The 139,804-nt window shown below is 36.8% G+C and overlaps 6 protein-coding genes across 13 annotated transcripts in view; 3 read left to right on the top strand and 3 right to left on the bottom strand.

Moving 5' to 3' along the window:
• Positions 1 to 47,134: 47,134 nt before the first annotated feature.
• Positions 47,135 to 48,808, bottom strand: ascl1b (achaete-scute family bHLH transcription factor 1b). Its single transcript, XM_073837589.1, has 2 exons — positions 47,908 to 48,808; positions 47,135 to 47,708 (listed from the first exon to the last, which is right to left on the bottom strand). The coding sequence occupies exons 1-2, from the start codon at positions 48,470 to 48,472 to the stop codon at positions 47,677 to 47,679; spliced, it is 597 nt and encodes a 198-aa protein (XP_073693690.1). The 5' UTR covers positions 48,473 to 48,808; the 3' UTR covers positions 47,135 to 47,676.
• Positions 48,809 to 50,416: 1,608 nt separating this feature from the next.
• Positions 50,417 to 57,390, bottom strand: LOC141331917 (malignant fibrous histiocytoma-amplified sequence 1 homolog). Its single transcript, XM_073836962.1, has 10 exons — positions 57,270 to 57,390; positions 56,043 to 56,910; positions 55,663 to 55,957; positions 55,388 to 55,574; positions 55,122 to 55,306; positions 54,520 to 55,013; positions 54,203 to 54,348; positions 51,228 to 51,426; positions 51,002 to 51,069; positions 50,417 to 50,920 (listed from the first exon to the last, which is right to left on the bottom strand). The coding sequence occupies exons 1-10, from the start codon at positions 57,283 to 57,285 to the stop codon at positions 50,901 to 50,903; spliced, it is 2,478 nt and encodes an 825-aa protein (XP_073693063.1). The 5' UTR covers positions 57,286 to 57,390; the 3' UTR covers positions 50,417 to 50,900.
• An 8,966-nt stretch (positions 57,391 to 66,356) lies between these two features.
• Positions 66,357 to 82,657, bottom strand: rassf7b (Ras association domain family member 7b). Of its 2 annotated transcripts, none has more exons than XM_073837186.1 (6): positions 82,468 to 82,657; positions 74,436 to 74,585; positions 73,461 to 74,344; positions 71,086 to 71,242; positions 67,453 to 67,560; positions 66,357 to 66,645 (listed from the first exon to the last, which is right to left on the bottom strand). In XM_073837186.1, exons 2-6 carry the CDS (start codon positions 74,536 to 74,538, stop codon positions 66,614 to 66,616), a joined length of 1,284 nt encoding a protein of 427 aa, XP_073693287.1. In that variant the 5' UTR covers positions 74,539 to 74,585; positions 82,468 to 82,657; the 3' UTR covers positions 66,357 to 66,613. The 2 variants fall into 2 exon arrangements, with proteins under 2 accessions (XP_073693287.1, XP_073693288.1); XM_073837187.1 differs by having other exon boundaries at positions 74,436 to 74,582.
• Positions 82,658 to 91,379: 8,722 nt separating this feature from the next.
• Positions 91,380 to 100,370, top strand: hrasb (HRas proto-oncogene, GTPase b). Its single transcript, XM_073835929.1, has 6 exons — positions 91,380 to 91,667; positions 94,002 to 94,135; positions 94,785 to 94,963; positions 95,064 to 95,223; positions 97,586 to 97,709; positions 98,436 to 100,370. The coding sequence occupies exons 2-5, from the start codon at positions 94,025 to 94,027 to the stop codon at positions 97,703 to 97,705; spliced, it is 570 nt and encodes a 189-aa protein (XP_073692030.1). The 5' UTR covers positions 91,380 to 91,667; positions 94,002 to 94,024; the 3' UTR covers positions 97,706 to 97,709; positions 98,436 to 100,370.
• Positions 100,371 to 100,544: 174 nt separating this feature from the next.
• tsg101b (tumor susceptibility 101b) lies at positions 100,545 to 113,923 on the top strand. Its single transcript, XM_073836961.1, has 10 exons — positions 100,545 to 100,744; positions 100,834 to 100,921; positions 105,792 to 105,857; positions 105,974 to 106,137; positions 106,222 to 106,348; positions 106,495 to 106,555; positions 108,658 to 108,755; positions 109,406 to 109,608; positions 111,878 to 112,117; positions 112,868 to 113,923. The coding sequence occupies exons 1-10, from the start codon at positions 100,703 to 100,705 to the stop codon at positions 112,955 to 112,957; spliced, it is 1,179 nt and encodes a 392-aa protein (XP_073693062.1). The 5' UTR covers positions 100,545 to 100,702; the 3' UTR covers positions 112,958 to 113,923.
• Positions 113,924 to 130,865: 16,942 nt separating this feature from the next.
• Positions 130,866 to 139,804, top strand: part of brsk2b (BR serine/threonine kinase 2b) — a 174,069-nt gene continuing 165,130 nt past the window's right edge. For all 7 annotated transcript variants that reach the window (XM_073835925.1, XM_073835928.1, XM_073835924.1 and 4 more), the window contains exon 1: positions 130,866 to 131,144. In XM_073835925.1, the coding sequence (XP_073692026.1) occupies positions 131,054 to 131,144 (91 nt within the window). In that variant the 5' untranslated portion in view covers positions 130,866 to 131,053. The remainder of the gene's footprint in view (positions 131,145 to 139,804) is intronic.

Genomic DNA, 139,804 nt, shown 5'->3' with positions numbered 1-139,804 from the left:
TTAACCTCAAATGCTCGTCTTGTCTAGCTCTGTGTGTACTCTGTGTAGAGATTAAAAAGTATATAAATTGTCAATGTTTTTAGAAAAAAAAACTGATAATTTCACTAGATAAGACCCTTCTTCCTCGGCTGGGATCATTTAGAGCCATTAGAAACTGCATTTAAACTACATTTTGGAAGTTCAAACTCGGGGGCACCATAGAAGTCCATTATATGGAGAGAAATCCTGAAATGTTTTCCTCAAAAAATGTAATTTCTTTACGATTGAAGAAAAAAAGACATGAACATCTTGGATGACAAGGGGGCAAGTACATTATCTGTAAATTTTTGTTCTGAAAGTGAACTACTCCTTTAAGTTGAAATGAAGGTTTCTGAGGAAAACATTCCAGGATTTTTCTCCATATAATGGACTTTAATGGGGATCAACAAATTAAAGTTTCAATGCAGCTTCAAAGGGCTTTACACGATACCAGCTGAGAAATGAGGGTCTTGTCTAATGAAATGATCAGTCATTAAAAAAAAATGAACAACAAAAAAAATTACACAAGTGAACTTGTCTAAAGTTTCAAGATGTTGTGTTAGCACCATTGTTATCTGGCACTGCCTTAATCATTCTGGGCAAGGAATTGACCAGAACTGCACAGGTTGTTGCTGGGATCCTCTTCTACTCCTCACAGAGCTGCTGGATGTTAGACACATGGTGCTTCTCCACTTTATGCTTGAGGATGCCCCACTGGTGCTTAATAGGGTTCAGGTCTGGAGACATACTTGGCCACCCCATCACCTTCACCTTCAGCTACTTCAGAAAGGCAGTTGTTATCTTGGTGGTGTGTTTGGGATCGTTATCATGTTGGAAAACTGGCGTTCGGCCAGTTTCTGAAGGGGAGGCATCATGTTCTGCTTCAGAATGTACAGTACATAATGGAATCCATGTTCCTTCATGTTTACCAGTAGCACTCATGCAGCACCAGACCATGATGCTACCACCACCATACTTGACTGTAGGCAAAACACAATCTGAGCCAAACAAGTTTATCTTATAGTCTCATCAGACCACAGGACATAGTTCCAGTAATTCATGCTTTTGGACAGGTTGTCTTCAGCAAACTGTGTGCCAGCTTCAAATGAGATGTCCTTATGGGACGATGCCTATGCAAACCGACTTGTTGCAGTGTGTGGCCGCATATGGTGTGAGCACTGACAAGCTGACCTTCTACTTCTGCAACATTTAAAGCAATGCTGGCAGCACTCATGCATCTGGTTTTTGAAGCCAGATTCTGCACCTGACGCACAGAACGAATGCTCAACTTCGTTGATCGACCCTTGCGAGGTCTGTTCCGAATGGAACCCATCTTGGAAAAGCTCTGTATGACCCTGACCACTTTAGTGTAACTCGGATTTAGGGTGTTACTGAACCTCTAATAGCCTTGGCCATCTTTGTGGAGAGCAACAATTCTAATTCTCAAATCCACAGAGAGTTCTTTGCCATGAGATGCCATGTTAAACAACCAGTGGTCAGTATGATATAATTGTACTTAAAGCACCTAATTTTAACTGCTCTAATATAAGATACACAACTTTGTATGGTCCTGTTAAGCAGACAAAAACATAAACATGATGAATAGGACATGTGGCTTTGCATGGTTAAACAACATACTGCTGTTATCACTTAGGGGGTACTCACATTTGTTGTCAGCTATTTAGACAATAATGGCTGTATGTTGAGTTATTTTCAGAGGACAGTAAATCAGTACTGCTATACAAGCTTCACATTAACTACTTTAAAATATATCCAAGTTTCATTTCTATAGTATTGTCCCTTGAGAAGATATACTAAAATGGTTGCTGAAATGTAGGGCGTGTACTCACTTTTGTGATACTGTATGTTAATTTACATATTTATGAGCACGTAACCCAACCCCTGCCACTAAACCTACCATTTGTCAATATAAAAAACAGCATATACCAAGCAGATACAATCACAGTCACAATTTATTTCAAGTATTAATATTCCAAGTCTTCCGATGCAAAACGATTGATTTCTGAGATGAATAGATGCGATTGCCGTCTCTATCTGCCATACAGCTCAGATCCTTTGCGCAAATTAAAAAATTGCCACCAGATGAAGCGTTACATCAGCTTTGGTTGTGAAATGCCATTGGCTCTTGTGTGTCTCGTGATCGATTGCATCATGCTAAACAAGTTCTGGAGTATCTTTTTGAATGTGATATGTGCAGGAACATGAACCTTTTCACTTCAGCGATTAAAACCTAATGATTTTACTCTGTTCTTCGCATTAAGATATCGGTGGACTTGGAATGCAATGCGACTTGTTTGTAATACTTTTATACTGCTTTTTATGGTCAGTTTTTGCAAGAAATACCTATCAATGTACTTTTATTTGCCTGTTTTGCATTTTATATTGTTCAGAAGTGGGTAGGTTTAGGTTGGGGTGGGGTTAGGTGCTCTAAAATATCTGTGAAAGTATACATTTATATAAAATAATTTCTGTTTTTGCAAACGCATGCAAACCATTAAATGCATTCATAATGGAAACAACTAAAAGCAATGGAGCACACTGCATGCCCAAAAGGGGTACCCTGAGCATCAAAAAGTGACGCCAGGGGGTCCTGACCAAGACCTGATATTCACAGCATTAAACTACTTGGCACAAGCTGATTTGTTCATGTTGCAAACGCAGCCAATCAGCTTGCTGCTTTACATTTAAATGACTGGATAGCATGCGCTAGAGCAGTTTGCAGCACGCTTTTAAAGTTCTTTTGAAACCCTCCACCTCCCCAGCTCCACCTGTATAGATCTGCTATGGGTTATTATATATGCTATTTGTGCAGCAGCAAATGTCTTAAATACAGCGCAGTATCGGCGTATGTATTGGCAGCAGCAGCAATTTAGCAGCAGCAGCAGCGTAGCTTATCTATTTGGCCAAGACCAAATACCCTAACATTGTCATTGTTACGGAAGCAGACCAGACGAGATAGGTAAGTGCAAATGTCAACAGGTTTATTTACAGCAGAGCAAGATAATGATGATAGCGTGCAGAACCGGGTAAATGGAACAGTCCAAGATGTAATTCTTGATATGTAGACAGATCGGATATTAATGGATGCTTTTCCTTTCCAGGAACGACGGGAGGAGAACTTCAGAAGACTCACACATACACATACACCGCTGGAGTTCGGTAGACAGACTTATGGCTGACACACCGCTGGCTGGAGACAGAGACTTGACTTTAAACCGGAACAGAACGAGAATACAGGTAAGTATCAGAAGGTAAGTATCAAGGTAGATTTGGTTAGAGGATTGTGACCACAATAGTGAAGCACAATGAGTCCGCTTCATGCAAACGAGCCCGGACCAAGAGTGGTGTGTGGTGAGGGCTCTTGTAGTGCTTCGGTGATTGCGTGCAGGTGCGTGGCTGATAGGATGCAGGTGACGGTGATCGCTGTGTGATTGCTGGCTGAACTTGGCTAATCCGTGACAGTCATATTCATTACTATGCTAAAATCTTCGAAAGCTGTCATGATAAGAATACTTTTATTCAACAAGGGTGCATTAAACTGATCAAAAGTGACAGTAAAGATATACTACAAATGATTACAAATGATTTTTATTTCAAATAAATGAAAAGTCCAGAAAAACCATAAACTAATCCCATGGTTTCCACAAAATTTTAAGCAGCACAACTGTTTTCAACTAAAAAGATAATAAACTTTTGTATTCCCCACTTTAAACTTGAAGCTCAAAAAGTAAAAAAAAAAAAAAAAAGTTCTTTTGTATTTCAAGCAAAGCTATAGGCATTATGTAATGGCCTCAGAGACCAGGCCTTATTCTATTTTTCAAAGGTCGGTGGTTTTGTGTGCTGCTGTAGCTTTTTATTTTACAGTGATATATGGAGCAGCTTGTAGACTATATGGGATTTTTTAACGTTTTCCAAACTTCAACAAAAATGAGATCAATTCCCTGTTGTGAGGGTGTCAAGTATGGTTAAAATATTAACCCATTTTCCCTCCCTCTATGGATCACAAATAATTTACTCAGCCTCCACACGAAAAGCTTACCCCTCTCTGAGCGCCACTAGCACTGATGGAACCAAATAGAATCCATCTATAATAATGACAAATACATGGAGTCGGGTGCAAGTGTGAGAAGTTTGAGTTGGATCACCATCCATCAGAACAGACGTGGGAGTTGCAGAATGGCAAAGAGGGCGTAAGCGTGAACCTACAGAGAGTTTAATGACTCAGTTTTTCAACCTTGGCACATTAATGTATTGTGCAGTAGTGGAAAGCTGTACATAAAATTATTTTTCTTCATTATTTTGCCAGTAAGAAAGTCACTTGCCCTGGTATGGTAAGGATTCAGAGAGAAATATTTGCTCATGAATGCACTGTTTGTTGTAGTAAATCTCCTACTCATGCCCACAAACACATGTACACACATGCAATTCATGAGTTGCTATGGAAGAACAGAAGCAAGGCCAAAGCACTCCGTAGCAGACTGGCAGTAATTGGCATTTCTCCCTCTCTCTCCCCAGGCCCTATTTTGCTACCGCACTGAGGAAAACGGAAGAGCCATAAAAATAAATAGGAGAATGGCACACAGCGCTTTCCCTCCCCTGTGTTTCCCTCCACTGATCTCAAAGCACATTGAGCACAGAGGAAAAAAGGCTCTTTCACGAGCCTCTGCCAGCCCCAAGACACTACTTCCTACTACATCCTAATGGTTCAGAAAAGATGAAGTCATCCCTTTTGTCAAAAGTAAAGTAATGGCCTCATCCTCATAGTCTCACTCACAAAGCTCTACACATAAGCCCTGGTACTCTTTCATAATACGTCTCCTTACTACAAAGAGAGATTTCATTTGAATATGGAAATATGGAGATTTTTTTAAACACTCACCAAGGCTTTTAATTAATTAATTTAATGTGTAAAATAGTAAAGAAAATAAAAACGGTTTTCTATTTTAATATTTATTTGAAAAAGTAATTTATTTCTATGATGGAAAAGCTGAATTTTTAGCAGAAATTACTCCAGTTTTCAGTGTAACATGATCCTTCAGAAATCTTTGTAATTGATTTGGTGCTGAAGAAACATTTTGTATTATTGTATTTTGGATTTTTTGATGATCAGGAAGTTCAAAAGAACAACGTGTCCTTGCACGTATTCATATAAATAAACAAACAAATAGAAATAGAATAGAATAGAATATACACTACCAGTCAAAAGATTTTTAACGTTTTTAAAGACGTCTCTTCTGCTCACCAAGCCTGCATTTATTTGATCCAAAGTGCAGCAAAAGCAGTAAAACTTTGAAATATTTTTACTATTTAAAATAACAGTTTTCTATTTGAATATATTTTAAAATGTAATTTATTCCTGTGATTTTAAATCTGAATTTTTAGCATCATTACTCCAGTCACATGCTCAAAAGCACTTATTATTATTATTATTATTATTATTATTATTATTATTATTATTATTATTATTATGTTGAAAACAGCTGAGTACAATTTCTTTTTGAATATATTTTATTTCTGTGATATAAAAGCTATGTTTAGTGTCACATGATCCTTCAGAAATCAATCAATATGCTGATTTGCTGTTCAAGAAACATTTTTTATTTCTATAATTTCTTCTCTTTCTCTCTGACTCCAAGCTTTTGAATGGAATAGTGTATAATGTTACAAAAGCTTTTTATTTCAGAAAAATGCAGATCTTTGGATCTTTCTATCTATTCAAAGAAGCCTGGAAAAAAAAAAACTAAAATATTGATAATAATATTAATAATAATAAAATGTTTCTTGAACAGCAAATCAGCATATTAGAATGATTTCTGATGGATCATGTGACACTGAAGTCTGAAAATGTGGCTTTTATCACAGGAATAAAATGTATTCATAAAGAAGGCTGTTATTTTAAATAGTAAAAAAAAAAATCAATTTGCTGTATTTTGGACCCAATAAAAGCAGGCTTGGTAAGCAGAAGAAAATTCTTTAAAAAAATTACTGTTCAAAAACTTTTGACTGTTAGTAGTTATATAATGAAATAAAATAATAAAATAAAAAATCTGACTGACTCCAAACTTTGAATGGTAGTTTATATCTGGTATTTAAACACTATTAAATAATACACATAAAGAAGTTAACACATATTTAAGTTTTACACATATAAATAAATGCATATTTATTTAATTTCAGCCTCGTAAAAATCAGTTGTGTGATTTCTATTTATGTTTGCTAAAAACAATGCCTGCCGTATTTGTCAGATTATTTTTTACACAACATCCTGCATGATAAAAATATTGATAATAATGATTATATAGGTTAAGTCGGTCAAATTAAGTTTAACCCACTCTAAGTGGTCAATTTTTTTCTTCTTTATTTAGGTATTTAAAAAAGGACAGTGATCAGAAAAATCAAAGCTGTGCATATTCAGCCACCAGGTGGCAGTCTGTTATAACAAAATGGATTCCTGCAGCCCACTAGTGTACCTCTCTGCCAAAAAGTACACAAATACAAAAAGAGGATTTTTAATTTAGATTTTTGCAGTTAAAATCTTGCATTGTGCTGAATACAGTGTTATCACACTTTAGCCATTAATATGTTTTTAAGATACTGAAAAAAACACAAATGTCAGGGCATGTCAAAAGTTCTGAAGGGCCACAAAACACCCTCAGACCCCAGAGGATTAATGATGAAACGTAAAAACAGATAATATATATTTTTCAGTCACATAGTGGACATTATGTGAGAATGTTAATCCCATAATATCATGTCTGATTTGTGTCTTCCTCATCCCCCTCCTCTCCCAGTGCCCACTTGCACCTTGCTCTCAGGAATCTCCAGACAAGGGAATGCCTCAGTAATTCCCTCAGGAGTGCTGATACTTCCTCCCGCATTAAATGCCTTAGAGCACCAGGTGATGCAAATATTTTGTTTTCCCTGCGCCAAGAGTGGTCAGTGCAGTCTATATACTCAGTCAGGGCGTATTGTAATGGTTAAGACCCCCCATGAGGGACAGTCAGTATGGACCACATTTTCACTCTCCCAAACAGCAAACATACTTTCCCTTTACACAAAAGAGAACAAGGAAGAAATGCTAATCACCTGCCCATCAAACTACCATGTTCAGGCTGTCAAGGCTTAAAACAGGAACACACTTTAAACACATTTTTGGCCATGTTTACAATGACAGATGAGCAGGGTTTAATATTTTTTTTAGGATTACAGTCATTTTACTGTAAAATGTCATCAATTGTATGCTTTTTGGAAGTAAAAACTACAATTTACAATGAAACGTACAATGTAAAAACATGTACAGTTTAAGTCAAAAGTTTACACCCCCTTTTCAGAAGCTGCAAAATGTTTTTTTTTTATTTAGTACTGACCTGAATAAGATATTTCACATAAGATATTTGCATATAATCTACAAGAGACAATAACATTTAAATTTATAAAAATGACCCCGTTCAAAAGTTTACATACACTTGATTCTTTTGTTGTTGTTGTTGTTGTTGTTTATTGATAATTGTTCATAAGTCCAGTGTTTGTCCTGAACAGTTAAACTGCCCACTGGTCTTCAGAAAAATCTTTCAGGTCCCACAAATTTGTCGTTTTTTTTCCTAGCATTTTTGTGTATTTGAACCTTTTCCAACAATAACTATGATTTTGAAATCCATCTTTTCACACTGAGGGACAACTGAGAGACTATTACAGGGACTATCTGCAAATACTACAGAAGGTTCAAATGCTCACTGATGATCCAGAAGGAAAAAGCATGCATTAAAAGCCAGGTAAATCATGTAAATTTAACTTATTTTTTAATCTAGGAAACATGTAACTATCTTCTGTAGCTTCTGAAGGGCAGTACTAAATGAAAAAAAAAAAATTGTTATTAGGCAAAATAAGAAAAATGTAAACATCTCTATTCGTTTCAAAAGTTTTCACCCCCCGGCTCTAATGCATCGTTTTTCTTCTGGAGCATCAGTGAGCGTTTGAACCTTCTGTAATAGTTGCATCAGTTGTCCTCAATGTGAAAAGATGGATCTCAAAATCATACAGTCATTGTTGGAAAGGGTTCAAATACACAAAAATGCTAGAAAACCAAAGAATTTGTGGGACCTGAAGGCTTTTTCTGAAGAACAGCGGGCAGTTTAACTGTTCAGGACAAACAAGGGACTCATGAACAACTATAACTAAACCAAAAAATACAGCTGTGGATCATTTAGGTAAGAAAACAGTATTAAAAATGTTTAAAAGTGAACTTTTGAATGGGGTCATTTTTATAAATTCAACTATTATTTTTTCTTGTGGACTACATGTAAACATATTTTATGTGAAATACCTTATTCAGGTCAGTACTAAATAAACTCTCTTATTTTGGTAAAATAATTAACATTTTGCAGATTCTGAAAAGGGGGGTGTAAACTTTTGACCTCAACTGTATGTACACAGTAAGTACATAGTAGTTAAGACCACCTAAGATTAAGTGGGACCTCTTGTATACCCGAAACACTGTCACCACATTTTTACAGTTTTTTCATCATACCGTAATAAACCAGGATGCTTTTTTCATTGAATATAGTGTATTCAAAAGCTTCATTCTGCTCTGTTGGGAGTTTGTAGGCCTGGAGTTTCTCGAATACACCCTTGACTCCGTCAGTAAGCTGTGCACTTTACTCAGTGAAATCTTCTGAGGGCCACTTATTCTGTTTATTCAGTTCGCTGCTAGTTTAAAACCAGACTTGACTTCCTCTCATCAAACATGTAGCTCCATTCCAAGCTCAGCGCAGTCTGCGAGCTCATGCAGGACTTTTAAAGATCCCCCGCAGGGGAACAGTGAGTGAGTGCCACACTTTCACTTGGCAAAACAGCAAACATACCTTCCCTTCATTGCCACACAAAAGATTACAAGCAGGAAATGCTAATCGTCCGCCCATCAAACTATCACAAGTCTGAGGTGAGCTTCTCTGTTAACTGTCATCCCTGCAGAGCCGCTGGGCTTCTGATGGTTTCATCTGCCCTCAGAAAGAGACATCCACGGAGGCTCAAACAGTGGCTCAGGCTCCCAGAACAAAAACAGTCCCAGGCTCCAGGGATGCGGGCTCATTATTAGTATGCATGCCGTTGTGTTCTCCCATTGACTTTTGCACTAAGGACAAGGCCAGAGAAGCACTCTTTTATTAAGCAATGGGGAGCTTATCTTATTCATCTGCGAGCCGCTCCATTACGTATGCAGGCAGACGAATGTTATCTCATTACTGCTGGCTGTCCGTGCATCAAACGTGTAGAATGTGATACGGTCCGTGTTGAGATGTAAATTTAGATTATGGCATTGTGTATATTCAAAATATCAAATAAAGGTGGGTCTTAAAGTACAGTTCACCCCAGAATGAAAATTCTGGCATCATTTACTCATCTTCATGTTGTATGCATGAGCTTTTTTCTTCTGGTGAACCCATAAAAGAAGACATTTTGAAGGATGTTTCAACTGTTTTTGTCTGTACAATGAAAGTCAGTGGGGTTCAAAACAACACTGGACCCCACTGACTTTCACTGATTGGAAATAACTTCTTTTATGTTCTAAAGAAAAAAAAGTCATGCATGTAGTGTAGAGTTTTGTAGTCATTTTAGAACTTACTTCAGTGGCAACCTTTCTAATTTTCTCTAATTCTAATTCTCGGCTATATCATGTTGTTTTCTTGTTTTACATTGTTTGAAACATTAGTGAATACTTCAGTTTTAGTGTGAAACCAGTGTCTTTATATTCCCATCACAGCAGGCTGTTAATGCGGTGCCTCACGCTAATATTAGACAGGCATGCTCACTCAGTCTCACTCATTGTGTTCTCGCCTCCATCCAAAAGCTTGAAAGTTTTTTTTTTTTGCTCCTCTATTCCTTAATCAAATCCCCCGTTACACCCGCCACACACCCAGCCTCGGGCTCTAGAAGCGCACAGAGCGGGAGGCAGCACGTCCCTATTCAGACACACACCGCCATCCACAAAAGCGCCAACAACCCGCAACCCATCCGTCATACTGACACCCACACCCCCTCCGCAACTCCCCAGTCCGCGGCCACCCTCTCCCCAAAACAAGAGAGGGTTTTGGGGTAGCGCACACTCCAAACACCTTCACATGGAACCCGAACCGCCCGGCCCGCGGCTCTCTTTTGTCCTGTCCCGGCCGGGCCCCCTGCACAATGTAACCGGGCAGGAACAGAGAAAAAAGGGAGTGTCTGGGCTGAGGCACGGGACCCGCCCTCACCAGCCCTCTTCTCTCCGGTCACCAGCAGCATCTCTTGTGTGAGGCTCTCAGAGGGGTTGGTAAGGCCTGCCCCCCATTGCGCTGATACCACAACAATAAACTGGTGTCCATTCACAGTCAGAGTGGCTGTCCTTTGCTGCATCCAAAATGTCCACAAAAGTGATGCATTGATGTTGAAGAGTCTTAGTTCGGGCTTCTTTTGACACTGTCTTAGACTTAGATGAAAAGTACTTTTCTTACCACGGTGTGAAAGTTATTGTGCTGCTGTCCCACTTGAGTCAGTGCTTTTTTGGCACTCTATCAAATTCATGATTACTATTGAAATTTTGAGACACAGACAAGGTAAGACGGCTATTCAACAGGTTACATTCTTTATTATTCCTTTTTGGGCTGGTTTAAGCACACAATAACTGAAATCCTGCTAGCATTACCTAGGACTACACTTAAAATGGCTTTTTAATGCAACATAGTGAAGCCAGGCTGATTAAGTCATATTAAAAACATAATATTTAAAAATTGGTGATTTTTTTATTTATTTATTATTCTTTTTTTTAAAGAATTCTCATATGCTCACCAAGGCTGCATTTTTTATCCAAAGTACAAAAAAAAACAGTCCAATTTTGAAATATTTTAATTTTAAAATAACTCTTTTCTATGGAAGCCTGTTTCTGCCACTGAATAAAATATGAAAAAAGGTTATTGCGACTTTTTATCTCACAATTCTGACTTTTTTCCTCAGAATTGTGAAATATAATATTGCAATTCTGTGAACATATCAGTCTTTTTTTTCTCCCCAGAACTGGACTTTATAACTCGCAATCCAAGTTTATATCTCACACGTTTTGGAGTTTATATATCACAATTCTGAGAAGTCAGAATTGCAAGTTTATATGATGCCATTCTGAGAAAAAAAGTCAGAATTGTGATATAAAAAGTCGCAATTACCTTTTTTATTTTTTTATTCAGTGGCAGAAATGGGCTTCCATAGTTTTCTATTTGAATATATCTTAAAATGTAATTGATTCCTGTGATTTCAAAGCTGAATTTTTAGGATCACATGAGCCTTCAAAAATCCTTCAAATATTCTACTTTGCTGCTCAAAAAAACATTTATTATTATTATGTTGTTGAAAACAGTAGAATTTTTTAGATTTCCTTGATGAATACAAAGTTCAGAAGAACAGCATTTATCTGAAATAGAAATCTTTTGTAACATAATATATGTCTTTATTATCACTTTAAAACTATTTAAAGCATCCTTGCTAAATAAAAGTAACAATTTCTATAATTTCCCACCAAACATATTATACTGACTCCAAGCTTTTGAATGGTAAAGTGTATAATGTTAGAAAAGTTTTTTTTATTTCAGATAAATGCTGATCTTTGGATATTTATATTCACCAAAGAATAACTGTTTTAAATATTTCCTAAAAAAATTTTTACTAAACTGATTTAAATATTGATAATAATAATAATAACAACAACGTTAAAAATCTTACTGTTTAAAAACTTTTGACTGGTAGTGTATGTTGGCCTCACTGACATGCGCACAATTATTTTATCACTGCACCCTCTGGAACCTCTGCTGTAGTTGTGGATTTTTTAGTCCCTCCTTATTTCGTAACACAGAGCTCCCTGTTGCTAAAGTGCCATTGAAAGGCAGCAGTGTGGAATGCAGGGATTCCGCCAGCCTCATGCCCTTTCCTGAGCGGGCATGTGCCACTCAGACAGCAGGGGCCACAACCTCAAATTACGCTGCATCCCAATACAAGAACCCTGCTGTGCAGGGAGGAGTGCAGATAGAATAGTGGCACACACTCGCATTAGCGGGACTGTTTGTAATTCAGTGTTTGTGTGAGGGTAAAAACTGAGAGGCCGTATGATTGGCTGGTAGGGAAATCTAGCTTGGCCTCTTTCATGACCACTCTGATAAAGCTTTCTTCAGGATTTGCTATGGTTGTCTTGTCCTGCTGCAGCTGTCCTTTAGGAGACAGCCAGCGCAGTGAAAAGAACTGGCCTTGAGGGAGCAGAGGTAAAACAGGGTTGATGGGCTTATATTATTCAGTATTGTAGAGCATGACGCCTCTCATTAACTAATATTATTTAGTGGAGCAAGCGCAAAAGATAAAGTGATTTCAGTTGTGATGAATGCATAAAGAAGAAAAGAGGGAGTGAAAGGGGGAGAGGGAGTAATAATTTCCCCTTTTCTCTCTTTCTTGCTTTTTGTTGTCAACTTTTTTATGAGTAAAAATGATTGAGTGAGAAAGTGTGGACAGAGTCATTTAACTTAAGTACATATCAGGAATGATTTCTACCTCTGCTCAGAAAAGAGACATAAACTCAGAATTGCAAGATGCAAACTTAGAATTGTGCGATATAAATTTGCAATTGCAAGAAAAAAGTTAGAACTGTGACACTATTTATTTAATTTATTTATTTTTATTCCATGGCAAAAAAATAAAATAAATAAATATCAGAATTCTGAGAAAAATATTGAGAATTGTGAAATATAAACTTAGAATTGTGAGATATAAATTTGCAATTGCAAGAAAGAAGTCAAAATTGTGAAATAAAATGTCACATTTATTCATTTATTTATTTTTTCCATGGCAAAAAATTTCAGAATTCTGAGGAAAAATGAGAATTGTAAGATATAAACTCAGAATTGTGAGATATAAATTTGCAGTTGCAAGAAGAAAGTCAGAATTGTGAGATAAAATGTCACATTATTTATTTATTTATTTATTTTTTATTCCATAGGAAAAAGCTAAAAATATCAGAATTCAGAGAAAAAAGTTGTGAGATGTAAACTCAAAATTATTTTATTGAACTTATGCTCTTCCCATATGTTCCCGATTAATAATATTATGGTGTTTATAAACAAAATTTATTTTAAAATTTTTTCCCATGGCAAAAATCTGGGAATACATTACATTTTTAATTGCAAGAAAAAAGTCAAAATTATGAGATAAAATGTCACACTTTTAATTTTTATTTATTTATTTATTTTTATTCCATGGCCAAAAAGCAAAAAATCTCAGAATTCAGAGAAAAGAAGTCAAATTTGTGAGATAAAGTGTCACTATTTATTTATTTATTTATTTTTATTATATTGCAAAAAGCACAAAAATCTCAGAATTCTGAGGAAAAATAGTGAGAATTGCAAGTTATAAATTTTGATTTGGAAGAAAAAAAAAATTGAACTGTGAGATAAAATGTCACAATTTATTTATTTATTTATTTATTTATTTATTTTTTCATGGCATAAAGAAAAAATATCTCAGAATTCAGAGAAAAAAAGTCAGAATTGCAAGATTGTGAGATTTAAATTTGCAATTGCAAGAAAAAAGTCAGAATTGTAAGATAAAATATCACACTTTTTCTTTTTTATTAATTTATTTTATTCCATTAATTTTATTCAGAATTCAGAGAATAAAGTAAAAATTGTGAGAAATAATTTTATAATAGTGTTCATTAATATGTTGAACTTATGCTTTGCCATTATGTTCACGATTAATAATAATATGGGTATTTATTCAACAAAAAATTTTCATTAAGCAAATTCCAAGTCCCTGATATGTAAACAACAAACATACCATCAAAATAAGTTCATCAGTGCTCAAATTCACAGTTAACTGAACCATTGTGTTGCATGATTGCCATTACTATTTTGCTATATGTTATTGCGTCTTGAATATCGTATTGACAAATCAGCATCCAAGACCGGAACTATCTGTTTTATAATAAATGATTGAATGGTTCAATCTTTTAGTGGTATTGTTCAGACCGCTTGTGTGCGTTTTGTGGCTAAAACGAATAACATTTGTAGAGCGTGTTGAGAAACGACATTTGTATGCGGTGTCCCTGTGCATGTGTGTGTGTGTGTGATGGAGGTCATAGTCCAGGGCAGGCATTGAACTGGAATGGCCCACAGGGATACATGTTGCTAGGCAAAGTGCACCGGCTCAGTTGGAGTTGAACGCACAATGCAGCAAGGCCCATTGGTCCTGATGATAATAAATGAGGTGCCAGTGCATCTGTGGTGTTCCAGAGCACAGAAAGCTTAACGCCGTCCACGCCGTCTGCCATTTATGAATTTTATTCATTAGAAGTCAGGCTTTTATTACTTGAGGGAGTTACAAACAATGGAATGACATTTGAAATGGACAGATATTTCTTCATTTAGTGAAGATCATTGTGAATGCTCTTTATTAAATTTAAGGAAGCTTTTTTGTCATGCTATATTTGGCTAGTCCAAAGTAACAAGTGTGACAGGTTTGTGGTGTCTCTGAGAGAGTATAGCTATGCAACTAAGACTCAGAACACCTCAAGTAAGCATGGATTTGTCTATAAAGAGTTTCATCATTGGTTTGAAGTAGGAAAGGCCTTGATTTCAAAAGTGCGAACTGACTCTGGAACAGTCGACATGGCTGGATTTCTCAGGGCAGTCTTGTAGCCCCTGGCATGGTTGCTTTTAATGGTATCTGCGGCATGTCGTCCTCAGGGGAAAAAGTCAGCCCTCCTGAGTGCTGTAAACCATAGACTAATCTCTGCGGCCTACTGTCAGGGGTCACACTGGCCGCACGCTAGGGTCAGCTCGTGACCTCCTTCCCTTCGGCCGAGCCTAAGGTGCCTTTCACTCCAAACAGCGGTGTAATTATCTCCTTATTGCAGGAGCGCTGAGGCCTGATGAGAGAGAGTTTCAAGAGGGCTTGTCAAAGATGAGAGGCTTTAGACGCGTAATTCTCATCTCTCATTAGTTGTGGCCCCTCTCTCTCCAGCCCATGGGCACACAAAGAGCCTCCGCTCCCCCAGCTGAGAAGGGCTTCATCAGGGACAAAAGGGAGTCCCTTAGTCCCTGACTGGAGGACAGGCCAGGCCAGGAGGTGGAACAGCAGGGCCTATTCCAGCTTAATCCCAGGACTACGGTATAGGGACATGACTTGTGGACTGAAATCCTCCTCTCAGGGACTTAGAGCAGTGGCTACTCTCAGCGGTGTTTGGAATCCTCTTATTGGAGTCACAGTGGACTTTAGGGATAATGTACTCCCCAATAGCCACTACTGACTGAGCACTTGCTGGGCGACTGCATCAAGACCGCAGGATGCATTGAGTACGGGATGAAAAACGTGTTAGGCCTCGCTGGGACACTTCCTTTCAACCTCTGGGACACAAAATAACGACCTGAGTTTTTGCCTGGCAGGTCAAGAGGCTAAACCTTGAAATGGCTGAGGGAAAAAGTAAAGTTTGATGTGTTATCAACACTTTCAGAAAAATGAAAGATCTATTGCTTGTCATTCAGCACACTGTGGTTATATTTATATTAACAGGCCTAACTAGTCTGTGTTCTTCATCATGAGCGGGAGTTCTGTTGTAAACCAAAACAATGGCAATCAACATCCTGTTCAGGAATTTTATTTGAAGTAGATGAGAGATTCTAAGGAAAGTAAAATGGGTTTGTTTACAATCTAGATAAAATCCCTGATAGATTCTGTACAGCTATGTGTATAGTCAAAATAGACACTTGTTCTGTCATGTTCTGTCACTGTACTACACATACAGTATACACTGTTCATAATGTGCTTTTGTTCTCAGTGAAGGCATATCATTTTGCTAACATTTCAAGAACATTTGTATAACCCAGAAAAACTTCCTTGAACTTTTTAAAGAGGCTCACAGAACTTTCTGAAGTAGCATTTTTGTGAGGATTAGTTGACTTCCAGTACAAAAATTACAGATAATTTACTCAACCCCTTTTCATCCAAGATGTTTATGTCTTTCTTTCTTCAGTCTTAAAGAAATTGTTTTTTGAAGAAATCCTTTTAGGAATTTTCTCAAAAAGTGGACTTCTGTGGTGCCTCTGAGTTTGAACTTCCAAAATGCAGTTTAAATGCAGTTTCAAAGGGCTCTAGCTGAGAAAGAAGAGTCTTATCTAGTTAAATGATCGGTTATTTAAAAAAAAAATTATATCTTTTTCTTTTAAACACAAATGCTTGTCTTGTCTAGCTCTGTGATGCACATGCATACTCTGTGCACTCCCGTTCAAGACAGGTAGGGTAGGCTGAAAAACTCCCATCTTCTCTAACTTCAAAATCGTCCTACATCACTGTTTTACCTTCTTTTGTAAAATGCGTTTAACTTCTGCAACGATGTAGGATGATTTTGAAGTTGGAAGAAAAAAATGAGATGGGAGTTTTTCGACATACTCTAACTGTGTTGAACTGGAGTGCGTAGAGTACACATGCGGTTAAAAAGTATATAAATTGAAAAAAAAAAAGAGAAAATAACCAATTATTTCGCTAGATAAGATCCTTCTTCCTCAGCTGGAATCATTTAGAGCCCCTTGAAGCTGCATTTAAACTGCATTCCACTATATGGAGAAAATTCCTAAAATGTTTTCCTCAAAAAACATAATTTCCTTATGACTGAAGAAAGAAAAACATGAATGTCTTGAATGACAAGGTGGTGAGTAAATTATCTGTAATTTTTTGTTCTGGAAGTGAACTAATCCTTTAATTACTCACTCTCATGTTATTCCAAACTGCATAGATAGCAGTTGCCCAGAAAGGTAGTAAGGACATCATTAAAATAGTCCATGTGACATTAGTGCTTCAACCGCAAGCTTTGAGAATAATTTTTCTGTGCAAGAAAACAAAAAACTGGCATTCTAACATAGAACCTGGATGTCCTGTGCCTTGTTTACAACCAAAAGAAGACGTAAGTAATTATTGACAGAATTTTTATTTTTTGGGTGAAATATCCCTTTAAATAAAGTGTTAGAAAAACATTCTGGAACTTTGAAGTTCCAATGCATGATGCCATCCCGCAAGAACTGCTAAAAAACCACAGTCCTTCATCATCCTGTGCCTGGCTATGGTTCCCCAACTGAACGTTTTCTCATGCTAATCAGGGTCTTTGTAGTTGAAGGGATTTGCTCTGTGGAAGCTTTGTCCCCAGTCCAACAAAGAGCCCCCCCAAAGTCAAGCCCACTGCCATGCTGACACAAAGATTCGTGGTTTTGGGGAGCACGTCCCCAGCTCTATTCATACTGAGCGCACCCCTCAAAATCACTAATGAACTTTCACAAACTTTATCAAATGCTGAATTTCGTACACCATTCCTCAAAGCCTAATTGCATCCTCCCAAAATTTAAAAACGAGAGAGATTTGCAGGAAGGAAATACATATAACAAACTATATAACACAAAGTTTTTTCTTCCCACACAGGCAGTGAAAAGAAACTACTAAAAGACAATAACAGGTGCATTAACTGGATTTTTGAGGCCTTGCGGTGTCAAAGACGATATTACTTTTCTAAACAGAGCACATTCAGTAGGCTTTTTGCCTGCTTCTCTCTTTGTGTAGTAATTGGGTTATTGGTATATGAGCATTATAAAGATGCATAGACAAAGTGCGAAGGAGGAGTTAGGTAGGGGGACAACTACACAAAGAGACCTTTCCCTTTACCGTTTCTAATTGGCCACCCATGGCCTTTTGCTATTCACCTTTCACATTTTCATCCAAAAGCCAGAAAGAAAAAGAAGGTATTTATATGCTGAGGACTCAGGCTACTAACTATTTACAAATAGTCTGACTTTCTTAATACATTATATATAAAGCTCATACATTTAGAACCTGATACAGAAGTTACAGCATTATTTTAGTGTTTCAAAGAGATCAAACACTATTCAAAGTTTCTGAATAATGCAGAGAAATGATTGGATTATTCTTTTCTCTTGAAAATGCCCCTGTAACCCTTATACATACCATCACTCTTTGCTTTCAAGCTTTCTCTGAGCAGCTTGTGAAGGATGTGAGAAAGATGATCTAATTATTTCATTTACTAATTAGCACCCATGGAATCTCACCCCAGCGTTGGCCTGCCCTGGCCGACCCCTTGAAAGTCAGTCTGTGTTAAAGGCCATTTTTATTTCTTTACCCAAAAGAAGACAAAGGTAATTTGATTGCCAGACCCTTTCCATATGCTTGCAGACCTGTGCGGTCAACCAAAGCCCCCAGAGACCCAGTCGGGTTGTTTCACTCAACCCCTTTGCAAAGTGTCAGCCCCCCAGTCCCAAACAAAAAAAGTAAAAGCAAACACATTGAATCTAGTTAAAGAGAGAATGAGGCAAACAAACACAAAGAGGGGAATCAACTGACCCGCAAAAAATGCTCTCAAACACAACCGGTCTTCAAACGGTCAGGGAAAAGCTATATCTCTTCTGCACTGGAGGGCTGGTGAAGGGAGATAAGAAATTGAATTGATAAAAGAAACAGCAAAGATTTTGGACTAAAGCTTGACTTTTGTCTTATCACCTCAATAATAGCCTGCCATTGAATTAACACGGGCAGATGGCGAGGAGATTACAGCTATTTGAATTCATAAAGAACTGCTTCTTAAAGACGATAATGAATTAGAAATGTGATTCACACTGAAGACAGATACAGACCAAGCCCTGTTTCTACCAGGGCAAGATTTGGGTGTTTCAAACTGGAATGCTGCCTGGTCCAGCTCAGTCAGAGTGCAGTTTTAAATGAACCTCTAGAAGGAGCGCACGTGTGGTTATGTGACACCAGCGCATAAATGAACCTGTATTGTCCTGGCAGATCATTGCCTCGTAGACTCATTAAACCTCCCCACCACCTCTGACTACAAGGAAGCACAGCATCCTCTTTACCAAAGAGCCACAGGGCCTGGGGTACCGGTTTAAACCAAACAAGGACGCCATTACTCTTCACAATACTCTGAATGGGCCAGCGGGGAGAAGGGCAGTCTGGCTGAAACTGGGGAATGTTTAATTAAACTTTGGAAAGGCTTGGAAGTGCATCTGCACCAAATGACCCTCCAGCTGAAAAGAGGGATTAAGCCGGTGGAGAGAGAGCAAGTTCATTAGAGGAGCACAGGCGAATAGCACTTAGAAGAGAAGGCCGCTGGTGTAATTGTGTTTCACAACTATAGGCATTCGTTTACACACGCTAATTATGACCGGAGAGAAAAATATTTATTTTTGGTGCAAATTCTTAATACTTTTAGGAGGAGACAGACTTAACAAACATTGAGAAAGCCCTAAGAAATGTAATAAACTATGTACAATTATTAATTTGGTATATACTGCCATTCAAAAGTTTGGGATCAGTATATTTTTTATTAAAGAAGTCTCTTATACTCATCAAAGTTTATATACTTTACAATATAATTTATTTCCATGAGGCAAAGCTGAATTCTCATCGCTATTACTCCAGGCTTTAGTGTCAAATGATCCTTTGGAAATCATTCTAATATGCTGATTTATTATCAATGTTGAAAACACTTGTGCTGTTTGATATTTTATTGGAACCTGTGATACTTTTTCAGGATTCTCTGATGAACAAAAGGTCAAAAGAACAGCATTTGTCTTAAAATATAAGGCTGTACTATCATGTTTTAACACATCCTTGCTGAATAATTGTTTCAAAGAAAGAAAGAAAAAAAAATTACTCAACGCAAACTTTGAACAGTACTGTAGATTTCTATTTTAAATAAATGCTATTCTTTTAACATTGTATATATTAAAGAATCCTGAAAAAAGTATCACAGGTTCCAAAAAGTATTAGTATCCAACATTGATAACATATCAGCATATTGGAATGATTTCTGAAGGATTGTGTGCCTGAAGACTGGAGTAATGATGCTGAAAATTCAGCTTTGCATCAAAGGAACAAATTACAATTTAAAGTATATTAAAACAGAAGTCAACTATTTTAAATTGCAATAATAATTCACAATATTACAGTTTATTTTGCATTTTTAATCAAATAAACACAGCTATGATGAAAAAAAAAAACATTAAAAATCTTTAATGATCCCAAACTTGCGAACGGGAGTGTAAATTCTCGGCAAAATTTGATATATACACTACCAAATTTTAACAACCAAGTTTTGGATCGTCAAGATGCTTTATAATAGTACTACTACTACTACTAATAATAATAAATATAGCGATTAATATAGCATGGATCAATTGCTTTAAGGCATTTAAAACATGAAAAAAGACATTACATTATTTAGCAAGCCTGTGACCACCTAAATCAATGAAGCATTTTCCCCTTAAAAAATGCGATATTGCCCCTCTTGGCCGTTTCCTTTTAAATTTCCAAAATTTCCATATGCATTTTTTTATTCTTCTCACATTCGTCATCCTTTCCTATCAAAATGCTTGTTACAAATGGGAAAACAGAGTAAAATCAAACCTGATCCATTTTTTTTTTTTTTTTTTTGATGACGGACAAAAGTTTCGGAGGCAGTGCGTAAACTCGATTGACATAACGTGAGGTCGTATTTATTTATGCTAAGTTTTTTTCCGATCCGTTATGACTGTTTTTATGTGTTTTTCCCTCTTATAGTGCAACCAAATGGCTAACCTCTGCGACTTTTTTCATATGACCTCAGATTCAGCTCTTACATACGCGTTGTGATTTTGGTGAAGATACCTCTTTCAGTTTAAAAGTTATCGCCATTTTAGTAAAGGCAGCCCTGCCCCTGTTGAATGTTTTGTTGTTCCTTTGCGAATTATTAATATTCACTCTCCAGAGAATCTTTCTGCACTGGTTTGGTTCCGATCGGGCGAAAACCTAGGACTAATTTGCAAAAGCAGGTTGTTCAAAAAATGCAAAATGCCCGAAAATTTGAATTCATCCAAGATGACGGACGAATTCAATGTATGCGTTTTGTCTGACATGAGCCTATGATTCCAACGACATAATACACTTGAGTCTGTGACGAATGATTAAGGAGTTACGAGCGATTTTATACTTTTGATCGCTGTAGCGCCCCCATTAGGCCAATTGGGGTGAGCCTTGGTGACAATGAAGATGGTGGGAGTACTACCATTTTTCCAAGTTTCAAGTCTCTAAGACTTGAGATTGCTGATCCTAGGCTACTCGTTTGAACCACTAATAATGAAACAATTTTAATACAATTTAAAATGTGTTTCGGTGTTGGCAAAGATGATTTTTTTAAGCAACCAGTCTTTAGTGTCATATGATCCTTCAGAAATTAGTGTAATATGAAGAAACATTAATATTTTTAACATTATTAACGACATTATTCACTTTTTACTTCAGAAAACGTACGACCTAAAACTTCTGTAGTGTTGAAACTAGAAATAGGCCAGAGTTGCAAACAGCTTAACACCTGAAAAGTGTTGAAAGGCAAAAACACACTGTTACTGTCATGCTCAGAGGACATTTTGCTCAGCATATGTTGTAATACTCGATACAGAAGGAGGACAAACATCTGTGCACATCTATAGGGATTCTATCGTCATTGTAGAAATTAGCAGGGAGTAAAGCAATTGTTGAAGTGCTGTATTGGTCTATTAATAATTAACCATTTCCCCCTTTGCTTCCTCCCCCATAGACCCTCTCTCTGCTGACATTACCAGGGACTGTTCTCCGTAGGAGGACGGACTTCTTCATTTAGAAGACAGGACAATGCAGTACACTGCTTTTGTCCCTTTGAAATCCTGCTGGGCCTCAATATGGCCGGTCAGGGATCAATAGGGAAGCACAATAGCCGTTACTCCACAGATTCACTGGGCCTTTAAAGAAGGCGCAAAGCAGACAGCATCCAGACCGCATGGTGTCTGGCCACACTAGGCAAAAATGGAGTGATGTAAAGAGAAAAGGAAGAGAAAACATGTCATTGGAAGAGGAAGAGGGCTTGTGGCACGTGAGATTGTTTTGAACTGAACTTGGGCAGAAGATCAAAGTCATACCTGTACTTTATTCTAGTCAGGTTTATAAGGTTAAGCTGCATTTTACTTGAATGTAGCAGAAAAATCATGACATGCGATACCAACTTATCTACTCTGCGATCTCTACTCTTTCGATGCAGGTTTTTACCTCTCTGTGTGGGACAGATGGTCCTCCATTCCCCACATACTATCACAGATTGAGCCGGTCTTTGGTTTACATTTGACAGGATGTGATTTCTTAGCTCAATCAAAGACGGCAAGAGGCCTAGCCCAAGTCCATTGTCCGAGCGATTAGAGCATGAATGGAGTCTCAAAATGGAGAACCAGTGCAGGGAGACAGCATGAAGAAGGAGGAGGAGGTGAAGGAATGCTTTTTACGGTGAACGAGAATAACTGGCCCCTGGTCAGCAGTCCCCTGCAAGGATCTGGACTTTGTACGCTTAGTCCTCCGCCCTGTGCTGCGACATGGGGCTTTTTAGGCAACATGCTTTCTGCCACCCCACAACTCAACTATGAGAATGGATACGCAGCGGGAAGCCCTTTTCCTCGCAGTCCAACCCCATCTGCCACTGCTGAGTGTGAAGGGGCCCGGCAATATAAGTGCAATGGACAGATGTGATAAATGATGCACAGAAATTGCACGGTCACATGCAAGACTATGAGTGAAAGCGTATTTTGCTTACGTTGTGAATGTGAGTTTGCATTCTATATTGAATGTGATGTATTAAAAAGGCTGTCTTGCAGAATAATGGCACAAAACATCTTACTATTAAGCTGCCTCCACAGACTGCTTGCAAAAACAACATAGGCCTATAGTGTGAAAAATGTAGTCCAATTTACAAACACGTGACTCATTTCTTTTTTAGTAAAACAAAGACATACAGTGGAACCAGCATAGTCTGATTTCCAAATGTCTTTTATGAGAAGGCACTTCATAGTGAATCAAAAACATACAGCAGAACCAATGTAGATTGATTCATGAACAAATGACTCGTATGAGTGTTTTTTTAAGTGAATCAAAAACCTACAGGGGGAGTAACATAGTCTTTTTTATTAATGCTGAATCAAAAACATACAGCTAGATCAATGTAGTCAGATTCATGAACAAATGAGTTTATATGATTCACTATAAATATATAGTGAATCAAAAACCAACAGCAATGTATTTTCCAACTTTCCAACTGTTTTGATTAATTTTTTGTAATAGTGAATAACTGAACGGAATGACTATGAATTGGTTCTTTTTATTGAATCAATAACCTGAGCCTTTGAGTCTGTTCTTCATAGTAAATCAAAGACATACAGTGGGACCAGCATAGTCTGATTCACAAACAAATGACTCCTGTGATTGGTTCTTTTTACTGAATCAAAAACCATTGGACCAGTGTGGTCCAATTCACAAACAAATGAACATACAGCAGAACCAATGTAGATTGATTCATGAACAAATGACTCTTATAAGTCGTGTTTTTTTTTATAGTGAATCAAAAACCTACAGAGGGAGTAACATCCCTGGTGAAAAAAACAGCTAAAACCAGCCTAGGCTGGTTGGCTGGTTTTAGCTGGTCAACCAGCCTTGTTTTAGCTGGTCATAGGTCAAGGCAGGCTGGTTTTAGAGGGGTTTTGGCCACTTTTCCAGCCTGGCCAGGCTGGTCAGGCTGGTCTTAGCTGGTCAGGCTGGGAAACCACCAGCTAAAACCAGCCTGACCAGCTTGGTCAGGCTGGGAGACCAGCTAAAACCAGCTACTTCCAGCTTAAACCAGCTAAGACCAGCCAACCAGCCTAGGCTGGTATTAGCTGTTTTTTTCAGCAGGTATAGTCTCTTTTTTTATGCTGAATCAAAAATATACAGCTGGACCAATGTAGTCAGTCACAAACAAATGAGTTTATATGATTCACTATAAATATGTAGTGAATCAAAAACGTACAGTGGGAGCAATGTATTCTCCAACCAATGACCTTTATGATTAATATTTTTTAAATAGTGAATAATAAACCTACAGCAGAATGACCGTTATGAATTGGTTATTTTTACTAAATCAAAAAGCTGCAGTGGGACCAATGTGGCCCAATTCACAAACTCTTATGAGTAGGTTTTTTTATAGTAAAAAAATAAAACACAACGGGAACAGCGTAGTCTGATACATTAATGACTCTTATAAGTCATTTTTCTATAGTGAATCAAAAACATACAGGGGGTGTAACACAGTCTTTTTTAAAATGCTGAATCAAAAACATACAGCTGGACCAATGTAGTCCAATTCATGAACAAATTAGTTTATATGATTCATTATAAATATATAGTGATTCAAAAAGCAACCAACCAATGACCTTTATGATAATGAGTTTATATGATTTATTATAAATTTTGTCTAGTGAATCAAAAACCTACATTGGGAGCAGTGCATTCTCCAACCAATCACCTTTATGATTCATTTTTTAGTGAATAATAAACCTACAACGGAATTGTTACGGAAGCAGACCAGACGAGAGAGGTAAGTGATAATGAAAATAAGGTTTATTTCAGCAGAGCAGATATGAAGATGATAGTGTGCAGAACCGGGTTAGTATAACAGTTCAGAGGTAGATAATGTAGAGTGCAGATCCACTTGATGATTTCTTATGATTTCCTTCTAGGAACGACGGGAGGCGAACTTCAGACAGGACACACTCACAGTACTAGATGACGTCCAGCAGACAGACTTACGGCGCACACACCACTGACTGGAAACAGAGGACAGGATTCAGACCGGAACAGATGAGAGTACAGGTAAGTATCAATAGGTAAGTAGCAAGGTAGGTTTTTGGTTTGTGAACTCCAGAGAGTGACACAATGAGTCCGCTTCGTGCAAACGAGCCCGGACAGAGTGGTGTATGATGTGTGCTTATATGTGCTGCTGGTGATTAGTTGCAGGTGCGGCTGATTAGTACTCTGGTGAGTGTGACGGCTGTGAGTGTGAGGTGACAGAACCTGGCCAATCCGTGACATTACCCCCCTCCCCAGGGCCCGCTCCTGAGGGCCGGATTCTCCGACGTCGTGGTGGTCTCCCTCGTCCTCGAGGTGCCGGACATTCAGGATGGTTAGTGTGAAATTCTTCCATGAGAGCTGGGTCAAGGATGTCGACTCTGGGAACCCACGATCTCTCTTCTGGTCCATATCCTTCCCAGTCGACAAGGTACTCCAGATTACCACCACGATGTCGGGCCTGAAGAATTTCTCAGACCGAGTAGATGGATCCCTCTTCCAGAACCAAAGGGGGAGGGGTTCTTCTTCGTGGCCAGGTTCTGTGGAGGGAATAACAGGTGGGTGAAAGGGTTTGAGCAGTGACAAATGAAAAGTGGGATGAATTCTATATTGAGGTGGCAGTTGAAGTCTGTAGGTGACGGGGTTGACCTGTTCCACGATGGTAAAGGGGCCAACAAATCTGGGACTTAACTTCTTCGAGGGCAGGCGCAGACGGATGTCACGTGTGGAAAGCCAAACCTTCTGTCCAGGGGTATATGAGGGACCAGGAATTCTTCTCTGGTCGGCAACGGTCTTAGTTCTGCGCACTGCCCTTTGCAGATGATGATGAGCTTCGTCCCAGACTCTCTCGCTCTCCCGGAACCAGTAATCCACTGCGGGGACATCCGATGGTTCACCATTCCAGGGGAAGAGAGGAGGTTGGAATCCGAGTACACACTGGAATGGTGTGAGTCCTGTAGTTGGTTGCCGCAGTGAATTCCGCCCAGCCCAGGAACTGGTTCCAGGAGTCCTGGTGACCATGACAAAAGGTCCTGAGGAACCGCCCCACCTCCTGGATCTTCCTCTCCGTCTGCCCGTTGGTCTGTGGGTGATATCCAGAGGAGAGGCTTACGGTCACACCTAGGAGTTTGAAAAAGGATTTCCATACCCTTGAAATGAATTGTGGTCCTCTGTCCGAGACGATATCTTCGGGAATGCCATAGTACCGGAAGACATTACTGAAGAGTGTTTTGGCTGTCTCCAGAGCTGTTGGGAGTCCTTTCAAGGGTATCAGTCGACAGAATTTTGAGAATCGATCAACAATGACGAGTATGCAGGTATTTCCATCCGACGAAGGGAGATCGATCATGAAGTCTACTCCTAGGTGTGACCAGGGGCGGTTCGGGATGGGCAAGGGATGGAGCTTTCCTGCAGGCAAATGACGAGGACTTTTGGACATTGCACATTATTTACACCCTTGCACGTACCTCCTCACATCCCTTGCCATGTCCGGCCACCAGAAGCGTTCGGCTAGCAGCGAGAGGGTGTTGTTGGCCCCTGGATGTCCAGTGCCCAGGGAGGTATGTGTTGAGTGGATAAGATCTACCCGTTGGGTCCTAGGGATGAACTGACGACCTGGTGGGCAGCCCGGCGGAGATCTGGATTCAGGAGTGGCGACGGCTGGAGGGTTAGTCCATTCTATAGGCTGTACGATGATTTGTTCTGAAATGATATTCGTGGTTACCTCCGGGGAGTCTTTGAGATCGTGGATCCTGGACAGAGCATCTGCTCTAACATTCTTGGAAGCTGGCCGATAGGTTATGGTGAAATTGAAGTGAGAGAAGAAAAGTGACCAACGTGCCTGTCGGGGGCAGAGTCTCTTGGCATCTCGGAGGTATTGTAAATTCTTATGGTCGGTGATTACTTGAAAAGCATGTTTGGCACCCTCCAACCAATGTCGCCACTCTTCCAGAGCGAGTTTGATGGCAAATCCCAGGAATCGTTGGAGTTCTTTAATGGTAGTGGGTTCTGGCCAGGAAACTACAGCTGATACCTTCCCCTCGTCCATGCGAACCCCCTGTTGGTCTATGACATAGCCCAGGAAGTGTACGGGTGTAAGGTGAAATGAACATTTCTCTGCCTTGAGATACAGGTGATGTTCCCGTAGTTTCTGGAGGACCTCCGCAACGTGATGGCGATGTTCGGCCTCACTCCGGGAGTAGATTAAGATGTCATCTATATAGACTATGACGAATTGGTGAAGGAACTCCCGGAGTACCTCGTGGATGAAGTTTTGGAATACGGAGGGGGCGTTGACCAGACCATAGGGCATGACTAAGTATTCATAGTGGCCAGTAGGTGTCACGAAGGCAGTCTTCCACTCGTCCCCCTCACGTATTCTCACGAGGTTGTACGCGCTGCGGAGGTCCAACTTCGTGAAAATCTTGGCTGTGCGGAGTTGTTCGAGGGCCGCAGGAACGAGAGGAAGTGGGTAACGGAACTTGATGGTACCTTGATTGAGGATCCGGTAATCAATACATGGCCACAGCCCTCCATCCTTCTTGGCGACAAAGAAGAAACTAGATGCTGCAGGTGAAGTGGACGGTCTGATGTATCCCTGATTAAGAGCCTCCTGTATGTACTCCTCCATTGCCTTGGTCTCCGGAAGCGACAACAGGTAGATCTTACCTCTGGGCAAAGGAGAATCCGGAACAAGGTCAATAGCGCAGTCCCATGGCCGATGTGGAGGTAGCTGGGAGGCTCTCTTGGGGCAAAAGACATCCTGGAAGGAGGAATAGAGATCGGGAATCTTGACTGATTGCTTCTCAATAGGACTTTCCACAGATGTGACGTTGACTGGTAGGGGTTTATGGATCGGACGTGGGAGATCTGGAAAGCAGTTGTCGGCACATCCCTTTCCCCACTTCATCACTTCTCCAGTGCCCCAAGAGAGGATGGGATCATGCCTCACCAGCCACGGTCGACCCAGGATGATGTCCGTAGTGGCGCCCTCCAGAACCAGAAACTGAATCTCTTCACGGTGCAGGATTCCTATTTGAAGAGTGATGGGTTCACATTTGCGATGAATTCGAGTCCTTGTATTAATTCTGTTGGTTATGGGCTGAATCTGGTAGATGGTGGTTGAGGCTTCCGTGCGAAGTTGGAGCTGGCGACAGAGGGTGTCCGAGATGAAATTTCCCGCTGACCCGGAGTCGATGAGGGCAGAGACTGTAACAGAGGAATACAGGGTGGTTAACTGAACATTGGTAGTCAGTGGATGCATGTTTTCTATTTCTGAACGCATACCACTCACCAAAGAGCGCACTGGACGAAGAGGACAGTTGAGACGGACATGTCCAGCCGCTCCACAATACATGCAAAGACCCCGGGTCAGCCTCCTCTGTCGCTCAGCTTGAGAGATCTTTCCAGACTCGAGGATCATAGGTTCTGGTTCTAGAGGGTTGGCGGTTGTAGATGGACGGAGGAGTGCAGAAGCTGTGGAATCCGCTTGGGTTTGGTATGATGCTATACGATCTGAGCAGCGAAGAGATTGCTGGATAAATTTCTCCAATCCCATTGAATCATCCAACGCTGCCAGCTGTAACCTGAGGGTTGGTTCTAGACCGAGCCGGTAAGTCGTCAGCAATGATCGCTCATTTCATCCGCTGGCAGCAGCTAGAGTACGAAAACGTAGAGAATAGTCTTGAGTAGTCATATTACCCTGTTTCAGATGATACAGTTGTTCTCCAGCAGAGACTTCCGCATCAGAGCGTCCAAAAACTTCCTTAAAATGAGCGATGAAGGATTGTATGGAACTGGTAGCCGGCCCGGCCTGGTGCCAGATGGTATCTGCCCATTTAAGAGCGGGTCCGGTGAGTAGAGAGGTGATAAAAGCGATTTTTGACTGATCTGGGATAGAGAGCAGGCTGCATAGTAAATATCAATGAACATTGTAACAGAAATCCGCTGCACTCATCCGCCCCGCCAGAGTAGGAGCGAGTCCACCAGCTCTTGAAAGGGATCTGGATTGCTCATGCTGATTACTGTCTTGGTCCAGGCTAACTGTTACGGAAGCAGACCAGATGAGAGAGGTAAGTGATAATGAAAATAAAGTTTATTTCAGCACAGCAGATATGAAGATGATAGCGTGCAGAACCGGGTAAGTATAACAGTTCGGAGGTAGATAATGTAGAGTGCAGATCCACTTGATGATTTCTTATGATTTCCTTGCAGGAACGACGGGAGGCGAACTTCAGACAGGACACACTCACAGTACTAGATGAGGTCCAGCAGACAGACTTACGGCGCACACACCACTGACTAAAAACAGAGGACAGGATTCAGACTGGAACAGATGAGAGTACAGGTAAGTATCAATAGGTAAGCAGCAAGGTAGGTTTTTGGTTTGTGAACTCCAGAGAGTGACACAATGAGTCCTCTTCGTGCAAACGAGCCCGGACACTGAGTGGTGTGTGATGTGTGCTTATATGTGCTGCTGGTGATTAGTTGCAGGTGCGGCTGATTAGTACTCTGGTGAGTGTGACGGCTGTGAGTGTGAGGTGACAGAACCTGGCCAATCCGTGACAGGAATGACCCTTAGGAATTGGTTCTTTTTACTAAATTAAAAACCTGCAGTGGGACCAGTGTGGTCTGATTCACAAACACATTATTCCCATGAGTCGGTTCTTTATAATAAATCGAAGACATACAGCAGGACCAGCATAGTCTGATTCACAATCAAATGTCTTTTATGAAACTGTACTTTATAGTGAAATAAAAACATACAGCAGAACCAATGTAGATTGATTCATGAACAAATTACTCTTATGAGTCATTTTTTTAAAGTGAATCAAAAACCTACAGGAGGAGTAACATAGTCTTTTTTCAAAAACATACAGCTGGACCGATGTATTCAAATTCATGAACAAATGAGTTTATATGATCCACTATGAATATAGAGTGAATCAAAAACCAACAGTGGGAGCAATGTGGTCCGATTCACAAACAAATGAATTTTTAAGTGAATAATAAACTTACAGCGGAATGAATGTTGTGAAAAAAATCAGTTTTTTAAACTCTTTTTATTAAATGAAACACAAATAGTGCATATATAGCAGTCTGATTCCCAAAATAATGACTACTTTTATCTTAATGAAAAGTAAAAAAAAAAAAAAGAAGTTCCTAGTTTAAATCAATTTGACAATTCAAGTTTTGTGTTAGTATCATGATTGTCCATTACATATATAAAATATTATTAAAATATGAATGTCCCATATCTCATTAATTGTGGTTGTGGTTGAGAAAAGAGCCAAAGACCATTCGACACAGTGAACAAGTGCAGACATCTACCTCAACTGTGCTGCTATGTTTGTTTGAGATCAATATCTGTATAAACAGTGAAAAAAATGTTGCTGGGTAAATGAAGCTTTAAATTTGTGTTCTGAGGTGAAATACAGTTGTATGTCAGTTAGTGAACTGCCGCCACTGCAGAGCGGTTGCATAGGGGGTTTTCACGCAGACAGTGTGACTCAAAGTGATCTTGACCTCGGTAAAATGAACAAGGAACTCCAATGCCATAGTCTAACCTACACACAGTAATGTCATTCTACTGACAGGACATCATTCAGGACAAACGCAAAACATGTTAGTTAAAAAGTTGTTCAGGACAAGTTGGGTCATGTTTAGGTGACTTTTTCAGTCATGTAATTTTGTCAAAAGAGACAAAAATGAATATTATGGATGCTGATGATTTCACAACATTCGTTTGCCAACATTTGATGATTTGTTTGTCTTTTTTTATTTTTAGATTATTAATAATTATTTCAAAATGAAATGACAAAAGTAAAACATCACAAATGCTCTCACAGGACATGATTTCATCATGCCAGTCGTTTCGCTTCATGTTTTCTTTCTTTAGTGAGTGTGAGATGAGGTTGGTACAGCTGTGCCTGGCAGGCTCAGAATTCGTCTTGAATCAAGCGCGCTTTCAAGACACACACAGAAGACTGCCTCGGGATCTGTCACTCTGCATTTCAGTCTCACCAGAGGAATGATGGTATGCTGAACGGCACACACTCTTTGACAATTCACACTCAACCTGATTCTGAGGGAGTTTGGAGAAGAGAGTCCGAAACTCTTCCCTTGATCTATGAACAGCACAATTGTTTTCAAGACTGATAATAATAAGAAACGTTTCTTGAGCAGCAAATCAGCATTTTAGAATGATTTCTGAATGATCTTGGTCACTCAAAGACTGAAATAATTATGCTGGAAATACAGCTTTATCACAGGAATAAATGACATTTTAAAACTTGAAAATACTTTTAGATTGTAATAGAAACAGAATAATGCAACTTGTGCTATTTATGAGCATAAGAGACTTCTTTCAAAAAAACTTACCGACACCAATTCTTTGAACTGCTGTGCATTATACAACAAATATAGGGAAAAAAATCCTTAATTTGACCTTCATTTCTAGGCTGAGGGATCCATCACAACATATATTTTTCACCCAAGGCATAGTTAGTCATTAAAGTTGGGTCTGCGCCATTATCAGCCCTCATGTGAATGTGACTGACAACATGTTAAGGAGCAGTTACTCGACGGTTTACTTTTTGTCTTGAGTATCAACAGAGCCAGGGGCAAATGTCTCAACATGCATTCCATAGAATCACCGTTGCTTGTCATATTTGTGGTGTTTGCATGTAAAGCTTTTGCAGTGTGCTGGCATGATATAAGACCTAGTCATTGAAATAATTATAAATGAAGGTGTATCTGACTAACACTGAACTATCATTTTTTAATCTCCATTTTATTGTTCTGTATGTTCACAGTAACAGTTTAACCAACTTTATCATGAGACTGAGACCTGGAGTAATGACTGCTGGAAGTTCAGTCTTGTCATGCAGCACAGGACTAAATTACAATGTAAAAAACTGTTGAAGTCAAAAGTTTACATACATCTTCCGGAATCTGCAAAATGTTAATTATTTGACCAAAATAAGAGGCATCATACAAAATGTATGATATTTTTTGTTAAGTACTGACCTGAATAAGATATTTCACATAAAAGATGTTTACATATAGTCCAGAGAAAATAATAGTTGAATTTATAAAAATGACCTTGTTCAAAAGTTTACATACACTGAATGATCCACAGATGTGTTTTTTGTTTGTTTGTTTGTTTGTTTGTTTGTTTGTTTGTTTGTTTGTTTGTTTGTTTGTTTAGTGATAGTTGTTTATGAGTCTCTTGTTTGTCCTGAAAAGTTAAACTACCTGCTGTTCTTCAGAAAAATCAGGTACCACAAATTCTTTGGTTTTTCAGCATTTTTGTGTATTTGAACCCTTTGCAACAATGACTATATGATTCTATATATTGAGATCCATGTTTTCACACTGGGGACAACTGAGGGACTCATATGCAACTATTACAGAAGGTTCAAACACTTACTGATGCTACAGATGGAAACAATGTATTAAGAGCCAGGGGTGTAAACTTTTGAAAAGAATGAAAATGTGTAAAATTGTCTTGTTTTGGACTATATGTAAACAAAAGTACTAAATAAAAAAAATAGCATGCATTTTGTATGATCACTCTTTCTATTTTTCTTTTTCCATTTTGCAGATTCTGCAAGGTGTATGTAAACTTTTGAACTGTATATTCAAACAGTTATTCTAATAACATTTCACAATATTACTGATTTTACTGTATTTTTGATCAAATACAGCCTGGGTGAGCATAAGATATTTCTTTCAAAAACATTTAAATATCTTTGTAACTCCAAACTTTTGAACAGCAGTGTGACTTGAATACACTTCTTCTATTATGATCTTGTTTTATAAAGTAATAAGTGAGTATTTTTAAGGCAAAAAGTAAAAGAAAAAAAAATCAGGGTTATGGCTATCCTGATATCAGGATCAAGATCATTCATATTTATCGGTAAAAGCATTGTGTAGCACAGAGGCAGAGGTAGTGACAAGGAAGTGAGGCTTCAGAGAAACACAGTGATAATTTAGCCTGTGAGAACAGTCAATGGAATATGGAATGGACAAGACAGTCATGACAGCTCAGTCACCTGTTTTGTCTTTCACAGCATGCTACCATCCTGACCTGCAGCGTGGCTCCTCTTGGTCACTCTTCGGCTAACAGCAGTTTTCTTACAACTGAACTCAACTTTGTCAACCATGCATGTAGGAAAACACAAATATAGTGTGCAAATATGACATGATGGAAATTTCTATTCATTTAGAGCACTGACATATTCTGTTAAAGGAATAGGTTACCTTAAAGGGGTCATCAGATGCAAAACTCACTTTTACATGTTGTTTGAACAATAATGTGTGTTGGCAATTTGTGTACACAACCACCCTACAATGATAAAAAAAAACACCCAGTGGTATTTTTTTAATCTTTAGAAGTTATATCCCCTTTTTAAATTCAGGTCATTCTCAGCGTCTTCAGAGGCCGCTTCCACGTTAGTTGATTGACATGAGCATCTTACCTTAGACCCACCGTCATCGAGCTGAAACAGTCCGACTCCTATCACCATTGTGTCGAATCAGGTGCAGGTGAAGACAAGAATGTCTCTGATTGAGCGATTGAGGTGTTTCTGTTGTTGGATGTAATTATGAACTTAGCAGTCGTTATTTACTCCCGACATCTGAGCTGCTGAAGATGCAGAGGATTAACTTTCTCTTTACTCTCATTTTTGAAAGGAAAACGCCGATCCCGATCTACATATGCGTCTATGTTCGTGCGAATCATTCGTGATGCAGCTTCACCCACAGCAGAAGTGAGTATAAGTTTTTTTTTGCATCTTTGCAAATGGCCTTTCTCAATAATGTGTTGGTTAGCAAGTTTCGCAGCTAAACACGGCTAAAGTAACCATTACGGCTCGTCATCCCATGGCAGAGAGGGGCAGGGTGAGCAGAGCTCATTAGCATTTAAAGGAACATGCAACAGAATAGCTGATTTTGACATAGTAAGAAGAGTGTTTTTTACAATACCATTGAGAAATTTTAACCAAAGCATGTTATAGACTTCTTATTAAGACCCGAAAATGGGCATCCGATGACCCCTTTAAAAAAGAAAATTTGGTAAAATTTACAGGCCGTCCAAGAAATACTGTAGATGCATTTGTTTCTTCAACAGAACAGATCTGGCATTACATCATGCTCTTTAATTCTCTGCAGCGAATGGGTGCTGTCAGAATGAGGGTCCAAACAGCTGATAAAAATATCACAATAATCCAGTAGTAATACACATGACTCCAGTCCATCAATTAACTTATTGTAAATAAGCCATCAAGGCGTTTTAACTTCATACACTTACGGATTATAGACTGGCCAAAAAGTAAAAAATATAGTCCATAATAACACGTTCTCCAGTGAAAATGTCCATCCCCTGTTGTCCTTTCACATCAGTTTTGAATTGTTTAGAACTGGTTTTCATTTGTAAACAGTGCTTGATCTATGAATAGTTATCTTCTGCTTTTTTTTTTTTTTTTTTACCAAAGAAAGCAATATTATGGATAAAACTTTGAAGATTTTAGAGTTAAAATGTGTATTTCTTTGTTTATTACAAACATGTAAAATTCACTCCATAAGACATTAATTGATGCACTGGAGTCATGTGGTTTACTTGGATTATTGTGATGTTTTATCAGCTGTTTGCATTCTCATTCTGACGGCACCCAACCACTACAGAGGATCCATTGGTGAGCAAATGATGCAATGAAAAATTTTTCCAAATCTGCTCCAGTGAAGAAACAAATTCATCTACATGTTGGATGGCCCAAGGCTGAGAACTATTCCGTCAAGACAGCCTCAACCAAAAAAACATTCAGCTCATGTAAAAGGGCATTCGATGTCAGCAACAAACAAACTAATCGTTTAAATGCAAGTATTTGCATAACAGTAGACTTATTACTCAGAATCAAGAGGGGTGGGGCCTGAAGTTCCCCAAATTTCACCCCAGACTGAAGAAATCTAATTGAACAAGAGGAATATGCATCAAAACAGCAAGAGAGGGAAGGAAAGAAAGAAAAAGAATGGCTCAGTAAAAGAAGAACTAACCTCGAAACAGTGCTCTATAGAGGAACTGACCTTGAAAACAGGATGGAGACAAATATATGGATGTCACCAGTTAAGCATTCAACGTCCAATCATCAAACAGCTTAGCTGATGAATAGTGGCTGATATGATACAAAGTTGAGAAATAACATATTTGTGTAACCACAAAACACAAGCACATTTTTGGTGGGTCGAGAGACATCCCAAAGCGGCAGTCTTATTCAGTGTCTAGGAGAGAAGAGCGCTGTGAATAGAATTAGGGAAAATCTGCATAGTACAAGAGCTCTCCGACAAAGACTTAATGGTACGTTTGGCTCTTTTGAAGGGGCAGCAACAACCCAAAACCTTTAGTCCTCAGACCCCTTCAACAAACCCCAACCCCCCTCATAAACCCATTCAGACTCTTCTCCACCCCACCCGCACCCTCCGTTCCTGTCCTCCGCTCACAGAGGGCGGCTCGGGAAGGCTAGAAGATGAGTATTGATATAATGAGCAGGAGAGAAAGCGTACAAAAACACTGCGGAAAGCGTAGATGTGATTAGAGCCTGAATTCCATTATGTCTTTCTGCAATGATGGACAAATACGCCCAATGAGAAAAGCATGGGGTGAGGCACTGGCAACACAAAAGCCCCTCGCAGAGATGCAGTTGAATGTTCACAAGAGGATAGGTCTGGACGGTTAAATATTTAAAAATACACTAAATTGTCTACACACAGACATTGCGATGCAAATACGCTTCTATGGCGAGAAGTAAATATTGCTTTTGGTATACATGTGAGCCCTTCAGTCAACGAGATGAAATGCAAAACGACAGGTCTTGCATGTTTATTGGAAGGGCAGGTTTGTATGTTGTGTGCCATTCACAAGTGCACAGTACATACTTGATGTAATTGCATTAGGAGCTTTGACAATGAGTTTGTGTGTGTGTTTAGGGGGCCGTCATCAAATCCATCCCATCGTATTCTCATTATGGAGATTGTGTAAATAATTTTCTTTGGAATTTACACTAGACGGCGTGATGCGCTGCTGCTTTCTAAATAACTGGACCAGTGTAAACAGTCGTTGTATTTGTTTGGAGCAGCTATAGTGCACTGATGAGTGCTGAATGATAATCAGCTAAGCAAATGTTTGATCAAGCATGAACACTTTCTTGAGAAAGAAACCATGGACTTATCATGAAAGTCATCTGGGTTTATATCTGGAAGTTAAGATACAGAATATAGAACAAAAATCAGATGCACAGGTCTTTGGTCTTTGAGGGGCTGCTGCTCTGATTTGAGTCACTTGAATGCATCTGTGTGAATTTGCTCAAAAAAAAGTAGATTATTAGTCATTTTATGCATGAAGAATCAAATTTATGTTGATCTTTAATTAAGTGTAGCATGAAGGGTCTCTCTGCATTTATTTGATCAAAAGTGCAGAACTCTAATATTGTAAAAAACTCTAATATTGTAAAATATATTTACAATTTAAAATAATGTTTCCTATTTGAATGTAATTTAGTCCTGTGATGGCAAAATTGAATTTTCAGCATCATTATGCCAGTCTTCAGTGTCACATGATCCTTCAGAAATCATTCTAATATAATGATTTGGTGCTCAAAAATGAAAATTCTGTCATTAATTATTTACCCTCATGTCACTCCGAACCAGTAAGACCTTCGTTCATCTTCGAAATCCAAATTAAGATATTTTTGATGAAATCTGAGAGCTTTCGGACTCTGCATAGACAAAAACACAAGTACCACGTTCAAGGCCCAGAAAGGCAGTAAGGACAGTGTTAAAACAGTCCATGTGACATCAGTGGTTCAACCATAATTTTATGAAGCTACAAGAATATTTTTCAAAATGTATGTTTTTGTTGATGCAAAAATTTACAATTTGGATGTATTTTAATGTTTAAAATGTAAAAATGTGAATTATTTACAAATCTTTTATATCATTAAGATATTTGTATCAATGTTTTTTTTTTTCATTTTATCAATAAGCGATTTTGATTGTTAGACCCCTTAACCTACACCCAAACCTAAACCTACCCATTTATAGTGAATATAAAAAGATACCAAACATAATTGACCGAAATATGCAGGGAAATAACCATTTAGGTAAAAATAACGCATTTAAAAGATATTTTTGTATTCGCTAATCCCACTCCTACCTCTAAATCTAACCATAGCTATTTCTGTACAGTATAAAGAAAAACATGACAGACAGATAGGGGAGAGTGGGGTAAGTTGAGCCAGTGGATAAGCTGACCCACCCCCTGTATATTGGCAACTGGACACTTTTACTATCATGTGACCATATGTTTTGAAATCACATCATTTCTGCCAGACTGTGAAAAGAAGAAACACATGGGAGAAGTGGAAGGCACTAATTTACTCTAAAAACTGTTTTGGCTTGTCAAAGTAAAATTGAAATGGCAGTTACATCAAAGCAACTTTATCCAGGTCTAAACATATTTCTGATGCATATAGCAATTGATAAAACCATGCAAATCATTCAGGTAAGTACAGTGGTGGACGAAGTACACAAATCAAGTACTTGAGTAAAAGTACAGATACGTATAATAGAATATTACTCCAGTAAAAGTAAAAGTACTCCTTTTTCCATTTTACTTGAGTGAAAGTACAAAAGTACTACATTTTTTGTGTACTTAAGTAAAAAAGTACTGACATATTTTGCAATTTTATAAAGGCTATAAATTTATATTAGCATATATATTTTTTATAATCCTACTATAAGCCTTGGTTTTTCCCAAAATAACCACTAGCCTATATGGAGTCAAGATAGATTTTTGTTGTTGATATGGTCTACGTTGACAATGTTCACTGTGAAGCTTACATTGCATTGTAACGTTACCTGAGAGAAAACTGATTTAACCATCTCATTTTCACCAGTAAGAAAAGTGTTTTAAAGCTTGTTATTTTGCGGAACGGCACAGTTATAAATGATATGAGAATAAGGCCTGAAGTTAGGAAGAAAAATGTAATTATATTTTCATAATATTTTTCTTTTTTCTCAAACATTGTCTGTGGTGTAAAAACACCCCTGGCCAAATGTCCCCAGAGGGCATCACTTCCCACTTTGATCATTTCTGTAGTTACCATCTGAACATCACATATTTTCTTTTCCCTCAGATGTAATCTGTCTAGGTGGTTGATTATAAATATTTGGACTTCATATCTGAAAATTACCTCAACTTAGCACCAGCAAGCTTGTTAGCTAGACAGTTAGCATCAGCTAACAATATTTACTTATTTTCAGTATGGTTATGAATAAACATTTATTTCTGTATACTAGGCTAGTTGATTCAAACAATATAAAAAAGTATACCGTTAATAAACAATATAAAAACAGACGTCACATAGGGCTAAATGCGTAGCATTTTAATAAAACTGTTGAGGTTACAGCAGCGAGGAATATGAACGTGTAACGTTATGAGTTATTTGATTTAATCTGTGTTATTTTAATGTTTCGTTTTTTTACCTAAAAAGAGACGATGTTGATGATGTGTCTGCATTTAATCATTTCAGCGGGCTTAAATACATCACCCTTTACAGCAGATTTAGTTCGCAAACAACTGACAGTTGCAATAATTAATCCTAAAACTCGACATCTTACTTTTCGCAGCATCAGTCGCGCGCGCTCACAATCTCCCGGTTCTTATTTGTGAATTCAGATGACTGGAGACTCGCTCTAAACGGCTCATTTGAATCAGTGAGTTTGAACAGCTGCAATTGGATCAGTCCAATTCGTGAATGAATCGCTTGTGGCGATTTGCGAACCGATTGAAAAGAATCAGTTTGTTCATTAATCAGACACTGCTTCTGCGTCTCGGAGCACGTAATATATTATAAGGAGTAACGACATGTTTTATTAAATGTAGTGGAGTAAAAAGTACGATATTATGCTTTGGAATGTAGTGAAGTAAAAGTAAAAGTTACTCAAAATAAAACTACTCCAGTAAAGTACAGATACTTGAAAAATGTACTTAAGTACAGTAACGAATTACAACTACTTCGTTACTGTCCACCACTGGGTAAGTATCAGGCTGAACTGGTGGGCTAGCTAGTTTTTTTTTTTTTTTTCTCAAAATACCAGCTATGGGACAAAGTGAGCCAAATGCTGTGGGGTAAATTGAGCCAGCACTTTAACTTAACCCCACCATAAGGTACAGAAGTTAAGTTAAATCTCTGAAGTATAAACTGGTATTTTAATGTGATAGTAGTGGTTTAGTTTATCATATATATATATATACATATTATTTGTGGTTTATTTGATAGGGACAGTGTACAAGTACACCAAATCCTTCTCTGAGGACCATAAGATGCTTTTTAACACTTTATAATCAAACATATCTTTCCACCTGTAGTCTCTAATGGCCGGTTTGATATTGCAGAAACGCTACCATACCATGCCATGCCATTGACTAAAATAATTATTAGTTTCACTGACATTTATTTCTTTATTCTAATTCAGTTCATTAAAATTTTTCTCAACAAACTCTCTTTTTAGTCTGTTTTTGGGAAGGTAAAAACTTTGGTGTTCAACACATTATTTCAGAAATGCAAACAATTAAAGATTGAAAATGAAACTTAATTTGATTGGTTTTATTTTGTTTAAGTTAACTTTAAGAAAAGACTGTTCGTAAAATGAAATTTATTAAAAGAGGTAGAGATGGTCAGTTTCCCTCAAATGGTTCATCTTACTCCCTGACTCGGGTCAACTTATCCCTAACCTGGGGAAAATTGAGTCACAGAAACAATTTGTTATGAAGCAGAAGGACAACCAGGTAAGTAATGATGTAATGATTTTTTTTATAAAAAGCCATATTTTTAGAACCCCTTTGTCACAGATACACTCTGATCATTTAAAATAATACATCCAGAAGTTACTGTAGATACTTTCATTGCCTCATTTTCCCGTTTTCTCGAGGACCATATAAGTAAAAATGGCTCAACTTACCCCACTCTCTCCTAAGTGCAATCACAATAATTTGTTTATTGCAAAAAAAGTCAAAGACACTAAATTAATCCAAATGATGCATTGCAGCCGCAGTCATCTCCGGTGGAATACAATAGTTTTGTATGAGGTGCAGAACAGAATTTATGCCATAAATCGCGGAAAATATTATTCATTTTATTATCCCAATCCACTCCATGAAGGTACGCATTTCTAATTTAAACACACCTCACCGGAAACACGGGATGTCGCAAAAAGATCTGGATTGCAGTGCACAAATAAAACTGATTCCTTTTGTAATTATGTTGCATTTTAGGTATTATGGTCCATTTTGGTCACAGCCCGAGAAAGCGCCTTTTGTGTCCCATGGCAAACAAAGTAAATATTACATGATAAGTAATGACTAAACAATTGCAGAAACATTATTAATTTTAAGGGTTTAAAGTGTAGTTGTCACGTATTGGTCGTCCTGTCATCATAAACTCTTGCACTACACATCATGGACTTCATTCCCCACAAGCCACTGCACTAATCACTGCATTCACCTGCTCCTTGTTTCTCACTGCACTGATTACCGCTCACAGCTGCACCTCATTTCTAGGACTGCATTTAAGCCACTCACACACACAGCCACTTTGCGAAGTCTTATCGTTCCTCATGGTCGTAATTCCGAGCGTTTCTTCCCGTGTTTGTTTTCCCGTGTGTGTGATTCCTGGACTCCCTCCCGTGTTTGATTCTCGCTGCCAGCCCCGACCTTTCTGCCTGTTTTTTGACTACGATTTTAGCCTGCCCCTTTGTGTTTGTTTGCCTGAATAAAATGCTGCAAATGGATCCGCACGTCTCAGTCCGTCCCTGTGACAGTAGTCTTGTTAAACATTATGTATTCTATCAAATGTTATCATTTCATATTATGAAAATAAGTAAACATTCTAATAATGCAGCTGAAAAAATAATGCCATTCATATGATAATTCATTACAACAATATTGAGATGCTCAGAATGTAAATAAAGGCCTTTTAACTTTTTGGACCAGAAGAAGTGTCTTGGATTTCTCTTTTTTTTACAATATTAATACAATTAATGCCGCAATTTCAATATTTATAAGGATTCATTTGTAGGTCAGTAAAGTTGTTCAAACGTAAATAATTTACATTTTAGGTGTCTGAAAATACGTTAGTATTGTATGTTTAGATGCTGTATACATGTCAGTATTGTAAGTTTTAGTGTCTGTAAAAATGTAAGTAAATGTACGTTTTGTAGAGCCACATTTTACGTAAAATACATATGAATTATTATGAGATCATGCTGCTCATGAACAAAAATATCTTAATTTGTGTTCTTAAGTTGAACAAAGGTCTTACGGGTTTGGAATGACATGAGGGTGAGTAATTAATGACAGAATTTTCATTTTTTGGGTGAACTATGCCTTTAATACTTTTGTGTAAACTGTCTCACAAATATGTTCATGATGGTCTGAATGGAAAACAGTAACATGATAGCCCAGTGTTTACCAACTTGTGTTTGCCCTAACACTCTTTCAGTGACACCAAACAAAAAAATATTTTTCATTTGAATGACACCAAACAAGAAATGTATTCATTGTAACTCAAATAATAAATCAATTTTAAACCGCCATATTCTGTGGGGAAACACAAACTCAGTAGGTAGCTTCTCCAACTGAAGCATTTTTAGTTAAATACTGTTGATTGACAAATTGAGAAATTTGTTGGGACAACAATAGTAGGAATGTTCTGCTAGTTCCATAAACACAAATCGACAGTACTTTGCACATTTGTTCTATTTAATATATAAATAAAATATAGTTGTACTTTCAGTTTTCTAAAAACAAACCAAAATCCTGTGGTGTACCCCGTACCCCTGGCTGGGAGTCACTAGCAGTGGCTTTTAGCACCTGCTTAGTTATTGACATAAAAAGTGTTTGGAGCATGTACCTTATCATCAGGCCTTTGATAAATGAGCTTAGGTCTCACATCTATGCCTTTTTGTAACTATAGTGTCACACTAAGCATACAGATTGTTAATCACAAGGTGATAAGGGGAGGCGAGAACACCAGGCAAATTATTAAACTTTAAATTAAACCACTGAACACTGGAGACCCATCTAAAGCCACAAGATTTTAATCTTGCATGCTATCATGCAAAGATGAGTATGCAGATGTGGACTAGTATTAGTAAAACTAAAGATGCTTTAACCTTTTTTTAGGGTACCACAGTCATCATTCTTTAAAGCATGTGAAGCTTATCAGGAGGAGAGTCTTATCATTATTTGTCTGGTGAAGCATGGTGGCCCAGGGGGACAGCTGAAGAATGGCATACAGCGGGCAGGCCTAAAATGGCAGGGATGGAATCCGGAGTGACACCCTAGCTTTTGCGTGACCTCTTTCAGAGGGTCAACACTGTATGCTGTCACTCTGTGTTGCCCTCAAACTAACAGTACCTGTTGTTTTGAGCACTATATGGAACACTGGAGTAATCGGCAGAATCACAGAATTTCTAAAAATATATTTATATTTATTTTTAAATATAATGATATACAAAACAGTTGTTTTAAATTGTAATAACATTTTAATATATTACTGTTTTATTGTATGTTCTATCAAATGAATGCAGCCTTGGTGAGCATAAGAAACTTTCAAAAACATAAAAAAAATCTTACCAACCCCCAATTGTGTAAATAAAAGCTGAGAAGTTTATTGAAACACTGACTAATAAATCACAGAATGTTTGCATCAATAATAATTGTGTTTACAACAAAATAATGAATACAATAAAAAAAATTAATATTGGAGCCGATATTTCTGGAAGTGTGCAATATAAAAGTTTATAATAATAATATAATTATAAAATTAAATAAATATATACATACAACCCATACACTCTGTTTGATGAAAGGCATGGTTAATAGCCTGTCTTGAGAAGGTTACTTTGAAAATGTAATAGGTTACCGATTATGAGTATTTAATAAGTAATAAATACCATAACTATTTCAAATACTTAAAGTAATGTAACTGGTTACTTTTGGATTACTTTTCTAAATTGTCGAATATGTTAAACTGTTCATTTTCACAAATTTAAAACAGGTTACAGTAGTACTCAACACTGATTACTGTCAGACTTCTCAACATCCTTCATCACTTAAATTAAGATGATAAAAATTTTATTATTAAAGCACAGCCACCACAAAATCAGACTTTAGCACCTTTTTCTTTACTTTGAGGTCACTCTAAGGTTAAATACAGATTCAAAATCTTAACAAGATCATGTTCCATGAATTTTTTTTTTAAATTTCCTAACATAAATATATCAAAATTTAATTTTTGATTAGTAATATGCATTGCTAAAAACTTCATTTGGACAATTTTAAAGGCAATTTTCTCAATATATTTATTTATTTTTATTTTTATTTTTTTGCACCCTTAGATTCCAGATATTCAAATCATTGTATCTTGGCCAAATTACATTGTCCCATCCTAACAAACTATACATCAGTGGAAAGCTTTCAGATGATTTTTAATAGCTATGATTAATAGCTATGATTCTGTTTTTGAAATCAAATTTGACCCTGGACCACAAAACCATGTCATAAGGGTCTTTTTTTTTTTTTTTTAATTGAGATTTATACATCATCTGAAAAAATCTGGAATCTGAGGGTGCAAAAAAAAATCAGAGAAAATCGCCGTTAAAGTTGTCCAAATTAAGTTTTTAGCAATGCATATTACTAATCAAAAACTAAGTTTTGATATATTTACATATATCATACATATATTTATATTTAAAAAATCATAAAATAAAATAAAGCATATACACAACCCAAATAGAACACGAAACAGTCATCAAATAAGCGTGTCCTATTCTGTGTCCTAAACTCCTGAAACATTAGTGTTTAATATTTTAGAGCAGTCAATGCAATTTTGGAAAGAAATCAATCTAATCTGTAAGTGTGTGAAAATATTCAGGTGCAACCCCTTTTGTAATCGTTAACATTTACTGTACATAAGTAACTGTAATTTAATTACATATTTTTTTCTAACTAGTTAAAGGAGTAGTTCACCTTCAGAACAAAAATGTACAGATAATGTACTCACCCCCTTGTCGTCCAGGATGTTCATGTCTTACTTTCTTCATTCGGTAAGAAATAATGTTTTTTGAGGAAAACATTTCAGGATTTCTCTCCATATAATGGACTTCTATGGTGCCCCCGAGTTTGAACTTCCAAAATGCAGTTTAAATGCAGCTTCAAAGGGCTCTAAATGATCCCAGCCAGGGATCAACTTTTTAATATAAGGTTAAAAAGTACATCAATTGTAACTTTTTTTAGAAAATAACCAATCGTTTTGCTAGATAAGACCTCAGCTGTGAAAGTTTAGAGCCATTTGAAGCTGCATTTTGGAAGTTCAACTCGGGGGTAGCATAGAAGTCTATTATATGGAGAGAAATCCTGAAATGTTTTCCTCAAAAACCATAATTTCCTTACGACTACTCCTTTAACAGCACTTGTGAATAAGATACATTCAGTCACTCATATGGTTTACATCCCAGTAAAAATAATGGTCTGCCATTTTGAAAAGTTTAAATGAAAATGCCACCCTAACCAAACAGAAGACGTGGGGTGGGCAGTGGGCAGTTTTGAAACGTAGCCAAATGGTGAGCTCATAACTGGCCATTCTGATAACATCTCCATAAGAAAATGAGACAACACAGCTGATCAGCAGGAAATAAACATGGAAACACAAACATCTAATCAACCAGGAGCCTCCATCCCAGTTGAGAACGGCAGTTGATTATTTAGATTACATTGGGGGGCCTGAATAAATTCAGAAAGCCACCCACAAAGAGGGCCTCTATCAGACCAGCTCCTCAAACAAGCAGAAGCCATGGAGATATGAGACGCCTCACAACAATGGAAGTGTGGCTGAGAGATATAGGAACTTCAGGAGCGTATTTGCTTACAAGGCCCCTGGCCAGCACCAGCGCACAGAAAATACTCACTGACCACACACAGGTTCACCAAAGCACTGTTTGTTTAATCGTCGTACATTACAGGACTAATCTTTGCCTTATCTACTATTTTTAAACATCGCTAATGAATTTTCTCAAAATGTGAGTCAAAGAGTGAATGTGGAATAAAACTCTCTCTCTCTCTCTTAGATAGGACTGAGGAGTACAGTGTCTCAGAGCAGGGTTTGTTTTGGGTGTGTGTGATGAAGTTTGAGAGGGGGGGGGGGGGGGGTTTGGCTCTCAGCCGAGACGGATGACTATTGTGTGTGCAAGAAGGAGTGTGTGCGGAGGGTGCTGGGCAATTTAAGACAGCGTTTAGCATGCAGAGCCAGACAGGGTAAATCAACCTGACTGCACACAATCCTGAGCCCAGAGAGAGAGAGATAAACAACCAAAAAGAGATAGAAAAAACACTTTTGTAAAGAATAAAGGAAGTCTTGTCAATGTGAGGCATGAAATCCAAGACTAAAAAATTGTGTCTCAGAATTTTGCTGTGTTTGTTTTTATACTTGGATCATAGGTTGTTGTTTTCCATATAAAATAACACTAGGATTGACATGTTCCTTCTTCATGTCCTATACTCTTAAAAATAAAGAGTTCATTGGCATCTATAGTTTCACGAAGAACTTTTAACATCTATGGAACCTTTGTAATGTTCTGAAGGTTCCTTATCGTGAAAAAGGTTGTTTAGATTGTTTTTCACACTAAAGAAACTGTTTATTGGAGAGCCCAAAATGGTTCTTCTGTGGTATCTGTGAAACCCCCCAGTGTATGATCTCCAAAATGAGAACTGAAAAAAAAAAGATAGAGTCTAGATGGAAAAAAAAAAACAGAGTGAGTGAAAGATTAAAATTAGTCTGAATGAGGCCCGCACCCGGCCCCTTTCATTTGTCACTGGACCCAAATCAGGCTTTTGTGTGGGACTCTGTAAAGTAGTGTCAATCATTCTGCTGGTGTTTTATTAGAGAGGAGAATTTTTTATGAATTTACTCTTCACGAATTAAAAGGACCTCCTGCTCTAAGTGCTGAAAATAGGCAATGCAGACTGAAGTTAGACATCACAATGCCACTCGTACACTGGAGCGACATCAAAGTGGCCAAGACATCCAATCAGATTTATGTTGAAGGCACTATGTGATGAATATGGTGTAGCCCTCGCACAAAAGTGCTTTTGTGTCACTTAAATCAGAGGCCATTCAAAATCAGCACGGGTCTGTCTGATTGGATGATGGCGAAAGGCCTTACAGCGCATCCAAACTTCACACGCACAATAGAAAATGCTAATTTTCATGCACTCAGAACCGTAGTGCTCGGTTGACTCACATTTGAAGCACTTTGAAGGATGTCATTTGAAGCAAGAATAGGGCTGCTTTTGCCTGGTTTAAATGCGGAAAGTTAGAATCGCACAAACCCAAACAGGTCTCCTTATCTTTGCTGATAAGACCCCTGCATATATGCTAAAACTGTAAGAAAAAAGTGAATGGGAAAACCGACATTAGTAGAAAATTTTTGGATGCCCTCCAGGACAGTTAGTTCATCACCATTAGTCTTCTGCTGAAGTCTATTCACAGCCTCTATAGGTTGGGACCGACGCATTGGTTACACCACAAAGGTATTCAGGGGTTATAAATTGCTTTACTCTTGAACTTTTTGTTGTTGCTTAAAAATTAACTGTTCACATACTGTATCCCAAGGTTGCATCCCGTCTACAGCTGCCTGTCACTTTCCATTGTGGTTATACAGTAAATGACTCCCATTAATTAAACCATGTTGACACAACTCAAAGCCACTTCTTTTATACATTATGTATACAGTAAGTATCTACATTTTGGTAAAGTACAATTCTGAATTTTAAATGTCAAACTTAAGCTTTATGAAAGTGTATTTGTGACCCTGGACCACAAAACCAGTCTTAAATAGCATGGCTATATTTGTAGCAATAGCCAAAAATACATTGTATAGGTCAAAATGTTCTTTTATGCCAAAAACCATGAGGATATTAATTAAAGATCATGTTCCATTAGGATATTTTGTAAATTTCCTACCGTAAATGTATCAAAACTTAATTTTTGAATAGTAATATGCATTGCTAAGAACTTAATTTGGACAACTTTTCTCAACATTTTGATTTGTTTACACCCTCAGATTCCAGATTTTCAAAAAAAATTGTATCTCGGCCAAATATTGTCCTAACCATACATCAATGGAAAGCTTATTTATTCAGCTTTAAGATGATGTATAAATCTCAATTTCAAAAAACTGACCCTTATGACTGGTTTTGTGGTCCAGGGTTACATTTGTTATTAGTCGTTGATTTTAAACACACAAGACAATGAAATGAATAAATAAAGTATTTATTTTACATAAAATAGGGTTTCTCTTCATAAAAAATTGCATATACACAAGTTTGTATAAAAACACACAAGTGCACACTTTGATACAAAAGATATTCATCCAGTACAAAAACATTCCCACGTATCTAGCACAAAATATTATAATTTACAGGTTGCCTGTGGGCTTCCTAGTGTAACGTTAGTGTATCCCCTAACAGATATGTGGGACCTGATACTATTCTCATCCTCATTCGTTTAACTACACCTGGTCACCTCGTTACTTGTACAATATGGAAGGAACAAACTGGCTCATTCAGTTGCATTTACACATTATTGCTTCAACAGGGCAAAATATTGAACGCGGAGTTACAAGACACAAGTCAGCAGTATAGACATCCTTGCACGCCTCAAGTCCCATGTAGTTGCATCTGTGTGCATTGCTGGAAAATGCCCTCAGTGTGTCCAGTGCTCAGTCAATGAACTCAAGTCCTTCACTGACACCAGCAAGCAGTGTATTATCGACCTGGGCAGGTCCTGTGTTGTCCCTTCAGCACCAATCTTTAGTAGTCAGTGAAGCACCTGTAATAGAATAATAACAGTTATTAGTCACAGGCATACATAAAATCTGCAATTCAGTCATGAGAAAAAGAATAATTAAGATTTTGAACCCCTGAAGGTAATATGTACCACTTAAGTGTTTGGAAGAAAAGTCGCTTTTTAAACTAAGTGAGGGCCCCAAGGTTTGTAAAAGTGGAAAGCTCTTGAAAACTGCTCTTACCTGATTCATATCTGTCGAACCATGTGGTGAAGTCCAGCAGCTCTTGCTCCTCAGAGCTGAGATGCTCGTAGCTGCCCTCATCAGATGAATAAGCCGAATGCGGAGACTCCGAGCCCGCTGAGTACGCGTTGGAGACCGATGGAGACGGGACGCCGCACTGCAACACAGCAGACACGGCGTCGTGCTCATCTAGCAGTTGCTGAAGCGCTCGGATGTACTCCACCGCAGAGCGCAGCGTCTCCACTTTGCTCATCTTCTTGTTCGCCGCTCCGTTCGGCACATGCTGGCGAAGCGTCTGGAAGCCCATGTTCACCTGCTTGACGCGGTTTCTTTCGCGTTCGTTACGTCTGGCTACAGCCATGGGCTGCTGTTGAGGAATCGTATAGCCGAGTCCGTTGAAGGTCAGTCTCCTCTTGCACCTGAGCAGCTCTGGGCTGCTCGAGCGCTGTCTCTTCAGCACTTTACACTCCATGTCCTGCTTTGCGTGAGGTACGAGGGTCTCCGAAAAAGGCTGGTAAAACGTTTCTTGGGTCATTTGCGAAGTAGCGATGACAGTTGCCTCCATGTCGCGGGGAAATAAATAGATAAATAGATGAGAAGGGGAGTTTGCGAGTAATGCGCCGCTCTCGTGCCTTTCGCGTGGCTCGCAAGATGCGATTCACCTGTTTGGCGAATGATTTGAGGGTAAAGCAACTTGCTCTCCCTTTTCTACACGTGCGCCACACCTCCACCCCCTTTCGGGCCGCACGCTCCCAAAGGAAGACCCCGCCTCCTGCATGAATCCCCTGCTCGGTCTTCGCGCGCCGGGCGCGTGGCTTTGACAAACTCAAAAGAACTATTCTGTGCGCTCACTGCGCCACGCGTATGAGGCGCTGCCTATCTCTGCGAAATCATGCTCACCCCGGCGCACGCGTATGTTCCGCGTTATGGAACGCAAAACTTGCAGTGTTGACCTCTGATATCAAACAAAACGATGGAGTGACGTCCGTTTTTAGACATTCAGGCTACTGTAACCTGTTCACCTGTTGTCTATCTGTCAGCGTGCTGTGGGCTTTGGATAACCTGCTAAAAAGACGTGGATTCAAAACAGCATAATCACAAAACAAGACTGACATGCCAAAGTGCCAAAAACAACCATGTTACAAACATGTTTTGAAAAGATTTTCTGTATGCTATACTGTATATATTGAATTACCATAGTATTGCCATTTGATTCCATGACTATGTTACTGCCACAGTTTTGCTTTAGAGGTATTAGGCAAACAAGTAATAGAAAGTTTTGAATGCATATGTAACTTTCATCCTCTAGAATGCATAAAATAACTTCTTTATTCATACTGTCAGGGCCAGATGTTTCCAGAAGAATCTGTGTGGATCTGTTTATGTGAGGGTTCTGTTTACAGATAGAAATCATTAGCACAATAAAAAACACAACAGAAGTCAATAGAAAGTCTCTACATTGTGTTTGTGTGTGTGTGTGTGTGTGTGTGTGTGTGTGTGTGTGTGTGTGTGTGTGTGTGTGTGTGTGTGCCTAACCTCAGTCTGCTCCAAGTGAACTGTCACTGAAGTTAGTATATTGTAAAGCACCATCAACAAAATCATTTGAAAATTACATCTTGCTATGCACTTTATAATGAAGTAAAGGTAACACTTTACAGTAAGGTGTCATTTGTTAATGAACAATACATTTATTACACTATTTATTCATCTAATTATTAAATGAATGTTAGTACAGTCCAGTCATGTTAGTTCACAGTGCATTAACTAATATTAACAAACAACTTTTGATTTTAGTAATAGATTAGTAAATGCTGAAATTTACATTAACTAAGATTAATAAATGCTGTAGAAGTGTTCATTCTTAGTTCATGTTAACTAAATAACCTTATTGAAAATGGTTACACTTTATTTTAAGGTGTCTTTATTACAGTGTAATTATACAGGTAAGTACTGAGGAATATTACATGTACCAACTATATAGTTAGGGTTATAGGATTTGGATTTGGTTTAGGGTTACTTGCATGTAATTAAGCATAATTAATTGATAATATAATAGTTAGTACATGTCTAACCTTAAAGTGTTACCGAAAAGCATTGCCAAAGTAAAAAATCTGAACAAGAATGAACAGACAGAAAATGAAAACATAAATAAAAAATCATTTAATTTTGTGTGGAAAACATGTCATCATGTTAACTATACTAGTCATCAGAGTAGTTAGTAGACTGTCTGCTTTATGTCTACTAATACTGTATTACTATAATACTATACTTTATAACTTATTAACCTTAACCCTAACCATAATAAATAGTTCAATACTAATACTCTGAATTAGCAGACGTGTGCTTGCAAAGTTACTTATAGTCAACAGAATGTATAAAGGGGACCATCAAAATTTGCTGTGATTTGTTAGATGTAGGCCTACTTTTAATTTTGTAGCTAATTTGAAGCATATCTTGGCTGACAGAAAGAGACTTTGGTAAAACCCATAATACTTTTGTATCTGGATAACTTTATTGAAGAATTCATTACATGTTCAAGCAAGGATTCAACAGCAGCAATACTTTACCCTCCACAAATAGTCATCAAACAAAATGTAAAACGTAAATGTATAAAGATCACCCCCTGGCGGCGACAATATGTTTCTACAAGACAACATATCCGCTGAACAATTTGTTACTCAGAGTAGACTACACAAATCTTGTGTGTTCCCCAAAATAACATTAGATTTCTTGATTTCAAACTAAATCAAGAACACATTAAATATCGTAAATATAGGATATGTTTAATGTTTTGGAGCTTTTACAGTTAATGTAATAACATGTTGAAAACACACAATTTTCTGTGCAACATTGCTATTTTCTGTGCAAGTCGGTGTTGTGTTTCACAAAGCTTAAGGAATGACACACTGATGTGGGCTTAACAGCCTTTCCCATCAAGTCAAGTGAGTTTTTATTTGTATTCTTTGTTATTAATTGTTCCATGTGTCCTGTCCTCAGGTCGAAGCATCAGGAGCTGAAAACAAAAATATTTAAGATTTATAAATGGCAGAGGACTAAGCGCAAGTTGTATTTCTCTGTAAATAAATGCATTTACTTCTAGGGAACAGCAACTCAGTCCTTCGTTGGTGTCCATTGCGGCAAGTTTGTTTCTCCTCTTGTCCTCTATAAGATAGAACACAGTGTTCAGTCACCTGATTTAATTTTAATACATTTATGATGATTCAAAGATACTTTAATAAAGGAATATGTATTGACTATACCACTAACAAGAATGATCTGCTGAGAACACATAAAAAAGAGCAAATCACATGACAACTTACACATTAAATTTGTTTGTCCTTGTATCTTCTAACCATTCTTGCCAGTCATTCCATGTAAAGTATGCGTCACAGCCACTGGCTTTACAGGGAGTGTGGACCGTCAGGCACAGCCCTTGCCACTGCTCTGTGAGTGTGTTCAGCCGTATCATAATCTCCCTTATCACTCCCCATGCTTTCTGGATGTCTTCTGAGGTTTCAACTACAGGAAGGAAAATTATTAAGTACAATATTTTAAGTAAAGATTTAATAAATATGGAAAGAAGACAAAAAAAATCATCCTCTAGTGGCCACATATGTATCTACAAAATGTCTATTAAACAGATTTAATAATTGTATAATAGAAAACATACACACACATATATAGATACACTTCTGTTCAAGAGTTAAAAAAAATAAATTAATACTTAACAAAGGATGCAAAAGTGACAATAAACACTTTCACTTGTAACAAATTTGTATTCCAAATACATGCTGTTCTTTAGAACTTTATATGCATAAAAGTGTCCTATAAAAAATATCACCGTTCACCACAAATATATTGAGCTGAACAACTGTTGTCAACATCATGAGAACGAAATTAGGATCATGTCACAAGACTGGAGTAATGGATGCTGAAAATGTAGCTATTACAGTTTAAATTGTTCATTACATTACCCCAGCCATTGTACGTGTTAAAGACTTCTTTAACCCTTTAACTGTCATTTTTAAACATAGACGTGAAAGTGCACTGTCCAAACTTAAAATATTATAATTCATTAATTGAATATAGATCTAAGGTTGGACTCTATTTAAATAAGACAACTTAGAACAATTCAAAATATGAAAGTTCCCAAAAGTTATAGAAGTTTAAATGTACTGTAAAGACAATGCAATGTACAATTTTTGATATAAATAAATATTTTGCATAACAGATTTTACTAAAAAAATGTTATAAAACTAAAGGCTTACGTTTATGTAAGTTATGTTCCAAATTTAAAGTTGTTTTAAAAAAGAGGTTCCTGTGAGATGCAATTTAGGGTGTTATAACACAAACAGTCACTGGGTGCCGTCCAAACTTTTAATGCATTTTTCTTTCACAAATGTCTAAATTTCTCTGTCAATATTACTTCTGTCATTAAATCAATAAAATCAATATGGAATCTTGAGACTCAAACCTTTCCAACTGTCACAAATCCATGGTCTTCAGTCTGCCCACCACCAGAGGTCGCCTGTGCTTCACATTGACTCTCACATCTACACATGACCCTGGACTACACTTCCCATGATCCACCTCACTCATTAGGCACACAACTGTAGCCAATTACATTTTTTCAACAACACCTCAGCAGTACAATTCCCGTCTTGTGTTCCCATCATTTTACTGATGACAACTTTTACAAACTCTGGGAATACAAAGATGGATCAGTGCCCAGTTTATCAGAGGCTTGCTCCTCTGAACCTCTACCTGTATGTATAATTAATAATAGATGATTGTATTTTCTAGCGATCATTCAAAATATGTAGCTGTGTATATTAGAAACCCTGCTGATGTCTTGCTAACCGGCTAACTCACGCTTCTATAGCTATGTTATTCAGCTGTGGGCTGACTGTAGTCTAAAAATGTATGGATTGATGCAGCTTGACTGTCTGTCTTATTAGTTGGATAAATGATAAAGGATGGAGCACGACTTCACACAGTGTAATGCCTTGTATAATGTTGAAGTTTACAACATGGAGGTGTGCCCGGTGTGCTTACATAAGCAAATTGCGAGCACTTTCCATGGTAGTCCGTGCTAACTAGTTGAAGTATTCTCCTGTCCTGCTTGCGAATCACCGTGTCTATACCGGACGTGACAGTTGTCATGTCACGATAGACTAATCATAAAAGAATGCGCCGTCTAACCATTCACAGCAGTGAGGGCTCACAAAAAAAGGAGGGGTTTAGAGAGACTGATTCTTCAAACTGCTTCGCACGAGTCGTTTACGAATCATTTAGAAATTAGGTAAAATTTAATCTATTTTTGGAGAAAACTAAAGTGTTTTTTGACCTTGCAGACATGTAAACCCGTTTTAGGAGACTCATAAAACAATATTAACAACCTTTCTAGCATAATAGGACCACTTTAAGTTTTGTATCTAGTCTAGTCATTCATGCCTTGATTCCCCTGCATGGTTAATATTGTCTTGTCTCTTTCGCCGCCTGCCTTGGATCTCTCACCTGTCTGTATTAACCCTTCGTCTTGCCGTATCAGACTCTGTTTGCCCCTCGATTGTTCTATGGACTGTCTGCTTGGATTACCCATTTGCCTAGCCCTTTGGATTATGCCTGCCACCGATCGTCCCTCCCCTATTTAACAGATTACTCTTGTTTCTCTTGCCTATGCTGTACCTGTTTGCCATGTCCGACCCCTTGCCTGTGTATGAGCATGTCTTTATTTAATGTAAGCTTGTGTATGGATCCGCTGCTTCACGCATCTGTCGCTCTGTTGCAAAATACTCGGCCTAGAATGATTGTAATGGCCTCGTATTTATACAGATTATGATTGGCTACAGCTGTGTGCGTAATGAGTGAGGTGGAGCATGGGAAGTGTAGTCCAGGGTGATGTGTAACAGACTGAAGATCATGGATAGGATTTGTGACACAGACGATATGTATTTTGTTTATAAAAAGATTTGATTCTAAAATACCATAATACACTTAGTAATATGACACTTAACACCCCCCATTAAGGGGTAGGAGACCAAATGGCCAAAAGATATTAAGGTACCATTTCCATGGTAATGCAATGTCGGATTTAAAAATGAATTTTGATGTTTTATGCTTTCAAAGAGTATATTTATAATGACTACTAAAATATGTGATATAGGAATAAAAGACAATGAAACAATGAAACAAAAGAGTGCCAAGTGTCCCATAGATCTTACCAACTCCAAACATTTGAGAAGATAAAAATATAAATCAAAGTGACACAAAATGTAGTAATAATGGGACTTACGCTCACTCTCTTTGCAGCGGATCTCAATGAACGGGTCCTCATCGAAGCGTTCTCTGAGCAGAAACCGTCTGTCACCACAACACAGCATACACTGGTCCTTTCCGATCCAGTATGGAGAGTATAAAGAGCATGTCCTGATGGCAAGCCTGTAAAGCAAGCATCAGTTTTACATGTTAGTACTAGTAATCTAAGGTTATCTCTAAGGGTTGATAACACTTGACAGAAAATAGAGTGAATAAATCAGGGATTTTCTTTAATAACAGATTTCATTGCACATTTCCTAATTTTCTCTGAAAGAGACAAGCACAAGCATTTACCTGTGGAAGAAACCATATGGTATCTCAGGTAGGAAGTAAACATGAATATTTAGGTCCTCTGTATTGTCTGATCCCCACTTTTGTTCTACCAGTTCGTTGTTAGTCAGGTAAATTGGGAACAGACAGGCATCTGGCTCATACACAAGGGGGCTTGAGGGCACCCAACTTTTCTTCGGACAGAATTCAGTGGCATTTGGATTGAGAGGACTATTATGTTTGGTCGACAAACATACATTAAAGTGCTTTAGTAGTGAAAGGAGACTTCCTTCCTTCTTTTTGGACCCAACCACCTCAATCAGCTCTTCATCAGTAAGGTCATGATTCTCCTTGAGCTCAGTCCGCACCAGGATCCTGATAGCCACATTGCTTAAGGACGCTCTGTCTTTATAGTCGCTGATCCATGTTTTCTTCTGTTTTTTAAGTGCATTTTCGAACCTCAGCTGTGCATCGGAAATCTTGTTCAGTTCCTGGACTAGGTCATGTCTCACAATAGTCTGTGAACAAAGCAAAAGAAAATATCTGATGAAGGATTTCTACACTGATTAGTATATGGCCATTCAATGACATTTAATGGTTGTAGTTTAAATGTTTGATCCAAGAACCTTGAACAATGAGATGAGGAATGATGGATTTACAAACAAAGAATCGGCCAACTCTGGGATTTCCTTGTACCACATGATGATGCCAATTCGGTGAAGATACTGAAGAATTAACTGAAGCTTGTTATTATCCAGTGTATCTTGTCTGTTCTTCAGTAAATACAAGAGGGTACTTTGACTCACAATTCCTATAATAGGTGCAAATTTCAGAAACTCAAAAACACCAAACATTGTAATCTTTAAAAAATAAAATAAATAAATAAACTGACCATGCTCAGCAATGTCACCATTTTTCAGAAGTTCTTGGATATCTTTCTCCACCTCGTAGTAGCATCTAGGTAATGTCTGTTCTATGCTGGGGAATGTATCTTTGTTCAAAACCTCTTTTTTGATGCAAGTAAATAGCTTGTCAATGTCCGCCTGTTTAGTGCAATCTATAGGTACAAGGTCAACAACCTGAAAACAAAAGAAGAGGGAGAAGATCATGGCAGCACATTTCATTGGACACATACTTTATAAGCCAGTAATTGAAAAACAAAATAACCTTTAGTTTGTACTCAGTCAGTCTTTCAATCTGATCAATCTGGTCACGGTACGAAGATCGGTCCTCCATTTCCTGCAAGTTCTTCCTCCGCTGCTCCAAATTTGCTATATGTGTTTCAAGCATTTCCTTCACCTGCTCTTCGATGTGTTTTTTCTTTTTATTCACCTCATTCTCAGTTGAACACTGGTCAACATGAGTGCCCACAAGCAGAACTACTGAGTCTGGAATCTTAAGCTGAAGATTTTTGATCCAGAAGCCCACTTTATCTTTGAAACTCTGGGCATCCATTTTGTAACTGAGAAAAAAAAAATGTTTAATGCATTGCTGGGGTATTATGCTAGCAGACATAGCAAAAACAAACAAAAAGAAAAAAGATTTACCTGAAAAGGTCGATGGCAAATATGACAAAGGCTTGAGCTGTTATAAATACATGATGGGTGATGTAGTATTCCTCTTGTCCAGCAAAATCCCAAAAGAAAAAACGGACACCTTCACTATCAACTTTGCTGATTTCGATCCCTACAGTACGATCATCCTTGTCCACTGATACAGGGCCACCCTGCTTCAGACTGCGGCACAGAGTGGATTTTCCTGCCATGGAGCTCCCAAGAAACATAGTCTTCACAGTGCACACATTTGGGGCATTCGCCTCAAGCATGGAAAAGTAACTCTGGATATCTTTCAATCCCCCTGCACAGACCTCCTGAGGGGGCTTTCTAAGAGGGTTGCCATTAGCTTTGAACAGATTTAAGCTGCTGTTTTGAAAGAGTAGGTCTGGTAGCTCAGCCAACTGGTTCCTCTCGACATAAAGTTCTTTCAGGTGTTTAAGACCCACAAGAGGATCTAAATTCTTCAGGCAGTTGTTGGACAGGTTTAGGTAGTTGAGATATTGGCACCTGTTCATGTCCTGGGGTAGATTTTCAAGCCGATTGGTGCTTAACTTTAGGAATTTAAGTTTCTCTAAAGATGGAAAGACATTTTCTGGAATGGTTTTGATATTGTTCTGATTGATATACAGTTTCTCCAATTGGCGTAACCCTCTAATGTCCACGGGGAAATCAGTGAACTCATTCCTGCACAGGTTGAGCTCCGTCAGGTTTTTCAGTTGGGTGATTCCAGTGATTTGTTTGAGTCTGTTCCGCTGTAGATCTACCTTTACAGCTTCTCCACCCCTCTGGAGAAGCTCACTGGGGAGTGTTTTGAGTTTCTTTCCAGCAAAGTCTTCTTCTTTTTTGGCATTTTGATTTCCTATGGTAATAAAAGGCTACTGTTAATGTGATAATTATTATAATAATCATAATTCTTATTTAAGCATTATAACTTACTCCAAACATCTTATTCTTATCCTTTTCATAGAAGACTCAGAGAAATAATGTCAATATATTTAAACATGTTTTCTTTCTAGGCAGCATATATAGGTCTAATTAAAAGTCTGTCAGGATTAGCAATTATATCCAACAATGATACAGCAAAACCATGGGAGTCACCCTCACTGTGGACAAACTAATTATAACATCTAATTAAAACTAGTGTTCACATTTCTTACAGTTACAGTCAGGCAAGTTTGTAGAATTTGTTAAACAGCAAGATAAAAAAGGTGAACATACCATTGATATGAGACATGTTGATGAGATGCTAAAGAAACTCTTTCGCTGGTCTGTGTGTCTGGTAGGTGATCTACTTCCTTATGCCTCACAGAGCAAAGGAGGTACGGACTTTTAACACAGCAGTAGGCTACATATGATTTTTACTTTCATTTTCTGGAAAACGTAGCAGTCTCTAGTTCAGTTTCTATCACGTGATTTACACATTCATCTAAAAACGAGGCGCCACTGCCATCTTCTGGCTAAAATGTGAAAGTGTGCATACGAACTACAGTAGCAGAGAAATAACAGACTCGTACTTAAAAATTATAGTTCAAGGGATAAAATCACCATTTACTCACGTAGAAGATGTGTTGAAATGTCTCAGCACCGAAACTACAAAATACTTAAAATGTGTTGAAAAATACTTACAGTGTTCATCTGTCACAGGAATAGGAAAATGTCTATGGAAAAATACTTTGCTGCATGCATACATGGTGAAAAAGTGGTGAGTTTTTTTTTCCATTTCATGGTACAAAAAATGTAACCTGTCGTTATTCAGTTCAAAAGTTCTGTTTATTGGTGTTTTCAGACATCACAGAACGTAAATGCACTGAACCCAAACGGAACTTGCAAATTTGTATGATTATTGCTGCTACAAATGGTCAATTACGAAACAGGAAAAACATCTTTAGTAGCCTACTATAAACTGCCAAAAATCATAACAAATCAAGGAGAAGATTGCAAAAAACTGTCTGAGAAAGGCATTCGTGGTTGGCCAAACTAAACCAGGATTTCCAGGTCAAGAATCTTAACAACATTCATGTTTAGCTATTCTTATCAATTCTGGTCAGGTCGGTAAAATATTAGGCTACTATTTTAATTAATGCTTGTGCGAATCTTTTCCACCTATATTTTGTCAACCCTTTCCTGCTTACTCTATATGATTTAACAGTTTGACAGCATAAATTACGTTTAGTAGTACGTTAACCGTGCAATCCATGCTGTTGTTTTTATCCGAGTCTCTCCAAACCTACCAAACTGTGACATACGTGAAGACCCTCTATATAGGTTAATAGTGCTCACTTGTTTTTAAAAATGTATAGAGATTGTGTTTGTCATGGTAGCATAAAGTAGTCACAGAATGAAAGGTAGACGAAAGACTGAATAACACTGAGGAGAACACCATACTACCATAAAACTTAATGCAAGGCAGGGAACTGAGTAAACAGGGGGCTAATATGCACAGAAAGTTCTAATCAACAGAAAAACTAAAAGGTTTTCAACTAAATTAGGAACCATGGAAATAAACTGTTGGTGGGGAAAGTGAGAACAATGAAAGCAGGTACAGAAACAAGGAACACTAAGTAAACCAAAACAGAACATCTATGACAGTGTTAACAAAGAGAACAATATTTTTGGAAATTAATAGTGGTTGCTTTGTGGCTGCAAAATGCTCTCATTGAATGATTAGCAGCAGGGGTGGAGCTAAGAGGTGACCACCCCTATGAAAAATCCTGGCTATTCCCTGTCCTAAAGGGATAGTTCACACAAAAATAAAAATTTGATGTTAATCTGCTTACCCCCAGGGCATCCAAGATGTAGGTGACTTGTTTCCTCAGCAGAACACAAACAAAGATTTTAATGAAAACTGGTGCAGTTAGCCAGCCAAATAATGGAAGTGGATGGGCACCAAACCTTTAAAAGTAAACAAAAACATGCACAGACAAACCAAATTACACCCTGTGACTCGTGACGATACATTGATGTCCTAATATACGAAACGATCAGTTTTTGCGAGAAACTGAACAGTATTTATATCATTTTTTACCTTTGATACACAGCCACGTCCATTTGTCCTGAGCACGAGCTTGTCATCCGGATCGTTACATGTTACAGGCGTTTGCGTATACTACGCCAGAGCGCGTACATGTGTAACGATCCAGATGACAAGCTCGTGCTCATGACAGATGGACGTGGCTGTGTATCAAAGGTAAAAAATGATTTAAATACTGTTCAGTTTCTCGCAAAAACTGATCATTTCACCTACATCTTGGATGCCCTAGGGGTAAGCAAATAAACATCAAATTTTCATTTTTGGGTGAACTATCCCTTTAAAGAAAAAAGAAAAAAAAAAAGAAAATTACCCAATGATTTACTCACCCTCAAGCCATCCTAAATGTATATGACTTTCTTCTTTCAGACGAATACAGTCAGAGTTATATTACAAAATGTCCCGGCTCTTCCAAGCTTTATAATGGCAGTGAATGGCTGCTGAGATTTTGAAGAAAAATTAAGTGCATCCATCATAAAAAGTACTCCACATGGCTCTGGGGGGCTAATAAAGGCCTTCAGAAGTGAATCGATGCATTTGTATAAGAAAAATATCAATGTTTAAAACTATAAATCACAATCTCTACTAACTGTCATATACACATTTTAATGAGATAGTGGCATTCCAGCAGATGACGTAGGAGTAGAGAAATGCTGCATTCCAGGCAACTCATTACCCGTGTTTTTCCAACCTTCTACCTGTGATGTCCCCGATGTACTCCCAGTTTCGAGCTCTGACCTCACATAGCCCACGATTCACGAAACAACAATGTCAGCCCCTATGGGTGCGATGTTAATGCAAGTGGTACACGGTGGAAAAAATAGACTTTAGGACAATATAACGTGTTAATCAAATTAATAATAATATAATAATAATAAAAGCGCTCAGGCAATTTTGCGTGACTTGCCTGGAACGCTACAAAGTCGTGAATCGTAGTTTGAAGTCATGATTTACAGGCTCAAAAACCTGCCTGGAACGCAGCATAAGCTCCGGTGAGAACATTCTAATCTCACGAGAACCAAGTTTTGTTTACAGCAAAGGAAAACCAGTCTCCTCTTAGCTTGTATCGAAATCCAAAAACGTTTTGTTACAATTTGTCACCTTAGAATTATAAGGTTTTTGTCAAAATTGAGTTATTCACATATTCCTATTCTGTGACAACTTATTTACATTATTTGATGTTTCTTTTGTATATTTGTACATTTAGGGCCTTTTTTAGAAAACAAAAATGGTTCTATCTCCCGAAGTCTATGGAACGCAAAAACTTTGAAGCTCAATATCTCAAAAGTGCTTTGAATGCAGATAGAACCTTATAATTCTAAGGTGACGAAAGGCTCGTTTTGAATTGTAAAGATGGCATTTGTATAAGAAAACTATACATTTTTATAAACCATAATCACTAGTTTCCAGATAGCATTGTTGCCTCACAGTGAGGAGGTTCCTGGTTCAAGCCCCGGCTGAGCCAGGATGCCTTTCTGTGTGGAGTTTGCATGTTCTCCTCATGTCTGCATGGGTTTCCCCCAGGTGCTCCGGTTTCCCCCACAATCCAAAGACATGCATAGGTGAATTGGACAGTCTAAATTGGCCATAGTGAATGAATGAGTGTGAGTGAGTGAGTGAGTGAGTGAGTGAGTAAGTGAGTGAGTGAGTGAGTGAGTGAGTGAGTGAGTGAGTCCCAGCACTGGGGTTGCACGAGTTAGTGCACTCTCAGGACTGGATTGCGTCAGGAAGGGCATCCGGCGTAAAACATGTGCCAAATTGGCGGTGCGGATCACTCCGCTGCGGCGACCCCTGATTGAAGGAAGCAAGCCAAGAGAGAAAGAAGATAATCTCTTCCGCTAACTGTCGTAAATGCATTCACAAGTCACTGGTGATCCAGCAGATGACGTAGGATAGGTATAGCGTAAGCTCTGGTGAAAAGTGGCAAACATCGAAGAGCAGAGGAGAGAGCAAAACAAAACACCGGTCACAAATTACAAATACAAATTGAGGATATTTTGAGGATTTATGACAAAAAAATGCCTGTATAAGTGAAGAGGAGACTGGTTTTCCTTTGCTGTAAACAAAACATGTTTTGAAGTCGTATGTCATCTGCTGAAATGCCACTTTTGTGAATGAGCACATGACAGTTAGTGGAAACTAGAGATTATTGTTCATGAAGTTTTAAATATGTATATTATTCTGACACAAATGCATTGATTAATTTCAGAAGGCTTTTATTTTCCCCCAGAGCCATGTGGAGTACTTTTTATAATGGATAGATGCACTTTATTGGAAAATCTCAACCCCCATTCTCTGCCATTATAAAGCTTGAAAGAGCCAGGACATTTTTTAATATAACTCAGACTGTGTTTGCCTGAAAGGAGAACACTATATACACCTAGAACAGCTTGAGGGTGAGTAAATCATTGGGTAATTATTATTTTTAGGGTGAACTATCCCTTTAAGACATTTTGTGACACTTAAAATTTAAGGTAGTCTCATTAGCTATATACAGACATAACACTATTATCACACCTAACAAGGCGTGACAAAACAATTATGTATTTACAAAATGCCTTTGATAGATAGCACCTATTAGCCTTATGAAATGTTAGTATACACCTAAAAAAATAAGCAGATAAAGTGTACACTTTCCGAACAGTCAAAAATATTTATGACTCATCGATTTTTGTCAAATCAAATGTCACTTCTTATAAAACAGAGGTTCCAATGTCCTCCAAAATTGGCTTCAAAAACAAAACTCACCTGAACAGGATAATCAAGGTTAGTGAGTTTGATGAAGGTTTGAGCTAAACTCTGCAGGAACGTGGACCTTAAGGGGCTGAGATAACAAACCCTGCACTGTAAAAAGTTTTCACCAGATTCAACTTAAAAACCTAAGTTCAGCAGCTGCCTTAAGTTTTTAAGTTAAATCAGCTTAAAACTACAACTTATTTTAACTTATTACAATAAAAATGAGTTGATATAACTTGTGAGTTTAAATGACTTAAGTTGATTTAACTTAAAATCTTAAGGCAGCTGCTAAACTTTTTAAGTTGAAACTGGTAAAAACGTTTTACAGTGTGGTTTAAAAGGTGAAGTATAGATTATTGAAAGACACAGAGAAATTATACAATTTGAATAAACTGATGAAGCTGATTAATTCTCCAAACCTCTTGTCCTCTGTAGGGTTGGGTGACTGCTGGAGCCTAATCCAGGATCTTGGGCCACAGACAAGGGAAACACCCAGACAGATGACCAGTTCATTAAAGGGTTTAATTAAAATAAACTGTAAATAGAAATTATTGTTGGTATTTCATGGGCTTAGTGGTACAGTGGTTTGACTGTCACTAAATCTCAGTAGAATCCTTATATCAGTAGCTAAGGAAGATTTTATTTAGTGATTTGATTCACCTATACCACAACCACCTGCCACTGGTAATAATTATTGACAGAAAAAACCCTGGTGGGAGTTCACTGGTTTAAAACCAGTTTTACTAGAGATTTTCCATGACACAACATATCACCACTCTCATGTGATGATGAATTCATCTTCAAAACAGAGGATTTACAGACAAACTTTAATGTTGTGTTCAATGATGTTTTAATAATAAAATCAATGTTATATAATGTTTCATAATTACAAAGACAGCACTGTATTTACATAGACTTATTCTTGTGTTCACAAATGCATTTCACAGAATATCATACAAAAGGAAATATAATTAACACATTCAGACAAAATAAAGTGGACATAATATAAAGTGAACAGTGAATAATTCCTCAAGGTCGTACTCCAGACTTTATCGCCATGATGTCTCTCTTGATGACAGGACTGCAAGACACATACAAAATGGAGTGAGGTTCTGGGGTTCATGGAGGATGATTGAAAATATGTTGTTCAACACACTGGAGGGGGTAAGGTTTCAAATAACAGATATAGGGAAGACTGGCGAATGGAAGAAATGTAAACATAGAAAAAGAAAAAAGCTCTAGCTTAACAAACAGCAGCATAAAAGCTCAAAATCAAACATCAAATGCCCAATTTATAGTGAGACAGCCTGACCTTGAGTCTGTTCCAACATTTCTAAACACCCACGTGGATCAATCTGAACAGCATCCACTGGAGGCAATTCCATAGAAAGACGTTACAATTAATAGCTACTTAACTCTTTCTACTTAAAACACTTGTGGCAAAGCACGGTGGTAGCGTATGATTCACGTGTGACTGTGTGAAAGAACCCCAAGGCAGTGCAGGGAAGGTAATCATTTTTTGTGGCAGTTGGACAGTCACTATTAGCATTCAGCAAGACAGAATCTTGCTTATATCTTATTATAACCACAGAAAACAAAGTAAGTACAGTACAGTGTTTTGTTTTCTGGTTCAAAAAAATAACGAACTAATAAATACAAATGTCAGCAATCTGTCTTGTTGGCAGAACAGCCGAAATGTCTGATCAGATAAATCGTCACCTTAGAATTATAAGGTTCTATCTGACAATTTTGTCAAATTGAGTTATTCACATATTCTTATTCTGTGACAACTTATTTACATTATTTGAGGTTTCTTTTGTAAGCTGTGTACATTTTGGGCCTTTTTTTTAGAAAACAAAAATGGTTCTATCTACAGAAGTCTAAGAAATGCAAAAACTTTGAAGCTCAATATCTCGAAAGTGCTCAGAATGCAGATAGAACCTTATAATTCTAAGGTGACGAAATGCCCTTTACAGTGCATTTGACAAGACAAAGAGCCATCAGAGAGGACAGGAGGTGTGCAGTAAGACATTGTGCATTCTGGGAAGCAGGAAGAGGTAGAGGTGGACAAGCAGAAGATTTAGGCCAGCAGAGGGCAGCGGTGTGCAAGCTTTGTGTCACATATACACACCCTCTGGATGAAGGCTGGAGACAAGTGGGTTCTGGAGGCTCCGCGGGTTCCCCAAGATTTGCTTGGCAGTGGTACGAGGGTTAAACTCCAGGATGGAGGAATTTGAATCTGTCATAAGCCCAAAGAGCCTACTGTTAAGCTTTGCCAGCATTAGTTGTTTGGCAGAGTTGGGGAGTAACTATAGCCTACATGCAACGGAATAACGTAATTTAATTACAAAATAAATGTAATTGTAATTAGTTATAGTTACTGAAAAAACATATGTAATTAAATTACAGTTACTTCTGAAAAATGCCAGTGATTACAAAGGGGATTACATCTGAATTTTTTCACACTCTCACCCCCACTTACAGATCTAATTGACTTTTTTCATAAATTGCATTGAATGCTCTAAAATGAGACACCCATGTTTCAGGAGTTTAGGACACAGAATAGAACACATGCTTTACGATACCTGTTTTATTTCCTATTTGGGTTTACAAATAAACTTCTTTTTTTTAAGATTAAAGCTTAATTCAATATTATGTGGACAATTTCTTAATTCTGTCATCCTGGTATCTTGGGCTAACTCTATTGTTTCATACAAACGCAGCTGATGCATTTATTTATTTCTTCTATTTTTTTGCACACTGTAATGGATTATACGATAAATAACAAACTAGTACTACTTCCTTAATTATTTATGTGGTGAAATGTTGTGTAAGAAAACTGGTAAGACTGCACTGTATACCTACAATTTCTAATTTGAACTTCGTCTGCTAGCAACTGATTTCTTCATGGAAGCTTAGCGTTCAAATATTTCAACTCTGATCAGTGTTTCGTTTCAAATAATTTTGACCTAAACATCTAAATAATCTATGAAGCAGTTGTGTACTAAGTGGGATAATGTTGTTGATAATGTAGCCAGTTGTTACCGCAAAATAAAGATGTATATTTTCCCTTACTTAATACAAGTGATGAACGATTTTGAAAGTCTGACAATAATCAATGTTGAGTGCTACTGTAAGATTAACTCTGCTTGGTTTAAATGTTTCCAAATGAATGACAGTTGGAAATATTCGAAAGTTAGAAAAGTAATCCAAAAGTAATTAAAAGTAATAAGTTACATTACTTTTATAAAGTAATTGAAAAGTTACACTACTTATTACATTTTAAATCAAGTAACTTGTAATCTGTAACCTATTACATTTGCAAAGTAACATTCCAATGTTCCTCCAAAACCACTAGATACTATCTCTTCCATTTGGAAGACAGTCATGAAAACATGTTATCCCAAGTTTGTTAAAGGGATAATTAACCCAAAAATGAAAATTACCCCATGATTTACTCAAGCCATCCTAGGTGTTTAGGAGATTCTACAAAAAAAAATGTGCTGGCTCTTTCAAGCTTTATAATGGCAGTGGATGATACTGAGATTTTGAAGTCCAATAAAGTGCATCATAAAAAGTGCTCCACATGGCTTCAGGGGGTTATTAAAGGCCTTCTAAACCAAAAAGAATTGATTTCAAGGCATTTGGAATCGAGAGTTGATCACAAAGGTTGGAATCGATCCCATCAAGCGAAATCAACTCAACTCCTAATTTAGAGCAGTTTCCAGTTTAACTAAACATGGGTGACTCTCAAACGAAAGGCTCTGTGTTCCAATGTCCTCCAAAATTAGCTTCAAAACAAAACCCACCTGAACAGGATAATCAAGGTTAGTAAGTTTGACAAAGGTTTGAGCTAAACTCTGCAGGAAAGTGGCCCTTAAAGGGGCTGAGATATCAAACCCTGCTTTAAAACCAACTGTAGGTGAAGTATAGATTATTGAAAGACACAGAGAAATTATACAATTTGAATAAACTGATGAAGCTGATTAATTCTCCAAACCTCTTGTCCTCTGTAGGGTTGGGTGACTGCTGGAGCCTAATCCAGGATCTTGGGCCACAGACAAGGGAAACACCCAGACAGATGACCAGTTCATTAAAGGGTTTAATTAAAATAAACTGTAAATAGAAATTATTGTTGGTATTTCATGGGTTTAGTGGTACAGGGATTTGACTGTCACTAAATCTCAGTAGAATCCTTATATCAGTAGCTAAGGAAGATTTTATTTAGTGATTTGATTCACCTATACCACAACCACCTGCCACTGATAATAATTATTGACAGGAAAAACCCTGGTGGGAGTTCACTGGTTTAAAACCAGTTTTACTTGAGCTTTTCCATGACACAACATATCACCACTCTCATGATGAATTCATCTTCAAAACAGAGGATTTACAGACATACTTGTTGTGTAACACATAATTAGCTAAATGATTTTAATAATAAAATCAATAAGTAAAACCTGTTTAGGTGTATAAAAAATGTTTTGTGGCACCAAATGTTATCAAAAATATTTTTGTGTTTCGAAAGCAATAAGCCTAAAAACTTGTAATCACTTCTTTTTATTTTGGTATGCTATAGTTAATGAAATATATGCAAAGTGTTAAAATACATTTAAAAATCTTAATGTTTCATAATTACAAAGACAGCACTGTATTTACATAGACTTATTCTTGTGTTCACAAATGCATTTCACAGAATATCATACAAAAGGAAATATAATTAATACATTCAGACAAAATAAAGTGGACATAATATAAAGTGAACAGTGAATAATTCCTCAAGGTCGTACTCCAGACTTTATCGCCATGATGTCTCTCTTGATGACAGGACTGCAAGACACATACAAAATGGAGTGAGGTTCTGGGGTTCATGGAGGATGATTGAAAATATGTTGTTCAACACACTGATGGGGGTAAGGTTTCAAATAACAGATATAGGGAAGACTGGCGAATGGAAGAAATGTAAACATAGAAAAAGAAAAAAGCTCTAGCTTCAAAAACAGCAGCATAAAAGCTTAAAATCAAACATCAAATGCCCCATTTATAGTGAGACAGCCTGACCTTGAGTCTGTTCCAACATTTCTAAACACCCACGTGGATCAATCTGAACAGCATCCACTGGAGGCAATTCCATAGAAAGACGTTACAATTAATTGTACTACTTGATTTCTTTCTACTTAAAACACTTGTGGCAAAGCACGGTGGTAGCGTATGATTCACGTGTGCCTGTGTGAAAGAACCCCAAGGCAGTGCAGGTTTCGGCAAAATGGGAAGGTGATCATTTTTTGTGGCAGCTGGACAGTCACTAGCATGCAGCAAGACAGAATCTTGCTTGTATCTTATTATAACCACAGAAAACAAAGTAAGTACAGTGTTTTGTTTTCTGGCTCAAAAAAATAACAAACTAATAAATACAAATGTCAGCAATCTGTCTTGTTGGCAGAACAGCCGAAATGTCTGATCAGATAAATGCCCTTTACAGTGCATTTGACAAGACAAAGAGCCATCAGAGAGGACAGGAGGTGTGCAGTAAGACATTGTGCATTCTGGGAAGCAGGAAGAGGTAGAGGTGGACAAGCAGAAGATTTAGGCCAGCAGAGGGCAGCGGTGTGCAAGCTTTGTGTCACACATACACACCCTCTGGATGAAGGCTGGAGACAAGTGGGTTCTGGAGGCTCCGTGGGTTCCCCAAGATTTGCTTGGCAGTGGTACGAGGGTTAAACTCCAAGATGGAGGAATTTGAATCTGTTATAAACACAAAGAGCCTACTGTTAAGCTTTGCCAGCATCAGTTATTTGGTTAGGTACAGGCAATGTTCCTCCAAAACCACTAGATAATATCTCTTTCATTTGGAGGACAGTCATGAAAACATGTTATCCCAAGTTTGTTAACCCTTTAGCACGTACGATCACACCAGTGTGATTTGTCTTGGCTGGTCCCTGATGCGTACGATCACACCGGTGTGATTCGAACGTTCGCCGCATCACGTGATCAGCTGCTGAATTCAAATCTGTTTTGGCGCTTTGGCTGGCTCTGAGCCAGATCGGACGCGCTGAGTGCTTGTCATAATATCACAACTATTCAGTGTTTTCAACCATATAATGCTTATTTTAGGTTTCAGACATTTAAATACACATAAGTACTAGCAAAACCATACATTTATAGTTTCTAAAACACACACTGATGTCTATGGAAGCGGCAATAATGATCCTACAAATATTTTCTGACAACATATTTTATTGATATCATATACAGATTATGTAGGTATGTATAAAGTTCACTCTCTTCTTCTCCCAGCTCACCAGAGACTTACTTTAATGTCTTTCGGGAGGAGAGGATGCATTTGCGTGTGTTAAATCCATAGACTGTAAAAAATATGGACGTAGTATCTGTGACGTCACCCGTAGGATTCTGAAGCGCTAATTTGAAGCTCATAGTGGGCGGGATTCGGCCGTCGCCATCTTGGAATCGCGTCATCGCGCGTCACTCCCGGATAATCAAAAATGGGCAAAAAGGCGGGATGTGGGTGGAGCTGGTTGCTGAAACCACGCCCGCCTAGAGCGACAGTGGTGACAGCAGCGGCAATCCCCCTGTCACTCAAGTGACCACGCCCTTAATTATGCTGAACTTTAAGGCTTAATATAACTTAAACCGATGAGTTATAAAAAAAATTCACCCCCCTCACAGTTGACATGAAGGGAAAAACTAGCTATATAGACCAAAACCATTTATTGAACCAGGCTGTAAACATACTTTTTTCTGCTGTAAAGTTGGGCATTTTAACATTGGGCAAAGTTGTGGGCTATGACTAATTTCATGGGCAATGCAGACAGAATTACAATTTAAAATCAATCAGAGCTAGAGAAATGTATCGTAATTTTTTTTTTAAATAACGCTTCATATTATAAGAAGGCTACTTTCTACAATGTATATATCCTGCAGTCATGGTGAAATTAGGTTCGTCCAACTTAAAAAACAAGAATTGAAAACAACTTTCGATTCTTGGAATCGAATCCCATTGATATCAGGGGCAGGAATCGGATTCAACTCCAAAAATATCAGAATCAAACAGAATGGTAAAAGCGTGTACAACAGTTAGTGGAAGCTAGGGATTACAGTTTTTAAAGTTTTAAATATGGATACTTTTCTTACACAAACACATCAATTTCCCTTTTTTAACCCTCTGGAACCATGTAGAGCATTGCACTTTTGATGATGGATGGATGCACTTTATTGGACTTCTATTGGACTATTGAATCTCAGCAGCCATTCACTGCCATTATAAAACTTGGAAGAGCCACTCCAGTTGTATTCCTCTGAAATACTGAATAGAATTCAGTCTTCTATATTCAGTATTCAGCATTGATTCACAAATTTAAAACATCAATTTTCTAGTTAATATAATAATAATAATAATTATTATTATTGTTGTCGGAAAAAAAGGCAGAACTTAGGCCCTATCTAATAATTATTAGGCCTTGTCCAAACTAATACGTTTTCATTTAACGCATCTTTTTCTCTCCATTTTGGCCTTCCGTCCACACTGAGACAGCGTTTTTGTCAAGGAAAACTAAGCCTTACTGAAAACACTCTCCAAAGTGGATACGTTTGGAAATGCCATTTTCGCATTGTAGTGTGGATTGTGAAAACAAAGGCTTTTGAAAATGATGGCACGTGCTTAGTCGTGATACATATTGTACTAATAGATCTATATTTATGCCCATATTGTGCCTGTAATGTGCTATTTACGTTCACACTGCTGCTACAGATTTGTTACTCATATTACAGTTCTGCAAAGATGACCAAAAAATATACTCGTGATTGCTGTTTGTGGCAAAACATGAGGACAGATGCGTTTTAGATCAGACATACATTCGGGAGTGAGTGTGACCTGGATGTGTCAGTGAATGGTTAGATATTTTCATAAATAAAATGATCCTGCCAGAAGAATTGCATGAAAACGTATCAGGTCTGTTCCATCTATATTCACTCAGTAAGCTTTTTTGAGGCTGTAGGCATCCGCAGTAAAGCGAATTCAACGTTTTCTGATGTTTCAGTGTGGATGCCCTGTTGAAAAAACCAGCTGATTAGGTATGTTTTGATGCTGGTATGCTGGTTTAAGATGGTCCTTTGCTGGTATACGCTGGACCAGCAACATGACCAGCATAAACCAGCTAAGGACCAGCATTAACCATCTAAAACCAGCAACCCAGCCTCAAAACCTACCTAACCAGCATATGTTGTTTTTTTTCAACGGGGTGAGGAGCTTTTGTAAAATGCTTGAAAACGCTAGTGTGGATGGAGAGCATTTTAAAATGAAAATGGCATTTTCAAATGTATCCGGATTAATGTACAGTAGACGTATCCTTAGGCTGTTAAAAGTATTTAGGTAGTCTCGCGTAGCCAGACCTTCAGACTGACGGCTGAAGGTCTGGAATTCATGGCAGCTTTCATTGGCCAAGGCCCGCCCATAAGACCGTTTGATGGACATGTCAAACAACCAATCACAGTTCGTTTCGTTCAGCGTCACGTTTCGGTGCGTGGAAATGCCTCCACAACAACAGACTGGCGTGCAACAAGTCAGTCATTGAAATAACCAGCATTGAAAGTTAAATAAGAAGAGGGAGAACTAGCAGTAAGTCAGTAATTTGTTCGCGAACTTCGCAAGTGTGTATAACAACAATGGCGTCTGCATAAGCACCTTTTAGCAAAACGCCGAGTAAATCAGTCTGCGCTTTGTTTCCCGGCGGACCGAAAATAAACACGACACTCGCGTCTCCTGGAAATCCGGTCAAATTCAACTAATCAGATGCCTACTTCGACATTCCTGAAGTGTTTCCAGTTAAGTGTACCATATGCATCAGACGTTTAGCCAACGTTCCGTGGGCGTGACGTCTGAGGCTGAGACTAGTATTTAGGAAACACTGATTTCTTGTGTTAGGACCACGCATACTTTATACAGGTGTTTTTGTATCAAAATACTTGTGCATTTGATGTCCAGTGTGCACAATAAATTTGATTTAAAAAATCATAAATCGTGATTAAAAATTTAAAATAATCATGAATTGATTTTTAATCGAATCCTGACCCCAAGAACTGATATGAATCGAATTGTGAGGTACAAGAAGATTCCCACACCTAGTCTGAAAGAAGAAAGTCATATACACCTAGGATGGCTTCAGGGTGAGTAAATCATGGGGTAATTTTCATTTTTGGCTGAACTATTCCTATAACTAGAGGCTTGTAAATATTGTTTGTAATTGTACACACCTTCATCACTTTGTCCATCAGGCTTGAGGAGAGAAAAATCAATCTCTTCAGTTTGCTGATTGGATAGTGCTGGAGTGACTCCTGTTTGCTGGATAAATTGTTGCAGGTTACACTGGCGTAGCTCCTTATTCAGATCATCCAGTTCCTTGCTTTTAAACTACAGGGGAACATAAGAGAGATTTAGTGTTGGGTTGGAGGAAAAAGCTGAAGCAGTGACTTTCAACAGGCAATGTTCCTTTATCGCACAGTTCTCATTTCTTGTAATAAAGCGCCCACACAGACTTAACCTCTACAATGAGGTCTAATGTCCAAGGGATGTGTCTTAAATGTAATTTTTCATACGTTCCTACTGAAGAGAGAATTGTTAGAGAACACCACCACTGTGGTTCCTGCTTAATCGTCACAAACATGTTGCTACCTTCCACCAGTAGATGAGTCTTGTTTTGTCTTTCATAATTGTACTTATTTTTATTTTGACCATCAAAGGTGTGACTAGTACTGTTGGTAATGATAACAACCTGTAGGACTAATGAATGCAGCACTGCCCTTGCAGATGGGAGTGAGACAGCAACGAAGCAATAGTGAGGTAGTGTGCATCCTGCCCTGAGGATCAGTTAGTCATAGCGAGCACACAACATGCTTTTGTTTGTCGGTGTGAGTCAACAACTAGTACAAAGATGTTTTATTTAATTTATACTGTACAGTCAGCAAGTCATTACAGCAAACTAAACCCTGACAGAGTGTTCAGGACTCTGAAATATGTGATCGTGAAATGCTGAGCTGAAAACACATGTATATAATCAAAGCTTGTACTAATTAAAATGTCAATTACAATGTAGCAATAAGACAAACATAGCAACTGTATTACAGTAATGGTAACACTAACGTCCTAATGTCATCACAGTCGATAACTGAGATGCACAATGGCGCTAATTTCGACTGTATGAGACAATATGTGACCCTGGACCACAAAACCAGTCATAAGGGTCAATTTATTTAAATTGAGATTTATACATCATCTGAAAGTCAAATAACAAGCATAATAATAAGAATTTCTAATTATGTATGATTTGTTATGACTGAGATACAGCTATTTGAAAATCTGGAATCTAAGGGTGCCAAAAATCCAAATATTGAGAAAACATGTCAATCGCCTTTCAGTAGCAATGCATATTTCTAATCAAAAACTAAGTTTTGATATATTTACGGTAAGAAATGAACTAAATATCTTCAGGTAACATGATCTTAACCGATAAAGCCATGTAATAACAAACTAATTTAGAAATGACTTTTTTCTGTCCACCTTTTTTTAAATGTAAAACTTAAACTTAAATGCGAGAGGCTCAGTTTTTTCATTTGTACAAAAACGCAGAAACTATGAATGTGTAATTCATTTTGAGAAAATGTTAGAGATGTAACAAAGTTACTGAAAATAACAACAAAAGCAATTATAAAACAGTGTAAATACAAATGGAAAACAGCTAAAAGTTTAGTAGGTTTTACTTAATTTTATAGCATTTATTATAGCATTTTATAGCATTTCTCTAGCATTTATTATTTCTGATTTGATTTCTACAAACTTGAAATGAGTACTAATAAACCATTTATTTTTTTGGGTAACATTTTACAATAAGTTGTCATTTGTTAACATTATTTAATGTATTAAATAACATGAATGGACAATGAACAATACATTTATTATACTATCTTTGTTAATGTTAGTTAATAAAAAATGAATTGTTCATTGTTTGTTCATGTTAGTTTACAGTGCATTAACTAATGATTTTAATAATGCATTAGTAAATGCTGAAATGAACATTAACTGAGATTATTAACTGCTGAGTACTGTCTATTCTTAGTTTATTCTAACTACTGAACCTTATTGCAAAATATTACCATTTTTTATTATTGTCCGAACTAACTTTTTACTGTTGAAATTCCATGTTTTTTCTGTAATATTTACTTCATCAGTGTATGCTTCTTAATATTGCAAACTATTATTTGTTATCATATTATTTTAATTATTTATCAAAATCATTAACACAATGGCTTGTAGTGCAAATAGGTAGTCTTACCGTTTACTACACTTTGTTATTCTTTTAGTTATTTATAGCAGCCAATGAATGAAGTCTTGCACATTCTCAGAAAATACCTTTACATCCTCGTTTTAAAAATAAAGGGGATATATAGTATTGGCTTTGTTATGCGACCTAAGGCATCTGTTGCATTCCTCTATAGTAGGGAAGTAGGCATATTTAGATGCAACTTATTTGGCATTATTTGGAGACTTAGGTACTTGCCAACCCATGTTGACTGCAGTATTGTCTCAGAATATGAGAAGATAGTGTAGATATCAAAAAAACAGAAATACAGACCTGCAGTTGTTCTTCTGCCAGCCTTAACTCCTTTTCTATCTCTGCAACCGATGCCTGCAATTCAACCTGGTGACGCTGGTGGTTGTTCAGTTGTTCTTTCGCAATAACTACAGATTCTTCAACACTGGGTCTGGCTTGAAGCACACCATTTCTCTTGCTTTCAATAAGCAGCTTAATATCTCGTTCCAGCTGCTCTGTTTGGTTGTCTGTGTCATGCAACCTTCGAGTGTGTTTATCCAGAGCTAAATGGAGTTCATTTTTTTGCCGTAAAATGTCCTTTTCTCTTTGAACTTCGGACTGAAATTCATCTTCCCAGTGCAGCGCATGGGCCAACTCTGCCTCATTCCGCCTTAAAAGCTGCTGTAGGTGGTCCATTTCCTTAAGGAGGTCAGGGGAAAGGTTTGGAGGAGGAGCCCGCTCCCAAACGCTCACCTCCCTCTCTAGAGCATCCACCTGTCCCTGCAAAGACTGTAGCTGCCCTTGTTGTCGTAGAATCTGCTGATAAAATGTGTCTTTGGATGGACCAGCTTGGGCAAGAGATGAGGGCGGAGATGGGGACACCCCACGTGCTTGAGAGTCTCTGGACGGTTTTTCAACCTGTTTAACATGAGTTCGGGGTGAGGTGGAGGGCCCCAGATTGAAAGTAAGAGCTTTTTTTGGCTCTTTGTGTTTGTGGGGCTCTGAATCTGGAGGTCTGGGTAATTGTGGGGCTCGATCTTGGTCTGAGCCTTCACTGCTTGTGGGGCCGGTGCGACGTAGGATGAATTGCACTTCATTGCCTAATTGGCCCAGTTTAGCCAGGGACTCCAACGGGCGTTCATTGGCCACAAGCTGCCGTTCCTTATCCCGCAGTTTCTGGATGAGAACATAACGGCCAGTTTGCCCTGGAGAGCACATTAAGAGCGAACATTAAACTACAAATGCACTAGCAGTTCAAAGAACCACACGGAGAAAGAGACAGAGCCAATAACTTACCTTTAGCCTGGGCAAGAGCAATGACTACATCCTGACAAGATGTCTTTTCTGATAGGCCACAGACGACACGTGGAACGCCATCCACCCACACCTTCAGCTCCATGACTGTGAGAAAGTCAGTAAGGAACTTCTCTACATGACAGTGCTCTGCTGAACAGATAGTGAAGAACAATTACTTACAATATAGAGAACAACTGCACTTAAAAACCACAAAAATACAGATGTGAACTGTCAAGCAGTGCTTGTTGAAATGCACCAATTATCTTGCTCCGCTGTGATTGAGGGAAAGTGTAGACTCAATTGCTTAATATGATGAACATTTAATGTAAGCTTTTATTCACATATAAACATTGGTCAATGCGCAAACATAAAGCACATGAAATATGGTAAACAGAAGTACAAACTTCCTTGCTTGATGTGTGAGAACAAACATCATCGGTTTATTTAAAGCAATTTGCAGAATCAAAATTTTGGTTGCATGAACTTGGATGGGCCAGAAATCTATTAAGTTTTACCAGAAATATCTTGTTTTGTGTTTTTATGATGAACAAACGTCTAATAGGTTTGGAAAGATATGAGGATGAGTAAAAAATGACCGAATTTTCGTTTTTGGTACTTTTTTTAAATGAAGTGGTTAAGTAGCCCAGGTCCTTCAGATGTGAAAACTGTTTACCTAAAGTTTACCTAAAGCGATTGTTCACCCAAAAATCCTAGCTTCATAAAATTATGGTTGGACCAGCCTTTCTGGGCCTTGAAAATGGTAGTTGCATTCTGTCTATGCAGGGTCAGAATTTTCATCCCTTTAAATGTAATAGATTAAATTAACTAAACTAACCGAAACTATAACACGAGACATAGTCTCGCAATAATACACTCCAAATGTTTTGCCATTCGATTATGAGGAATGCTGCTTTACAAGTCAGAAAATGGCAAAGTGTGCCATGGATTAAACCAATGAATGCCGTAATGTGTTAAAAACATTGTTACTGTTAGACAAGAGTTAGGTTTAGAGTTAAAAGTTAGGAGTATCTCAAAGAAATGTATTTTGATGGACATTCACATGTCATGTAACTGTAAGAACATGGTTCAAAAGAGTATGATCACTTTTTAACCTGACACCACATTTCTCTAGAAGTATGCATGCATGCTAAAATGAGGAACATGAGGATTTTATTCACTTCTCAGTTTCATAAAAGAACCAGGCATATTTTTCAGAAAGCATCAGCAATGCAAGCCAATAAACTCCTTCAAACAACACAGTCATTGATCAAAAAAAGCCATCAAAGTTTTGGGATATCTGCCCTTTTGCATGTTCTGACAAAAGCAATCAGCCCTATTTTGCAAGTTATCATTGATTTTGATTTACGCTGATATTCAAGCTGCTTCTTTCAAATTAACAGGTTAAGACATTTAAACCGGCTGTCCGTTTTTAGATATGCTCTGTGAGGTGAGTTACAGAGTGTCTCGTGTCCTCAACCTGCCCATATTGCTTGACTCCTGAGGCAATCATTAACCAACCTTCACATTCCTGTAAACCTTGAAACTGTGCTCACATGCTGAAAGAATGTGTGTACTATACGCACAGTCGCAACACTTCTCCCTGTCAAACTAGATTGTTTAATTTGACAAAATGGCAATAACCATAAGAGATAAGGAGTTAAAGTTAAGACAATATTTTGTCTGTCTTTCGGTGTCTCCGCAGAATATGCCTCAGGTTAATGGTTTGTATTTCATAATGCTATACTTTAACAAAGTTGTCTGGCTTGATTAAGCCACACCTCTGTTAAATATAATCATTGACTTGTTTCAACACAATGACCTTTTTAACCTTAATGAATTTTATTTAAGGTAGCTTTAACACATCAGCTCTAAAATATTAGTAAACTATAATGTCAAGGTCTCGAAATGTGTTCTTAAATTGTGGTCATGAACAAAAGCAAGACACACCACAATGGTCCATCTGGTACATGTTTACATACATTCAATTAAAAAGCAGCACAGGGAGTGGAACACAAAAATATGTTTACGTGAACCAGCTCACTGTAAACAGTGCAAATTAACTGTGTTATCTTTATCATAATTACATGACTGGCCCAAAGCTATTATATGTGTCATTAAAAGTAGTGAAAAACATTGCATGGGGTGTTAAGGTAAGTTCAACTGGTGTTCAAATACAGTCATAATCATTAGCCTAACCTTACAATTCTAGGGGTTGAGCGGATTCGTAGTTAATCCATGACCGTCCCACAGTTTGGAACACATGTGATCCACAGATTAATTGCAAAAAATAATCATAATAGAGTGAAAGTTTAGCATTTGATTTTAAACCATTCCAGCGCAAGAAGAGGCGAAAGAAACTCGATTCGGTACTCGTGAACACAAACTAAATGCTCTTTCCCATCTCTCTTTGCTTTGAACAGACACACACACAAACACAATTATGACATAATATCCATCTCGCCAATCATTCCGGTAAACACAGTCGGTTATGTCTTAAGTGAATGAAAACAGCTGAGAAAGAAATTGAACTTACATGTAGTCAACAAGAGAAAATAACAGTTGAATTTTTAAAAATGACCCCGTTCAAAAGTTTACATACACTTGATTCTTAATACTGTATTATTACCTGAATGATCCACAGCTGTGTGTTTTGTTTGTTTGTTTGTTTAGTGACAGTTGTTCATGAGTCCCTTGTTTGTCCTGAACAGTTAAATTGCCTGCTGTTCTTGAGAAAAATCTATCAGGTCCCACAAAATCGTAGTTTTTTCAGCATTTTTGTGTATTTGAACTCTTTTCAACAATGACTGTATGATTTTGAGAGCCATCTTTTCACACTGAGGACAACTGAGGGACTCATATGCAACTATTACAGAAGGTTCAAACGTTCACTGATGCTTCAGAAGGAAACACGATGCATCAAGAGCCGGTGTGTAAACTTTTGAACAAAATGAAGATACATTTTTCTTATTTTCTTATTTTGACTAAATATCTTTTTTTTGTAATTTACTTAATTTACTACCCTTCAAAAGCTCCAGAAGATACTTACATGTTTCCCAGAGGACAAAATGAATTAAATTTACCCTGATCTTCAAATTCCAAAAGTTTTCACTCCCTGGCACTTAATGCATTGTGTTTCCTTCTGGAGAATCAGTGAGCGTTTGCACTTTCTGCATATGAGCCCCTCAGTTGCCCTCGGTGTGAAAAGATGGATCTCAAAATCATACAGTCATTGTTGGGAACCATTCAAATACACAAAAATGCTGAAAAACCAAAGAAATTTTTCTGAAGAACTTAATTACATTTTTGTACTTGAATTCTACGGACCTTATTTTATTTGTAAGCTTGTTCTGTTATATTTATCTTTATATTTATATATTTATGCTTTTGATCTTATATTTTATTGGCCGTTCAATCATAAATCATGTCTTTAATCGTTTGATCTTTCTTAGTTAGGCTAGAAGTCCTTAGCTTTAAGCAATAAATAGAAAGCAAAGTTATACTGAAGCACGTTTATTTCTTGCTGACCTGAAAAACGATCTGATCCGTTTCTCAAAAACGGTAATATGATACGAACCGTGAGTTTTGTGATGCGTTGAACCACTATACAATACACTTAAAAGGCTGTGTGGTATAGTAAACACAATGCATTATTGCAACAGTAGCCTATTTAGTTCCGTTTTTATTTTTGCCATACACAGACAATAGTTGTCTGATTCATCAAGCATGTAAACTTGCATCCTTCTGGTAACTGTAGTCCTTGTTGTAGCTTCAACATAAACATTTGTGATATGATCTTGTAAAGGTTGCTTTATGTTGTAAAGCAAAACGTGGAAGTCTCTCTAAGCAATGTTATCCACACATCTTATTTTACTCAGATAGAGGTAAAGTGACACATATTCAGTAAACATGTCACTAGTGAGTTCTTTATGCCGTTTAAATAGCTTAGAATATCTACTGCACCATATACACTACCAGTCAAAAGTTAGGACACACTTCCCCATTAAAAAGAATGGGGAAGTGTGTCCAAACTTTTGACTGGTAGTGTAGAAGAAAAAATACAAAACAAGTAAATAACAAAATATTAACAATATAATATCTTAGCACATTTATACACTTGAAAACCTGTTGAAAAAGGGTTACTCAGCTAAACTTGTGAACTTTCTAGCTGTCTGGATCAGATCTGATGATGTGACTGTAATCATACACCATTCACATCCATTATATGACATTCTCTGTTTTCCCATTGTCTTTTAAACACAAATCCACCATGAAGTGTGGAGACCCATGAAATCAGCCTAGTTTGAAACATTCCATTCCTGAAATTTAAAACCATTAACCCTAAACCAGTACCATGAGCAGGAACATCAAAGATTCAGTGCGTCTAACTGACTCAACTAACTAAAGTAACACATAATGTGAAGTATATTCTAAGCATCAATTTCACAATATTTCCTCTACAGGTAAGTTTGAATTGTCAGTTGTTTGAATATGATGTTTTAGAAGGTGTGAAACGCAAATATGCTTGGGAAAAAACTTCCCATTTCTCACGTTTCCCTGTTAACATGGTCATAGAAGAGTACCCAGGAGGGCACATGCTACTAGTAACATATGGCAAACTTGAAATACGGGTTTCATGCTCTTTCTTCCGTCTGATGATGACAGATGATCCATTGTGGTCATTAGACGTCTACATGTTTGACAGCTGAAGGACCAATAGGGAAGTCTCTTTATTGACCTGGAATGTCATCTGAGAGTTCAGCTACACTAAATAAAAGACCGTATGTTGATGGCATTCTCACTCAGTGAGCCATGAGAACCAAGAAAATGTTTAAACCATCTGAATTCCATTTGTTATGTGAACCAGCCAGAACCAGGCACAGGGACATGTCTCACAGGCATTAGGTTTCCTGTGTTAAAGGGGTGAAACTGGCCTGCTTACGTAGTACTGCATATCTAAACCTTCCCCATTGTGTGCAAAAGGAGGAGTGTACTCTCTCACTCTCGAGTGAGTTCATTGACGACTACAGGTAAATAGTATCTCCAAACAAAGTCAGATACCTGAAGTATGCAGCACTACAGGTGCATCAACCTTGCTTTTCCTGCTAAAGAATTCCAGTCGATTTTTATGTAAAAGAAACAGGGAAGAGTACAAAGAACTCTCCTTAAAAAAATAAAAATAATAGTAGGAAGTTTAAGTAAAAGTCTGTGTTACAGAGTTATTAACTAAACTAAAAATATACAAAAACTTTAAATAAATGTTAATGTCTAACTTTCGTTTAGTTCAACTTGATTAATAAAACTTAATTCAACTTACAAACAATAAAAACTAATACTAAAACTAATAAAATGACAAATACACAAAACAAAATCACTGAAATCAACTACATTTAACATGAAAGTGGAAAATCAAATTCCAACTTTGAACCTGAACCACAAAACCAGCCTTAAGTAGCAAGTACATATTTGTAGCAATAGCCAAAAATACATTGCATGGGACAAAATTATCAATTTTATTTTATGCCAAAACTCATTAGGATATTTATTAAGTAAAGATCATGTTCAATGAATAGATTTTGTACATTTCCTAACATAAATATATCAAAACATATTTTTTGATTAGTAATATGCATTGCTAAGACAAATTTGGACAAATGTAAAGGTGATTTTCTCAATATTTATATTTTTTTACACCCACAGATTCCAGATTTTCAAGCTTATTTATTCAGCTTTCAGATGCTGTATAAATTTCATTTTTGAAAAACTGACCCTTATGGTTTTGTGAAAACTACAATGGTATGCTAGATATTGTGTATGTTTAATAGGTTTAACACAGAAAAAAATATATACAATTAAAAATAAATATAAATACACTCTAAAAATAGCATCAAGGTTTTCAAGGGTTGAACATCCGTGGAACCTTTCAAATGCAGAAAAGGTTCTTTATAGTGGAAAAAGGTTCTTTGGATTTTTAAAATGTTCTTTAAAATGGTTCTTTTAAGAACTGTTCACTGAAAGGTTCTTTGGGGAACCAAAAATGGTTCACCCTTTTGGAGCCTTTATTTTTAAGAGTGTACCCATTGGATTTTCCATATCCCTGTTGGAAATTTCTGATTTACTGGAATTTCCATAAAGAATAACCACAAACTCAATGCATGTTGGGAGTGGTCCTCTCTCTCAGCCCATCCTAAAATCGAGACAACCTCTTCACTAAAATTTACGACATGATTTCTAGCCTTGGGCAGCAAAAACATAAATCAGACAGACTGTTCTTTTTTTCTTTTTCTTTTTTCTTTTCTTTTTTTACGAACATTGATTTCATCACTAATGCTTTTCAAACTTGTTTTAAGATCCATAATTTAAACTGCATCGATTAAAGAAATCAATCAAGCATTTGCCGCCACTCACATACAGTATTTTGTGAACAGCATGTGACTGTAGTTGGTTTTGCATATCCAAATAAAGTGACATCATGTCGTCAGGTGAATGAAACGCAGAAGAATTTAAATGGAACTTTACCTAGTCAGACATTTCCTTAAATGATTTAAGTGAAAGATTGTGGAGAAGAATCTACTCTACAATTAGCAATTGATCGCTGTGTTAAAAAGAATCTCCAAAACATCAAGGTGAACTCCACTCTTAAAAATAAAGGTTATTTATTGGCATCAGTGGCTCTATGAAGAACCACGAACATCCATGGAACCTTCCAAATGCAGAAAAGGTTCTTTATAGACGAAAAAGGTTCTTTAGATTTTTTAAATGTTCTTCAAAATGGTTCTTTTAGGAACCGTTCACTTAAAGGTTCAATGGTTCTATGGCATTACTGCAAAAACACCCTTTTGGAACCTTTACTTTTAGTGTAGTTGTGACCCTGTTTATGTTGGGCACATGAACGTATTTCAAAGATGCATGATGTCAACAAAGTATAGAAAAAAATGATTGTTTTTAATCTGGATTTTTGATTCCACACGTTTCTGAATTTAAACTTCAAACATAAATTCTGAAAGCCTTGTTTTGTAATGATCTAGATTCACAATTTGGTACATTTCCAAGGAACAGTAGATCAGAATGGTCATCAAAAATACCAAGACATTTATTGATTAGTAATATCAAAGACTATAGAATACCCAAGACATGTGACCCGTATAGTTTTGAATGGGGAAAAATGCCTTATGTTGGTCACATGAACTTATTTCAAAGATACATGACAGTAGACCTTGTCAACAAAGTATCAAAAAGAACAATCATTATTTTGAATCTGGATTTTTGATTCCACACTTGGTTTCAGAACTTGAACTTCAAATATAAGCTCTGAAAGCCTTGTTTTGTAGTGATCCAGACTTTCACACTTAGTTACATTTTCAAGGAACAGTTGATCAGAATGCTCAGAAAAACTTCATCAAAAATACCAGGAAATCCAGCCCAATTCCCAAAGTACTAAGCATAAATCACAAACAAAAACTCAACAGAGTTTAAAAAGAGTAATCATTTTGTCAGGCATATTTAGGCCTACATTTACAAAAGTGACGGAATGAGTCAAAGCACCTGACCGCTGCAGTTTTCACTGCTTACATCAGGCAATCCACGCAGTCCAGCCGTTAAGCAAGATACATGATCTACATTAGCCGTGGATAATACACAGTAGAATTATGATGCACCATTATGACTAATTCCCTTCAGGCATTTTTCTTTCCCTGAATAAAAGCAGGTTTTGCAAAACCTCGTAACTTCAAATAGATATTATTTTTTCTGTTTTGACAAACTTCTTCCACATAGGAAGAACCTTAACTTATTCTGTGTACCAGGTTTCTTTAAACTTTGACATAAAAATTTTCATGCTATTTTCTTGCTACTAAATTAAATTCAAGGCATAATCCAAACATCCAATCAACAATTTCAACTACTTTTCCTTTGTTTAATCTGCTTTCCTTTCCAGACAGGATGGAAACACCTGAGTGGAAATTTGGCACATTTTAATGTCAAGTCTGTAGCCTAACTAGACAAACCTGCTGGTCAGACGGAAAGCTATATTTACCTTAGGGTTGAAAGCTCGCTTCTGTGTGTCTTCCTTCCTGGTTAGCATGTTGAATATATTTGAAAAAGTAGTGTCCCCGAACATGTCTAATGTGAAATCAAAGAGTTAACCTGTAACACAGATGGTGGTGTCCGACAGGTGTTGTTTTTTTCTCTGTCTACGGGAGCAGGATTAATGGCGCACTACTCGTTTCGTCTCTTGAAAGTGACTCTCTCTTTCCGCTCTTCACAATGCTGACACATACCACAGCCTTCCCATGCTCCTCCCCCTCCACAGGTAATACCAGCAATAGAGCTCTCATTATCTCTCGCCCACTATCTCTCTGTCCTGCCCTTGTGTCTGTCATTATTTTGTCAAAGGTCTGAGAGTAGTTTGTTAAACTGGCATTAGTTAGGATATAGTAGTTTATTTTGATTTCTGTCTAAGTTCCATGGCCTGTCATTGTATTTATGTGTCAAAATTGTGGTCATTGTGTTCCTATGTCGATCTAATGCTTTGACTTCCTCTATAAACTGAATAACTTCCTCCTATTAACTTTCCAGATGATACCTGCCAGTAAGAAAATGTGAATGGTGTGACAATAGGGTGTTGTAGGCAGTTATAACAAGGTGTTGCTGTACATTGTTATGAGTGTTTTTATGCAAATGCTAGCATGTGAATGTTATAAGTGGTTGTTAGAGTGTTCTGGATTGTATCTTAAGTTGAATATTCATCCACTTTTTCACATCATTAATCTGCTAACTGTAACAGTTTAAATGTCAGAATAAAACAACAAAAAATGTTTTATGGGAAAAAAGACATTGGTGGTGCTTTTCCATGCAAAGATTGGTGCTATGATTTTAGGGTGTTGTTTGTGATTTCCAGGGTCTTGCTAAGCGGTTGCTAAGGTCTTCTGAGTGTTTTGCCAGAGGTTGCTATGAGCTTGATAAGGTGTTTTGGTTGGTTGCTAGGCAATTGCTTACTGGCCCACATCAAAGAGCCCAACCCTAAACCCCCATGATAATCAGAAATGTCTCAGGACACCTCAATCTAATTCTGTAGGATTTATTTTATATTATCCCACCAATTATGCATTTATTTGTAAAAAATACATAAAAAAGTGAAGTGAAATAGTTTTACAATTACAATGTTTTTATTTTAAGATAGGCTAAATATTTAGACTACCACTCAAATGTTTCAGGTTTTATTTATTTGTTTGTTTGTTATTATTATTATTTTGAAAGTTGTCTCTTTCAAGGCTACAAATAATTGTTTTAAAATACAATGCAATGCTTTTATTTATTTAGACCTCCTTTCAAATGTTTCGGGGTTTATTTTATTTTGTTTTGTTTTACTTATTTTTTATATTTATTTATTTTGTTTAATTTTCATTTTGTGAAAGATGTCTTTCTCACCAAGATTGCAATTATTTGTTTAAAAATACATCAAAAACAGTAAAGTGTAATAGGTTTACAATTACAGTGCTTTTATTTTAAGCTAGGGAAAACCTTAGACTACCATTCAAATGTTTTGAGTCTTTATTTTATTTTATTTTATTTTATTTTTTTATTTGATTTGATTGATTTTTATATTTAATTATTTATTGGTCTTTTTTTTTTTTGAAAGATATCTGTCTTACCAAGGCTGCATTTATTTGTTTAAAAATACATAAAAAACTGTAAAGTGAAATAGTTTTACAGTGTTTTTATTTTAAGCTATAGGTGAACAATTTAGACTACCATTCAAATGTTTCAGGTTTTATTCTATTTTATTTATTATTATTATTATTATTGTGAAAGATGTCTCTCTCACCAACGCTGCAAATTGTTTTAAATTTATTTAAATTTAGACTACCTTTCAAATGTTTCGGGTCTTTATTTTATTTTATTTTATTTTTTGAAAGATGTCTTTTTCACCAAGACTGCATTTATTTGTTCAAAAATATATCAAAAACAGTAAAGTGAAATAGTTTTAAAATTACAGTGCTTTTATTTTAAGCTAGGTTTTCTTTTCTTTTCTTTTCTTTATATTTATTTATTGGTTTATGTTTTTATTTTTGAAAGATGTCTCTCTTACCAAGGCTGCATTTATTTGTTAAAAAATACATAAAAAAACTGTAAAGTGAAATAGTTTTACAATTACAATGCTTTGACTGCCATTCAAATGTCCCAGGTTTTATTTTATTTTATTTATTATTATTATTATTATTATTATTATTATTTTGAAAGATGTCTCTCTCACCATGGCTGCAAATATTTGTTTTGAAATTTATTTAAATTTAGACTACCTTTCAAAAGGTTCGGGTCTTTATTTTATTTATTTATTTATGTATTTATTTGTTGAAAGATGTCTTTTTCACCAAGACTGCATTCATTTGTTCAAAAACACATCAAAAACAGTAAAATTATGTAGTTTTACAATTACAATGCTTTTATTTTAAGCTAGGTGAAAAAGGTAGACTACCATTCAAATGTTTCGGGTCTTTATTTTCTTTTGTTTTCTTTTCTATTTATTTTCGTAATTATTTAATTAATTAATTTTTATATTTATTTTTTTGTTTGTTTGTTTAATTTTATTTTTAAAAATGCACCAAGGCTGCATTTATTTGTTTAAAAAATATAAATAAAAAACAGTAAAGTAAAACAGTTTTACAATTACAATGCTTTTATTTTAAGCTAGCTGAAACTTTTAGACTACCATTCAAATATTTCAGGTTTCAATTTATTTTATTTTATTTATTTTGAAAGATGTCTCTCTCACCAAGTCTGCATTTATTTGCTAAAAAATACATCAAAAACAATAAAGTGAAGGAGTTTTACAATTACAATGCTTTTATTTTATTTCATTTCATTTAAGATGTCTCTCTCACCAAATCTGCATGTATTTGCTCAAAAATACATACAAAACAATAAAGTGAAAATACAATTACAATGCTTTTATTTTAAGCTAGGTGAAATAATAACCTTTTGTAACATCATAATCTTTACTGTCTTACTTATGATTAATTGTCCTTGTTACAGTGTAAATATACATTAAGGACTGAGTAATATTAATTTATTAGGGTTTGCCTTAGGGTTACTTGCATGTAATTATCCATAATTAACTGTTATTATAATAGTAAGTACACGTAACATGTAACAAGGACACTTTAAAATAAAGTGTTACCGAAACAAAAGTTACAGACCCAAACTTTTAAACGGTAATAGCCTTTTCGTCAACAAATCAAACAATGTCTGTAACACAACTGATGCTAAAAAAGGTTAAAACCCAGAAATGTTTTCAACACTTGTTGCTCCGCATGACCCATTAAACTACTACAATAACACACGAAAGGCCAGATACCCTCAGCTACAGACAAAAACACTGAATAGCATTTAGTTAACATACTCAGTTAAAGGAACACTCCACTTTTTTTGGAAATAGGCTCATTCTCCAACTCCCCCCGAGTTAATAAGTTGATTATTACCGTTTTGAAATCCATTCAGCCGTTCTCCTGTTCTGCCGAAATCACTTTTAGCATAGCTTAGCATAGATCATTGAATCCTAAGATTAGGAACTACACTCCCATTCCGGTGTAATAGTCAAGGAAGTTTGCTGCCGTAACATGGCCGAAGCAGGCGCAGTAATATCACGCAGCACATCGCAGCACAACTTGACCAACTGCATGCACAGGGAGCGTTCGTCGTTGGAAGTTACCTAGCTGGGAACTAATTTCATGCGCTGCGTGATATTACTGCGCTTGCTTCGGCCATGTTACGGCAGCAAACTTCCTTGACTATTGCTGCCTTCATGTGTTAACGTAATTATGGTAAACACCAAAATCCGACATCGAAATTGCATATGAACACCCACTCACGTTGTAATTTCCACTGGAAAGCTCGAAATTTTTTATGATACCCGAGCTGCCGAGATGGGATAAACTTTGACCTTTCAACATGGCGGACAGCAACGAAACTATACTGAATGGTAAGCATTGCATGATGTTAAAAGTTCTCTGCTGTTTAGTTGGTTAGTTTGTAGCCCCCATAATGCTGGGGCATAAAGAATTTTAATAACGTCGCTATTTAAACGTAGTGTTGTCTTTAAAAATACCGTTAAGAGAAGATGCTAGCTTGTCGTGGCTCGCCTCCAGTAGGGTGCTGTGCGGTACAGTGTTCTGAAGGAGGCAATTTTCTCATGTTATTTTATTCGGTCTGTAGTGTACGCCAGTGACAGCATGATATACTGGGACCAGGAGAGAACTCTCTATCAATGGAAAGGAGATTCCGAAATTCCGAGTCCGCCATGTTTCTCTTCACTGCGACAACAAAAGCACCTGAACACGACACACTGGTAATTTCCACTTCACAAGTGGAAAGCATCATCTTTCCCATATCACATGAAGGCAGCATATTACACCGGAATGGGAGTGTAGTTCCTAATCTTATCGGCCTAGAAAATCGCATCTTTACATTTTCCACCGGTCTTAGTACACGATATAACTGCAGAAGAGTCAAGTTTTAAATAGGACAAACTCATTGTTTTTTTTTTTGAACGCGATGCTATTGGTCTAATAGGATTCAATGATCTATGCTAAGCTATGCTAAAAGTGATATCGTCAGAACAGGAGAACGGCTGAATGGATTTCAAAACGGTAAAACTCAACTTATTAACTCAGGGGGAGTTGGAGAATGAGCCTATTTCCAAAAAAAAGTGGAGTGCTCCTTTAAGCATCAACCAGTTATTTCCCAGAACTACATTGGCTCTTGGGCCAATATCAGTATATACAACACAACATATCTTACAGAAATCATCTACAAACAAAGCCTTTTTTCTTCATATGCTACACAAGCAAACTTTCTGCTGCTGTTCATATCATACCAACTTGTTGCATAAATGGTAGAGAAGGCCTGCAGAGATACACTTCCCTTTATTTTATGCTTTCACTATCAGCATGGCCACCTTGATGACTCCATGTTTGCTCTTAATTTACATGACAGAGAAGGGAACTGGCTCACATCACTCCTGAGGCTACAGCCATCGTTATCTACAATAGAACATCTTGCACTTGTTAGACATGGTTCGAATAAAGTCTGAAAGTGACAAACGCCGGGATGAAACAAATGAGGAGATAAATTGCTCAAAGCACAATGCTTTTAACAAACCAACCCTCTCAAGAGATAAAGAATTGTGGCAACTCAGTCACCATTATTCAGGTAAACTCTTCCATTTATATGGAATACTTTGATAGCTGATCAACCACAAGCAAAGAAAGCAAATGTAACTTACCTGAAGCAACATGTAAAATATTTATAAAATGTCATGCATTTTCTTTCAGGGCTCAAAACCATGTGTGATCCTTTTACTACAAGAAACTTTCATTACCAGCAAAATATACATTTATGTTTAAACAGCACACTATGTACATTTCTTCTATTGACTTACCTCTTACAAACTCTTGATATTCACAGGAGAGAAGAGAGTGAAACAATAAGCAGAAGGTAAAAAAAGGATCTGTGTGACTTTGTCAAGGCCTCGCCAGACAAGTGAAGTGGGACTGCGGCTCTTGGTTGTCTTGACGACGGATGCTTTTTCAAGCAAATCAGCCAATGAAACGCGCACTGGTCGTCATACAAAAGGCCATGTGACTCTCTGGCTGCCTTTCAGCAGGAGGAGACAAGAAGCGCAAGGATTATTGACAAGGGGATGACAGCGGTATGATTTTTCTTTACTCTCTTTGACTCTGTTTTTATGATGACTGCAGTCCCATAACTGAAGTAGATGTCTGGAATATATTTGAGGTTAAATAGGGACTGGAAGTGTGAGCCTTGAGGCTTCGGAGATGAAAGATTGCCACCTAGTGGAGCGTTAGGAAAATTACCTCATGATAGGTATTTAAGTATGATGAGAAGTAATCACTATCCATAAGAAAGACAGTAATGATACATTTGTATCACGTGCTTATTAAATATTTTCACTTAGGTGTGGATTTTTTCTTCTTCTAGAACTCTGTATTTTCTTGAAATGCGTGAAATTAATGTAGTGATCATATATGAGAAAAAGAAAAAAAAAAAAAACTTGGCTATATGGATTTTTTTTCTGTAATAAAAATAAGAAAAAAGATATTTGGGGGAAAAAGTGTTTTATTACCATGTGAAAATTCCTTGTAATTGTCAGTGATTTTTTTTTCAACTGAAAAAAAGCATTATAATAAATGTTTTTAGGGGGCAGTCATTGAGTGTTTTTGTAAAAGAAAAGATTATTTATTTATTTATTGCTATATGGGAAAGAAAGATAAAGAGAAAGAAAGAAAGAAATTGATTGAAAAAAAGAATTACAATAAATGTTTTTAAAGGCTCAGTCATTGAGTGTTTTGTTTTATCATCTGAAATTTCCTTTGAATTCAGTGTTGTTTTTTTTGTAATATATATATATATGTATATATTTAGCTATATGGGCATTGTTGTATAATAATGAAAAAAAAATGTTAAAAAAATCAAAGAAGGAATTACAGTATTTTTTTTTTTTTTCAAAGTAGAGTCATTGAATGTGCTTTATAATCTTAAATTTCCTTCTAATTTTCAGTGTTTTTATCCTGTTTTTTGTTTTTATTTTTATTTTTAAGAAAGAAAGAGACTGAACACGTTTACTAAAGAATGAGACTGAAAAACAACAACTTTGCTTTTGGGATTGTTCTGTAAAAAAACATTCTTGGTTTGCATTCAAGCAAAGGAAAACATTGCATTTTTGCACTTTTGGTCAGCAGTCTTCAGCAACATCATGTGAAGTGGTGCAACAGCACGACTACTTCCTGAACATGAGAACCCTCTTATTTCTGGTGGAAGGCTGCAAAGCAGTCTTGGTTTGCATTCAAGCACAGGAAAACATTGCATTTTTGGCATTTCCATCTTGACACACCCCTCGGACAGTAGTTGCACCGCCCCCGCTTGTCACAGAGTAGTGGCCAATGTCCCAAGCTGTCATATCGCACATCTGGTTGCGGTTTTGGGAGAGAGGGTCTTGGGGTGTAGTGTTTCTTTGGTGGTGGTCATCAACATCACTGAAATCAGCATCAGATTCTTGGGGGTTTTCTGGTACAAGGGCCTGAAGAGTCTGCATTATTTTACCATAGAAACTGTTGACATCCATCTAGTAATTGTAAAAAACAAAACAAACAAACAAAAAAACAACAAACAAATAAATAACAATCTTAAAATGTTAATGTTAATACACCAGTATTTGTCATTTAAGAAGTATCTGCAACTGATCGTTACGTTTTTCAAACATTAATTCTATGATTTCATTATATTTACTTAAAAAATATCCAAAAGTGGCAAAAAAAAGACATACTTAAGAAATGATCTAAGTATATTCATGAGGAAATAACAATAGCTGTGTCATATTCATAACTATGAATGATCAGAAGTTTATATTTATCAGCAAATAGTCCATTCTGACTGCAGAAATGGTTGATTTGAAAACATTAGCTTAGCATTTCTGCCTTTACCATAAAGTGACAAATCAACCGTTTGGTTGAGCACATTTGTGACCCTGGACCACAAAACCAGTCTTAAGTCGCTGGGGTATATTTGTAGCAATAGCCAAAAATACATGGTATGGGTCAAAATAATTGATTTTTCTTTTATGTCAAAAATCATTAGGAAATTAAGTAAAGATCATGTTCCATGAAGATTTTTTGTAAAATTCCTACTGTAAACCTATCAAAATGTAATTTTTGATTAGTAATATGCATTTTCTCAGTATTTAGATTTTTTTGCACCCTTAGATTCCAGATTTTCCAATAGATGCATCTCAGCCAAATATTGTCCTATCCTAACAAACCATATATCAATAGAAAGCTTATTTATTGAGCTTTCATATGATGTAAAATTTTACCTTATGACTGGTTTTGTGGTCCAGGGTCACATTTTTGAAAAATTATTGAAAACATACTGAAGTTTTTTTAATGGCAACGGTAAAGTTAGGGCTCCTACAGTGTAATATGCCAAAAAATATGCTTACCTTGCAAAATTTCACCAAAAACAGTTCACATGGCAGGAGTGATTTCTTTGATTATGACATCCATGAGAGAAGAAGTGTTGTCACAAGTACTGTTGATTGACATAATGACATCTAGTGGATTTTTTTGGCATTACGTAGCTCAACCAGATGGTAGAGATGGCTCAATCAGCTTAAGTTAAGTTAGGTACTCCTCTTAATAAAATATAGTGACTCAAAATGTGCTCAACCATTTGGTCGAGCAGGCAGTTGAAGGGTTTAAGAAAGAAAGAGACTGAAAAACAACAACTTTGCTATTGGCATTGTTCTGTAAAAAAAAAAAAAAGAATTACAATAAATGTTTTTAAGGCTCAGTAATCAAGTGTTTTATGTTTTATCATCTGAAATTTCCCTTGAATTTCAGTGTTTTTTGTCAAATAATTTTTTTATATATTAATTTTTCATAATGTATTTTTTATTGTTTTTAAAATAAAGAAGGAATTACAATATTTTTTATTTCATTTTTCAAAGTTAATTTCCTTTTATAATCTGAAATTTCCTTTTAATTGCCAGGGTTTTTTGATTTGCTATACGGGCAAAGCACTTTTTTTCTTAATTGAGTCATTGAATGTTTTATAATCTTAAATTGTCTTCTAATTTCTAGTGTTTTTTATACTACTTGTTTGTTTATTTTTTTTTAAGAAAGAATAAGAGAATTATTGAAAAACAACTTTGCTATTGACATTGTTCTATAATAAGAAAGAAAGAAAGAAAGAAAGAAAGAAAGAAAGAAAGAAAGAAAGAAAGAAAGAAAGAAGCAGATGTTGTTTTTGTGTTTTGCAACATCAGACAGCCCACCTGTAATGTAAGTAAGGCTGAGAGAGAGAGAGAGAGAGAGAGAGAGAGAGAGAAAGAGAGAAAGAGAGAGAGAGTATTGAGACACACAGGGTTTGGGCGTGTGCTGTGGCTCTAAGCGCCCTCTTCTTCTTCCCCCTACACACACACACACACACACAGAGCATATCAGTCGACGCACACCGGCAGCTCGTTGTTCAATGTTTGTGTTGATCGCATCTGCTTCAGTGAATCTGTACCGCCCGAGAAGAAGAAGAACACGCGCTGTCTAATGACGAAAACAGTTAAGAGCAGCAGAGCTTTGAGAGGAGCAGCGGGAAGGATGTCGACGTATTATTGACTTGTGTTGAGTGTCGTCGAGACGAGCGAACAGCAGCGCCGTGTATTTTGTAAGTAGTCCAGCCGCTGTCTTTCTATGCTGTGTGTGTCGCGCAGGAATAACAGCAGCAACAAAATGTTCCTTGCAGACGCTGGACGGAACATTTTGTTGGCGTCAGGGCATAAATCGTTTCACCAGCATCTCGAAACTGGAGAACTAACGTTACTACTACTGTGGTGAATGTGAAAAACGAAACAAATGCGTCAAATCAGTGAGCGCGCCTGAATTCCATTCATCTCTAGTTTGCTACATTTTGTAGCTGTACAACTATCAAATACTCATATACATACAGCGGTGTTCTGCATGGACATAATGGTCGATGCAGGAGGAGTGAGTTCATTTAATCCAACAGAGCCAGAGACGTTTGACTAAGGCTAGTTTTTGTACTCTAATTGGTGTTTGGGGACGTTTTTAAAACTTATTATCATACAGATTGGTTACCGTTATATGTATTGTAAGGCTAGCAGAGATTAGCTCACCCAAATGACCACGTTGTTTACATTGCCCATCGTCTGAGAAATCAATAAAGGTGATGTCATTGTATTCCAGCAATAATGGGACAAATAAATAGGAATTTTTTTTCTTATATGCACACTAGACACACACACATATGTATACACACACACACACACATATGTATATGTATAGATATTTTATATATTAGTAAGGGTGTGTGCGTTGTTGTGTTGTCGAAGTCTTTAAAGGGTGACACCCCTGGTACAGTACGTTCACTAATTTTATAATCAAAAACATTTTGGATTCTAGTCAATAATTCGAATTCAAAGCTTTATCTGATGCTTTACCATGATCCAGAGCCCAAAAGTTATATAAAAGTTGGACAAACTTCCAGCCGAAAAAAAGAAAATGATTTTCACAGGTAAGGCTACATGACAGGTGGAAGAGCTAAAAATAGATTTTCAAATGGAATACTTGATGCAGCGTCCACTGAGCACAGCCGAACCTGATGGCTTGACTGATTTTTTTTTTTTTAATATATTTTTTAAATAGTGCGCAACGATTCAGATAACCCATATAACAGTTGTTTTATAACCTTTTATTGTACTCCTATATTTGGTTAACTAAATACTATAGGTACATGCTCTACAGGTAAGGATATATAAAAGTCACAAAAAATTGTTTAGAAAATATTTTCAAATAGCTACTGTATAGGGCTGCAAAATGAATAATCGTGATTAATCGCATTCAAAATAGAAGTTTATGTTTACATACTAAATGTCTGTGTACTGTGTATATTTGTATGCATGTGTTCTTGGACCACAAAACCAGTCTTAATTAACAGGGGTATATTTGTAGCAATAGCCAGAAATACATTGTATGGGTCAAAATGATTGATTATTCTTTTATGCCAAAAATCATTAGGATATTAAGTAAAGATCATGTTCCATGAAGATATTTTGTAAATTTCCTACCATAAATATGTAAAAACTTAATGTTTGTTTAGTAATATGCATTCGCTAAGAACTTCATTTGGACAACTTTAATGGATTTTCTCAATATTTAGATTTTTTTGCACCCTCAGATTTTCAAATAGTTGTATCTCGAACAAATATTGTCCTATACATCAATAGAAAGCTTATTTATTCAGCTTTCAGGTGGTGCATAAATCTCAATTTAACAAATTTTACCCCTTTGACTGGTTTTGTGGTCCATGGGTCACATATATATTTATACTTGTATATAATTTATATTATATATAAACAAATATTTTTAATATATAAATCTAACAGATTTTTTCTTAATATATACACGTGTGTATTTATACATACATAATACATACACAGTAAACACACATAGTACTATGTAAACATAAACTTTTATTTTAAATGCAATTAATCACGATTAATTATTACTTATTAAAAAAAAGAATGAAAATGAAAAAAAGAAGCAAAAATCAAATTGTGATTTGATTAAGTAGGATGTCAGAATACTTTTGTAAGGAATGAAATCACACAGATTGTGAGTGAAATAGATTTTTTTGGCACTGCACCAAGCATTTTAACTAATAACACAAATAGATCACTGTCAGGGAAAGTCCTGTATAAGTTTCCCCTGGCAGCCTAAAATAGCTTTTCTTTTTGTCTAGTGTTACGTCACACGACACAAGCGTAATTTCATCTGTGTTAAAAACTGTCAGCAGGATGAGTGCTTCACTCCAGGAAACTCTGGTATACTTTATATATAGATGTTGACTGGTTTCCCCATTTGAAAGTTTTCAATGTATTTCCTCATCAGCTCATTTTAATTTGTCCAATAGACTGTTTTAAGTGGAAGGCCTGTAATGACAAGATTTTCTCAGATTTCCTTGTTCCTTGTTTCCTCTCAGCTTCTGACACAGCAGCAGTGAGAATGACGGAATATAAGTTAGTGGTGGTTGGTGCAGGTGGTGTGGGCAAGAGCGCTCTGACCATCCAGCTCATTCAGAACCACTTTGTGGATGAGTACGACCCAACCATTGAGGTAAACCAAAGGCCAAGATGGTATTTTCTGTCATTTAACTTTGTCTCATATTTATTAGTTTATTTGAAATAAATATTTTTGACATATTGACGTACAATGTATTTATAATTTAAAGAGATAGTTTACCTTAAAATGAAAATTCTGTCATGAATTACTCACCCTCTTGTCATTCCAAACCTATGAGACTTTTGTTTGTCTTCGGAAGACAAATTAAGATATTTTTGATGGACAAATATGGCACTACACTTTTAAAAATAAAGCTTCCAAAAGGGTGTTTTTGCAGTGATGCCATAGAAAAACCATTTTTGGTTCCCCAAAAAACCTTTCTCTGAACAGTTCCTAAAAGAACCATTTTGAAGAACATTTTAAAATCTAAAGAATCTTTTTCGCCTATAAAGAACCTTTCCCCTGTTTGAAAGGTTACATGGATGTACAAGGTTCCTAATTTCCTAATTTCAAATATAATATAATGAAACATCAATATGTCATTGATGGAAAACATTCCCACCACTTTATTCAAACAGACCACAGTTTCTCTTTCTTTTCATTATTAACAGAATACATTTCACTCTATATTGTAATATCAATATCAATGTTCAAAACATTGGACATCTTACATTGTATATTTATGCACTGTTCTTCCTCACAGGACTCATATAGGAAACAGGTGGTGATTGACGGAGAGACGTGTCTATTGGATATCCTGGATACTGCAGGCCAGGAAGAGTACAGTGCAATGAGAGACCAGTATATGAGGACTGGAGAGGGCTTTCTCTGTGTCTTTGCCATCAACAATACCAAGTCTTTTGAGGACATTCATCAGTACAGGTTAAATGAAAGAAAGAAGTATAAAAATGCATTTCTTTGTTTCTTATTTAAAAAAAATATATTACAATTAATGTTTATTTGTTTGCATTGCTTTCCAAAGGGAACAGATTAAGAGGGTTAAAGACTCAGATGATGTGCCTATGGTACTTGTGGGTAATAAATGTGACTTACCAGCACGCACTGTGGACACAAGACAAGCCCAGGAACTCGCCCGTAGCTACGGTATTCCCTACATTGAAACCTCAGCCAAGACAAGACAGGTTAGAAACATTTTAACCAAATATGTAACATTTTATTATAAAATTCAAATATAAAGCTGCCCTAATTTAATTTTGTGCCATGCGCTCTTATTAATAAAGGCACTTTAATAGTATCTGTGGTTCCATGAAGAATCATTTTTAGTTTCTTTAGAGTATTAATGGTCCACTGATTTGCTTTGAAACATGCAGCATTATTCTATGTGTTGACGTTATTTCAACTGAAACTGGAGGACAGTGTGGGACATATAAAGTAGCCCCACTCCCTTTTTAAATAGCCAGTAGCGTTTTGTTTATATTACAGCTTGGGCCAGAGCTGTTGAGCTCATTAAAGCTGCATTTGACAGTATATGACAGCCACAATCTTATCCGTATCGCTATAAAATATACCATTCTGTGTAGAATTCAAATGGGTCGGAAACAGTATCTCACAAAAGTGAGTACACCCCTCACATTTCAGCAACCATTTTAGTATTCAAAGGGCAATACTATAGAAATGAAACTTGGATATATTTTAGAGCAGTCAATGTGCAGCTTGTATAGCATTATAGATTTACTGTCCTTTGAAAATAACTCACACATACAGCCAGTATTGTCAAAAAAGCCACATTTCCTATTCATTATGTTTATGTTTTTGTCTGCTTGACAGGACCATACAAAGTTGTGTATCTTTTATTAGAGAAGTTAAAATTAGGTTCTTTAAGTACAATTCTCTCATACTTACCACTGGTTGTTTAACATGGCATCTCATGGCAAAGAACTCTCTGAGGATTTGAGAATTAGAATTGTTGCTCGCCACAAAGATGGCCAAGGCTATTAGAGGTTCAGTAACACCCTGAAACCGAGTTACACTACAGTGGTCAGGGTCATACAGAGGTTTGGTTCCATTCGGAACAGACCTCGCAAGGGATGATCAGCAAAGTTGAGCAGTCATTCTGTGCATAAGGTGCAGAACCTGGCTTCAAAAAACAGATGCATTAGTGCTGCCAGCATTGCTTTAAAGGTTGCAGAAGTAGAAGGTCAGCTTGTCAGTGCTCACACCATATGCGGCCACACACTGCAACAATTCGGTTTGCATAGGCGTCGTCCCAGAAGGAAGCCTCATCTGAAGCTGGCTCACAAGAAAGCCCGAAAGCAGTTTGCTGAAGACAACCTGTCCAAGAGCATGAATTACTGGAACCATGTCCTGTGGTCTGATGAGACTATAGGATAAACTTGTTTGTCTCAGATGGTGTCCAGCATGTGTAGCTATGCCCTGGTGAGGAGTACCATAAAAATTTTGTCTTGCCTACAGTTAAGCAGGGTGGTGGTAGCAAGCTGAAGCTAAAGCTGAAGGTGAAGGTGATGGGGTGGCCAAGTATGTCTCCAGACCTGAAACCTATTAAGCAACTGTGGGGCATACTCAAGCGTAAGGTGGAGAAGCACCATGTGTCTAACGTCCAGCAACTCAATTCCATGCCCAGGATGAGATAACACTGTTGCTAACACAATATATTGACACTTTGGACAAGTTCACTTAGGGTGTACTCACTTTTGTTGCCAGCTATTTTGACAATAATGGCTGTATGATGAGCAATTTTCAGGGAACAATACATATATATTGCTATGCAAGCTGCACATTGACTACTCTAAAATATATCCAAGTTTCATTTCTCTAGAATTGTCCCTTGAGAAGATATACTAAAATGGTTGCTGAAATGTGAGGGGTGTACTCACTTTTGTGGCATACTGTATGTTTTATAGCCTGAACTGACTCGTGCATATGATCTGCTCTGTGCGGCGGTTTGACGCAGCGCAAAACCCGACTTCATTCGACCCAATGAAAAGCATATTTACACTGTCTGAATCGTTTGCTATCTCCTATATAATGCACTACGTGCCATTCATTGTTCAGAAAACATTAATTTTGTGAACAAGTGACCTATTTCGGCCGCAGTGTAGAGGGCGGGACACTTCGGATTCTAGAAAGCATTTGATTGGACAGAAAGTTTAATGGGAAGCAATGGATGATTGATCCATATTGGCGAATCCTTATATCTTGTAAATTTGAATTTTGTCATTGTTTTGAAACACACTAGCTTACAGATAACCTTAAGGCGTATATATTGATACTAAAAGCCAAAAAACTTAAATTTTGATTTCATGAGGACTTTAAAATATTCTTAATGTTTAGAGAGAATAGCTCTTTTAAGAATTGTGGACTGAAAGGTTCTTTGGGGAACCCAAAAATGGTTCTTATTGTATCACTACAAAAACCCTTTTTGGAGCTTTTATTTATAAGAGCATGTATAGCTCAGGATAAACTATCACCAACAGCCAGAATGTAAGAAGAAAAACCCTAATTAGTGTGTGTGTTTCTTTTTAGGGAGTAGAAGATGCCTTTTACACTCTTGTTCGTGAAATCAGACAGCATAAGCTGAGGAAACTGAACCCGCCAGATGATAATGGCCAAGGCTGTATGAACTGCCGCTGTGTAGTGTCATGATCCGGTAAACATTTTTATTCTGTAACCTGGTAAACATTTTAAAATCCATGTCACCTTCATATGATTCTCAGTAAATGAAACCTACCTGATCTCATGACGAAAACGTACCTGTGGGAACTTGTTTGCAAGATGCAAAATATGTACCAATGAGTACATATCACTGCAGTTTCCAACAGAAATGAACACTAGGGGCGGTAAAACAGTGAGCACTTGTAATCGTTTTCATACACAGTTATGATTACAGCTCCATATGTTTCACTTTCTGGACATAACAAGCTTGCTCAGTAGCTCAGCTGGCACGGAATTGGACTTAAGAGGCAGAATCCTTGGGTGTAAAACATGTCTCTTGATGAAAGAGCTGAAAGATGAGAGATCGAAAAACAAGCTAAAATGGCATGCTTACGATTGCGTTTTTACATCACATTTGCTTTTGTTCATACCATAGGGTAGGTTTAGGTGTAGTGCAGATAATACGTTAAAAATGCCACAGAGCATTAGAGTTATAGCGCCACTTAACAGACATTTCAAATCAGAACTGCGGTGACACGTTCAAAACTAACGCCACATAAAACGTACCATATGTACGTTCATCTGTTCCAAGGGGGAAAAATGAACACTGGTACATTTTCATCATGAGATGAGGCTGAATGAAACATACAAGTATTCCTGGATAATTAAGCCATTGTGTACTGCTGCTCATGTGTACTCCATTCTCCCCTTCTCTTTGCAGTGAATGTGCATGACGTGGCTTTTTAGAGCGGTGCAGCCTTCCAGACCACAAACACTGCAACACCTACACAGATGCTGGACATTTAGGGCAGACTGTGTAAAAGGGAAATCTTTATTCTGGCAGCCCTGCAGCCCTCTTAGGGATGTTCCTGTCTCGCTCCTTCGTTGGAGATGAAACACGTTGTACCTCATTTTAACGGTCTCAACACTGGAGTTACTACGACTGGATGAAGCTGTCACACTTAAATATATTTACATTTAACAAACTATCTACTCTTAACTGGAAGTAATAGCTCAGAAAATAACCTCTCATATTGCTTTGTCAGATGTGGATGTGAAAAACACTTTACGAGATGGAGAAGAGAAATACTACATCAGTTATATTAGCATACGTCTGGATGTGAGAAAGATTTGTATTGTCATTTGCTTAGAGCAAGTCTAACCTAATAAAATGTACATAATTCATGGCGTTCTCTTGCAAAGAGGACTTTTAGTCATATGCAGTGTTTATCACAGGTTACAGTGCAATAGATCACGATTATAAACGATTAGAAGGTTCATCTGAGAAGTCTTTGATTTGCACATGGTGTAGGACAAACATTTTAAAGCGCAGGACTTTGTTAGCCTTTGGTTGTGGCTTCATTAGATATCCAGCTGTGATGCTTTTTATTTACGATATTAGACAAATGCATTGCAGATAATTGCATTGCCTGAAGAAGACAGATTAATGAAGATCTCTTCAAAGAATAATCATACTTGTTGGAAAATGAATGCAAAGCTACTATAAACCTACAAGCTTGGACTGAAAAGCCTTGTTGATATTCTTGCCAAGCACTGTGCTGTTTTCATGTTCAGGGCATAAGCTTGAAACTTTTACATGTATATCATATTGTAATCTTCAACTGCATTTTCCCCTTATGCCTTTCTGAAGTACATTTTTCACGGTTGCGTCATTAGGAAGTAAAGACTTATGAAAGACTGAAAAATACACAAAAACACCAGATTGCTTGTATACCCTTACTGTAAATTATCATATGAGGGAAGCTTCAGTTATGCTATATTCATAGGCAACATATGGCCTTGTAATTGCAGGGAAGAGCCAGTCTGGACTTTTCTCTTTTTAAATCTTTGCTTAAAAGTAGCTCATGTTTCTTTGCAAAGTACAGATTTCTCAGAAATCTCAACAAGGATCTTTTATTGTTTACTTATGTGAATCAGACGAACTCCAAGCCTGTCTCTGACTAGCAGTGAGTTCGGGTGGAAATTTGATGATTTTTCTCTATAAGGATTGCGGAGTGTTTTATTTCCTCGCAGTCTATTGATTGTTCTCAAGGACATACATGGGCGGATATGATTCTCCCTTTAAATCACGTCAGTAGCTATGGATATGACCTTCAAGCGATTCTGTCAGAATGCTGTGGGCATCATCCAGATCTTTGTGATGGATTTACTGTCTATGGTGCCACACACAGTAGGCTAATGGGGTTATCAGGTGGCGAGATTGTAACGTTAGCCACTTAGGCTATTGAATATTGTTTTACATTAACACTTGGTTAATGCCTATTTTTTTCGTAACACTTACACATTAAGTAAAATAATCCACAAACACGTGACCTATCCTATATTATTCTGTTTTGAACTTGTCGTACGCCAACTGCTGCTACTAAATATTTTTATGTTTTCTTTTTATGGAAAAAAATGGTAGAACACAGCGGTTACCTACAAAAGAGAATTCCAAAAGGCTGTGTCGGTTGTGGTATTAAATAATCATATTGGTTTTGCAGCAATTAATACTTAAAAATATGAGTATTTTTAAGAAATTTGTGTCTGTGTGTAAAGACAACATTGAATTTTCTTTCAACAATATGTTATTAGATTTGTGCCTACCGTTATTATTGTGTTATGAAAGGATATCAAATAAAGAGGCTTGTTTTGATTTCCTGAGCGCCCTTTTTACATTTGCATATCTGAAATGTCACATATTATTTGGTTACCGTATCCTAAAGATGAATTTATAAAGTTGTGAAAATATTAGTCTACCAGTACTGTAGTAAAGCAGAGCGTACACGTCGTGTAACGTTACTGCGTCAGTAGTCATCTGACCGGAAGTTATCTAATGCAGTTCAGCCGTGATTTCCTTGTTTGTTATGGATTCGGTGGTTTGATCTTTTTTGAGTTTACGTCCATAACAACAACTGCGAAATTTAACTAAAAACGCCGCATTCGTTTTAAATAGTACATTAACGTTACTTCATAGTCTTTTTAAGCATGGCGTCAAGCGAAACTTCCTTACGGAAAATGCTGGCGAAGGTATGCTAAATATTTGCTTACCAAAGAAGTTGTTTACAAAGTATATTTTTCGTGATATGGGTAGGCTAATGCTGTTTCTGTTTACACAGATTTATAAATACAGGGATCTGACCGCACGCGACATAACAAACGTGACGTCTCACTATAAAGATCTTAAACCTGTGATGGACAGCTACGGTAAGACTTACCTTACTGAGCCTTCAAACTTACAAATGTTTGTATGTCACTGCTTTAGCTAGCTATGTTTGAAAGAAAGTGACTGTTTTCAAGAAGGATAAAACGAATATAACAAGTTGTATATGCTGTATGAAGTAATATATAATTTTGTTTTCATTTTTAAATATAACTATATTACTAAATATTAAAACATGTGGTCATTCTGCTTAGACAGCTGTGTAAACTCCATCAAAGAACTGACTTAATACATCTACTAAAAATTAGCTTGACACCAGTTGAAGGTGTTTTCAAAAATTGTTCAGCGTTAATTCTGATAAAAAAAAGTTGTGTTTATTGAAGATACCTTGGTTTGATGTTTTGTCATTTTAAGTCTAGCTTAAGTGTAGCTTTTCAGATTTTTGGATGTACAGTAGGGCAGAGCAAAGCAATTATAGCCGTCATGTGATAGAAATACACATAAAAAAGGTTTGGCATGTCAGTTGTACATGCCACATTAAAAACATTTGATTTCAAAGCAAAAATCTCTGGAATATTTTTTAGTGCTGTCAAATTATTAATCACGATTTATCACATCCAAAATAAAAGATTTGTTTACATACAATATGTGTGTGTGTGTGTGTGTACTGTGTATATTTATTATGTATATATAAATACACACACATGCAGGTATTTAGGAAAAAATATGTAATGTTTCTATTAGTGGTGGGCATAGATAATTTTTTTTAATCTAGATTAATCTCACTGTAATCTTGGAATTAATCTAGATTAATCTAGATTAAAATGGCTAATTTGAATTCTGCCGAAGGCATTCAGAATATGTGTGCAGGGCTGGGCGATATGGCTGAAAACTATATCACGATATCAGTGTTTCATATCGGTCGATATCTATAATTATTGATTTTTTTTATGACCCATTTAAAATAAGGACCAGGAGAAAAATATATTACATTCAAACATTTTTATTTTAAACGTAACCTTCCTCTGATCATAATCCCCTAATTTATTAAGACAGAAATCTCAACAACCCTGGAAAACTTAAATAATTAAAATGTAAACATAAGTCTAAAGTCACAATATACACTTAATTATCTCTTAATGTTCAATTCAAACCCCATTCATCGTCGATGAAGTGAATGGTCAAGCTAATGTATGGCCCAGAAGTACGGCTTGACCACAGGTCAGAGGTTGTTGCAAAGTACTTGGCTGATAATATTTATTGCTGCACAGATTGCTGGTTGCCAGTAGCCGACATTACTTCTTTCCCGGTACTTTAGCCTATACTTTGTGTAATAACGAAAACATTTATTTCAGTGAAAAAATAAGTCCAAATCTTTCAACATTTTGAACAATAGGGCCCTACAATTTTTTGCTTTTTTCAGAAATTCTTGTTTTCATTTTTCTGATAATCAAATGAAAGCAAAATCACTGATTTATTTTTTTAAATAAAAATAAAAGGAGCTTTACTGTTAAAATTAATACATAGAAGAAAAATTATATTCAGTTAAAAAAAGGTTTAATAATAATAGTATTTTTTCAACAATTAAGTGGTGACTCTTTTTTATATAATTTTTTATCATATATATTGTTTTATGTAAATTATTTAAATGTGAACATATAAACACCTACATTATACTGTACAAAGTAATACAAGACTAATATTGTTCTGTTACATGTTAAACCGCACTTTTATTTTGACAGGTTGCCGTGAAGTTTCAGTGTGTAATACAGTATGAATGATGCTAGTTTCACTAATGAAACGGTAAAATTGACAAAAAGTGACACTCACAGCAGCTTTGGAGTTTGTCTGTTCATGTGAGATGCAAAGGCCAAAAATTAGCGGGAGCGTCACGTGTGCAGTATGCGTGTAGTGAAAATAAAACGCGTCTCCTCCATTCATACATAACATACAGAGGCAAACGGAACATGCAGGATTCATATTGAAACGGTCTTTTTGCATTTAAGTTTTCACAGACACTAGTCTATATCGCGATCTGAATTAATTAACAGACCAACTTTTGATTTATTGATCCAAAAATCGACGAATTCCGCGGCATTCCGTCCTATAGTAAAGTCCGATTTTATGAATGGAGTCCGCGATCCCGACTGTGAGGAGACATTGTAAACGCGCGATCATGTAGAGACAGAAATCACATGCCGTCGTGTAAATAAGATAAATAACATAAGGCTATTTAGTTTGTTTAATACAACAACAAGGGCCCGTTCTGTAGGAAAGATAACCTTAGCTTCTATTGTGATCTGGTGCTATATAGAAAATAAAATTAACTGGACGTTAAAGGGGGGCTGGGCGGGCCGACGAAGAATACAAAATATCGAACGTTTTATCGAACACATTTTTTATTGATATCGATCTCTTGTCTATCGCGATATATATCGTTATCGTTTTATCGCCCAGCCCTATGTGTGCTACCCAAATAATGACTAAAAGTAAGTCTTCGAGAACGGGTTTCTCAAGCCAGGTGGCGATTGGACCAGGAGCTCATCTCTTGTTTCCAAAATGCATCACAAACTGCTTGACAATTGCATTTACAACACAATTAACTATACAAACTTGTGTGACCAACTATTCCTACACTGCATGTACTTCTGCTTAAAAGGCTGCGGGACATGCGCGTTGCAGTTAAATACACAGATGTTAACATGCCATGGATATCTGTGCGCATAGTCTTCCATTAAACTGCGTTGCTTTTAGAAGCGTCAATTCAGTTGTTGCATATAGTTTAATGTCTTTATTTCAGGATTATCAAAGTAAGTTATAACTCAAATTTGAGATTTTACTGGGGCACAGCAGATTTTCACTGGGGCACGTGCCCCAGTAAAAAGGGTCTAGCAACGCCCCTGCCCTGAAGCAACCCCGGCGGTTTCATAGCTGCATCCATGTTAGCACGTCTCGTTTGATGTGGTTATTTCACAGTAGGCATACACACAGGTTCGAAGACTCGTTGTCGCCCCCTACAGTGCAATTCGGCTAGGTATACATCCGCGCTAAAATATCAAGGTGAAAGTCATCATATCTTGCGTAGTATAGACCCAGCTTCCAACCCAACTTTGAGAATAGATTAACGGCGATATTTTTTTTTATCGCCCGATAAGAATCTCACGTTAACGCAGCACGTTAACGCCGATAACGGCCCACCACTAGTTTCTATATTAAAAATGTTTATATATATATATAATATAAATTATATGAATATAAATACACTACCAGTCAAAAGTTTAAGAAGTCTCTTCTGCTCTCCAAACCTGCATTTATTTGATCTAAAATACAGCAAAAGCTGTAATATTGTGAAATATTTTTAATATTCAAAATAACGTTTTTAATAATGTAAACATGTTTAATAATGTTTTCAATTTGAATATATTTTAATATGTATTTTATTCCTTTGATCAAAGTTAAATTTCAGCATCATTACTCCAGTCTTCAGTGTCTCATGATCCATCGGAAATCATTCTAATATGCTGATTTGCTGTTGATAAACATTTTATTATTATCATTTTTATCAATATTTAAAACTGTCGAGTACATTTTTTTTTTTCAGGATTCTTTAATGAATAGGAAGATTCAAAGATTAGCATTTGTCTCAAATAAAAACATTTTTGTAACATTAGACACTATAGCGTTTAAACGTTTGGAGTCAGTATAATTAGAAATGATAGAAATGAATTCTTTTTATTTAGCAAGGATGCTTTAAATTGATTAAAAGTGATGGTAAAGACATTTATAATGTTACAAAATATTTCTATTTCAGATAAATGCTGTTCTTCTAAACTTTCTATTCATCAAATAAACCTGAAAAAATTCTACTCGGCTGTTTTCAACATAATAATAATAATAATAATAATAATACATGTATTTTGGGCAGGAAATCAGAAAATTATAATGATTTTTGAAGGATCATGTGACTGGAGTAATGATGCTAAAAGTTCAGCTTTGAAATCACAGGAATAAATTACATTTTAAAATATATTTAAATAGAAAACAGATATTTTAAATGGTAAAAATATTTCACAGTTTTACTGTTTTTGTTGTACTTTGGATACGATAATTGCAGGCTTGGTGAGCAGAACAGACTTCTTTAAAAAAAATTGAAATCTGGTAGTGTAAACTTATGTAAAAATTTCTAAATATATACTGTATATGTGTATGTAAATACACACATACATACATACATACAGTATACACACATATTATGTAAACACAAACTTTTATTTTGGATGTTAATCGTTTGACAGCACTATTTGTCATGAATGATCAAATACAGCATATTTCCTAAAGTGGTAGCTGTAGAGTAATTTGTGTCAGATGTTTCAGAAAGGAAATATTGTTGAAATATTGAAATATTGTCTTATTGAACCTAGATGTTTAAAGAATCTGAAGGAATACTGTGAGAGAGAACCCCATCTTTAAAGTAAACGATCAAGGATTTTGCCTACAGAATTATGTATTAAAGAAATTTGTGAAACTTTTTCAACAAGCGTACTTTACTTAATGGCATAGCTTATCCAAAAATAAAAAAATTGCTAAAAAAAAACAGGTACTCACCCTTAGGTCATCCAAGATGGGGATGAGTAGGTTTGCATTACATCACTTACTCACCAATGGATCATCTGCAGTGAATGTGTGCCGTCAGAATGAGACTCCAAACAGCTGATAAAAGCATCACAATAATCCACATGATTGCTTTAAACATTTTTTAAGTATTTTTTGTGTTATGAATAAACTCTGCCACAAGCTGTGTAAATGTTGTCTAGTCCTCTGATTTTTCTTAATGCTATCAGTTCCATCCGTACTGTAAATACACAGGTATGTATTGTGTATTTCCCTGCACTCATTTTGTTTTCTTTATTTCAGTGTTCAATGATGGCTCCACCAAAGAGCTCTTGAGTCTCACAGGAACAGTACCAGTAAACTACCGAGGTATAAAGACCACTGCTTTCAAGAAGTTTTTGAGTTTTCTCACTCTGACTATATCCAGATGAGATATTTCTTTATGTTGAACCCTTTCCCCTATTTAATATTTTCCTCATCTATAGGAAATGTGTACAACATTCCCATCTGCCTGTGGCTTCTAGACACGTATCCCTACAACCCTCCCATCTGTTTTGTCAAACCCACAAGTGCCATGATGATCAAAACAGGGAAACATGTTGATGCCAATGGAAAGATTTACCTCCCATACCTTCATGAATGGAAACCTGTGAGTGTCTTATTTCCCTTTTTATCTTTGTCTTTTTAATTTACAAGGACGTAAACCTACATTTTGTTTGTTTGTCTTTTCTAGCCCCAGTCTGAATTGTTAGGATTGATCCATGTGATGATTGTAGTGTTTGGAGAGGAACCACCCGTTTTCTCACGGCCAGCCGCTCAGGCAACTTACCCAGCAGTCCTAGCAGCAGGCCCACCTAACAGTGAGTGACTTATGTCTGATTATTTTAAATTCAATGCAGTATTGTGGATCTGATAGAAAATTTATTTTAAGGTTTATGTAACATTTGTAAGAGCATTTCAACTTTAAATAAATCAGCAATAATTATATAATTTAATGTTTTTCCAGCTTCTTACATGCCAGGCACACCAGGGTTGCCTTATGGTCAAGGTCACTCTGCTAATCCAGGGTATGTTTCAATGTGCCAATCAGTAAAGACATTTATAATGTTTCAGAATATTTATATTTCAAATGAATGCTTTTTGGACTTTCTGTTCATCAAAGAATCCTGAAAATGTTTCATAGGTTTCACAAAATTATTAAGCAGCACAGCTGTTTTCAACATTGATAGTACAAAGAAATGTTTCTTAAAGGAGAAGTTCACTTCCAGAACAAAAATTTACAGATAATGTACTCACCCCCTTGTCATCCAAGATGATAGATTCAGTCATAAAGAAATTGTTTTTTGAGGAAAACATTTTTTTCCATATAGTGAACTTCTGTAGTGCCCTGAGTTTGAACTTTCAAAATGCAGTTTAAAAGCAGCTTCTATCGCAGCCGAGGAAGAAGGGTCTTATCAAGCGGGGGAAAAAAAAAATTCTGTACTTAATTTTATACCTGGGGTATAAAGTGATCAATGTGTTATTTATAACCTCAAATGCCTCAAACGATATATTACAAAAAAGGTAAAACAGAGAGATGGGAGCTTTTCGACATACCCTAACTGCTTTGAACCGGAAAAAACTGAGTTCAGGCTGAGCAAGACAAGACGAGCATTTGAAGTTAAAAAGTATAGATTTTTTTCGCTAGATAAGACCGTTCTCTCTAGGCTGGGATCGTTTACAGCCGCATTTGGGATCGCTTGAATCTGCATTTAAACTGCATTTTGGAAACCATAGAAGTCCACTACATAGAGAAAAACTCCTCAAATGTTCTCCTCAAAAAACATAATTTCTTTACTACTCAAGAAAGAAGGACATGAACATCTTGACAAGGGGTTGAGTACATTATCTGTAAATTTTTGTTCTGGATTTAAACTTTAAGCAGCAAATCAGCACATTAGAATGATGTCTAAAGGAGCATAGAATTATAGCTTTGCCATTAAAGGAATACATCTTAAAAATTAAAAATTATTAAAATAAAAAACAGTTGTTTTAAATTGTAATTATATTAAAATGCTACTGTTTTACTGTATTTTTGGTAAACATAAGGCTGCAATTTTCGAACGGTAGTGTATTTCTGTCACATCTGCCACAGATCACATCTTGTTACATGCATTTAGACAGCAAAAAAACAGGATTTTGGCCTCCTTTTATATGTGGTTTTAAATCCAGTGATATCTGGTCATCTGACCTATGTCTAAACACTCGTATCCAATTCTCCTTTTATTGCACAATATTTCATCATTGTTGTACATTGAACAGAATATTCTTTTATATCTGTGCATGTAATACTGTAGCCCTGAGATAACAAGCAGTTGAGAAATGTCAAGCATGAACTTTTCTGCAAAGAGACATTTATATTTTTATACCAGGCAGCATTCTGTAAATCAAAATACACACAGGTAACAGTACAAAATGTTTCTTACAGACTCGTGAAAATTGTGATTGTGCTAGTTTTGTGCGCACAAAAGCATAATTGGCAAATAATTAAGCATAATTAGCAAACTGCAGCATAATACATGGTTTGACTGAACATCTCCAGTATTTCCAGAAGAGAATAGTAGGAAACAAAACATGTCTTTCATTCACAATACGTTTTCTAAATAGATGGCTTAACCAGAATATAATCAGGCTCAATCTAGTTTGAAATTGTCATTTAGAAATGCTCATGCAAGGGGAAGGAATAAATGAGAGTTCCTGTCCACCTTATTCTTTAATGCGGATGTAAGTATATGGGCAAGACTGTACATAATTAAGATAATACATTAAAATACATTAAGACACAGAAATTTGCAAAATCAAGCAGCATAATGAGCTGTTTTGTACTGCTAAAAATACCTGAATTTACAAATGACCATGCCCACTCTTAGAATGGAATTGTGTTGTCCTCCTCTGAAGAATTAATTGCATTCTTGTGATATTTTTGGTGCCGTTTAGCAACACTTGTGATTACTACTGAAAGTGATCAATGTGAACAGGCTATTGTGTCTAAAGTGTGTATATATATATATATATATATATATGAGAGAGAGAGAGAGATGAGACAAAATATTCATATGTCATTGTGTTAAAACTTGCTGTGTAAAAGCCAATGAAATTTTATTATATATATTTTCCTTCTGTCTGTCAGTGGATTTCAGGGCTACCCTTATCCTTCAGTAGGCTCCGGATACCCGACAACCTCAGGCTCCTCTCTTTACACCCCAGCATCTTCTGTCACTACAGCTGGTGAGAAAGCGTCTTACATGTTAATTTAGTAGTGAAATCAAGAATCTATTTAGAGACTAATAAATCATGCATTTCTAAACTTACATCGGTTTCGAAATCAAATACGCTGCTATTGAAAAGTTTGGGTTCAAGTTTTTTTTGTTTTTTGTTTTTAAGAAATTGATGCTATTTAGTAAGGATATATTAAATTGATTACAGTCAAGGCATTTATAGTGTTGGAAAAGATTAACATTTCAAATAAATGCTCTTCTTTTGAACTTTCTATTTATCGAAGAACCTGAAAAATATCACATTTTCCAGAAAAATATTTTCTCTGTAATAAGAAATGTTTCTTTAGCAGCAAATCAGTATATTAGAATGATTTCTGAAAGATCATGTGATGCTGAAGACTGGAGTAATGCTGAAGAGATGTAATGCAGGACGAAATTACTTAAAAAAACAACTTTAAAAATAGTTATTTTAAATTGCATTAGTATTTACAGTGTTACTGCTATTACTGCATTTTTGAGATTGCATTTTAGAATTAGAGACTTCTTTCAAAAACATAAAAAAAAAAATTACCGACCCAGCTTTTGAACAGTAGTGTGTATAAACTATACCAATAAAAACTGCTTTGAAACATCCGCAAATTTTTTTTGCTGTGTTTTAAGGACCCACCCGTGACGGTACCATCGGTGAGGACACAATCCGTGCATCTCTGGTGTCTGCAGTCAGTGACAAGTTGCGCAGGCGGATGAAAGAAGAGATGGATCGAGCACAGGCAGAGCTGGATGCACTGAAAAGGACAGAGGAGGACCTGAAGAGAGGCCACCAGAAACTGGAAGACATGGTGACCAAACTAGACCTGGAGATGGTAAATTTTGAGTTGTACCATTATTTTGTTTATTCTTAAACTAATAGTGACTGATGCTTATAACTCTGTGTGTGTGTGTGTGTGTGTGTGTGTGTGTGTATGTATATATATATATATATATATATATATATATATATATATGCACTGCAAAAAAATTCTGTGTTAAAAACAACAATTTTTGGGGGGTTATTTGGCAACCCAGTGCTGGGTAAACATTGGGCCGAACACATGCTAGGTTATTTTGACCCATTTGCTGGGTTGTTTTTTGACATAGTTCTGAGGCAGTCAACCTGTTGAAGGTTTTTCATTTTAAATAATAAAAATGCACTCTTAAAATATGTTATATATAGGACTATATAAGAGAGAGAGAGAGAAATAGAGAGAGATATAGATATATATATAGAGAGTGAGAGGACAAGAAGAGTTCATATGCAATATTTTCTTATTCAATGTCAAAGTCAGTGTTTTACAACCATAAAATCTTAAAAAAAACATTCAGAAAAAGGTTTTAGGACATGACAGGAGCAACAAGAGCAGCCAATAGGAATCTGTGGGGAAAAACTGCTATCAGTAGGCTGTTCCAGTTCATTAAATGATTTGTATTCATGACTTATCTTATATTCATGTTTGAAATGTTACATCAAAAACAGCTTTACCTCATGCTATCTATAGTGTGACCACAGCTGCAACAATAGCGCTTCTGTTGTAGTCAGTAGAGCGCACAGAAACCTTGTTACATATTACAGCGAAGTGGCATCATGTTTCAGCCCTGGTTGCCTATTCATTTGGCGGGAGGTGAAACTTCTATGGTGTTGTCATTTGCGCATTTGAGTGTAGATCTGGTGAATGCTGCTTTTGTAGAAGGCTAGGGTTCCAAGCAGACATTTTCTGGGTTGTATATTTAAAAAATAAAAATAAATATGTGAGACTACAGACATTTTCCTATTTATACAGTAGTAATTTGATAGGAATACAATGTTATGCATACCTTAATTTAATTCAGGAAGACAGAACTCAAACCACTGACAAATGTATGTAGTTTTGACCGATTTGGCACAGACTACCCAACATCGGGTTACACTGACCCAGCGCAGGGTAGGTGTGTGACAGGGTTCATCATTTGTATTGACAGTAAAAATGACTAAAGCCTGGAATACACTACACAACTTTTAAAATCTGAACAGATTTTTAAAACACTAGGCATCATACACTTACCGACTTTGTAAATAGTGGCAAAGGAAAACTGAAAGTTGTTCCGATCACAACAAACTCATGCAGAAATGTGCACCTTGTTGCTAGAGACACTTAACAAATGAAAACAATATGCGTTCTAAAATTGTCTGAAAATATCAAACATGTTTGATATCCTCTGACTGGATAGAATCAAAGTCTGAAGCTAAAAAATCTGTCAGTCTGAAGCTAAAGAGTCAGTGACCATCATACACTAGGCAATTTTCTATGGAATCTTTCAACTCAAATCTGCAGACTGGCCCTGACTTTCAGCAACTAGCGTCAACTTCTCCAGACTGTAAATCGGCAGAAAATGAGGGCAAAAATCGTGTAGTGTATTCCAGGCTTAAAGGAACACTCCACAAGCAGGAGCAGTAATACCACGCAGCACATGTGCAAATGCTAAACTAGCTGGGAACTCATTTCTGATAATATTCTGCCTGCTTCTGCCATACTACGGCAGCAAACTTCCTTGACTATTACGCCGGAATGGAAGTATAGTTCCTAATCTTATCAGCCTAGAAACTCGCAGCTTTGCATTTCCACCGGTCTTAGTACACGATATAACTACAGAAGAGTCAAGTTTTAAATACAACAAATATGGAAACTCGTTGGTCATTTTTGAACGCGATGCTATTGGTCTAATAGGATTCAATGATCTATGCTAAGCTATGCTAAAAGTGATATCGCCAGAACAGAAGAACATCTGAATGGATTTCAAAACGGTAAAAATCAACTTATTAACTCGGGGGGGAGTTGGAGAATGAGCCTATTTCCAAAAAAAGAGTGTTCCTTTAAGCAGCTGAGTTACAGAAAAACTACCCAGCACCTGATTAAAAAATATAAAAAAAAAATAAAACAATAAAATGACCGAATAAGCTGAACCCAGCATTTGGGTTAAAAAAATAACCAGGCATTTTTAGAGTGTACTTTCTAGTGAGTCACTGTTTTTAACAAGGTGAAGGCCTGGAAACAATGTTTTGAAAAAATGTGGAACATACAAAATAGTAATCATAATGTTCTTTCGAATGAATTACAGGCTGATGTGGACAAAAACATTGATCTTCTGAAGCAGAAAGATAAGGAGCTGTCTGCTGCTCTGGACAAAATGGAGAACCAGTCTGAGAAAAATGATATTGATGATGTGATTGTGCCCACCGCTCCTCTTTATAAGCAGATTCTGACTCTCTACGCCGAAGAAAACGCCATAGAAGACACAATCTTCTACTTAGGTGAAGCACTGCGCAGAGATGTCATTGACTTGGATGTCTTTCTCAAGGTTAGTCTGAACCAACCTGATCTAATGAGGGAAACGTACCTGTGGGAACTTTTTCACAAGACGTGAAATACGTACTGCCATGTATGGTTCTTGACATATTCAATGTGAAATGTCCACTGAGTTGCGCTAAAAGAGTGTCCGTTTTTTTTTTTCCCCCGGAACAGATGAACATACATATGGTACGTTTTATGTGACATTGGTTTTGTACATGTCACAGCAATTCTGACTTGAAATGTCCATTGAGTGGCGCTATAACTCCAATGCTCCGTGAGGTTTTAAAATAACGTACCATCTGCACTACACCTAAACCTATTCCATAATATGAACAAAAACAAATGTGACGTAAAACTGCAATCACAAGCCGTTTTAGCTTGTTTTTCGGTCTCTTATAGTTCATCTCTTTCATCGTAAGTCATGTTTTTCATGGGATTTGTACCCAAAGATTCCGCATCCTAAATCCAATTCCATGCCAGCTGAGCTACAGAGCAAGCTTGTTAATCCAGAAAGCGAAACATATGGAGCTGTAATCATAACCGTGTACAAAAACGATTACAAGTGCTCGCTGTTTTACCGCCTCTAGTGTTCATTTCTGTTGGAAACTGCAGTGATATACTTATTGGTACATATTTGCGTCTTACAAAAAAGTAGCCACAAGTACATTTTCTTTTCAACATTTTCACATTTTCTGTCTAAGCTGTAAAACAATATTTGAATACATATTAACTTTCTGTTGTGTGTGTTCGTCTGCAGCATGTGCGCCTTCTCTCCAGAAAACAGTTCCAGCTGAGAGCCCTGATGCAGAAGGCCCGGAAAATAGCAGGCCTCAGTGACCTCTACTGACCTGTCTAAATAAATCATTCCCCCTCTCAGCTATAACACGTGCACTATATGGCAAGGACCCTACATTTTATTCAAGAACAGGAGGTTCAGGACCCTCCTTAAATCATCTTAAATCAGTCTTTCTAAGTACAGAAAGATGTGGCTAATATATCCAGGACCAAAATATTCAAGTTTACATTCATATTATCATTATTACAAATAGTTAATATAGATTTTATTATGTAAAAAAATGAAGTGACCTTTGAGGTTCTTGCCTTTGCGGAGAGGAAAACAATAGAAGGAAATCAAACATTTGTGAGAGAGATTTTTGCTCAGCTATGGAACCTTATGAAAAAAGCAACCGTTGCACTTTTTGTAACTTGTGCCTAATAATCTCTTTTCAGATATAGGGTAAAGGGAAAGAAGTTTGAGACTTAAATTCAGGTATCCTCAACCTGAATGTCCTATTTTTATATTGTTTAATCTCCAAATATGTACATGTACTGAATAATTCTCTTAAAATCAGCACTTTGAGTTAGTAAATCAATCTTTTTAACATCTCAGAATCTAATTATACTGTTATGAATCCTTTTTCATTGTCATTGTCCACTACATAAACTTTTGCAGTCCAGCTTGTGATTTATACATGTGTTGTCAATCATAAAATTCTTATTTACAGTTGTTATGCAGTCAGTTTACAAAAATGTGCTTCGTATTCGTGCAGATTTAATGACGGGAATATTATACAGACATTTTGAGATTGAATTTGTATGTCTGTTTGAGATGTGATGCATAAAACCACAAAGTATGAAGGGAACATTTTCTTTGCAAAGATACTTGGAGTATTGTTGGATTGCTGGTTTTAATCATGGATGGAAGTGTTTTGCTTACAATCAAGGGAAACAAGGAATAAAGAAAATTATTGTACAGTATAAGGTATAAGGGTATTTAAAAAAATAAATATCTGAAATAAAACTTGAAAAACTTTTTCATTTAGTCTGATTTTCTAAACATCTTGTTAAACTGAAACGCTAGATTTTTAACATTAAAGGGATAGTTCACCCAAAAATGAGAATCTGTCATTAATTACTCACACTCATATCATTCCAAAACTGTAAAACGAGATAATTTTGTTGAAATCAGAGAGCTTTCTAAACCTCCATAGACAGCAAGTCAATGGAGGTTTAAAAAAAATGATATTGATCAAAAAGTGACAAATTGCATTTATTGATACAATGCGGAACACAATAAATTACCCTTTGAACCACTGAGCAGGGTTGCCAGATTTCCTACGGAAATTAGCTCCTTTTATACTATTGCCGCGGGTTGGTTTTATTTTAGTTATTTATTTTACTCACCCACAGGTTAAATGCATTTATATTTGACAGAAATTACTGTATAGAAATACAGTATTCTATCAAACTGATATTCTGCCAGTTATAAAACTGCTAGATGGTGAGACATAGTAAGGACATTTCTGTGAAGGAGGGGCACTGATAGAGAGTGTCTGTGTTTTCATTTCCATGGTAACAGTTTGACTGGTCTCTACAGGATTGCTGCTAGTTATTAAAAAGTATGATGTCATCTTCAGACACCTCTATTAAAAACCTGTTAGTAATATCTTGACATTTTAATTTTAGATTGTAATCTGTAAATAATTCATTCAAATATTTCTAAAATAAGAACTATTTGAAACCCTGCCAACGGAATTTGTTCACCAGCTGTCAAGATATTATTTATGAAAAGACTATACAAATGTAGTGTTTTTCACGTTGAAATCATGTCTAATGCATAGCATTAGTGATGGTAAAATATGCATTTTAGGGAATGTCATATTTTAAGTTTTTATATTTGGGACAGTTTAATAGGTCATAAGGGTGATTTTTAGATGCAGATCTGGCAACCCTGCAACTGTTATTCATTCATGTTTTAACACTTTTGTCAGCTGGTAAAGCTGTAGCCTTGGATGTGAAATACAGTTTAAGTCTAAAAGCTTACATACACCTTGTAGAATCTGCTAAATGTTATTTATTTTACTAAAATAAGAGGGACTGAGTACTGACCTGAATAAGATTTTCACATAAAAGACAATTACATATAGTCCACAAGAGAAAATAATAGTTGAATCATGTATAAAAAAAAATTCAACTATTTCAAAAGTTTACATATAGTTGATTCTAAACACTGTGTTGTTAGCTGAATGATCCATAGCTTTTTTGTTTTGTTATGTTTAGTGAGAGTTGTTCATGAGTCCCTTGTTTGTCCTTAACAGTTAAACTGCCTGCTGTTCTTCTGGAAGTTTCAGGGTAAATTTCACTTATTTTGTCCTCTGGGGAACATAAGTATCTTCTGAAGGCCAGTACTAAATGGCAAAAATATATATTTATTCTTCGGCTCTTAATGCATTGTGTTTTCTTTAGGAGCATCAGTGAATGTTTGAACTTTCTGTAATAGTTGCATATGAGTCCCTCAGTTGTCCTCAGTAAAAAAAGATGGATCTCAGAATCATACAGTCATTGTTGGAAAAAGTTAAAATACACAAAAATTTTGAAAAACCACAGAATTTGTGGGACCAGAACTTTCCTGAAGAACAGCAGGCACTTTAACTGTTCAGGACAAACAAGGGACTCATGAACAACTATCACTAAGCAAAAAAACACAGTATAAGAATCAAGTGTATGTGAACTTTTGAGACAAGAAAAGTAGACCTATGCTTCTGTGCCATGTAAGCCTTCTGTTACAATACACTATAAAAAATACTATTTCAGTTTTTCTGCTTCAGAATTTCATGTTTTATTCAAAGTTTCTTTGTAATTTCTGTAAAAAAAAAAAGATTCCATGCAATTTTTTTTATGTGAGGAACATTTGATTTTAAGTATTGCTCTAAATGTTAATCTACTTCAGTCTTCATTGCCTGATGCTCTTAAATTAGCAGTTAGCTAAATATTTGTCTGAAACACGATTGATTCAGACTCAGTCTGTCGCTATACTAACAACTGGGCTTTGTACCTTTCGATGAAGAGTGTGTCCTGTCACCACATGACTGCTAAATGTTTATCATCATCTTCATATGAACCTTTTAGCTGTGATGTGTAACCTTGCATATTGTGTCTTCCCCTTTAACCCTCTAACACTTGCATACATACAGTCTGCACCTCAGACTGTCCCTGTTGGACCATCTGAAATTTCATTTCACAGATGATGGGCTTCAGCCTCTAATCCAGCAGCTGTGAAGGAGGGTAGGACCGGTCAACTGTTTCAACTCTAATCAGCTTTTATTGCACACGGGAGAAAGAAACAGCCCGCCGCTGCTGGAACCTGTGCTTTTCATGATTCGGGTTTGGGTTGAGGGGGACAGGAGATGTGTGGCGGCTGGATGTGATGTTAAATCTAATTCACTCATTGCTGCTAGGCAGTGATGTGTCAGCAGGTGGAGATGTTAGCGCTAATAGGCCTGTCATAGTTGCTAACCTCAATCACTAACCTTCATAACAGCCTCTGCTCCTTTTAACACAACCCTCTCTGCCTTTTCTTCTCACATTCTTGGTTGAATTTTTGATTTTGGTCATATTTCTTTTTTTTTTTCGATTGCTTGAGGTGGTACTGCACTGACTGATAACCTTCTCGTGTCCTTTTTGAACCGAACAGATTACAACCCTTCTCAGTGTAATTTATCTCAAAGGTGACGAAAGTCACGTTTGATTTAGTGTACCGTGTATTTGATGTAGTATCTCAGATCAGACAGTAAACACTCGACAACATGCTCATAAAAACACACAGAGCCTACAAATATTTTTATGGGGCTTAATGTGTCACCTTGGCATTGTCGATTTTTACTAGCCCCTGCGAGTGAGGCGAAGGAAACTGGTGAAAGTGTTTATTGGCTGTCGGGTCACTGCCGTTGCTCTCAGCTGGAGTGGCGGTCGTAGCCTGCAGTGACAAGACAAAGCTGAAACATTGATGGTCTGTCTGGTGGAAGCACTTTTGTATGGGAATGTTACAGGTTTTTTTCTGACAGCCTGTTGACCTTAGTTTAAGAAAGCTCTCTGGGCAAAACCCAAGGCACAAGGGTTTGACCAATCTGGATCCCCAAAAGATCTGTTCACTGAGAACACAGAGTGAAAATATCATGCAAGTGAAGGCCTCCGGATTTGAAATCCTCCCTTTAAACAATGAAAGACTGTTTGGATTGACAGAAAGCCAGTGAAATTTGCCCACCCTAGCGGTTGAAGGTCATATTTGCTATTTTTTGATTTTCTGTGATATGAGCTTGAGTGAGATGTACTTCAGTTATGATTTTCACTTGGACATTTCATTGGGAAAGAATGTTGATAAGGTACACTTCATCCAAAATACAGAGCAAATAAGTAACAGATAATGTACTAGGGGTGGGCATAGATTAATTTTTTTTAATCTAGATTAATCTAGATTAATTTTTGGAATTAATCTAGATTAATCTAGATTAAAATGGCTAATTTGAATTCTGCTGAAGGCATTCAGAATATGTGTGCTACCCAAATAATGACTAAACATGTTACACCGTACTTTTATTTTGACAGGTTGCCGTGAAGTTTCTGTGTATTCAGTATGACATGATGCGAGTTTTCTCAAATGAAACGGTAAAAGTGACACTCACAGCAGTTTTGGAGATGCAATGTGAGATGCAAATGCCAAAAATTACCGGGAGCGTCACGTGTGTTTCAGTATGCGTGTAGTAAAAGCGCGTCTCCACCATTCATAGTATGAATTTCATACATACAGCTAGGCAAACGGAACATACCGGATTCATATTAAAACGGTCTTTTTGCATTTCAGTTTTCACAGACACTAGTCCATATCGCGATTTGAATTAAGTGACAGACCATATTTGATTTATGAATCCAAAAAACGACGAATTTACGTGGCATTTCGCGCTATAGTAGATTCGGTTTTTATGAATGAAGGACGACGTGATCCCGTCTGTGTTTTGGCGGAGGAGACATAAACGCGCGACCATATTCTATAGTCTTTGGTATACATCCGCGTTAAACTATCAAGGTGAAAGTCATCATAGCTTGCGTAGTTTAGACCCAGCTCCCAACCCAATTTTGAGAATAGATTAACGGCGTTATTTTTTTTATCGCCCGATAAAAGTCTCACGTTAACGCAGCACGTTAACGCCGATAACGGCCCACCACTATAATGTACAGACAAGTTTTTTTTTTCAATAAGTCTTGAGTAGGTGATCATAGCCATGATCTGTAAATACTTGGACATAAAATATTGATTTAAAGGTTGTATCAGCGATTTCAAGCCTGAAACATAAAGTCTCTGTGGTCAGCCTAGGGTCCGAGATATGCCAAAAAACAATCGGTGCTACCAACCATTCCACAGCAAAACAAACAGTGTTCCAACCAATCACCGTCAGGGGGTTGGTGTTGTGGACTTTCGCTCTGCCTCCCTCACATCCCTGCACCAGTACGAAAGTCCACAACACCAACCCCCTGACAGTGATTGGTTGGAACACTGTTTATTTTGCTGTGGAATGGTTGGTAGCACCGATTGTTTTTTTGGCATATCTCGGACCCTAGGCTGACCACAGAGACGCGTTTTTTTACAGCCAATTTATGGGGCAGGCAGCCAGCGGATCATGAAGAAAGGTCAGCTGAATTTGACACTTTTTGTTTCAGCCTAGAATCGCTGATACAACCTTTAACTTTAAATTATTTTAAAGTCCATCCATCATTCTCCAAACCCCTTATCCTCTATGGGGCCGCAGGGATGCTGGATCTTATCCCACTGTCCTGGGCTTTAGGCAGTTTATCACAATTTTATTTTTATAATTTTACCTGTATATTATCCTAAAGCTGCCGCTTAAAAAGTCCAATGTGCAAAACAATAATCTTAGTATCAAGACCAACACTGCAACAATAGTAATTTTCACTACAGTTGATATGGTGGCAGTTAACATTTGTTGGAAATAAGAATGAGCGAGTCCTTCCCCCTGACAGATAATTACCTTCCCTTATTGAGGGTGCTACATTATTGGTCTGTATCACTAAAGCTCACATCTAACCCTAAACCTAAGCTGTGAATAAAATCACCTATTATACCCTAATATATTTCACTATTGATGCATGCATGTACTGATATACACCCAAAGGCTAGAGAATCCCCATAATTAACTGTGAGGATTGCAGCGAACGGTGGCGTTTAAAACACGGCCATAACCATGTCTTGAACATACAGTGCCTTGCAAAAGTATTTATACCCCTTCTTTTATTCACGTTTTGTTATGTTGCTGCCTCATGTTAAACTGTTTTAAATTACTTTTATTCCACATCAGTCCATGCACCATAATGACAAAGCAAAATCAGAATTGTCACAACTTCCTAAATTTAAATATATTCAAAAAATAACACTAAAATAAGTACATTGCATAAGTATTCATACCCTTAACTTAGTACTTAGCTGAAGCACCTTTACAGCTTTACAGCAGATTTGCACATCAACATTTAGCAATTATCTGCCATTCTTCTATTCACCTCTTTACCTCTCAAGCTCTGTCCGTTTGGATGAGGTCTGGCAGACATTTTCAGGTTTCTCCAGAAATGTTTGATTGGGTTCAAGCCCAGGCTGTGGCTGGGCCACTCAAGGACATTTACAGAGGTGTCTATAAGCCACTCTGGCTGTGTCCTTAGGTTCATTGCCCTGTTTGGAGGTGAACCCTCTGACTGTTTTTTTGTTTGTTTGTTTGTTTGTTTGTTTGTTTGTTGCTCTTATATGCATTTTCAGCTGTTAGACCTTTTATTAAGACGTGTATGTGCCTTTCCAAATCATACCCATTCAATTGAATTTGCCACAGGTTAAGTGTAGTGTAGTAACATCTACCAGCAATATAGTGTAAATGCTCGTGAGCTAAATTTCAACTGTCTCAGATAAGGGTATGAATACTTATGCAATGGAATCATTTAAGTAATCAAAGATGTTAAAAACCTGTTTTTTTCTTTTTGCTTTGCCATTTTGATGTGTGGAGTGTAGACTGATGTGGAAAAAAGTAATTTAAAGCAGTTTAACATAAGGCAGCAACATAATAAAATGTGAAAAAAGGGATATGAATACTTTCACAAGGCACTGTATATAGCCCTCCCAAATGTTACAGGTTCATGTGGGCTCCAAAGTTCATTATTGTTGTCTTTTCTGAGGTAAATCACATTACATGACTATTCACAAGCTGTTTCACTGATGGTATAAATGATAATGGAAATAATGTTTAATGTTTTTAAGTCTATTCATTATTTGTAGTATGGCAGCCACCCAATAATTTGGAGAAAAAAAGCAAACTTTAAATAGCTGTGGTGCGGATTGTAACACCGCATCTTAAGGACATTTTCGAAAAAAATAGGTAAATCCCATTCAAGTAATAAATACAGAAATAGTTTATTTTATCTTTGGTTTTGATAGTAATTTTAAACATTCTTTAGTTAATTGAAAGAAAGAAGTAGTTAATTGAAAAGAGTAAAAGAATAAACACTACAGTATGCATAAATGGCATTTGAAAAGTAACAAAACAAATGTGGTAAAAGATAAATAATGTTTATGGTAAAAAAACAAAAACAATATTAATGTGACTTTCACAAAAAAGGGAGTTAGCTAAGGCACCAGCTAAATCTGATCCACTAACACCTATTTATGTTTGTATTTATGGCCTAATGTGTCAGCAGTGTTTGTGTGTTCTTTTAAATGAGAGAAAGAAAAAAAACATCGGATGAAAAAAAGAATTTTGAGACAACTTAATATGACGTCATAAAGAGCCTTTAAAGCGATCTGGAAAGAAGCGTTCTACATGACTCTTGCTAAGTTCAAGGTTGTTTAGTGGTAAGTGTACCTGTTCTCCGGGTTTCTCTGTTGTAACTCCGTGGTATTTGACCTGTCTACTGGCCGGCAAGAGTTTGTTAATATGTAAAAGCGCGACAAATCGGTATAGTTGCCCCCCCTGCCGGGACGTGGTGGTTGTAGGTGTGCAGGGGGGGCCGGGTAGAGTTGTAAATGACCGGTGTGGTGTAGTGTGTAGTGTGTTGTGTGTTGTGTGTGGTGGGGGGTGTGACACGGTGATTGACAACAGGAGGACGGGGTGGTTATTTTCTCTAACCAAATGAGCTTTAATGGTTTATAGCAACCCCACCCGACCCCGCCCTTCATTGTTAATGGTTGTTAATCACTGATAACACCTGCTATAAACCATATTTATGATAGAAATCAAATACATATTCAAAATAAGTATTCAAAATACATTAAATGATATAAAATGAAATGCAATAAACTCTGCTTTAACTGAATGATTGTGTTGTTGTTGTCTTGATTTAAATACTTAAAACTCATGATTTAAATCCGGTAAGATGTGACGCAGCATCCAAAGATTTCAGTGCATGTTTACATAAACTTAAAAATATAGTGGACAGAATACAATAACAAACATTATAGGTTAGTGTGGGCTACAGCTTCATACAGGTAAGTCACTGTGATCTAAATTTTAAGATAAAATCATTTCAATACTAATAAAGCTTGCTAGTTAGAAGTGTCATTTTATGGTTTACACAGTTTTCGAATTTGCTTGCTTTCAGTTGCTCCCTCAAATGGAGTATATTACTAACATAGGGAATAGTGAATATTCCCAGGTGAGCAGATACAGTTGAAGTCAAAAGTTTACATACAACTTGCAGAATCTTCAAAATTATTTTACTAAAATTAGAGGATCATACAAAATGCATGTTATTTTTTATTTATTACTGACTTCAATAAAATATTTACATATAGTTCTGACGAGAAAATAATAGCTGAAGTTATAAAAATGACGCCGTTCAAGTTTACATACACTTGATTGTTAACACTATGTTGTTACCTGAATAATCCGCAGCTGTTTTATATATATATATATATATATATATATATATATATATATATATATATATATATATAGTTCCTGAGTCCCTTGTTTGTCTTGAACAGTGTGGTTTTGCAGCATTTTTGTGTATTTGAACCCTTTCCAACAATGACTGTATGGTTTTGAGATCCATCTTTTCACACTGAGGACAACTGAGGGACTTATATGCAACTATTACAGAAGGTTCAAACGCTCACTGATGCTACAGAAGGAAAAACAATGCATTAAGAGCCGGGGGTGTAAACTTTTGAACAGAATGGAGATGTGTACATTTTTCTTATTTTGCCTAAATATCATATAATTTTTTTTTTCATTTAGTACTGCCTTTCAGAAGCTACAGAAGATACTTACATGTTTCCAAGAAGACAAAATAAGTTAAATTTACCCTGATCTTCAAATTAAAAAAAAATTCACCCCAGCTCCTAATGCACCGTGTTTCCTACTGAAGCATCAGTGAACGTTTGAACCTTCGGTAATTGCTGCATATGAGTCCCTCAGTTGTCCTTAGTGTGAAAAGATGGATCTTATAATCATACAGTCATTGTTGGAAAGGGATCAAATTTACAAAAATGCTGAAAAGACCACAGAATTTGTTGGGCCTGAAGGATTTTTCTGAAGAACAGCGGGCAGGAAAAACAAGGGACAACTATCACTGAACAACTATCACTAAACACAGCTGTGGATCATTCAGGTAACAACACAGTATTAAAGGAACTGTATGTAAGAAATTTATTTCAGTTAATCATAAAATGGCCCTCATATGTCACTAGACATTAAGAAATCATGTTCATTTCAAATACTTATATCACTGACAACAGTGGTCCGGCCAGGATATTGTCATTTAAAAGTGAGAGTTGCAGCCCACAACTGATGTTATTGTTGTCATTTTGTGTTTTGGTCTGAGGCTCCACCCTCCAGCTATCTACCAATCACGAAGTCAGTAGAGTTTTGTCCTCCGGGTTGCCAGCTCTGCTGCAGTTACGAACGTGTCGGATAAAACATGTATAACGTTACGAAACCTAAAAGCCTCATTATGAATCTGAAATACGTCGTGACAAAGTCTGAAATAAAACAAGGATTTGTATAGGAGATGCCTTTGAAAGATGCAGACGGCTGAAAACGGAGAAGAATTTGAAGACAGACGCCAACATTGCTAATTTTCTCCTGGACAGGTAAGATTCATCTATGCTTGGCTAACTTTGCTTCCGTACACAGTGGATTTTCCACGGTCGCCCGTGCTAAATGCGTTCATAAAAAGCGTTATATCGCACCACTAGCAGGGTATGAAAACAATCTATGTTCCGACTGAAATGTGGTATTACAGTACATCTTTACGAAGTAGTTCGTTAATCGCCATTAGTACATTTTTGCGATACATAATTACTTCGCAAAACATCTCTCGTGAAGCATAAACATAATTAACAGAAGAAGAAAAAAATACTGTGTAGGACTCGTCACTTGCCATTGGAAGCTCCTTGTAGCAGCCTACGTTGCTGCTGAATCCTGCAGCTTAGCTGGCAACCTCGAGTCAGGGGGGGAGGGGGAGGGGATACACCGTTCTACAGTATTTTGAAAGTGATTGCAGTACCAGTTTTGGCCACAATCCTACATACGGTTCCTTTAAGAATCAAGTCTATGCAATGCCACAGTTGCATAAAATCAAGGCCTACACTTCAAGGCCTACACTTTAGATACAAGCAGATAATAAAGGGTAGAAGAGTTGTGTTCTATATTAAGTTAGGGGTTAACTATGTAAGCTTGGGTTAATGTAATTGCATTGATTTGAAGGGACTACAATTGCAACGCAGCCTTCTGTGTTAGCCACTGTGCAATTATTTAAGCAGTGCAGACTTAATTATCTCTGCTTGCACCAGAGTCTCCTTCTAATTACTAACAATTTGTGCCTTATGTAGTAATTATTTACACCAGAAACATCTCTCTCTAATTATAATTAAGGATGAGCAGTATATATTTATTCTCTCCTAAGCCTACTTTATGTAGTGGTATCTTAATGAGCTGCTGAAAAGGTTCTCTCTCCTGCTCTTTATTTTTGAATTGGAGCAATATACCTTATGATAGATTCACATACTGCTGCTTGGCAACCATCTGATTTCAGTAAGTAGGACTGTGTGACAACTTCTAATGAAAGTTTACCGCATTTCCTCCCACAAAGTGAAGCAGCCTAGAGTGCAGATAGAAAAGGCGAGCAGGTAGAATGCAAGTTCATGAATATTTAAAAGTGTGCTTCTAGTGCATGAGCAAGATCTGAAATGCTATTTTTAATGGAGGAATCTGTTAGCATGCTGTTGTAGGAAATACTCCATGTCACTGACTAAAACAACAAAAAGATATGTTAAAGGGATAGTTCACCCAAAAATGAAAATTCTGTCATTAACTACCTGTAAGACCTTAGTTTCTGACCCTCCATAAACACCAAGGGTCCTACCACGTTCAAGGTCCAGAAAGGTACCAAGAGCGTAGACAAAATAGTCGATGTGACATTCAACCGTATTTCTGTTCCGAAGACGAATGAAGGTCTTACGGGTTTGGAACGACACGAGGGTGAGTAATTAATGACTGAATTTTTAGGTGAACTATCTCTAAATTGTTGAAGATATACTCACCCTCAGGCCATCTAAGATGACATAAAGACAATATAAAGGAGAAAAATATATCTTCAAGATGTTTTTAACTTCAAAATGCTGCTTCAGGCTAAAATACAAGTTCTCTATCCATAATATTGCTTTTTCCAGTGGCCTTGTCTAAAACAGGAGAGAAATATGTGAAGACCAAGCAATGTTTATAGGGTAAACAGTTTTAAACAGTTCTGTTTTGGTGGATTTTGATGTGAGAGGACAACCAAGGATATACTTTTTTACTGGAGGAAGAGTTATTATGGATTCTGGACTCTGGACTTATATTTTGGCCAGAAGTGATGGTTTAAAGATAAAAGGCAATTTATGATGGATTTGTTTCTAGTCATGTGGATTACTTATGGATTATTGTGAGGTTTTTGTCAACTGTCTGGACCCTTGTTCTGATGGCACCTATTCACTACAGAGGATCTATTGGTGAGCAAGTGATATGACGCTAAATTTCTCCAAATCTGTTTTGATGAAGAAACATCTACAATCTACATCTTCAATAGCATGAGAGTAAGTCCTTTTTTTTTTTTTTTTTAGCAAAATTTCATTTATGGGTGAACTATTCCTTTAACATGCTATCTTAAGATACTGATTGATTAAATTCATTTTATATTTTTGATACATTTTTGAGATTCAAAATTTATTTTAGCTGTAGGGTAACAGCTAATTATTTAACACTGCAAATATTCTCACTAAATGGGTCTGTACATGGAAATATATGTCTATATAAAGCAAAAGTTTACATACGCCTTGTAGAATCTGCAAAATATGTTATTTTTTTATTTAGTAATGACCTGTTTTTTCTTTTGAGTCCCACAAATTCTTTGGCTTTTTAGCATTTATGTGTATTTGAACCCTTTCCAACAATGACTGTATGATCCATCTTTTCACACTGAGGACAACTGAGGGACTCAACTATTATAGAAGGTTCAAACGCTCACTGATGCTTCAGAAGGAAACACAATGCATTAAACATAATGCATGAAAACTTTTTGAAATTGAAGATCAGGGTAAATTAAACTTATTTTGTCTTCTGGAAAATATGTAACTATCTTCTGTAGCTTCTGAAGGGCAGTACTAAATTTTAAAAATATATGATAAATAAGAAAAATGTACACATCTTCATTCTGTTCAATAGTTTACACCCCCTGGCTCTTAATGCCTTGTGTTTTCTTCTGTAGCATCAGTGAGCGTTTGAACCTTCTGTAATAGTTGCATATGAGTCTTTCAGTTGTCCTCAGTGTGAAAAGATGGATCTCAAAATCATACAGTCATTATTGGAAAGGGTTCAAATACACAAAAATGCTGAAAAACCACAGAATTTGTGGGACCTGAAGGATTTTTCTGAAGAACGGCTAGCAGTTTAACTGTTCAGGACAAACTCATAGGGACTCATAACTCATCACTAAACAAAAGGAAAAAAAAAAAACACAGTAGAACACAGTATTAAGAATCAAGTGTATGTAAACTTTTGAACAGGTAATTTGTTTTATAAATTCAACTATTATTTTCTCTTATGGACTATATGTATATGTATTTCATGTGAAATATCTTATTCACGTCAGTACTAAATAAAAAATAACATGCATTTTGTATGACCCCTCTCATTTTGGTAAAATAATTAACATTCTGCAAGGCGTATGTAAACGTTTGACTTCAACTGTAGTTGCCTTAATATTTTAGTTTTGTTTAACTTTCTCAAAATATCTTCTAGTATCTAAAAATACTGCACATCTAACTCTATGTTTTACTTTACTTTGTTTACTTTCGATCAGTTTTGGCAACACTGGTGAGTTGAATATTCTGGGAAATATAAACAACAAGGCACATAATATTTCAAAATCTCATTTTTTTTCCCACAACATGAGATTTCTTTATTGTTGTGTGACTAAATGTAACAAAAATCTAATAACAGTATCTTGGCTGGTATTGCTTCTGTCCTCTAATGCTCAGCATATCAGATAAAAAAAGCATTTTCCATGAGTGCAGATTACAGTTTTGAGCGTCCTTTCTGAGGTGTCCTGAAGAGGGCATTGCAGCAGTGTCACAAGCTGATGTGGTCCTGCAATGAGGAGCCAGCTGCAGCGGCTGTGGTCCAGAAACGCAGGAGGTACAAATCCACTTTAGTTACTCAATCAGTCTGATTTTGTTTCGTGAGAGAAGTTTTGCAGCCTTTATTACATTTCCCTATAGACTTTCTCTGATTTGGGTCTCATATATTGCAAAACCAGCACAACTTCTAGTGGAAGTCACCTTAGCTGAGTTAAGGTTAATCATCAAAATGGAGGGTGAACAAAACTAAAGAAACAGAGCGGAACAGTGAAAAAGAGAAAGAATAGCTTAGTGGTTTCTGTATAGTTTCTTATGCTAAAATCCATCTTTAATATAATCAAGTTATATGATTTCCAAAATATGCACAGTACTGAATGTGAATCTTAAGATACTGATTGATATTTTTGTATTTTTGTGAGAATTATTCTCACTAAATGGGTTTGTACGCGGAAATATACAGTTGAAGTCAAAAGTTTACATACACCTTGCGGAATCTGCAAAATATTAATTGTTTTATCAAAATGCATGTTATTGTTTTATTAAATACTGACCTAAATAAGATATTTCACATAAAAGATGTTAACATATAGTGTGCAAAAGAAAATAATAGTTGAATTTATAAAAATGACCCTGTTCAAAAGTTTACGTACACTTGATTCTTAATACTGTGTTGCTACCTGAATGATCCACAGCTGTTTATTTTTATTTTTTTTGGTTTAGTTATAGTTGTTCATGAATCCCTTGCTTGTCCTGAACAGTTAAACTGCCCTTACTGAATTTGACAGTTTATTGTGTAATACTGATGCAGGTTTACTGAAGATTGAACCTAAAAGTTAGTCAAAGTTATGATGACTTTTAATTACGTCATATAGCGTAATAATTCAAAACATAAAAGTATTTGATTTAGCTCCATACTGGAAAAAGTGCCAAACTAATCAAACTTCAAGCAGGCACTCATTATTCATAGAGACGGAGCTTTAGTGTACACATCTCTTCCAGTCCTTTAATATATTTGATTTTCTTTGAGCGCTGAGCGTGTCCAACCTTTAATTTTAGACTGAGTAAAGAGACCTGCCATTTCTATTTCACCCTTTCTTAAACTTCACAATATTCCCAACGAATGGACTAGAGAATAAACTGATTCCACAGAAGTGGAGTAGTTTATGTAATGAACAGATTTTCTATTGTGTGAGCCATTGCTAAATGACAAAAGCGAATGTTGATTGATTTAGCTGTCTGGTTATGGCTTTAACAGCTTAATGACTTCAATGAAATGGGGGAAGGGGATGCAATTAATTAATGGGAATTTGTGCTTGTAAAGCCCCTGTTGTTATGGGCTCCGCAGGTCAACCGGTATAGACCAATGACTTGCCATTCATTGCGGTAAGTGTCTGCCTATGTGCAAGAGAGATATTTAAAGGTTAGCCTCATCTGCCTTTTCACTACATCTGCAGCTTCTGTGATAAAAATAAAGGCAGATGGTCACAACCACAATCGTCCTCTGATTTAATCTCATCAGAGTGTCTCTGCTACTTGGAGCCTCAGAGATTTATTGCTGTAACAATCACTAAAACAGCTGTGGAATCATGCAAGTGACATGTTGTTTTGGAATAACTAAAAAACTGAACTCACAGTTCTCCATAGCTCTTATCCGGATGCTTGTTTACAAGTCATACTCTCAGCAAGAGAGTTAAAAGGGAAAGGACGGAGGAAGGGAGGGTGAGAGGATGAGATGATAAGATACAAGCTGGCCAGATGTTCTGAGCGACTTCAAAGTCTTTAAGAAGCTCTGAAGTAAGTTACCTGGGAATATATTGAAACAAGGCCAAAATCTCAGCAGCACCTGATTCTCAAAGAGTAGCTTGGAGCCATGTGACTAAGCAAAAGCATGTCTTTTTAGTGCATAAGTAAAAACTTTTTCTATTATCTTTTTCAGATTTGAAGTACCTGCTTGTAGAAAGTGTACCAGGCAAACGTTTTTGAACAGTAAGATTTTTTATGTTTTTTTGAAGAATTCTCTTCTGCTCACCAAGCCTGCATTTATTTGATCCAAAGTACAGCAAAACAAGTAATATTGTGAAATAGTTGTAATTAAAAACGGATATTTATTTGAATATATTTTAAAATTATTACATTTTCAGCATCATTACTCCAGTCTTCAGTGTCACATGATCCTTCAGAAATCATTCTAATATGCTGATTTGCTGTTTGAGAAACATTTATTATTATTATTATTATTATTATTATTATTATTATTATATTATCAGTATTTAAAACAGTTGAGTACATTTTCAGTACAAAGATCAGCATTTATCCAAAATAGAAAGTTTAAGATTATAGATTACACCATTTAAAATTATAGAAATTAATACTTTTGTTTAACAAGGATGCTTTAAATTAATTAAAAGTGATGATAAAGACATTTATAATGTTACAAAAGATTTCTTTTTCAGATAAATGCTGTTATTCTGAAATTTCTATTAATTAAAGAAACCTGAAAAAAAAAAAAAATCTATGCAGCTTTTTTTCAACATAAAAAAATATATAATAATAATAATAATAATAATACAATTTTGAGCAGCAGATCAGAATATTAGAATGATTTCTGAAGGATCATGTGAATTAAGTAACGATGCTAATAATTCAGCTTTGAAATCACAGGAATAAAATACATTTTAAAATATATATTAGAAAACAGTTTCATTCATATTTCAGAATTTTGCTTGCTTTTTATTTGAATATAGCCAGTCTTCTTCAGTGTCACATGATCCTTCAGAAATCATTCTAATATGCTGAGTTGCTGTTCAAGAAACATTTCTTCTTCTTCTTCTTCTTCTTTTTATAATAATAATAATAATAATAATAATAATAATAATAATAATAATAATAATTATTATTATTATTATTATCAGTATTTATAACAGTTGAGTACATTTTCTCAGGATTCTTTGATTAATTAAAAGATCCAAAGATCAACATTTATCTGAAATAAAAAGCTTTTGTAACATTATACATTATACATACATTATACCATTAAAATGATAGAAATTAATACTTTTATTTAGCAAGGATGCTTTAAATTGATCAAAAGTGACCATAAAGACATTTATAATGTTACAAAAGATTTCTATTTCAGATAAATGCTGTTATTCTGAACTTTCTATTCATCAAAGAAACAGCAGCAAATCAGAATATTAGAATGATTAATTAGAATGACCAATGATGCTAATAATTCAGCATTTTAAAATATATTCCAATAGAAAACGTTTCATTCATATTTCAGAATTTTGCTGTTTTTGCTGTACCTTGGATCAAATAAATGGAGGCTTGGTGAGAGGAAGAGACTTTAAACATAAAAAAAAAAAACGTTAAAAATCTCACTGTTCAAAACCTTTTGACTTGTAGTGTGCTGTATATCATTTAAACAAAATATGTTCTGAAACTGTTAAAAAATAAAAAATGTTAATAGTGAAATCAAAATGTTTGACTTAGGTGGTAAAACTATTTTGATATATTTTAAAATAGTCCTCTTTTGTGTGATGCTGCAATTTTCTACTAAAATCAATCAAACTAAATCAATAAAACTGATTTAATAGCTAACAGTTAAAACAATTTGTGTAAACACCAAGAAAATGTGAGGTTATTTAGGCCCCATTTTGTAGAAAGCGTCCACAGTTTGTTTATTTATTGTTTGTTTGTTTGTTTGTATGTAATATCGAAATCAACATGAGTTGCATGCAAAATATAGAACGTGGATAAATCTTTTGTATAATCAGTTATGTATTTTGATTTGGTTTATACCGATTCAAAAGGTTATGTCACAATAATTGATTGTCGTATTATTTAAATTGTTAAATACAGTCGAGAAGGTCAAGACCTCTGCTCTTTGACCTCTGAACCACAGGTGGGGGATGGAACATTTACTCGACATGTGACATTTTTCAAGCTAGATTCATTTATCGTAATATGCCTCAGAAACACGCTATCGTCGTGCCCTTAATTCTTCACACCAACATGCACCTTGTTCGTGGAACATCTACTAAATTGTAAGTATAAAAATAATACGTTCAATTCAATTATCTAACTTTTTAAAAATCTTAATCAGCACAATGCATCAAAATCCACGAGGTTTATAATATCTCGTATGATGCAGTGAGGACACTGCTTATTCAAACAGCATCAGTCCGCGCTCGTCAGCAGCTATGATGAGAAATGTGTGTTATGCGCGCACACACCCAGGCGCAGGCTGAGCATCACACGCACGCGCGCGCGCGCACACACACTTGCACTGCTGTGAGATTATCAGAGCGCTCGGCAGCAGAGAGAGAAAGAGGGAGACGCGGAGGAGAGCAGCAGCCCCACCGATCCTCAAGCGAGAGAGAGAGGCAGCGTCTGGAGCAAGAGCTGGGCGGGGAAATAACTGCGGTACTGAAGAAATACTTCATTGCCGAACTGCAGCAATTTGTCGGCATCGCAACTTCGTCCGTGTAAAGCAAAATGTCATCGTCGGGAAAAGACAACAGCTCCCAGCATGCGAATTACGTGGGACCGTATCGCCTGGAAAAGACGCTTGGCAAAGGACAGACAGGTTTGTCCTTTTGTGTGCTTGAGATCAGGGATGATGACACGCGCCTATCACTGCTGCTCAATACACTTGCGCGATGACTAAATATGAATATGCGTGTGTGTGTGTGTGTTTGCGTGTGCTGACATGTCATTGTGTAGAGAGATCTTCCTCAGATTAAGGACCTTAGCCTACTTTTCTGACCATCCGGTGAGATCCTATCAGTTGCAGAATGCTTTTCGGGTGGAACAAGTTTGTATTTTCGTCCTATAATTGGAACTTGGTCTTCGCAAATGACAGTTTGGCTTTGCGGCTCCGCTTTGCTTTTGGCTAATGCCGTTAATCCCGATTTGTCAGACAACGGGATGTGGTTGCACTCGCAGGTCCCACTGCTGAATCCATTTGCCTTGTACAAGAGCTAGATTTGAATGTTTGACATCAGGGTACAGGTGGCCCACAAATACTGCTACTGATGATGGGACAGTTTTGCTGCATCCGTAGTGCACCATGTGTTCAGCCTGATTCCCTCTGCAGTCCGGTGGTGCTGAAATACAGTGCTGAAGTTTGAGATAGCCTATAAGGGAAGCCAGTCTTGCTGTAGTTTTGCTGCAGGCCACTGAAAGGCTGTTGGCTGATTTTAGATGATGTAGTAATCAATACCATAATCATTACGGTTTATTTGACCACACAATGAAAGACAGAATGGTTATTCCTATGTTCATGTCGGCTTATAGCTGAGAATGGCTGTATGACATGGGAGTGTGGGAGAAGTATCGATCTGGCGGCAATTTTTTTGTGCTCAATGTTCTGTGGCCGGTGGCTTCTTCTGGTGTGGCTTTGGTAGAGAACAGTTATTGAGTCAATATTGCTGGCCAGACATATCCAAGTCAAGTGCCTGCAGCTGTTATGCAACACATGAACTGCAACTGTTAAAGTAAAGATTGACTGTGTTTTGAAGAACATGGAGGCCAGAGTTGGTACTCAGATCTTCATGTTTTCATGTTACCTGTTAAATGTAACAAGTAAGGCTGGACTCTATACAGTCATAACGTATGCATATATATGAATTGTTGACAATTTATGATTATTAGCTCATGAAATTGTAATTTCAGTGTTGTGGCTTTCAGTTTGTGTCTGTTAGCTCTGAAGCCATTTATATAGTGTCCTAAACCTGTTTAAATTTGCATTCAACATCTAAAATTTGCTGTGTCTACCTGTGTCCGTACTACAGTATATGCACAACAATACATTGATATTTAAATATGCAGTGTTATGAAATAGTAGGCAAATAATACGTGACTCTGGACCACAAAACCAGTCATTAACGTAAATTTTTTGAAATTAAGATTTATACATAATCTGAAAGCTTAATAAATAAGTTTTCATACATTGATGTATGGTTTAGGATAGGACAATATTTGGCTGAGATACAACAATTTGAAAATCTGGAATCTGAAGTCTGGAATTAGAGTTGACCAAATTAAGTTCTTAGCAATGCATATTACTAATCAAAAATTACATTTTGATATATTTATGGTATTAAATTTGCAAAATATTTTAACGGAACATGATCTGTGCTTAATGTCCTAATGATTTTTGGCATAAAAGAAAAATCGATAATTTTGACCCATTCAATGTATTTTTGGCTATTGCTAGAATTATACCTGTGGTACTTAAGACTGGTTTTGTGGTCCAGGGTCACATATGTGGATGCTGAGCTGCATCTGCTGAGATTCTGAATTGTAGACGGTTTGCCATCCCATAAGTCCATGGTAGCTGAGGAGCCATCAGATTCGAAAAATTGAGAAGTGTGGGTCTGGTGGATCTTTGCAATTGTTATAGATACCTGGAAAGTTGCTACTTGTGTTTAACTTCTACTTAACCTGAGTAATGATTATTGAGTAATGACTATTGGTGTTAGTATGTTACAGGTCACAAGTGATAGCCAACATGGTGGACGTTCTAAATCTAGAAATGTAGCTTATGCATTCTATAGACCTGCACACTTGAAGATCATGCGTCATCAACGGTTGAGACCTACGTTCAATACGTTAATTCAGTACATACTCTGACAGAGATTCTTTCTTGTGAGAAAATGGGTCAAAAATATTGATGACTCACCTTGCACTCATGGTAGTCTCTATATTTTCGTCCAATAAGAATCTCCCTGACCACCTGCTTCTGCCTAGCAACAGCTGTTAGAAGATCACGGTTCATGGCTGTGATAGAAACTAAAAGGTTTTGGCTATTCAAAAAATACTCAGACAATCAACCCCTCAATATGTCTTGCCCCAACTTCCTATTTCAATAGAAAAATACAGTGTCACAGGAAAATAGACAGCAATCATCAAGTCATTTCATGGGGTCTTAAAAGGATGGTTCACCCAGAAATGACAGTTCTGTCATTATTTACTCACCTTCATGTCATTTCAGAACTGTATGACTTTCTTTCTGACATTGAACACAAAAGAAGATACAGTATTTTTAAAAAAATGTCTCGGTGTAAAATGAAAGTCACCAGTGAGGTTACTAACACTTGAAAAGTTGTTTAGGATGACATAAGGGTCATGAGAATCAGCCGAATTATGGACAGTTAACCAAACAATATGCAACCAGTGCTAGCAATGTGTTTATATGACGTGATGACTGTAAATACATGCATTTGCTTGTTGTTCAACAGAAGAGACGGCACACACCGTTCATTTGCGAATAGAACGTTCTGTCGGCAATTAAACTATTGGCACCACTTCTTAAAATAAATCCTTGTGTAGTCCGCGGTTAGAAGAGCGGGCTGCTTCTGACTGGTTAGCGGAGGGTATTCCTGCTCGTTCTGCTGCCGTTGGCATGGCTGCTGAGAGAATGCTGCACAATAAACGCCGCTTCCCAGTGCTGCCGCTGCAGAGGAGAGCCCATATGTCATGAGAGAGACTCACACAGAGAAAGAGGAGCTTGGGGGGAGGGGTAGGGATAGATGGGAAGGGGGGTGGGTTTGGGGATGAGGGAGAGAGAGAGAGAGAGAGAGAGAGTCCTCAGAGCTAAAGCGGGACCCCCATGGGAAACAGTAAAAAGGACGCTCTAGTTTAATTTACCCCCTCCCTCACCTCCCCAAATCAAAACTGATGTACGTGCCTGTATTTTTGCCTTCCCTGTTTCTTTGTGATGCTTCAGCCATCGCACGTAGCATCCTCGCTGCTTGAGTCAGTAGAAAGTAGGCAGAAGAAGATTACAGGAGATCACTGGCTGAGACAGATTGGACTGTGGTAGTGGTTGCTGAAAAACAATAACGTTGCAACAGTGAGAGTCACGGAGTTGCTTTTGTATTTTGTCCGCTAATTCGTTCTGTTCGTATTCCCGCTACTCTACTTTGTACCCTCCTCTTCACCTTCTCTCACTCTGTCAGGTTGTCCCGAAGGAGGCCCGTTAATGAAGCGGCGAAGTACCTGAATCACGCACACTGTCACGGGCAGGAACGGAGCCCTCTCGCTGGGTCAGGGTTAGATGGCTTGTATGGGCAGGCTCCATGCAGAGTGGTGTTAGAGCCCCAGGCCTCCACCACACTTCCAGCATGGACACGGAGATAATCAAGCTATATATACACACTACCTCAGGGCCAGCGAGTGTCCGTTACTGCAGAGGCGCTGGTGCAAGGCGGATATGAAGAGCTGCCGGCAGAACCACATAAAGTATGGTCATTTTGCTGCAGTGCACGTAGGGTTCATTTCAATCCAAGGTAGTGCTTCCTCGTATAAGACACCATTGCTCCTCTTTGCCAGAATGCAGTAGAGAAAAACATATACACATTTTGCATATACAGTGACAGTTAACCTAATTCTTAAAGAGATAGTTCACCTTAAAATGAAAATTCTGTCATTAATTACTCACCCTCATGTCGTTCCAAACCCATAAGACCTTTGTTCATCTTCGGAGCACAAATTAAGATATTTTTTGCTAAAATCCGAGAGCTTTCTTACCCTGCATAGGCAGCGATGCAAGGCCCAGAAAGGTAGGTAAGGGATGTCGTTAAAATAGTCCATGTGACATCAGTAGTACAACCCTATTTTTAAGCTAGGAGAAAACAAAAATAACAAGTTTATTCAACAATTTCTTCTCTTTTGTGACGGTCTTCGATGCACAAGTGTGGTCTGCTGGCATTCTGTTTTAGAACGTCCATCTCTTAGTTCATTGTCTGTAAATTCTGGTATAAATAAATAAGGCTGGGCAAAAAATGCAAGTCATCCTTTCTGTCAAAAGCTTCAGATGTGCTTACAAAGACTGTTTTGTGTACAGAATGCATCTTCTTCTGCTTGTAGCTTCATAACATTACAGTTGAACCGCTGATGTCACATGGACTATTTTAACAATGTCCTTACTACCTTTCTGGGCCTTGAACATGGTACCATTGCTGTCTATGCAAGGTCAGAAAGCTCTTGGATTTCATCAAAAATCTAGATGATAGATTGCTAGATGATATCCTCTGCGTGGTTTTGTGCAGCTTGTCAATGAACTACAGCTCTGTGTATTAAACGCTGCTCTATCTGAAAGCACACATGTGATGGAGATTTACTAGTTGCATTTGTCTTTAAATGCTAATGAGCTCTGCTCACCCGCCCCTCTCTGCCGTGGGATGACGAGCAGACTGTAAACTTTAGCCGCCTTTAGCCGCAAAACTTTTAAGCATTTACGTAGATCGCCGGGCGCATTTTCTTCAAAAACGAAAGTAACATTAATCCTCTGCGTCTTCAACGAGTTAGATGTCAGGAGTAAATGACGGCTGCTATGTTCGTTATTACATCCAAAAACATAACACTTCAATCACGCAATCTGAGACTTCTTGTCTTCCCCTGCACTGGAGTCGACACAATGGTGGACCGTTCACATCTTACTCAGGGCGGGTCTAAGGTAAGACAGCCGTGTCAGTCAACTTTTGTGGAAACGGTTTTGGTCTGTGTGACGCCAAGCTGAGAATGGCTTAATTTGAAAAAGGGGATATTATATATATTCACACAAGATATATTAAATAATGTTTTTAATAAATAATGTTTTTGTCCATACAATAATAATCTGTAGGGTCCAAAATAACATTGTTCCCCATTAAGTTTCAGTGTACGGATTCCTGGAAGGAACTCATATATGTTTGGAATGATGCATGGGTGCGTAATCATTTCTGGGTGATCTGTCACTTTAAATACAGTGGCCTGTAATATCAAAATGGACCTGTATTATCTAATTGGTTTATTTGATGAATGCAGTGAAGTTATTGTTTAAAATAATATAGTTAAGGGGAAAATTAAATTACACTCTAAGAAACAACATCTTCATCACCACAAAGACTGTTTTGTGTTTTAGCCTGAAAAGCCTGTTTGAAATGTCAGCTGTTGACTGTCTTGCTGGGCTGACTTTGTGAACAATTTGTCTAGAGGTCGACCGATATTGGTTTTTACCGATACCGATAGCTAGGTTGGACCACACTGGCCGATACCGATTAATTAACCGATAGTTTTTGAAAATGGATATTGAAGGGCAACTAAAATAGTGCTCTACGATTTAAAAAAATAAATACTAAACCATACTTTGTAAATGAATAAAAATATTAATATTAATTATAAATTGATCATTAAAGTTATTTCATAGTTCATTAATGTTAACAAAATGAACTTCGAAATTTAACAATATATCAGTAAATGTTGAAATTAACACTTCAACAAGGAACAACACTTCTATTCTACAGCTTTCATCAATCTTAGTTGATGTTACAAATGGGCTCATTGTAAAGGGGTGGGAATCTTTAAATTTTAACATTTTTTTATTATATAAGCAGGCTACTTTTTAAAACAATTACTTATTTAAAATTAGTGTTCTTTAAGTGTCGGCAAGTTTACAGAAATAGTTATTGTTTTTTTCTTTTTCGTTTGATTATTACTGATGAGATCAGACAGTGGCTGCTTTAACAGGCTGCATTCAAACGAATGCAGATCTATTTCGATGTATCAGATATTTTGTCCTGCTCTGAAAACATAACTGACTGTGTGTACATCAGTTTCGTATAAAAGTATTTGAAAATCCAAGTGCATTTAACCGCATCTGCAATCAAGCTTTTTAGGACGAACAAACACAAAGAGCAATTGAAAGTCTGTCAGTGCATCTACTGCATTACAAACGGCAGAAATGAAGGCACATGTAAAGTCAAAAACTGCGATTGATAGCTCACACGGTCAAACAATACACACTTATTAGCTCACTGTGGAAATTCTGTGCAATGAAGCCAGCCGCGTTTCTGGCGCGCACGCGTGCCATATGCGGGAAAAACACACGCTCATTGAAGAGAGGATTGAGGTGCGTCTGAGAATCTATTTTTCACCCACCCTTAATGAAACCGAACAAAAGTGCAGCGCTGTGTTGCGCGGACAACTTGCAGGTATCACACACACACAGGACGCGTTGTATAGTTCAAGCATAAATCTAAAACAGTTTATTTAATCACCAAACGGGCAAATGTTTACTTCAAGAATGATCAAAAAGCGGCAAAGGTTAGTTTAAACATGAAACGGAAAGAGAAAGTGCGATCTATATTGCAGCCATTTCAGAAACAATTTCTTTTCTGTTTTACATTTATGTTTAAATATGATTTGTTTTTGTTTTGTTTCAGTTTAATATGTTAATTACGAAAGAAGTTTGTGTAATTTGTAAATGTCATAAAGGACGTGGTATGAATTGGACGGCAATACGCCAAGAGAATTGGAGAGGGTCAGACACAATTTTTGACCACTTCGTACGTTTTTATTTGTGGAAAATCCCTTCTTTAACGAATTTCGTTTTGTATTATTTTTATCTTAATTTTTAATAGATATTTTTGTTGATCAGTTATTAAAATCAAATAGGAACAGGAAAATGGCATTGTGAAATAAAGTGCGTAACAAGATGCAAACTCACCATGCTTCAACGGCCTGAAGAAAAGGCTAAAACATAAATTATAGCTCTATATTAAGCATACAGACTTAATTAGAGCTACAGAAATACAAATAGTTTGCTTAAATGCACAATACTTAATTTTCCAGCCCAGGGTCAAGTCTTTATGAACGATGTAGGACAGATGTGTAATGTAAAACTAAGGCGCGCTGTGACTGATTTTGTCGGCTGAATGAACACAGTTTGCTTTCTCATGTCTTTAAATCTGCAACTTTGCTGGCTAAAAATATGAACAGCTGGATATAAATCAATACAAATATATGGTAACAATCCTGGCATTAAACATTGGTCTGGGGCTTAACCTCTCATACTCTATGACAGCAGAGCGTGAGCCGCTTCAGCAAAGAATGCAACCCGGAAAAACCATCGGCAAGGATTTTTGCGATAACCGATAGTTCGGCCAATCAACTATCGGTGCCGATTAATCGGCAAAACCGATACATCGGTCGACCTCTAAATTTGTCAGTGTGTTTCTGTCTGAGGGGGTTGCAGTCTCCCAGACATATTCCAGCCTTCAGTTGGCTCTCATTTAGTAAGTGCCGGATAGCAGTGGTTGGTTGTCATGGCTGCGCCCCCTTCCCACAAGCCTTTTCTCACAATGGCCATGCTTTCCATCTTAGAGATCAGAGGCAGACAGCAACAGTCCTCGTAGCCCTTCTTTCCCACCCTTGATTTATGTAGATTACATTCAGTCTGTTTTTGCTGTAAAATGTACACAGAAGAATCTATGGAGGAATACGTAGTCTTTGTGTCATATGCAAGAAATTAATAATGCAGAAAAATGTTGCAGGAATGTGCACTGGAATGATTGGTAAAGCAGAGCTGATTCCACCCATGGGCTCTTATGTGGGGTTGCTAGTTATATTTAGTGCTTGAATGAACTGCCAACATTCTGTCCCTTGTTGACTAGCATTATATAAATATATTGTATATTTAGTGGTTTATTGGACATTCTTGTCACTCTTCGTTAACTTTCTTTCCTTTATCATGAACCTGAGGATCATTTTAGATAGCTTCCATGCTTTCCCTGTGAGTGTTTGTGGCCAAACATTTTCACAGTGTGAAAACAGAAATATAAGCATAGGGTCAGCCATTGCTTTCAAGGCAGAACAGATAGGCTAAACTCCTAATTTAACATTATACACCAATTAATAGTAACTTGGGTAGGACTTAACCCTTGTATTTTGGGTATGATTGTTATGGTTGGGGTCTAATTGCCACTAACAGAGTGTTTTCAAGACACACCTTCAATCGTCCATTGGCGGCACTGAACATAAACAGTGCCACTGAACCGAAGGAAACTCTTATATCTTGCTGATTATTGCTGCTGAGAATAATCAGTTATTGTCATGTTTTGGGCTGTATTAATCAGTCGGACTGGGAAGAACATTTGGAGTACTACAGACTGCCAAAAGTTGTAACAAATCAAGGAGAAGAGTGCAAAAAACTGTCTGAGGAACAAGAGGCGTTTGTGGTTTACCAGGATTTCCAGGGCAAGAATCTTGACATTTATTTTCGTTCTTATTTCCAGTCAGGTAGGTGAAATATCAGGCTAATATCTTAATTAATACTTCTTGTATGTGTCTCTACCACCTATTCAATTTAGTTTCTCAAAATATTACGCCCTTTCCTGCTTACTAAGTCCTTCTCTATATGATTTAGCAGCTTCCAGACGTTTTTCTTTGTGGTTTAGACAGCGTAAATTAGCAGAACAACAT

Source organism: Garra rufa, chromosome 3 (genome assembly GCF_049309525.1).
Source record: "Garra rufa chromosome 3, GarRuf1.0, whole genome shotgun sequence".
NCBI lineage: Eukaryota > Metazoa > Chordata > Actinopteri > Cypriniformes > Cyprinidae > Garra > Garra rufa.
Note: the sequence above shows the minus strand (reverse complement) of the source record. Positions and strands in the feature narration are given on the sequence as shown.

What these genes read in the sequence shown, in the direction of transcription:
- tsg101b (XM_073836961.1), top strand. Translation starts at nt 100,703, where the DNA reads ATGGCGTCAAGCGAAACTTCCTTACGGAAAATGCTGGCGAAG. An exon ending in TACGGAAAATGCTGGCGAAG is followed by an intron (nt 100,745 to 100,833) that starts GTATGCTAAATA and finishes CTGTTTACACAG; the next exon opens with ATTTATAAATACAGGGATCT. An exon ending in ACTTGGATGTCTTTCTCAAG is followed by an intron (nt 112,118 to 112,867) that starts GTTAGTCTGAAC and finishes GTTCGTCTGCAG; the next exon opens with CATGTGCGCCTTCTCTCCAG.
- LOC141331917 (XM_073836962.1), bottom strand. An exon ending in TGACTGAGTACAAACTAAAG is followed by an intron (nt 55,575 to 55,662) that starts GTTATTTTGTTT and finishes TTTTGTTTTCAG; the next exon opens with GTTGTTGACCTTGTACCTAT. An exon ending in TGGTGACATTGCTGAGCATG is followed by an intron (nt 55,307 to 55,387) that starts GTCAGTTTATTT and finishes CACCTATTATAG; the next exon opens with GAATTGTGAGTCAAAGTACC.
- rassf7b (XM_073837186.1), bottom strand. Translation starts at nt 74,538, where the DNA reads ATGGAGCTGAAGGTGTGGGTGGATGGCGTTCCACGTGTCGTCTGTGGC. An exon ending in TGCTCTTGCCCAGGCTAAAG is followed by an intron (nt 74,345 to 74,435) that starts GTAAGTTATTGG and finishes TGTGCTCTCCAG; the next exon opens with GGCAAACTGGCCGTTATGTT. An exon ending in CTCCAGCCTTCATCCAGAGG is followed by an intron (nt 66,646 to 67,452) that starts GTGTGTATGTGT and finishes TGTGTCTTGCAG; the next exon opens with TCCTGTCATCAAGAGAGACA.
- ascl1b (XM_073837589.1), bottom strand. Translation starts at nt 48,472, where the DNA reads ATGGAGGCAACTGTCATCGCTACTTCGCAAATGACCCAAGAAACGTTT. An exon ending in GTTCGACAGATATGAATCAG is followed by an intron (nt 47,709 to 47,907) that starts GTAAGAGCAGTT and finishes ATTCTATTACAG; the next exon opens with GTGCTTCACTGACTACTAAA.
- hrasb (XM_073835929.1), top strand. Translation starts at nt 94,025, where the DNA reads ATGACGGAATATAAGTTAGTGGTGGTTGGTGCAGGTGGTGTGGGCAAG. An exon ending in GAGGACATTCATCAGTACAG is followed by an intron (nt 94,964 to 95,063) that starts GTTAAATGAAAG and finishes TGCTTTCCAAAG; the next exon opens with GGAACAGATTAAGAGGGTTA. An exon ending in CCTCAGCCAAGACAAGACAG is followed by an intron (nt 95,224 to 97,585) that starts GTTAGAAACATT and finishes GTTTCTTTTTAG; the next exon opens with GGAGTAGAAGATGCCTTTTA.